The 138,652-nt window shown below is 50.4% G+C and overlaps 5 protein-coding genes and 1 long non-coding RNA gene across 6 annotated transcripts in view; 1 reads left to right on the forward strand and 5 right to left on the reverse strand.

Annotated features, from left to right (window-relative positions):
* LOC140380205 (uncharacterized) overlaps nucleotides 1-32,906 on the reverse strand; it is a 44,909-nt gene extending 12,003 nt beyond the window's left edge. Inside the window, exons 1-20 of the mRNA XM_072464368.1 lie at nucleotides 32,810-32,906; nucleotides 31,482-31,534; nucleotides 30,822-30,932; nucleotides 29,308-29,373; nucleotides 20,158-20,248; nucleotides 19,088-19,167; nucleotides 18,821-18,915; nucleotides 17,229-17,346; nucleotides 17,028-17,107; nucleotides 16,884-16,960; nucleotides 16,080-16,240; nucleotides 15,057-15,129; nucleotides 14,725-14,917; nucleotides 12,185-12,455; nucleotides 11,842-12,104; nucleotides 11,604-11,759; nucleotides 11,060-11,138; nucleotides 10,775-10,928; nucleotides 10,572-10,634; nucleotides 2,598-2,842 (exon numbers count right to left, since the gene is read on the reverse strand). Coding sequence (XP_072320469.1) covers nucleotides 2,598-2,842; nucleotides 10,572-10,634; nucleotides 10,775-10,928; nucleotides 11,060-11,138; nucleotides 11,604-11,759; nucleotides 11,842-12,104; nucleotides 12,185-12,455; nucleotides 14,725-14,917; nucleotides 15,057-15,129; nucleotides 16,080-16,240; nucleotides 16,884-16,960; nucleotides 17,028-17,107; nucleotides 17,229-17,346; nucleotides 18,821-18,915; nucleotides 19,088-19,167; nucleotides 20,158-20,248; nucleotides 29,308-29,373; nucleotides 30,822-30,932; nucleotides 31,482-31,534; nucleotides 32,810-32,891 — 2,511 coding nt within the window. The 5' untranslated portion in view covers nucleotides 32,892-32,906. The remainder of the gene's footprint in view (nucleotides 1-2,597; nucleotides 2,843-10,571; nucleotides 10,635-10,774; nucleotides 10,929-11,059; nucleotides 11,139-11,603; nucleotides 11,760-11,841; nucleotides 12,105-12,184; nucleotides 12,456-14,724; nucleotides 14,918-15,056; nucleotides 15,130-16,079; nucleotides 16,241-16,883; nucleotides 16,961-17,027; nucleotides 17,108-17,228; nucleotides 17,347-18,820; nucleotides 18,916-19,087; nucleotides 19,168-20,157; nucleotides 20,249-29,307; nucleotides 29,374-30,821; nucleotides 30,933-31,481; nucleotides 31,535-32,809) is intronic.
* A 12,715-nt stretch (nucleotides 32,907-45,621) lies between these two features.
* On the reverse strand, nucleotides 45,622-55,080 carry LOC140380206 (proteasome subunit alpha type-3-like). Its single transcript, XM_072464369.1, has 10 exons — nucleotides 54,976-55,080; nucleotides 54,137-54,219; nucleotides 53,921-54,044; nucleotides 53,542-53,643; nucleotides 53,336-53,409; nucleotides 51,007-51,079; nucleotides 46,451-46,516; nucleotides 46,331-46,377; nucleotides 46,001-46,068; nucleotides 45,622-45,729 (listed from the first exon to the last, which is right to left on the reverse strand). The coding sequence occupies exons 1-10, from the start codon at nucleotides 54,994-54,996 to the stop codon at nucleotides 45,659-45,661; spliced, it is 729 nt and encodes a 242-aa protein (XP_072320470.1). The 5' UTR covers nucleotides 54,997-55,080; the 3' UTR covers nucleotides 45,622-45,658.
* Nucleotides 55,081-55,985: 905 nt separating this feature from the next.
* On the reverse strand, nucleotides 55,986-87,821 carry LOC140380214 (sorting nexin-6). Its single transcript, XM_072464378.1, has 14 exons — nucleotides 87,758-87,821; nucleotides 87,565-87,615; nucleotides 86,268-86,372; nucleotides 80,084-80,194; nucleotides 79,892-80,013; nucleotides 79,660-79,783; nucleotides 79,394-79,489; nucleotides 66,469-66,574; nucleotides 66,252-66,327; nucleotides 64,620-64,659; nucleotides 64,442-64,528; nucleotides 59,275-59,434; nucleotides 56,741-56,826; nucleotides 55,986-56,622 (listed from the first exon to the last, which is right to left on the reverse strand). Exons 1-14 carry the CDS (start codon nucleotides 87,761-87,763, stop codon nucleotides 56,569-56,571), a joined length of 1,224 nt encoding a protein of 407 aa, XP_072320479.1. The 5' UTR covers nucleotides 87,764-87,821; the 3' UTR covers nucleotides 55,986-56,568.
* A 1,878-nt stretch (nucleotides 87,822-89,699) lies between these two features.
* LOC140380212 (uncharacterized) lies at nucleotides 89,700-93,283 on the forward strand. The gene is made up of 2 exons (XR_011931026.1): nucleotides 89,700-89,790; nucleotides 93,162-93,283. It is a non-coding gene; the product is annotated as an uncharacterized lncRNA (long non-coding RNA).
* Nucleotides 93,284-93,582: 299 nt separating this feature from the next.
* On the reverse strand, nucleotides 93,583-102,969 carry LOC140380211 (cofilin-2). The gene is made up of 4 exons (XM_072464375.1): nucleotides 102,832-102,969; nucleotides 99,643-99,950; nucleotides 97,095-97,171; nucleotides 93,583-93,774 (listed from the first exon to the last, which is right to left on the reverse strand). Exons 1-4 carry the CDS (start codon nucleotides 102,832-102,834, stop codon nucleotides 93,662-93,664), a joined length of 501 nt encoding a protein of 166 aa, XP_072320476.1. The 5' UTR covers nucleotides 102,835-102,969; the 3' UTR covers nucleotides 93,583-93,661.
* A 30,550-nt stretch (nucleotides 102,970-133,519) lies between these two features.
* Nucleotides 133,520-138,652, reverse strand: part of LOC140380203 (bromodomain adjacent to zinc finger domain protein 1A-like) — a 40,658-nt gene continuing 35,525 nt past the window's right edge. Inside the window, exons 23-27 of the mRNA XM_072464365.1 lie at nucleotides 137,362-137,591; nucleotides 136,752-136,865; nucleotides 135,729-136,155; nucleotides 135,559-135,646; nucleotides 133,520-133,818 (exon numbers count right to left, since the gene is read on the reverse strand). Of these exons, the coding sequence (XP_072320466.1) occupies nucleotides 133,520-133,818; nucleotides 135,559-135,646; nucleotides 135,729-136,155; nucleotides 136,752-136,865; nucleotides 137,362-137,591 (1,158 nt within the window). The remainder of the gene's footprint in view (nucleotides 133,819-135,558; nucleotides 135,647-135,728; nucleotides 136,156-136,751; nucleotides 136,866-137,361; nucleotides 137,592-138,652) is intronic.

Below are 138,652 nucleotides of genomic sequence, written 5' to 3' on the forward strand. Positions count from 1 at the left end.
TTACACTTCCATCCATCCATTTTCTGCCGCTTTATCCGGGGCCGGGTCGCGGGGGCCGCAGTCAGAGCAGGGACTCCCAGACTTACTCCTCCCCAGACACTTCCTCCAACTCCTCCGGGGGGATCCCGAGGCGTTCCCAGGCCAGCCGTGAGACATAGTCTCTCCAGCGTGTCCTGGGTCTTCCACTGGGCCTCTTCCCGGTGGGACATGCCCGGGACATCTCCCGAGGAGCTCAGAAGGAGCAGCGGCTCTACTCCGAGCTCCCCCCGTGTGGCCGAGCTCCTCACCTTATCTCTAAGGGAGCGCCCAGCCACCCGGCGAAGGAAACTCATTTCGACCGCTTGTATCTGCGATCTTGTTCTTTCGGTCACTACCCAAAGCTCATGACCATAGGTGAGGTCAGAACGTAGAGTGAGCGGTAAATCCAGAGCTTTGTCTTTGGACTCAGCTCCTTCTTCACCACAACAGTCGGTGCAGCGACTGCATCACTGCAGCCGCTGCACCGATCCAACTGTCGATCTCACGCTCCATCCTTCACTCACTCGTGAACAAGACCCCGAGATACTTGAACTCCTCCACTTGGGGCAAGGACTCCCCACCCACCTGAAGAGGGCAAGACACCTTTTTCCGTTTCGAACCACGGCCTCTGATTTGGAGCTGATTCTCATCCCAGACGCTTCACACTCGGCTCAAACCGTCCCAGTGCAGCTGCAGGTCCGGGTTTGATGGAGCCATCAGGACAACATCGTCTGCAAACAGCAGAGATGAGATCCTGTGGTCCCCAAACCGGACACTCTCAGGCCCCTGACCGCACCCTCCGACCCCTGACCGCACCCTCCGACCCCTGACCACACCCTCCGACCCCTGACTGCGCCAAGAAATTCTGTCCATAAAAACTATGAACAGAACCAGTGACGGTTGAGCACAGCCCTGAAGAGTCCAACATGCACTGGGAACAGGTCTGAGTTACTGCCGGCAGTGAACACAGCTCCTGCTCCTGTCAGACAAGGGCCCCAGACCCTGTACTCCCGGAGCACCCCCAAAGGACACCTTGAGGGACAGGGTCGAAAGCCTTCTCCAGTCCAGTGTTCCACGACCAGGACCAAAACCTGCTCCTCCTGAATCTAAGGTTCTATCGGTCGGATTCTCCTCTCCAGTACCTTGGAATAGACCTTATGGGAGGCTGAGGAGTGTGATCCCTCTGTAGTTGGCACACACTCTCCGGTCCCCCTTCTTGAAAAGAGGGACCACCACCCCGGTCTGCCAGTCCAGAGGCACGGTCCCCGACCGCCACGTGATGTTGTAGAGACGTGTCAGCCAAGACAGTCCTACAACATCTAGAGACTTTAGGTCCTCAGGATCTCATCCACCCCCGGAGCCACCGAGGAGTTTGCGAACAACCTCGGGGCTGGTGTGGGCTATAAGCCCACACCAGCCCCGCCTCTCCCCGCGGGCAACACCAGAGAAGTGGAGCGTCCAGTCTCTGGAGGAGATGGTTCCAGAGCCCAAACTGTGCTGGAGGTGAGGCCGACTATATCGAGTCGATATCGCTCAACCTCCAACACAAGCTCAGGCTCCTCCCCCCAGCGAGGTGACGTTCCATGTCCCCACCACCCGACCACCAGGCACTCGCCATCAAACACCCATCCCAGGCTTGGCTCCAGGATGGGGCCCCGGTGACACCGATCCGGGCCCCGTAAGTGGCACGAGCAGTGGGGGTGGCACTCACAAGGGGGAGTGGCACTCGCAGGGGGGAGTGGCACGTGCACGGGGGAGTGGCACGTGCAGGGGGGAGTGGCACGTGCAGGGGGGAGTGGCACTTGCAGGGGGGAGTGGCACGTGCACGGGGGAGTGGCACTTGCAGGGGGGAGTGGCACGTGCACGGGGGAGTGGCACGTGCAGGGGGGAGTGGCACTTGCAGGGGGGAGTGGCACGTGCACGGGGGAGTGGCACGTGCAGGGGGGAGTGGCACTTGCAGGGGGGAGTGGCACGTGCACGGGGGAGTGCCACGTGCAGGGGGGAGTGGCACGTGCACGGGGGAGTGGCACTTGCAGGGGGGAGTGGCACGTGTACGGGGGAGTGGCACGTGCAGGGGGGAGTGGCACTTGCAGGGGGGAGTGGCACGTGCAGGGGGGAGTGGCACGTGCAGGGGGGAGTGGCACGTGCAGGGGGGAGTGGCACGTGCAGGGGGGAGTGGCACGTGCAGGGGGGAGTGGCACGTGCAGGGGGGAGTGGCACGTGTACGGGGGAGTGGCACGTGCAGGGGGGAGTGGCACGTGCAGGGGGGAGTGGCACGTGCAGGGGGGAGTGGCACGTGCAGGGGGGAGTGGCACGTGCAGGGGGGAGTGGCACGTGCAGGGGGGAGTGGCACGTGCAGGGGGGAGTGGCACGTGCAGGGGGGAGTGGCATGCACACTTCCGCCTGAGTTCTCAAATCCCCGAAAAATCCTCCATTGTGCCTTTAAGTGGGAAACAGCCAATCACAACGAGACGATGAGACTGACCTCATTGGGGCTCAAGAACTGGACCGACAGACATGAGACAAAAATGTTAATTATATTAATACTCTCTGGTTGGAAGTATAATGAGTACACAGACCTTCTCCACGGTGATGGGCGACCTCGCTGGCCCCGCCCCCTGCTCTGATTGGCTGTGGGCGGAGTCCTGGGGCATGCTGGGAGCTGCAGTCTCTTTGCTTTCAGGGGCGGAGTCAGCCGCACTCTCGCTTGGCTCCTCCTCTTCCCGTTTCAAACGTGTCCCCGCCTCCTGCTGTCGCCATGGGAACTGCTTCTTCTCAGTCGAGTCTTCTGATTCGCTGTCGTCCGACGAGTTCCCAGAATCCTCTGCGGAGAAAAACTCATTTATAAAACTCATTGATGCGACAGGTTCTGGTTTTACACCTTTATTCTAGAGCTGCAACTACCGTTTAGATCATGGGAGAACAAGACCCCACAGAGAGAGAGAGAGAGAGACAGACCCCACAGAGAGAGAGAGAGAGACAGACCCCACAGAGAGAGAGAGAGAGACAGACCCCACAGAGAGAGAGAGAGAGACAGACCCTACAGAGAGAGAGAGAGACAGACCCCACAGAGAGAGAGAGAGACAGACCCTACAGAGAGAGAGAGAGACAGACCCCACAGAGAGAGAGAGAGACAGACCCTACAGAGAGAGAGAGAGACAGACCCCACAGAGAGAGAGAGAGACAGACCCCACAGAGAGAGAGAGAGAGACAGACCCTACAGAGAGAGAGAGAGACAGACCCCACAGAGAGAGAGAGAGACAGACCCCACAGAGAGAGAGAGAGAGACAGACCCTACAGAGAGAGAGAGAGACAGACCCCACAGAGAGAGAGAGAGACAGACCCTACAGAGAGAGAGAGAGACAGACCCCACAGAGAGAGAGAGAGACAGACCCCACAGAGAGAGAGAGAGACAGACCCCACAGAGAGAGAGAGAGAGACAGACCCCACAGAGAGAGAGAGACAGACCCCACAGAGAGAGAGAGACAGACCCCACAGAGAGAGAGAGACAGACCCCACAGAGAGAGAGAGAGACAGACCCCACAGAGAGAGAGAGAGACAGACCCCACAGAGAGAGAGACAGACCCCACAGAGAGAGAGGGAGAGACCCCACAGAGAGAGAGAGACAGACCCCACAGAGAGAGAGAGAGACAGATCCCACAGAGAGAGAGAGACAGACCCCACAGAGAGAGAGGGAGAGACCCCACAGAGAGAGAGAGAGACAGACCCCACAGAGAGAGAGAGAGAGAGACAGACCCCACAGAGAGAGAGAGAGAGAGACAGACCCCACAGAGAGAGAGAGAGAGAGACAGACCCCACAGAGAGAGAGAGAGAGAGACAGACCCCACAGAGAGAGAGAGAGACCCCACAGAGAGAGAGAGAGACCCCACAGAGAGAGAGAGAGACCCCACAGAGAGAGAGAGAGACCCCACAGAGAGAGAGACAGACCCCACAGAGAGAGAGAGAGACAGACCCCACAGAGAGAGAGAGAGAGCCCACAGAGAGAGAGAGAGACCCCACAGAGAGAGAGAGAGACCCCACAGAGAGAGAGAGAGACCCCACAGAGAGAGAGAGAGACCCCACAGAGAGAGAGAGAGACAGACCCCACAGAGAGAGAGAGAGACAGACCCCACAGAGAGAGAGAGAGACAGACCCCACAGAGAGAGAGAGAGACAGACCCCACAGAGAGAGAGAGACAGACCCCACAGAGAGAGAGAGACAGACCCCACAGAGAGAGAGAGACAGACCCCACAGAGAGAGAGAGAGACAGACCCCACAGAGAGAGAGAGAGACAGACCCCACAGAGAGAGAGAGAGACAGACCCCACAGAGAGAGAGAGACAGACCCCACAGAGAGAGAGAGAGACAGACCCCACAGAGAGAGAGAGAGACAGACCCCACAGAGAGAGAGAGAGACAGACCCCACAGAGAGAGAGAGAGACAGACCCCACAGAGAGAGAGAGAGACAGACCCCACAGAGAGAGAGAGAGACAGACCCCACAGAGAGAGAGAGAGAGAGAGAGACAGACCCCACAGAGAGAGAGAGAGAGAGAGAGACAGACCCCACAGAGAGAGAGAGAGAGACAGACCCCACAGAGAGAGAGAGAGAGAGACAGACCCCACAGAGAGAGAGAGAGAGAGAGAGACAGACCCCACAGAGAGAGAGAGAGAGACAGACCCCACAGAGAGAGAGAGACCACAGAGAGAGAGAGACCACAGAGAGAGAGAGACCACAGAGAGAGAGAGACCACAGAGAGAGAGAGACCACAGAGAGAGAGAGACCACAGAGAGAGAGAGAGAGACCACAGAGAGAGAGAGAGAGACCACAGAGAGAGAGAGGCCCCCCACAGAGAGAGAGAGACCAGAGAGAGCCCCCCCAGAGAGAGAGAGATCCCACAGAGAGACCCCCCCACAGACAGACCCCACGGCGAGAGAGAGAGACCCCACGGAGAGAGAGAGACCACAGAGAGAGAGGCCCCGCACAGAGAGAGAGAGACCAGAGAGAGCCCCCCCCCAGATAGAGAGATCCCACAGAGAGAGAGAGACCACAGAGAGAGAGGGGCCCACAGATAGAGAGAGAGATCCCACAGAGAGAGAGAGACCACAGAGAGAGAGAGACCACAGAGAGAGAGAGACCACAGAGAGAGAGGCCCCCACAGAGAGAGAGAGACCACAGAGAGAGAGAGACCACAGAGAGAGAGACCACAGAGAGAGAGAGACCACAGAGAGAGAGAGGCCCCCCACAGAGAGAGATCACAGAGAGAGAGGGGCCCACAGAGAGAGATACCACAGAGAGAGAGAGACCAGAGAGAGCCCCCCCCCCCAGATAGAGAGATCCCACAGAGAGAGAGGCCCCCACAGAGAGAGACCACAGAGAGAGAGAGACCACAGAGAGAGAGACCACAGAGAGAGAGGCCCCCACAGAGAGAGAGAGAGATCCCACAGATAGAGAGAGACCACAGAGAGAGAGAGACCACAGAGAGAGAGGGGCCCACAGAGAGAGAGACCACAGAGAGAGAGAGGCCCCCCACAGAGAGAGAGAGAGACCAGAGAGAGCCCCCCCCCAGAGAGAGAGAGATCCCACAGAGAGAGAGGCCCCCACAGAGAGAGACCACAGAGAGAGAGAGACCACAGAGAGAGAGACCACAGAGAGAGAGGCCCCCCACAGAGAGAGAGGGGCCCACAGAGAGAGAGAGACCACAGAGAGAGAGAGACCACAGAGAGAGAGAGGCCCCCCACAGAGAGAGAGAGACCAGAGAGAGAGGCCCCCCACAGAGAGAGAGAGACCAGAGAGAGAGGCCCCCCACAGAGAGAGAGAGATCCCACAGAGAGAGAGAGACCACAGAGAGAGAGGCCCCCACAGAGAGAGAGAGACCACAGAGAGAGAGAGACCACAGAGAGAGAGGCCCCCCACAGAGAGAGAGAGACCACAGAGAGAGAGGGGCCCACAGAGAGAGAGAGGCCCCCCACAGAGAGAGAGAGACCAGAGAGAGCCCCCCCCCAGAGAGAGAGAGATCCCACAGAGAGAGAGGCCCCCACAGAGAGAGACCACAGAGATAGAGACCACAGAGATAGAGAGACCACAGAGAGAGAGAGGCCCCCCACAGAGAGAGAGACCAGAGAGAGCCCCCCCCAGAGAGAGAGAGATCCCACAGAGAGAGAGGCCCCCACAGAGAGAGAGAGACCACAGAGAGAGAGAGACCACAGAGATAGAGACCACAGAGATAGAGAGACCACAGAGAGAGAGAGGCCCACAGAGATAGAGACCACAGAGATAGAGAGACCACAGAGAGAGAGAGGCCCACAGATAGAGAGAGAGATCCCACAGAGAGAGAGAGACCACAGAGAGAGAGAGACCACAGAGAGAGAGAGACCACAGAGAGAGAGGCCCCCCACAGAGAGAGAGAGACCACAGAGAGAGAGGGGCCCACAGAGAGAGAGAGGCCCCCCACAGAGAGAGAGACCAGAGAGAGCCCCCCCCAGAGAGAGAGAGATCCCACAGAGAGAGAGAGACCACAGAGAGAGAGAGACCACAGAGAGAGAGAGACCACAGAGAGAGAGAGACCACAGAGAGAGAGACCACAGAGAGAGAGGCCCCCACAGAGATAGAGAGACCACAGAGAGAGAGGGGCCCACAGAGAGAGAGACCACAGAGAGAGAGGGACCCACAGAGAGACCACAGAGAGAGAGAGGCCCCCCACAGAGAGAGAGAGACCAGAGAGAGCCCCCCCAGAGAGAGAGAGATCCCACAGAGAGAGAGAGACCCCCACAGAGAGACCCCCCCACAGACAGACCCCACGGCGAGAGAGAGAGACCCCACGGAGAGAGAGACCCCACGGAGAGAGAGAGACCACAGAGAGAGAGGCCCCGCACAGAGAGAGAGAGACAAGAGAGAGCCCCCCCCAGATAGAGAGATCCCACAGAGAGAGAGGCCCCCCACAGATAGAGACCACAGAGAGAGAGAGACCAGAGAGAGAGGGGCCCACAGAGAGAGAGAGAGGCCCCCACAGATAGAGAGAGAGAGATCCCACAGAGAGAGAGAGACCACAGAGAGAGAGAGACCACAGAGAGAGAGAGAGGCCCCCACAGATAGAGAGAGAGATCCCACAGAGAGAGAGAGACCACAGAGAGAGAGGGGCCCACAGAGAGAGAGGGACCACAGAGAGAGAGGGGCCCACAGATAGAGAGAGACCACAGAGAGAGAGAGGCCCCCACAGAGAGAGAGAGACCACAGAGAGAGAGAGACCACAGAGAGAGAGGCCCCCCACAGAGAGAGAGAGATCCCACAGAGAGAGAGGCCCCCACAGAGAGAGACCACAGAGAGAGAGAGGCCCCCCACAGAGAGAGAGAGACCAGAGAGAGCCCCCCCCCCCCCAGAGAGAGAGATCCCACAGAGAGAGATCCCACAGAGAGAGAGAGACCACAGAGAGAGAGAGACCACAGAGAAAGAGAGACCACAGAGAGAGAGGCCCCCACAGAGAGAGAGAGACCACAGAGAGAGAGAGACCACAGAGAGAGAGACCACAGAGAGAGAGAGACCACAGAGAGAGAGAGAGATCCCACAGAGAGAGAGAGACCACAGAGAGAGAGAGACCACAGAGAGAGAGAGACCACAGAGAGAGAGGCCCCCCACAGAGAGAGAGAGACCACAGAGAGAGAGGGGCCCACAGAGAGAGAGAGGCCCCCCACAGAGAGAGAGACCAGAGAGAGCCCCCCCCAGAGAGAGAGAGATCCCACAGAGAGAGAGAGACCACAGAGAGAGAGAGACCACAGAGAGAGAGAGACCACAGAGAGAGAGAGACCACAGAGAGAGAGACCACAGAGAGAGAGGCCCCCACAGAGATAGAGAGACCACAGAGAGAGAGGGGCCCACAGAGAGAGAGACCACAGAGAGAGAGGGACCCACAGAGAGACCACAGAGAGAGAGAGGCCCCCCACAGAGAGAGAGAGACCAGAGAGAGCCCCCCCAGAGAGAGAGAGATCCCACAGAGAGAGAGAGACCCCCACAGAGAGACCCCCCCACGGCGAGAGAGAGAGACCCCACGGAGAGAGAGACCCCACGGAGAGAGAGAGACCACAGAGAGAGAGGCCCCGCACAGAGAGAGAGAGACAAGAGAGAGCCCCCCCCAGATAGAGAGATCCCACAGAGAGAGAGGCCCCCCACAGATAGAGACCACAGAGAGAGAGAGACCAGAGAGAGAGGGGCCCACAGAGAGAGAGAGAGGCCCCCACAGATAGAGAGAGAGAGATCCCACAGAGAGAGAGAGACCACAGAGAGAGAGAGACCACAGAGAGAGAGAGAGGCCCCCACAGATAGAGAGAGAGATCCCACAGAGAGAGAGAGACCACAGAGAGAGAGGGGCCCACAGAGAGAGAGGGACCACAGAGAGAGAGGGGCCCACAGATAGAGAGAGACCACAGAGAGAGAGAGGCCCCCACAGAGAGAGAGAGACCACAGAGAGAGAGAGACCACAGAGAGAGAGGCCCCCCACAGAGAGAGAGAGATCCCACAGAGAGAGAGGCCCCCACAGAGAGAGACCACAGAGAGAGAGAGGCCCCCCACAGAGAGAGAGAGACCAGAGAGAGCCCCCCCCCCCCCAGAGAGAGAGATCCCACAGAGAGAGATCCCACAGAGAGAGAGAGACCACAGAGAGAGAGAGACCACAGAGAAAGAGAGACCACAGAGAGAGAGGCCCCCACAGAGAGAGAGAGACCACAGAGAGAGAGAGACCACAGAGAGAGAGACCACAGAGAGAGAGGCCCCCACAGAGAGAGAGAGACCACAGAGAGAGAGAGACCACAGAGAGAGAGACCACAGAGAGAGAGGCCCCCACAGAGAGAGAGAGACCACAGAGAGAGAGAGACCACAGGAGTCGATCCCAAATTTACTTACTTTCAATTGACAGAATAAAAAACAGTGGGTTTGGGGAGACTGGATTTACCTGGAGGTTAACCTGTTCCCATCAGCCTCTTTGGCCCTGTGTGCGCACTGGTCTGACCAGTGTGCGCACAGGTCTGACCTGTGCGCGCACTGGTCAGACCAGTGCGCACTGGTCTGACCAGTGCGCACAGGTCTGACCTGTGCGCACTGGTCTGACCTGTGCGCACTGGTCAGACCAGTGCGCACTGGTCTGACCTGTGCGCACTGGTCAGACCCACCTGTCATTGCTTCATAAAAGAGGATGTTACGTTCCACATGTGAGTGTGATGCATCATGGGAAAGCTTAGGCCTTCTAGTTTCTGCAGATGTGCAGATGTCACACTGTCAGGGCTTCAGAACTCACACTATAGAAGCAGAAACATGAACAAAACATCCTTTTTTTAGTCTCGCCTGAATATTGTCCATGTGTAAAGGTCCTGAGCAGGACAGACTTCATTGTGTTTATGCTGTTCACTGCACATGCTGTTGTCATGACAACAACTGTGTCAAGTTTCACATCTCTAGAACAGAAGCATTTTGGTGCTTTGACCTTTTTGTATCAAAAAGTATATTCAAGTGATCCAAATATGTGCCAAACTGTTTTATTACAGTTTTAGCTCCTCTATGATCATAAAACATACATTTGATGTTTTGTAGAACCACTAATACTATTATAACTGCTAAAAACAATGTATGTGAAAATGTGTCCCATATCGAGGTGAAAAAATAATATTTTTATTTTATTTTTGTATTGGTATAATACATATATCTAACAAAATGCGCATTCATAAGGCGAATAAAATCAAAAAACGTGATGCGTAAAATCTAGTCGCCTCCTGCCCAAAAATCTGGCTCTTGACCGTCTTTTACGCACGAGAATAGAGACGATTCTGTGTGAATAAGCCCTAAGTCCCACCCACCGTTCTAAAGCTTGGCTCATTGGCAAGAATATTATGTAAATCAAAGTGTTCTACGTCATCTCAATCACGTGCTATCTGGGTGTAAACAAAGAAGGCCGCGCGCATCGGAAGCGGCGCATTTTTCCCTCCGGAGGCTGTAGAGGACAAACCCGAGGACAGTGGACGGTCTCATTCTGTAGGACACAGTCTGAAGAAAAGATCGATACAAACAGCATCTTATAAGTCAAACAGGTCGTTTGTTATGGACGAGCCTTAATCCTGACCATCGTCACAGAAGAAAACTTAGTTTACTTGACAATATCTGGAAATGTGAAAACTCCAGTAAAAATACAAGTGTATATTGTTTTTCTGTGGATTATTATGGACAGAACGAGTCGACACTGAAGGAGTGAACGTTGATGAGGCCGTCATAAGTCACAAAACAGGTCAGACATTTTGAAGAAAGTTGAGACTTTCTCACAAACTATTGGTAATTGCTTCTTGGGGCGTATTATTCAATCAATGACATATTCGTTTTGTTGAGAAAATAAGCTTTAAAATGATGTATAACTTATGGTATTGAGCACGGAAATAAGAGTGATGATGTAAGAGAATATTAGAGATATGGAGAAAGCTCCGGCCTCAGGATGTGAGAGGTTAAACTGACCCATCTGAACATGAAAAACAGTAATAACACGTTTATACACAAGTATATGAAGTATATGAAGTACTGACCGTTGGACATTCTGTCGGAGTCGTACATCCCTGAGGTTCTCCTGGTTCTTCTGCGAGGAGTGTCTGAGGAAAGAGTCATGTTCAGAGCCTGAACACAAGGGGTCAGGGGGCCCGCAGAGGGGGGGGTCAGGGGGCCTGCAGAGGGGGGGTCAGGGGGCCCGCAGAGGGGGGGGGTCAGAGGGGGGGGTCAGGGCGGGTCTTACTTTCTCCGTTGGACAGGTTGAGTCCAGACTCTGGTCTTCTCTCTGGAGCTCGGCCGTTGGTCTTGTTCTTGCTGCCCAAAGGTCGACCTCTGCGACCTCCAGAGCCCTTCATCTGTGGGGGCCTCTCGTCCTCCGGGGGCCCGTCCTCTTTGTTCTGGACGGACACAGAGCCAAGAGTCATTATTATGAACAATAATCAGTGGTCAGGGTCAGTGGAGGTCCCGGGGTCGGGTCAGTGGGGGTCCGGGGTGGGGTCAGTGGGGGTCCCAGGTCAGTGGATCAGACCTTCAGTTTGCCTCTCCTCTTCTTGGAGCCTTTCTCTGAGGGCCAGATGATGCGGTCGGCCTTGACCCACTCGTCGTACCTGAGGACACATAAACACGGTCTTAATCGGTCCTGGTCCAGGCTCAGGTCCAAGCTCTGACCCCAGGCCCCAGACCCCAGGCCCCAGACCCCAGGCCCCAGGCCCCAGGCCCCAGGCCCCAGGCCCCAGGCCCCAGGCCCCAGGCCCCAGACCCCAGGCCCCAGACCCCAGGCCGTAACATGTAGTGATGGAAGTCCAGTTACCTGAACAGAACAACACAGTCTGAGAGCGGACTAAGTCTAATGTGACTATGACTGTGTGTAAACTGTTCAAAAGAATCAAACTAGAACTAGAACCATCTGGACCAGAACCAGGAGGATCCAGACTTAAACCAGCTTTAAAGGAAACAAGACAAATATATTTGTTAATATTTGGAAAAGTGGGCCGGATCACATGGTTTGGAGGGCGGGGCGTGTTACGCGTTACACGGGGCGGGGCGCGTTACCCGGGGGCGGGGCGCGTTACCTGACGTTCCAGCCGTAGTAATGCACCAGGTAGAAGCTCTCTCCGTTGTCCACGTCGGTCTTCTTGATGTGAGCCTCATAGATCTTCTGCGTTTTCCCTCGGCCGTACTTCACTCGGACTCTGGTCCCATTGACTCCATCAGGGTCCTCCTCTGACCTGCAGCAGACCAGGGTCAGAACCTGCTCCTCATGGCGGTCAGAACCTGCTCCTCATGGCGGTCACACTGAGCTTTTCTCACCTTTCCGTGGGCTGATGCGGCAGCTCGTCGTCTTCGTCCTCGTCGTCTTCGTCGTCTTCGTCCTCGTCGTCTGAGCCTCTCTCCGATTGGTCACTGAGCCTGCCCAGGCTCTCCGATTGGTCGGTGAGCCTGGGCGTGCACTCCGATTGGTCGGTGAGCCTGGGCGTGCGCTCCGATTGGTCGGTTTGTCGAGGCGTGCGTTTGCGTGGTTCATCAGAGTCAGTGCCTCGTTTGTCCTGTAGGGGGCCCCCGCTGCGTCGGCCCTGAGCACAAACATTAAGACAGATGCAGGTTTATGAATTACACTCTCTGGGAGTGACAGGTGTTCTGATTGGTTACTCACTCTCGGGGAGGCGTGTCTTTCCTCGCGGTCGCTCTCACTCTCCGATTCAGTCTCAGTTTTCACCATGTCTTTAAGATCCACCCCTGCCGCTCTCTGATTGGACGTGGGGCTGCTCTTTGGCTCAGGCACTCTGTGATTGGCCGGGCTGCTCTTGGTTTCTGAGGTTGCTTTCTGATTGGCTGGGGAGGGCGGGGGGCGGGGGTTGTTGTGGTGGATGGTTCTGAAGGTGATGAGCGCCGAGCGGCAGAACTCCTCGAACCCAAACAGGTATCTGCGAACACACAGAGGGCGGGTCTAAGGGCGGGTCTAAGGGCGGGCCTAAGGGCGGGCCCAAGGCGGGTCTAAGGGGGGGTCTAAGGGCGGGTCTATGGCAGGTCTAAGGACAGGTCTATGGACAGGTCTATGGACAGGTCTATGGACAGGTCTAAGGACAGGTCTATGGACAGGTCTATGGACAGGTCTAAGGACAGGTCTAAGGACAGGTCTAAGGACAGGTCTATGGACAGGTCTATGGACAGGTCTAAGGACAGGTCTATGGACAGGTCTATGGACAGGTCTAAGGCGGGTCTAAGGACAGGTCTATGGCAGGTCCATGGCAGGTCTAAGGACAGGTCCATGGCAGGTCTAAGGACAGGTCCATGGCAGGTCTAAGGACAGGTCTAAGGACAGGTCTAAGGACAGGTCTAAGGACAGGTCTATGGACAGGTCTATGGACAGGTCTAAGGCGGGTCTAAGGACAGGTCTATGGCAGGTCCATGGCAGGTCTAAGGACAGGTCCATGGCAGGTCTAAGGACAGGTCCATGGCAGGTCTAAGGACAGGTCTAAGGACAGGTCTATGGACAGGTCTATGGACAGGTCTATGGCAGGTCTAAGGCGAGTCTAAGGGCGAGTCTAAGGACAGGTCTAAGGACAGGTCCATGGCAGGTCTAAGGACAGGTCTATGGCAGGTCTAAGGACAGGTCCATGGCAGGTCTAAGGACAGGTCTATGGACAGGTCTAAGGCGGGTCTAAGGACAGGTCTATGGCAGGTCCATGGCAGGTCTAAGGACAGGTCCATGGCAGGTCTAAGGACAGGTCCATGGCAGGTCTAAGGACAGGTCTATGGACAGGTCTAAGGACAGGTCTATGGCAGGTCTAAGGACAGGTCTATGGCAGGTCTAAGGACAGGTCTATGGCAGGTCTAAGGACAGGTCCATGACAGGTCTAAGGACAGGTCTATGGACAGGTCTAAGGACAGGTCTAAGGACAGGTCCATGGCAGGTCTAAGGACAGGTCCATGGCAGGTCTAAGGACAGGTCTATGGACAGGTCTAAGGACAGGTCTATGGCAGGTCCATGGCAGGTCTAAGGACAGGTCCATGGCAGGTCTAAGGACAGGTCCATGGCAGGTCTAAGGACAGGTCTATGGACAGGTCTAAGGCGGGTCTAAGGACAGGTCTATGGCAGGTCCATGGCAGGTCTAAGGACAGGTCCATGGCAGGTCTAAGGACAGGTCCATGGCAGGTCTAAGGACAGGTCCATGGACAGGTCTAAGGACAGGTCTATGGCAGGTCTAAGGACAGGTCTATGGCAGGTCCATGGCAGGTCTAAGGACAGGTCCATGGCAGGTCTAAGGACAGGTCTATGGACAGGTCTAAGGACAGGTCTATGGCAGGTCCATGGCAGGTCTAAGGACAGGTCCATGGCAGGTCTAAGGACAGGTCTATGGCAGGTCTAAGGACAGGTCCATGGCAGGTCTAAGGACAGGTCTATGGACAGGTCTAAGGACAGGTCTAAGGACAGGTCCATGGCAGGTCTAAGGACAGGTCCATGGCAGGTCTAAGGACAGGTCTATGGACAGGTCTAAGGACAGGTCTAAGGACAGGTCTAAGGACAGGTCTAAGGACAGGTCCATGGCAGGTCTAAGGACAGGTCCATGGCAGGTCTAAGGACAGGTCCATGGCAGGTCTAAGGACAGGTCCATGGCAGGTCTAAGGACAGGTCTATGGACAGGTCTAAGGCGGGTCTAAGGACAGGTCTATGGCAGGTCCATGGCAGGTCTAAGGACAGGTCCATGGCAGGTCTAAGGACAGGTCCATGGCAGGTCTAAGGACAGGTCTATGGACAGGTCTAAGGACAGGTCTATGGCAGGTCTAAGGACAGGTCTATGGCAGGTCCATGGCAGGTCTAAGGACAGGTCCATGGCAGGTCTAAGGACAGGTCCATGGCAGGTCTAAGGACAGGTCCATGGCAGGTCTAAGGACAGGTCTATGGCAGGTCCATGGCAGGTCTAAGGACAGGTCCATGGCAGGTCTAAGGACAGGTCCATGGCAGGTCTAAGGACAGGTCTATGGACAGGTCTAAGGACAGGTCTATGGCAGGTCCATGGCAGGTCTAAGGACAGGTCCATGGCAGGTCTAAGGACAGGTCCATGGCAGGTCTAAGGACAGGTCTATGGACAGGTCTAAGGACAGGTCTATGGCAGGTCTAAGGACAGGTCTATGGCAGGTCTAAGGACAGGTCTAAGGACAGGTCCATGGCAGGTCTAAGGCGGGTCTCACTTCTTGTAGGCCGTCTTGACGTTGTAGGCGGCTGCAGAGTTGAGCACTGGGATGCCCAGGTCGATGTAGATCTGCTTCCACACAGTTCCAGACTTGATGGCGTTGCAGCCGCTCTGATGAGTCACCAGCCTGAAGAGCTTGAACAGGTTCAGGTCTTTGTAGCCCAGGACGGGGGGCTTGTTTATGGGCGTCCCTGATGAGAGAGCACGGGTCAGAAGGGGGGTCAGAGGGCGGGTCAGAGGGCGGGTCAGAGGGCAGGTCAGAGGGCGGGTCAGAGGGCAGGTCAGAGCGGGGGTCAGAGCGGGGGTCAGAGTACGGGAGAGGCTTCGTACCTCTGTCCTCCATAAACTTGTAGAGCTGCTGCAGGAAGTGATCCCTCTCCTCTGGGTCCGACTCTTCCTCTGGCTGTAGGACACAAGGAGAGGAGACAAGGACACAGGGAGAGGAGACAAGGACACAGGGAGAGGAGACAAGGACACAGGGAGAGGAGACAAGGACCAGAAGGTTAGATAGATTTTCTGTATTGTATATCGACTACCTTTAATCAGATTAGAAACAACCATTCTTTGGATGCTCCCGGTCTAGGGCGTTCTCACCTCTTCTCGGACACATTTCCTGGTCGTTCTCACCTCTTCCTGGACACATTTCCTGGTCGTTCTCACCTCTTCCTGGACACATTTCCTGGTCCTTCTCACCTCTTCCTGGACACATTTCCTGGTCCTTCTCACCTCTTCCTGGACACATTTCCTGGTCGTTCTCACCTCTTCCTGGACACATTTCCTGGTCGTTCTCACCTCTTCCTGGACACATTTCCTGGTCCTTCGCACCGCTTCCTGGACACATTTCCTGGTCCTTCTCACCTCTTCCTGGACACATTTCCTGGTCGTTCTCACCTCTTCCTGGACACATTTCCTGGTCCTTCTCACCTCTTCCTGGACACATTTCCTGGTCCTTCTCACCTCTTCCTGGACACATTTCCTGGTCCTTCTCACCTCTTCCTGGACACATTTCCTGGTCCTTCTCACCTCTTCCTGGACACATTTCCTGGTCCTTCTCACCTCTTCCTGGACACATTTCCTGGTCCTTCTCACCTCTTCCTGGACACATTTCCTGGTCCTTCTCACCTCTTCCTGGACACATTTCCTGGTCCTTCTCACCTCTTCCTGGACACATTTCCTGGTCCTTCTCACCTCTTCCTGGACACATTTCCTGGTCGTTCTCACCTCTTCCTTGACACATTTCCTGGTCGTTCTCACCTCTTCCTTGACACATTTCCTGGTCGTTCTCACCTCTTCCTGGACACATTTCCTGGTCCTTCTCACCTCTTCCTGGACACATTTCCTGGTCCTTCTCACCTCTTCCTGGACACATTTCTTGCGGCGCTCCTGCTCTTCTTGGTCTTCGTTGTCGTGCTTCTCGTCGCTGTCAGATGAAGACTCCAGGATCTGACTCAGGTCCATCTTCCAAACTTCAGGGACGGCTCTGGTCCTGAGGAAGGCCTGGGCCGCACACAAACCTGTGCAAAGGACACGCACTCCTCCCGTAAGGACACGCACTCCTCCCGTAAGGACGCGCACTCCTCCCGTAAGGACACGCACTCCTCCCTTAAGGACACGCACTCCTCCCTTAAGGACACGCACTCCTCCCTTAAGGACACGCACTCCTCCCTTAAGGACACGCACTCCTCCCTTAAGGACACGCACTCCTCCCTTAAGGACACGCACTCCTCCCTTAAGGACACGCACTCCTCCCTTAAGGACACGCACTCCTCCCTTAAGGACACGCACTCCTCCCTTAAGGACACGCACTCCTCCCTTAAGGACACGCACTCCTCCCTTAAGGACACGCACTCCTCCCTTAAGGACACGCACTCCTCCCTTAAGGACACACACTCATCCCTTAAGGACACACACTCATCCCTTAAGGACACACACTCCTCCCTTAAGGACACACACTCCTCCCTTAAGGACACACACTCCTCCCTTAAGGACACACACTCCTCCCTTAAGGACACACACTCCTCCCTTAAGGACACACACTCCTCCCTTAAGGACACACACTCCTCCCTTAAGGACACACACTCCTCCCTTAAGGACACACACTCCTCCCTTAAGGAGGCCAGTGGCCCTGTGACCCAGAGGCAGGTCAAGAGTATAAACCTTTTCTGTTGGTGAACTCAGGTTTGCAGATGGAGGCGGAGTTCAGTCTGTGCAGGTTTCTCCGGAGCACGGTCAGGCTGAGGGCAGAGGTCAGGTCAGAGGTCACAGACTGTAAAATGTGTTAACAATGGAAATGAAACCCACAATTTTCCGTCTCCAAATGAGCGAACCAAACAGTTTTCCTTCTTCACCACCAACTCCTCGTTACAGACAGGAGACAGCACCTGACACAGACAGGGGCCACAGGTAAGACAGGGGCCCCCCCGCCCCCCGCAGGTGAGACGGGGGGCCCCCCGCCCCCCGCAGGTGAGACGGGGGGGAGTTTAGAGCATGAAGTGCACTGACCAGGACTAGAGCAGGATCAGGGGCCTCCACAGAACACACTGTTCCCAGGAGCTCGTCACTGACTCTGACCTTCTGCTCCTCCTCTGAAGAAGACGAAGACTCATGCTCTTCATCAGCTCTGAAACATGAGTGAGAGTCTGAAACAGGTCTAAAGGAGGTCTAAAGGAGGTCTGAAGGAGGTCTAAAGGAGGTCTAAACCAGGTCAAAAGGAGGTCTAAACCAGGTCAAAAGGAGGTCTAAACCAGGTCAAAAGGAGGTCTAAAGGAGGTCTGAAGGAGGTCTAAAGGAGGTCTAAACCAGGTCAAAAGGAGGTCTGAAGGAGGTCTAAACCAAGTCAAAAAGAGGTCTGAAGGAGGTCTAAACCAGGTCAAAAGGAGGTCTGAAGGAGGTCTAAACCAAGTCAAAAAGAGGTCAAAAGGAGGTCTGAAGGAGGTCTAAACCAAGTCAAAAGAAGGTCTGAAGGAGGTCTAAACCAGGTCAAAAGGAGGTCTGAAGGAGGTCAAAACCAGGTCAAATGGAGGTCTGAAGGAGGTCTAAACCAGGTCAAAAGGAGGTCTGAAGAAGGTCTAAACCAGGTCAAAAGGAGGTCTAAACCAGGTCAAAAGGAGGTCTAAACCAGGTCAAAAGGAGGTCTGAAACAGGTCTGAAGGAGGTCTAAAGGAGGTTTGAAGGAGGTCTAAACCAGGTCAAAAGGAGGTCTGAAGGAGGTCAAAACCAGGTCAAATGGAGGTCTGAAGGAGGTCTAAAGGAGGTCTAAACCAGGTCAAAAGGAGGTCTGAAGGAGGTCTAAAGGAGGTCTAAACCAGGTCAAAAGGAGGTCTGAAACAGGTCTGAAGGAGGTCTAAAGGAGGTTTGAAGGAGGTCTAAACCAGGTCAAAAGGAGGTCTGAAGGAGGTCAAAACCAGGTCAAATGGAGGTCTGAAGGAGGTCAAAAGGAGGTCTGAAGGAGGTCTGAAAGAGGTCTAAAGGAGGTCTAAACCAGGTCAAAAGGAGGTCTGAAGGAGGTCTAAACCAAGTCAAAAAGAGGTCAAAAGGAGGTCTAAACCAGGTCAAAAGGAGGTCTGAAGGAGGTCTAAACCAAGTCAAAAAGAGGTCTGAAGGAGGTCTAAACCAAGTCAAAAAGAGGTCTGAAGGAGGTCTAAACCAAGTCAAAAGGACGTCTAAACCAGGTCAAAAGGAGGTCTAAACCAGGTCAAAAGGAGGTCTAAACCAGGTCAAATGGAGGTCTAAACCAGGTCTAAACCAGATCAAAAGGAGGTCTGAAGGAGGTCTAAACCAGATCAAAAGGAGGTCTGAAGGAGGTCTAAACCAGGTCAAAAGGAGGTCTAAACCAGGTCAAAAGGAGGTCTAAACCAGGTCAAAAGGAGGTCTAAACCAGGTCAAATGGAGGTCTAAACCAGGTCTAAACCAGATCAAAAGGAGGTCTGAAGGAGGTCTAAACCAGATCAAAAGGAGGTCTGAAGGAGGTCTAAACCAGGTCAAATGGCGGTCTAAACCAGGTCTAAACCAGGTCAAAAGGAGGTCTAAACCAGGTCAAAAGGAGGTCTAAACCAGGTCAAAAGGAGGTCTGAAGGAGGTCTGCAGAGACTCACACGGCCTGGGAGGAGCGGCGCCCCCTGTTGGACTTCTTGCTGATGACAGGCGTCCCGAAGTGCTCCGGGTTGGTCAGAGGAAGCTGGTCCAGAGTCTGAAGCACAAACACATTTGAGCTAAAGAATCTTTAACACCTTCAAAAGCCGAGCTCCACAGCACAAAGATGCACGAGTTTAACATTAGAGTGGGACATGAGGCAAACGTCACCCATTCAGGAGCCAAATGACTCCAAAAGTAAAAGTATAAGAAGAGATCTAAAGACTGACCTCACTTTCAGCAAAGTGTCTCTCTCCTTTGAGACAAAGAGACGTTCTGCGCAGAGTCTTCTCATCTCCATCATCGAACACTGAGGCACAGACATGTCAGACCCGTCACTGACCCACAGACATGTCACTGACCCACAGACCTGTCACTGACTGGCACTGACCCACAGACATGTCACTGACCCACAGACCTGTCACTGACTGGCACTGACCCACAGACATGTCACTGACCCACAGACCTGTCACTGACTGGCACTGACCCACAGACCTGTCACTGACTGGCACTGACCCACAGACATGTCACTGACCCACAGACCTGTCACTGACTGGCACTGACCCACAGACCTGTCACTGACTGGCACTGACCCACAGACCTGTCACTGACTGGCACTGACCCACAGACCTGTCACTGACTGGCACTGACCCACAGACATGTCACTGACCTATCACTGACCCACAGACATGTCACTGACCTATCACTGACCCACAGACATGTCACTGACCTATCACTGACCCACAGACATGTCACTGACCTATCACTGACCCACAGACATGTCACTGACCTATCACTGACCCACAGACATGTCACTGACCTATCACTGACCCACAGACATGTCACTGACCTATCACTGACCCACAGACATGTCACTGACCTATCACTGACCCACAGACCTGTCACTGACCTGGCACTGACCCACAGACATGTCACTGACCTATCACTGACCCACAGACATGTCACTGACCTATCACTGACCCACAGACCCGTCACTGACCTGGCACTGACCCACAGACATGTCACTGACCTATCACTGACCCACAGACATGTCACTGACCTATCACTGACCCACAGACATGTCACTGACCTATCACTGACCCACAGACATGTCACTGACCTATCACTGACCCACAGACATGTCACTGACCTATCACTGACCCACAGACATGTCACTGACCTATCACTGACCCACAGACATGTCACTGACCTATCACTGACCCACAGACCTGTCACAGACCCGTCACTGACCCACAGACATGTCACTGACCTATCACTGACCCACAGACCCGTCACTGACCCACAGTGTAGAGACTCGCGTCGGTGAGTTTCCCGATGACGGCCTCAGAGTTTCCTCCTTCATTGGTTTTCACTTCGACCACAGATCCAACCTGAAGGAGACAAGAGTCCAGAAGGAGACAAGAGTCCAGAAGAAGAAGGAGACAAGAGTCCAGAAGAAGAAGGAGACAAGAGTTCAGAAGAAGAAGGAGACAAGAGTTCAGAAGAAGAAGGAGGCAAGAGTCCAGAAGAAGAAGGAGACGACAAGAGTCCAGAAGAAGGAGACGACAAGAGTCCAGAAGAAGGAGACGACAAGAGTCCAGAAGAAGAAGGAGGCAAGAGTCCAGAAGAAGAAGGAGACAAGAGTTCAGAAGAAGGAGGCAAGAGTTCAGAAGAAGAAGGAGGCAAGAGTTCAGAAGAAGAAGGAGACAAGAGTCCAGAAGAAGAAGGAGACAAGAGTCCAGAAGAAGAAGGAGGCAAGAGTCCAGAAGAAGAAGGAGGCAAGAGTCCAGAAGAAGAAGGAGACAAGAGTCCAGAAGAAGAAGGAGACAAGAGTCCAGAAGAAGAAGGAGACAAGAGTCCAGAAGAAGAAGGAGACAAAAGTCCAGAAGAAGAAGGAGACAAAAGTCCAGAAGAAGAAGGAGACAAGAGTCCAGAAGAAGAAGGAGACAAGAGTTCAGAAGAAGAAGGAGACGACAAGAGTCCAGAAGAAGGAGACAAGAGTTCAGAAGAAGAAGGAGACAAGAGTCCAGAAGAAGAAGGAGACAAGAGTCCAGAAGAAGAAGGAGACGACAAGAGTCCAGAAGAAGGACGACAAGAGTCCAGAAGAAGAAGGAGACGACAAGAGTCCAGAAGAAGAAGGAGACAAGAGTTCAGAAGGAGACAAGAGTTCAGAAGAAGGAGACAAGAGTTCAGAAGAAGGAGACAAGAGTTCAGAAGAAGAAGGAGACAAGAGTTCAGAAGAAGGAGACGACAAGAGTTCAGAAGAAGAAGGAGACGACAAGAGTTCAGAAGAAGAAGGAGACGACAAGAGTTCAGAAGAAGAAGGAGACGACAAGAGTTCAGAAGAAGAAGGAGACGACAAGAGTTCAGAAGAAGAAGGAGACGACAAGAGTCCAGAAGAAGAAGGAGACGACAAGAGTCCAGAAGAAGAAGGAGACGACAAGAGTCCAGAAGAAGGAGACAAGAGTTCAGAAGAAGAAGGAGACAAGAGTCCAGAAGAAGAAGGAGACGACAAGAGTCCAGAAGAAGAAGGACGACAAGAGTCCAGAAGAAGAAGGAGACGACAAGAGTCCAGAAGAAGAAGGAGACAAGAGTTCAGAAGAAGGAGACAAGAGTTCAGAAGAAGGAGACAAGAGTCCAGAAGAAGAAGGAGACAAGAGTCCAGAAGAAGAAGGAGACAAGAGTTCAGAAGAAGAAGGAGACAAGAGTTCAGAAGAAGAAGGAGACGACAAGAGTTCAGAAGAAGAAGGAGACGACAAGAGTTCAGAAGAAGAAGGAGACGACAAGAGTCCAGAAGAAGAAGGAGACGACAAGAGTCCAGAAGAAGAAGGAGACAAGAGTCCAGAAGAAGAAGGAGACAAACTTCAGAAGAAGAAGGAGACAAAGTTCAGAAGAAGAAGGAGACGACAAGAGTCCAGAAGAAGAAGGAGACGACAAGAGTTCAGAAGAAGAAGGAGACGACAAGAGTTCAGAAGAAGAAGGAGACGACAAGAGTTCAGAAGAAGAAGGAGACGACAAGAGTCCAGAAGAAGAAGGAGACGACAAGAGTCCAGAAGAAGAAGGAGACAAGAGTCCAGAAGAAGAAGGAGACAAACTTCAGAAGAAGAAGGAGACAAAGTTCAGAAGAAGAAGGAGACGACAAGAGTCCAGAAGAAGAAGGAGACGACAAGAGTCCAGAAGAAGAAGGAGACGACAAGAGTCCAGAAGAAGAAGGAGACAAGAGTCCAGAAGAAGAAGGAGACGACAAGAGTCCAGAAGAAGGAGACGACAAGAGTCCAGAAGAAGAAGGAGACGACAAGAGTCCAGAAGAAGAAGGAGACGACAAGAGTCCAGAAGAAGGAGACAAGAGTTCAGAAGAAGAAGGAGACGACAAGAGTTCAGAAGAAGAAGGAGACGACAAGAGTTCAGAAGAAGAAGGAGACGACAAGAGTCCAGAAGAAGAAGGAGACGACAAGAGTCCAGAAGAAGAAGGAGACGACAAGAGTTCAGAAGAAGAAGGAGACAAGAGTCCAGAAGAAGAAGGAGACGACAAGAGTCCAGAAGAAGAAGGAGACGACAAGAGTCCAGAAGAAGAAGGACGACAAGAGTCCAGAAGAAGAAGGAGACGACAAGAGTCCAGAAGAAGAAGGAGACAAGAGTTCAGAAGAAGGAGACAAGAGTTCAGAAGAAGGAGACAAGAGTCCAGAAGAAGAAGGAGACAAGAGTCCAGAAGAAGAAGGAGACAAGAGTTCAGAAGAAGAAGGAGACAAGAGTTCAGAAGAAGAAGGAGACGACAAGAGTTCAGAAGAAGAAGGAGACGACAAGAGTTCAGAAGAAGAAGGAGACGACAAGAGTCCAGAAGAAGAAGGAGACGACAAGAGTCCAGAAGAAGAAGGAGACAAGAGTCCAGAAGAAGAAGGAGACAAACTTCAGAAGAAGAAGGAGACAAAGTTCAGAAGAAGAAGGAGACGACAAGAGTCCAGAAGAAGAAGGAGACGACAAGAGTCCAGAAGAAGAAGGAGACGACAAGAGTCCAGAAGAAGAAGGAGACAAGAGTCCAGAAGAAGAAGGAGACGACAAGAGTCCAGAAGAAGGAGACAAGAGTCCAGAAGAAGGAGACAAGAGTTCAGAAGAAGAAGGAGACAAGAGTTCAGAAGAAGAAGGAGACAAGAGTTCAGAAGAAGAAGGAGACGACAAGAGTCCAGAAGAAGAAGGAGACGACAAGAGTCCAGAAGAAGAAGGAGACAAGAGTCCAGAAGAAGAAGGAGACGACAAGAGTCCAGAAGAAGAAGGAGACGACAAGAGTCCAGAAGAAGAAGGAGACGACAAGAGTCCAGAAGAAGAAGGAGACGACAAGAGTCCAGAAGAAGAAGGAGACAAGAGTTCAGAAGGAGACAAGAGTTCAGAAGGAGACAAGAGTCCAGAAGAAGAAGGAGACAAGAGTCCAGAAGAAGAAGGAGACAAGAGTCCAGAAGAAGAAGGAGACGACAAGAGTCCAGAAGAAGAAGGAGACGACAAGAGTCCAGAAGAAGAAGGAGACGACAAGAGTCCAGAAGAAGAAGGAGACGACAAGAGTTCAGAAGAAGGAGACGACAAGAGTTCAGAAGAAGGAGACAAGAGTTCAGAAGAAGAAGGAGACAAGAGTCCAGAAGAAGAAGGAGACAAGAGTCCAGAAGAAGAAGGAGACGACAAGAGTCCAGAAGAAGGAGACAAGAGTTCAGAAGAAGAAGGAGACAAGAGTTCAGAAGAAGGAGACAAGAGTTCAGAAGAAGAAGGAGACAAGAGTTCAGAAGAAGAAGGAGACAAGAGTTCAGAAGAAGAAGGAGACGACAAGAGTCCAGAAGAAGGAGACAAGAGTCCAGAAGAAGGAGACAAGAGTTCAGAAGGAGACAAGAGTTCAGAAGAAGAAGGAGACGACAAGAGTTCAGAAGAAGAAGGAGACGACAAGAGTTCAGAAGAAGAAGGAGACGACAAGAGTCCAGAAGAAGAAGGAGACAAGAGTCCAGAAGAAGAAGGAGACGACAAGAGTCCAGAAGAAGAAGGAGACGACAAGAGTCCAGAAGAAGAAGGAGACGACAAGAGTCCAGAAGAAGGAGACGACAAGAGTCCAGAAGAAGGAGACGACAAGAGTCCAGAAGAAGAAGGAGACAAGAGTTCAGAAGAAGAAGAAGGAGGCAAGAGTTCAGAAGAAGAAGGAGACAAGAGTCCAGAAGAAGAAGGAGACAAGAGTCCAGAAGAAGAAGGAGGCAAGAGTCCAGAAGAAGAAGGAGACGACAAGAGTTCAGAAGAAGAAGGAGACAAGAGTTCAGAAGAAGAAGAAGGAGGCAAGAGTTCAGAAGAAGAAGGAGACAAGAGTCCAGAAGAAGAAGGAGACAAGAGTCCAGAAGAAGAAGGAGGCAAGAGTCCAGAAGAAGAAGGAGACGACAAGAGTTCAGAAGAAGAAGGAGACAAGAGTCCAGAAGAAGAAGGAGGCAAGAGTCCAGAAGAAGAAGGAGACAAGAGTTCAGAAGAAGAAGGAGACAAGAGTTCAGAAGAAGAAGGAGACAAGAGTTCAGAAGAAGAAGGAGACAAGAGTTCAGAAGAATAAGGAGACAAGAGTCCAGAAGAAGGAGACAAGAGTTCAGAAGAAGAAGGAGACAAGAGTTCAGAAGAAGAAGGAGACAAGAGTTCAGAAGAAGAAGGAGACAAGGGTTCAGAAGAAGAAGGAGACAAGAGTCCAGAAGAAGAAGGAGACAAGAGTCCAGAAGAAGAAGGAGACAAGAGTCCAGAAGAAGAAGGAGACAAGAGTCCAGAAGAAGAAGGAGACAAGAGTCCAGAAGAAGGAGACAAGAGTTCAGAAGAAGAAGGAGGCAAGAGTCCAGAAGAAGAAGGAGACAAGAGTTCAGAAGAAGAAGGAGGCAAGAGTCCAGAAGAAGAAGGAGACGACAAGAGTCCAGAAGAAGAAGGAGACGACAAGAGTCCAGAAGAAGGAGACGACAAGAGTCCAGAAGAAGGAGGCAAGAGTCCAGAAGAAGAAGGAGACAAGAGTTCAGAAGAAGGAGACAAGAGTCCAGAAGAAGAAGGAGGCAAGAGTTCAGAAGAAGAAGGAGACAAGAGTCCAGAAGAAGAAGGAGACAAGAGTCCAGAAGAAGAAGGAGGCAAGAGTCCAGAAGAAGAAGGAGGCAAGAGTCCAGAAGAAGAAGGAGGCAAGAGTCCAGAAGAAGGAGACAAGAGTCCAGAAGAAGGAGACAAGAGTCCAGAAGAAGAAGGAGACAAGAGTCCAGAAGAAGAAGGAGACAAGAGTCCAGAAGAAGAAGGAGACAAAAGTCCAGAAGAAGAAGGAGACAAGAGTCCAGAAGAAGAAGGAGACAAGAGTTCAGAAGAAGAAGGAGACAAGAGTCCAGAAGAAGAAGGAGACAAGAGTCCAGAAGAAGAAGGAGACGACAAGAGTCCAGAAGAAGGACGACAAGAGTCCAGAAGAAGAAGGAGACGACAAGAGTTCAGAAGAAGAAGGAGACAAGAGTTCAGAAGGAGACAAGAGTTCAGAAGGAGACAAGAGTTCAGAAGAAGGAGACAAGAGTCCAGAAGAAGAAGGAGACAAGAGTTCAGAAGAAGAAGGAGACAAGAGTTCAGAAGAAGAAGGAGACGACAAGAGTTCAGAAGAAGAAGGAGACGACAAGAGTTCAGAAGAAGAAGGAGACGACAAGAGTTCAGAAGAAGAAGGAGACGACAAGAGTTCAGAAGAAGAAGGAGACGACAAGAGTCCAGAAGAAGAAGGAGACGACAAGAGTCCAGAAGAAGAAGGAGACAAGAGTCCAGAAGAAGAAGGAGACAAACTTCAGAAGAAGAAGGAGACAAAGTTCAGAAGAAGAAGGAGACGACAAGAGTCCAGAAGAAGAAGGAGACGACAAGAGTCCAGAAGAAGAAGGAGACGACAAGAGTCCAGAAGAAGAAGGAGACGACAAGAGTCCAGAAGAAGGAGACGACAAGAGTCCAGAAGAAGAAGGAGACAAGAGTTCAGAAGAAGAAGGAGACAAGAGTCCAGAAGAAGAAGGAGACAAGAGTCCAGAAGAAGAAGGAGACAAGAGTCCAGAAGAAGAAGGAGACAAGAGTCCAGAAGAAGAAGGAGACAAGAGTCCAGAAGAAGAAGGAGACAAGAGTCCAGAAGAAGGACACAAGAGTTCAGAAGAAGAAGGAGACAAGAGTTCAGAAGAAGAAGGAGACGACAAGAGTCCAGAAGAAGGAGACAAGAGTTCAGAAGAAGAAGGAGACGACAAGAGTCCAGAAGAAGAAGGAGACGACAAGAGTCCAGAAGAAGAAGGAGACGACAAGAGTCCAGAAGAAGGAGACAAGAGTTCAGAAGAAGAAGGAGACGACAAGAGTCCAGAAGAAGAAGGAGACGACAAGAGTCCAGAAGAAGAAGGAGACAAGAGTTCAGAAGAAGAAGGAGACAAGAGTCCAGAAGAAGAAGGAGACGACAAGAGTCCAGAAGAAGAAGGAGACAAGAGTCCAGAAGAAGAAGGAGACAAGAGTTCAGAATAAGAAGGAGACAAGAGTTCAGAATAAGAAGGAGACGACAAGAGTCCAGAAGAAGGAGACAAGAGTCCAGAAGAAGGAGACAAGAGTTCAGAAGAAGAAGGAGACAAGAGTTCAGAAGAAGAAGGAGACAAGAGTTCAGAAGAAGAAGGAGACGACAAGAGTTCAGAAGAAGAAGGAGACGACAAGAGTCCAGAAGAAGAAGGAGACGACAAGAGTCCAGAAGAAGAAGGAGACGACAAGAGTCCAGAAGAAGAAGGAGACGACAAGAGTCCAGAAGAAGGAGACGACAAGAGTCCAGAAGAAGAAGGAGACGACAAGAGTCCAGAAGAAGAAGGAGACGACAAGAGTCCAGAAGAAGAAGGAGACAAGAGTTCAGAAGGAGACAAGAGTTCAGAAGGAGACAAGAGTCCAGAAGAAGAAGGAGACAAGAGTCCAGAAGAAGAAGGAGACGACAAGAGTCCAGAAGAAGAAGGAGACGACAAGAGTCCAGAAGAAGAAGGAGACGACAAGAGTCCAGAAGAAGAAGGAGACGACAAGAGTCCAGAAGAAGAAGGAGACGACAAGAGTCCAGAAGAAGAAGGAGACGACAAGAGTTCAGAAGAAGAAGGAGACAAGAGTTCAGAAGAAGAAGGAGACAAGAGTCCAGAAGAAGAAGGAGACAAGAGTCCAGAAGAAGGAGACAAGAGTCCAGAAGAAGAAGGAGACAAGAGTCCAGAAGAAGAAGGAGACGACAAGAGTCCAGAAGAAGGAGACGACAAGAGTCCAGAAGAAGAAGGAGACAAGAGTTCAGAAGAAGAAGGAGACAAGAGTTCAGAAGAAGAAGAAGGAGGCAAGAGTTCAGAAGAAGGAGACAAGAGTCCAGAAGAAGAAGGAGACAAGAGTCCAGAAGAAGAAGGAGGCAAGAGTCCAGAAGAAGAAGGAGACGACAAGAGTTCAGAAGAAGAAGGAGACAAGAGTCCAGAAGAAGAAGGAGGCAAGAGTCCAGAAGAAGAAGGAGACAAGAGTTCAGAAGAAGAAGGAGACAAGAGTTCAGAAGAAGAAGGAGACAAGAGTTCAGAAGAAGAAGGAGACAAGAGTTCAGAAGAAGAAGGAGACAAGAGTTCAGAAGAATAAGGAGACAAGAGTCCAGAAGAAGGAGACAAGAGTTCAGAAGAAGAAGGAGACAAGAGTTCAGAAGAAGAAGGAGACAAGAGTTCAGAAGAAGAAGGAGACAAGAGTTCAGAAGAAGAAGGAGACAAGAGTCCAGAAGAAGAAGGAGGCAAGAGTCCAGAAGAAGAAGGAGATGACAAGAGTCCAGAAGAAGAAGGAGACAAGAGTCCAGAAGAAGAAGGAGACGACAAGAGTTCAGAAGAAGAAGGAGACAAGAGTTCAGAAGAAGAAGGAGACAAGAGTTCAGAAGAAGAAGGAGACAAGAGTTCAGAAGAAGAAGGAGACAAGAGTCCAGAAGAAGAAGGAGACAAGAGTCCAGAAGAAGGAGACAAGAGTCCAGAAGAAGAAGGAGACAAGAGTTCAGAAGAAGAAGGAGACGACAAGAGTCCAGAAGAAGGAGGAGACGACAAGAGTCCAGAAGAAGAAGGAGACAAGAGTCCAGAAGAAGGAGGAGACAAGAGTCCAGAAGAAGAAGGAGACAAGAGTCCAGAAGAAGAAGGAGACAAGAGTCCAGAAGAAGAAGGAGACAGGAGTCCAGAAGAAGAAGGAGACAAGAGTCCAGAAGAAGGAGACAAGAGTTCAGAAGAAGAAGGAGACAAGAGTCCAGAAGAAGAAGGAGACAAGAGTCCAGAAGAAGAAGGAGACAAGAGTCCAGAAGAAGGAGACAAGAGTTCAGAAGAAGAAGGAGACAAGAGTCCAGAAGAAGAAGGAGACAAGAGTCCAGAAGAAGGAGACAAGAGTTCAGAAGAAGGAGACAAGAGTCCAGAAGAAGAAGGAGACGACAAGAGTCCAGAAGAAGAAGGAGACGACAAGAGTCCAGAAGAAGGAGACGACAAGAGTCCAGAAGAAGAAGGAGACAAGAGTTCCGAAGAAGAAGGAGACAAGAGTTCAGAAGAAGAAGGAGACAAGAGTCCAGAAGAAGGAGACAAGAGTCCAGAAGAAGGAGACAAGAGTCCAGAAGAAGGAGACAAGAGTCCAGAAGAAGAAGGAGACAAGAGTCCAGAAGAAGGAGACGACAAGAGTCCAGAAGAAGAAGGAGACGACAAGAGTCCAGAAGAAGAAGGAGACGACAAGAGTCCAGAAGAAGAAGGAGACGACAAGAGTTCAGAAGAAGAAGGAGACGACAAGAGTTCAGAAGAAGGAGACAAGAGTCCAGAAGAAGAAGGAGACAAGAGTCCAGAAGAAGAAGGAGACAAGAGTCCAGAAGAAGAAGGAGACAAGAGTCCAGAAGAAGAAGGAGACAAGAGTTCAGAAGAAGAAGGAGACAAAGTTCAGAAGAAGAAGGAGACGACAAGAGTCCAGAAGAAGGAGACAAGAGTTCAGAAGAAGAAGGAGACAAGAGTCCAGAAGAAGGAGACAAGAGTCCAGAAGAAGAAGGAGACGACAAGAGTCCAGAAGAAGAAGGAGACAAAGTCCAGAAGAAGAAGGAGACAAGAGTCCAGAAGAAGAAGGAGACAAAGTTCAGAAGAAGGAGACAAGAGTCCAGAAGAAGAAGGAGACAAGAGTCCAGAAGAAGAAGGAGACAAGAGTCCAGAAGAAGAAGGAGACAAGAGTTCAGAAGAAGAAGGAGACAAAGTTCAGAAGAAGAAGGAGACGACAAGAGTCCAGAAGAAGGAGACAAGAGTCCAGAAGAAGGAGACAAGAGTTCAGAAGAAGGAGACAAGAGTTCAGAAGAAGAAGGAGACAAGAGTCCAGAAGAAGGAGACAAGAGTCCAGAAGAAGAAGGAGACGACAAGAGTCCAGAAGAAGGAGACAAGAGTCCAGAAGAAGAAGTGTGATGTTTCCTCAGACGTGGAGGTCTTACCCGGAGCTGACCTTTGACCTGGTCATCATGCACCACCTGAGACGTGCCCTGACCTTTGAGAGTCACCTGCAACACAGACCACAGCACAATGACCCTGTCACCATGGTTACCAAATGTCTCCATCAGTCGAGACGCTTCAGGTGAACATCAGTTTGACCGTACTGTTGTCACGGTAACTACAGTACTACAATACTGCAGTACTACAATACTGCACAATGACCATTAAAACCTCAAAGGACTCAAGTGAGCGCATATTAACGAGTCTGACCTCTGACCTCCCCGTGTTCAGTAAACACACCATGCAGCTGTTCAGACTGAACTTCTGCACAAACAGCAGCAAGGTTAAGCCACACCTGCCAAACAATCTGTGAAGTACTAAAAGTACTACATTTATGTAAAAGTACTTAGTATAGCTGTGTAACAGTACTGCAGAGTGTAAAGGTACTCCTCTGTGTAAAGTACTTTTACTGTGACACGCCCAAAAACATGAATGGGACCTCACGTACTACTAAAGTACTGTAATACAGCAAAAAGTACAATAGATACAAGTACAAGAAACAAGAGTACAACAAGCAAAAATGTACCATTATATTTAATTAAAAAATATACAACTTGAAGTACAAATACAACAAATACTACAAGAAGAGCAAATACCAAAAGTAATGCCACAGAAGGTAAACTCATGAAACTGGTAGAACAAGCAGAAGATGAGAGTTCATGAGCCAAACACAAAAGCTCTAATAGTATTTCATATTTAAAAGTACACATTTCAAATACAAATACTGAGGCTCTTTACGATGGTCCAGCTTTAAAGGGGCGGGGCAGGGCTGTGATTGGTCCCCTCTGATGTTCACTTTGAACCATCGGAAACAAGTTTTTGACCAAAGCCGAGTCAAGACTCTGAGGAGCTCGCCTGAGGAGCTCGCCTGAGGAGCTCGCCTGAGGAGCTCGCCTGAGGAGCTCGCCAGACTCGGGCTCTGAGGAGCTCGCCAGACTCGGGCTCTGAGGAGCTCGCCAGACTCGGGCTCTGAGGAGCTCGCCAGACTCGGGCTCTGAGGAGCTCGCCTGAGGAGCTCGCCAGACTCGGGCTCTGAGGAGCTCGCCAGACTCGGGCTCTGAGGAGCTCGCCAGACTCGGGCTCTGAGGAGCTCGCCAGACTCGGGCTCTGAGGAGCTCGCCAGACTCGGGCTCTGAGGAGCTCGCCAGACTCGGGCTCTGAGGAGCTCGCCAGACTCGGGCTCTGAGGAGCTCGCCAGACTCGGGCTCTGAGGGGCTCTGAGGAGCTCGCCAGACTCGGGCTCAATCATCACTATAAAAAGGAGGTGGGGTTTAGCTTCTTCTTTGTTTCAAAAAGGAGACAAACCTTTTTGTGCCTTTAAAAGTGAAAAATGCACAGAGCAGGTTTAAATGTCTTTTTGTATTTCTGCTTGAGTTTGTGGTAAACGACATGTGACCTCTGACCTCAGACTAAAGTGGAAACTTTGTAACGGTCAAAACGCGGATCAGAGACTGACCTTGACTTTGACGAGACGTTTGACAGTTTTGATTTTGGCCTCACAGAACGCTCCTCTGTACTTCGCACTGACGTCTGTCCCCACAGCCAGGTAGGCAGGCTCCTCCACTGCCTGTACACAAATACACAAATATATATTAATAACACATGTACACACTGTAGGCAGGCTCCTCCACTGCCTGTACACAAATACACAAATATATATTAATAACACATGTACACACTGTAGGCAGGCTCCTCCACTGCCTGTACACAAATACACAAATATATATTAATAACACATGTACACACTGTAGGCAGGCTCCTCCACTGCCTGTACACAAATACACAAATATATATTAATAACACATGTACACACTGTAGGCAGGCTCCTCCACTGCCTGTACACAAATACACAAATATATATTAATAACACATGTACACACTGTAGGCAGGCTCCTCCACTGCCTGTACACAAATACACAAATATATATTAATAACACATGTACACACTGTAGGCAGGCTCCTCCACTGCCTGTACACAAATATGAATCATGTACAGAACAAAGTGCATTTACCTGATATTTATGCATAGCATCATTATTAACATGGAACTATTCAAAGTGTGCGGCTCAACCTGGGCCACTCCCTGTTGCCGTGGTGACGCTGTGGTGCCACTGACCTTCATGTTGCTGTTATTTGAGGACGTCCAGCTCGAAATCGCAGTGGAACTCACTGTGAAGAGAAGAAGATTCAAACTCTTTAGACACAAGTTTAGTTCAAGTTTAATGTCACAAGATGAAGCTTTGAACGTTTCACACGTTACAGTGGATCAAAAGGACATAAATGTGGATCAAAAGGACATAAATGTGGATCAAAAGGACATAAATGTGGATCAAAAGGACATAAATGTGGATCAAAAGGACATAAATGTGGATCAAAAGGACATAAATGTGGATCAAAAGGACATAAATGTGGATCAAAAGGACATAAATGGGTAAAATGGCTGAACATCACGGGTCCAATGTGACCTGGAGGCTTCATCTGCCCGGTTTGGCCCCGGGCCGGGCCCCGGGCCCCGGCCTGAGGCTCACCGGGGTCAGACGGGACTTTTAAACGGACTTTGCGGCCGCTGCGGTGAAAATACGTGAGTAAAACGTCACGTAGAGGCGCATTCTTCCGCCGTGACCCGGTTCTCCCGCGGCCACCGTCAGAACGGGCCTTTGTTCCGCCTCCGGAGCCGCACGAGTGTCTTGTGCCCGGGTCTGGAGCTCGTGTGCCCGGGTCTGGAGCTCGTGTGCCCGGGTCTGGAGCTCGTGTGCCCGGGGTCTGGAGCTCGTGTGCCCGGGGTCTGGAGCTCCTGCCGCGGCTCCGGGAGCGCTGAGTGTCCGGGGAGCGGAGCTGCTCTTCCCGCGGCTTTGTCGCCATCACAGCTGCGTGTCAGCTCCAGGCCAACTTTCTGCTCCGAACCGGCTCCGAACCGAACCTCCGCGCGCCCACCGGGGACAAACTGGACAAACACGGGACAAACTGGACAAACACGGGACAAACTGGACAAACACGGGACAAACTGGACAAACACGGGACAAACACTGTGGGAATGTGGCGGAAAAGCGGCTTCACTCTCACGAGCTAAATTTAGCTTCGTTTTAGCGTAGCACAGTTTGTGTCAGACGCGATTTAAACCGAGCTGGGCCCGACACCGGAGCCGTCCCCGCGGGTCAGCGCGGTCCAGAGCCGGTCCCGGGCGCCGTGGGCCCGGTTCGACCCTCGGAACACCGTGACACACGCACTTATTTATTTATTTCGCGGCGGATTCACAAAGACGCGGCGGCGGCTTCACATTTTCTCAAAAACAACTGCCATTCAACGCGGTGTAAAGCGGCTCGTAACCGCGCGTTCAGCCGGGCACAGAGGCTCCGGAGCCGGGCACGGGAGCGGGCCGAGCCGGGCCTGGACCCGGGGCCCCTGGAGCCGAGTTCGGGCACAAATATTGACGTTTATACTCACATTGATCGACGGAGCAGCTTCCTCTGCGCCGCGGAGCGAACAACAGGCGTCTGAGCCGGAGCTGTGTTTCCCGCGCTCCCATTGGCTGGAGCAGCGCAGCCGCATTGTGATTGGCTGCGCGAGGCGGACATTTTGATAGGTTTCAGGCTCTGCAGCCAATCACAGCGAAGCCACTGGAGCCCAGGCGTTTGGCCCGAGTCAGAGTTATGTCCAAATAAACTCTAAATATTAAAATCAACTCTAAATAATAAAATCAACTCTAAATAATAAAATCAACTCTAAATAATAAAATCAACTCTAAATATTAAAATCAACTCTAAATATTAAAATCAACTCTAAATAATAAAATCAACTCTAAATAATAAAATCAACTCTAAATATTAAAATCAACTCTAAATAATAAAATCAACTCTAAATATTAAAATCAACTCTAAATAATAAAATCAACTCTAAATATTAAAATCAACTCTAAATAATAAAATCAACTCTAAATATTAAAATCAACTCTAAATATTAAAATCAACTCTAAATAATAAAATCAACTCTAAATAATAAAATCAACTCTAAATATTAAAAAAAACCTCTAAAATAAACTCGAAATAAACTCTAAAATAACAAAATAAACTCTAAAATAATAAAATAAACTCTAAATAATAAAATAAACTACAAAATACTAAAAAAAACCTCTAAAATAAACTCGAAATAAACTCTAAAATAACAAAATAAACTCTAAAATAATAAAATAAACTCTAAATAATAAAAAACTACAAAATAAACTTAAATTAAAATAAACTCTAAAATAATAAAATAAACTCTAAAATAATAAAATAAACTCCAAAATAAACTCTAAAATAATAAAATAAACTAAATAAACTCTAAATAAACTCTAAAAACAGTGTTTAATAACAACAACAACAACAACAACCACGTGACAAATGTAGAACCTTTTAACTAATTTTAATGGTTTAAAGTCTTAAAACAAATAATCTTACTCTGACCACTCCACACATCGTGTTCTGACCGCTCCACACATCGTGTTCTGACCACTCCACACATCGTGTTCTGACCGCTCCACACATCGTGTTCTGACCACTCCACACATCGTGTTCTGACCGCTCCACACATCGTGTTCTGACCGCTCCACACATCGTGTTCTGACCGCTCCACACATGTCGTGTTCTGACCGCTCCACACGTCGTGTTCTGACCGCTCTACACACATCGTGTTCTGACCGCTCCACACATCGTGTTCTGACCGCTCCACACATCGTGTTCTGACCGCTCCACACGTCGTGTTCTGACCGCTCTACACACATCGTGTTCTGACCGCTCCACACGTCGTGTTCTGACCGCTCCACACGTCGTGTTCTGACCGCTCTACACACATCGTGTTCTGACCGCTCCACATGTCGTGTTCTGACCGCTCCACACATCGTGTTCTGACCGCTCCACACGTCGTGTTCTGACCGCTCTACACACATCGTGTTCTGACCGCTCCACACGTCGTGTTCTGACCGCTCCACACGTCGTGTTCTGACCGCTCTACACACATCGTGTTCTGACCGCTCCACACATCGTGTTCTGACCGCTCCACACATGTCGTGTTCTGACCGCTCCACACGTCGTGTTCTGACCGCTCTACACACATCGTGTTCTGACCGCTCCACACATCGTGTTCTGACCGCTCCACACATCGTGTTCTGACCGCTCCACACGTCGTGTTCTGACCGCTCTACACACATCGTGTTCTGACCGCTCCACACGTCGTGTTCTGACCGCTCCACACGTCGTGTTCTGACCGCTCTACACACATCGTGTTCTGACCGCTCCACATGTCGTGTTCTGACCGCTCCACACATCGTGTTCTGACCGCTCCACACGTCGTGTTCTGACCGCTCTACACACATCGTGTTCTGACCGCTCCACACGTCGTGTTCTGACCGCTCCACACGTCGTGTTCTGACCGCTCTACACACATCGTGTTCTGACCGCTCCACACATCGTGTTCTGACCGCTCCACACATGTCGTGTTCTGACCGCTCCACACATCGTGTTCTGACCGCTCTACACACATCGTGTTCTGACCGCTCCACATGTCGTGTTCTGACCGCTCCACACGTCGTGTTCTGACCGCTCTACACACATCGTGTTCTGACCGCTCCACACATCGTGTTCTGACCGCTCCACACGTCGTGTTCTGACCGCTCCACACGTCGTGTTCTGACCGCTCTACACGTCGTGTTCTGACCGCTCCACACATGTCGTGTTCTGATCAACTCTAAATAATAAAATCAACTCTAAATATTAAAATCAACTCTAAATAATAAAATCAACTCTAAATATTAAAATCAACTCTAAATAATAAAATCAACTCTAAATATTAAAATCAACTCTAAATAATAAAATCAACTCTAAATAATAAAATCAACTCTAAATATTAAAAAAAACCTCTAAAATAAACTCGAAATAAACTCTAAAATAACAAAATAAACTCTAAAATAATAAAATAAACTCTAAATAATAAAATAAACTACAAAATACTAAAAAAAACCTCTAAAATAAACTCGAAATAAACTCTAAAATAACAAAATAAACTCTAAAATAATAAAATAAACTCTAAATAATAAAAAACTACAAAATAAACTTAAATTAAAATAAACTCTAAAATAATAAAATAAACTCTAAAATAATAAAATAAACTCCAAAATAAACTCTAAAATAATAAAATAAACTAAATAAACTCTAAATAAACTCTAAAAACAGTGTTTAATAACAACAACAACAACAACAACCACGTGACAAATGTAGAACCTTTTAACTAATTTTAATGGTTTAAAGTCTTAAAACAAATAATCTTACTCTGACCACTCCACACATCGTGTTCTGACCGCTCCACACATCGTGTTCTGACCACTCCACACATCGTGTTCTGACCGCTCCACACATCGTGTTCTGACCACTCCACACATCGTGTTCTGACCGCTCCACACATCGTGTTCTGACCGCTCCACACATCGTGTTCTGACCGCTCCACACATGTCGTGTTCTGACCGCTCCACACGTCGTGTTCTGACCGCTCTACACACATCGTGTTCTGACCGCTCCACACATCGTGTTCTGACCGCTCCACACATCGTGTTCTGACCGCTCCACACGTCGTGTTCTGACCGCTCTACACACATCGTGTTCTGACCGCTCCACACGTCGTGTTCTGACCGCTCCACACGTCGTGTTCTGACCGCTCTACACACATCGTGTTCTGACCGCTCCACATGTCGTGTTCTGACCGCTCCACACATCGTGTTCTGACCGCTCCACACGTCGTGTTCTGACCGCTCTACACACATCGTGTTCTGACCGCTCCACACGTCGTGTTCTGACCGCTCCACACGTCGTGTTCTGACCGCTCCACACATCGTGTTCTGACCGCTCCACACATGTCGTGTTCTGACCGCTCCACACATCGTGTTCTGACCGCTCTACACACATCGTGTTCTGACCGCTCCACATGTCGTGTTCTGACCGCTCCACACGTCGTGTTCTGACCGCTCTACACACATCGTGTTCTGACCGCTCCACACATCGTGTTCTGACCGCTCCACACGTCGTGTTCTGACCGCTCCACACGTCGTGTTCTGACCGCTCTACACGTCGTGTTCTGACCGCTCTACACACATCGTGTTCTGACCGCTCCACACGTCGTGTTCTGACCGCTCCACACGTCGTGTTCTGACCGCTCCACACGTCGTGTTCTGACCGCTCCACACGTCGTGTTCTGACCGCTCTACACACATCGTGTTCTGACCGCTCCACACGTCGTGTTCTGACCGCTCCACACATGTCGTGTTCTGACCGCTCCACACGTCGTGTTCTGACCGCTCCACACGTCGTGTTCTGACCGCTCCACACATCGTGTTCTGACCGCTCCACACGTCGTGTTCTGACCGCTCCACACATGTCGTGTTCTGACCGCTCCACACATCGTGTTCTGACCGCTTCACATGTCGTGTTCTGACCGCTCCACACATGTCGTGTTCTGACCGCTCCACATGTCGTGTTCTGACCGCTCTACATGTCGTGTTCTGACCGCTCCACACGTCGTGTTCTGACCGCTCCACACGTCGTGTTCTGACCACTCTACACGTCGTGTTCTGACCGCTCCACACGTCGTGTTCTGACCGCTCCACACGTCGTGTTCTGACCGCTCCACACATGTCGTGTTCTGACCGCTCCACACGTCGTGTTCTGACCGCTCCACACGTCGTGTTCTGACCGCTCCACACATCGTGTTCTGACCGCTCCACACATGTCGTGTTCTGACCGCTCCACACGTCGTGTTCTGACCGCTCCACACATGTCGTGTTCTGACCGCTCCACACATCGTGTTCTGACCGCTCTACACACATCGTGTTCTGACCGCTCCACACGTCGTGTTCTGACCGCTCTACACACATCGTGTTCTGACCGCTCCACACGTCGTGTTCTGACCGCTCCACACGTCGTGTTCTGACCGCTCCACACGTCGTGTTCTGACCGCTCCACACGTCGTGTTCTGACCGCTCTACACACATCGTGTTCTGACCGCTCCACACATCGTGTTCTGACCGCTCTACACACATCGTGTTCTGACCGCTCCACACGTCGTGTTCTGACCGCTCTACACACATCGTGTTCTGACCGCTCCACACGTCGTGTTCTGACCGCTCCACACGTCGTGTTCTGACCGCTCCACACGTCGTGTTCTGACCGCTCCACACATGTCGTGTTCTGACCGCTCCACACGTCGTGTTCTGACCGCTCTACACGTCGTGTTCTGTTCTGACCACTCTACACGTCGTGTTCTGACCGCTCCACACGTCGTGTTCTGACCGCTCCACACATGTCGTGTTCTGACCGCTCCACACATCGTGTTCTGACCGCTCTACACACATCGTGTTCTGACCGCTCCACACGTCGTGTTCTGACCGCTCCACACGTCGTGTTCTGACCGCTCCACACGTCGTGTTCTGACCGCTCCACACATCGTGTTCTGACCGCTCCACACATGTCGTGTTCTGACCGCTCCACACATCGTGTTCTGACCGCTCTACACACATCGTGTTCTGACCGCTCCACACGTCGTGTTCTGACCGCTCCACACGTCGTGTTCTGACCGCTCCACACATCGTGTTCTGACCGCTCCACACGTCGTGTTCTGACCGCTCTACACACATCGTGTTCTGACCGCTCCACACGTCGTGTTCTGACCGCTCTACACACGTCGTGTTCTGACCGCTCCACACGTCGTGTTCTGACCGCTCCACACATCGTGTTCTGACCGCTCCACACATGTCGTGTTCTGACCGCTCCACACATGTCGTGTTCTGACCACTCTACACGTCGTGTTCTGACCACTCTACACGTCGTGTTCTGACCGCTCCACACATGTCGTGTTCTGACCGCTCCACACGTCGTGTTCTGACCGCTCCACACATGTCGTGTTCTGACCGCTCCACACATCGTGTTCTGACCGCTCCACACATCGTGTTCTGACCGCTCCACACGTCGTGTTCTGACCGCTCCACACGTCGTGTTCTGACCGCTCTACACACATCGTGTTCTGACCGCTCCACATGTCGTGTTCTGACCGCTCCACACGTCGTGTTCTGACCGCTCCACACGTCGTGTTCTGACCGCTCTACACGTCGTGTTCTGACCGCTCCACACGTCGTGTTCTGACCGCTCCACACGTCGTGTTCTGACCGCTCTACACACATCGTGTTCTGACCGCTCCACACGTCGTGTTCTGACCGCTCTACACGTCGTGTTCTGACCGCTCCACACGTCGTGTTCTGACCGCTCCACACTTCGTGTTCTGACCGCTCCACACGTCGTGTTCTGACCGCTCCACACGTCGTGTTCTGACCGCTCCACACGTCGTGTTCTGACCGCTCCACACGTCGTGTTCTGACCGCTCTACACGTCGTGTTCTGACCGCTCTACACACATCGTGTTCTGACCGCTCCACACGTCGTGTTCTGACCGCTCCACACGTCGTGTTCTGACCGCTCCACACATGTCGTGTTCTGACCGCTCCACACGTCGTGTTCTGACCGCTCCACACGTCGTGTTCTGACCGCTCTACACGTCGTGTTCTGACCGCTCCACACATGTCGTGTTCTGACCGCTCCACACTTCGTGTTCTGACCGCTCCACACGTCGTGTTCTGACCGCTCCACACGTCGTGTTCTGACCGCTCCACACGTCGTGTTCTGACCGCTCTACTTTTCCGGGTGAAACGCCTGGGTTTTAAGCGCTCGTCCAATCACCGCCGCGCGCTCAGGAAAAGCCCGCTACTGCGCGTCGTCATTGGTCGCGCGCAGTGTGCTCTGCGCGCTGATTGGCTCAGAGCACTTCCTCGTGCGCTGCGTCAGCGGGAGGTTCCCGCCCTTGTACGTGCGGAACCGAAACTGTTCAAAACAAGCGCCATAAAAAGCGCCACAAAAGGAGCAAAAGACGCACTTTTTCTGACTAAAGTGAACAAAGTACAAGAAGAACGAGTCGCATCTTTATTAAAGCGTCAAACAACAACAAAACCCGCGGTTTAATCCACTTTAAAGCCCAAACACAGAACGAACTCGTCACGTGAAGCTGAAACAAAAGGCGCAGGTTTAATTTTGTCCTTTTTCGTGTTAAATTGCGTTTCTTTGGCGTAATAAACGCACATTCTCGTGACAAAGAGCTTTATTTGAGCGGGATTTGGCGCTAGCGCTTGAACACGTCATGAGTAAAAGACGCTGGAGACAAACGCGACATTTACGAGTCAGATCTGGCTCAAAGCGTGAGACGCACGCGCGTTTCGTGAACGATTTGAACGAAATGAACATTAGAAGCGGAACTGGGCGGGGCGTGCGCGTTTGCGTCACAGGAAGCGAGCGTGACGTGACCATATATGTCAGTGGACGAGGCGCGTGGACAGTGTGTTCTGATCCCGTTTATGACGCGCGCGAGGGAAACGATGAAGTGTGTCGGTCCACCAGGGGGCGCTGTCGCGTCAGAGTGACGTCAGAGCTGCTTTTAACACGTTTCACCTTTTCCTGGACAAACATGTGGACGCAACAAAACAAATAAAGTCGATGGCGGGAAATGCGTCTTTTCCTTTGGCGCCATTAAAAACACAAGAGTTCTGACTTTGATCTGGAACATTTCACACTTGAACCGTTTTAGTGATGGTCAGTGGTGATGGTCAGTAGATGGTCAGTGGTGATGGTCAGTAGTGATGGTCAGTAGTGATGGTCAGTAGATGGTCAGTGGTGATGGTCAGTGGTGATGGTCAGTAGTGATGGTCAGTAGTGATGGTCAGTAGATGGTCAGTGGTGATGGTCAGTAGTGATGGTCAGTAGTGATGGTCAGTGGTGATGGTCAGTAGTGATGGTCAGTAGATGGTCAGTGGTGATGGTCAGTGGTGATGGTCAGTGGTGATGGTCAGTGGTGAGTGTCAGTAGTGATGGTCAGTGGTGATGGTCAGTGGTGATGGTCAGTGGTGAGTGTCAGTAGTGATGGTCAGTGGTGATGGTCAGTGGTGATGGTCAGTAGATGGTCAGTGGTGATGGTCAGTGGTGATGGTCAGTGGTGATGGTCAGTAGATGGTCAGTGGTGATGGTCAGTGGTGATGGTCAGTGGTGATGGTCAGTGGTGATGGTCAGTAGATGGTCAGTGGTGATGGTCAGTGGTGAGTGTCAGTAGTGAGTGTCAGTGGTGATGGTCAGTAGATGGTCAGTGGTGATGGTCAGTGGTGATGGTCAGTGATGATGGTCAGTAGTGATGGTCAGTAGTGATGGTCAGTGGTGATGGTCAGTGATGATGGTCAGTAGTGATGGTCAGTGGTGATGGTCAGTGGTGATGGTCAGTGGTGAGTGTCAGTGGTGATGGTCAGTGGTGATGGTCAGTGGTGATGGTCAGTAGATGGTCAGTAGTGATGGTCAGTGGTGATGGTCAGTGGTGATGGTCAGTGGTGATGGTCAGTAGATGGTCAGTGGTGAGTGTCAGTGGTGAGTGTCAGTGGTGATGGTCAGTAGATGGTCAGTGGTGATGGTCAGTGGTGATGGTCAGTAGTGATGGTCAGTAGATGGTCAGTGGTGATGGTCAGTGGTGATGGTCAGTGGTGATGGTCAGTAGTGATGGTCAGTGGTGATGGTCAGTAGTGATGGTCAGTAGATGGTCAGTGGTGAGTGTCATTGGTGATGGTCAGTGGTGAGTGTCAGTAGTGATGGTCAGTAGTGATGGTCAGTGGTGATGGTCAGTGGTGATGGTCAGTAGTGATGGTCAGTGGTGATGGTCAGTAGATGGTCAGTGGTGATGGTCAGTGGTGATGGTCAGTAGTGATGGTCAGTGGTGATGGTCAGTAGTGATGGTCAGTAGATGGTCAGTGGTGATGGTCAGTGGTGATGGTCAGTGGTGATGGTCAGTGGTGATGGTCAGTAGATGGTCAGTGGTGATGGTCAGTAGTGATGGTCAGTGGTGATGGTCAGTAGTGATGGTCAGTAGTGATGGTCAGTGGTGATGGTCAGTAGATGGTCAGTGGTGATGGTCAGTGGTGATGGTCAGTAGATGGTCAGTGGTGAGTGTCAGTGGTGAGTGTCAGTGGTGATGGTCAGTAGATGGTCAGTGGTGATGGTCAGTGGTGATGGTCAGTGGTGATGGTCAGTGATGATGGTCAGTAGTGATGGTCAGTAGTGATGGTCAGTGGTGATGATCAGTGGTGAGTGTCAGTAGATGGTCAGTGGTGAGTGTCAGTGGTGATGGTCAGTGGTGATGGTCAGTAGTGATGGTCAGTGATGATGGTCAGTGGTGATGGTCAGTGGTGATGGTCAGTGATGATGGTCAGTAGTGATGGTCAGTGGTGATGGTCAGTAGATGGTCAGTGGTGAGTGTCAGTGGTGATGGTCAGTGGTGATGGTCAGTAGTGATGGTCAGTAGTGATGGTCAGTAGTGATGGTCAGTGGTGATGATCAGTGGTGAGTGTCAGTAGATGGTCAGTGGTGAGTGTCAGTGGTGATGGTCAGTGGTGATGGTCAGTAGTGATGGTCAGTGATGATGGTCAGTGGTGATGGTCAGTGGTGATGGTCAGTGATGATGGTCAGTAGTGATGGTCAGTGGTGATGGTCAGTAGATGGTCAGTGGTGAGTGTCAGTGGTGATGGTCAGTGGTGATGGTCAGTGGTGATGGTCAGTAGTGATGGTCAGTGGTGATGGTCAGTGGTGAGTGTCAGTGGTGAGTGTCAGTGGTGAGTGTCAGTGGTGATGGTCAGTAGTGATGGTCAGTGGTGATGGTCAGTAGTGATGGTCAGTGGTGATGGTCAGTAGATGGTCAGTGGTGATGGTCAGTGGTGATGGTCAGTGGTGATGGTCAGTAGTGATGGTCAGTAGTGATGGTCAGTGGTGATGGTCAGTAGTGATGGTCAGTGGTGATGGTCAGTAGATGGTCAGTGGTGATGGTCAGTAGTGATGGTCAGTAGTGATGGTCAGTAGTGATGGTCAGTGGTGATGGTCAGTAGATGGTCAGTGGTGATGGTCAGTGGTGATGGTCAGTGGTGTCAGTGGTGATGGTCAGTGGTGATGGTCAGTGGTGATGGTCAGTAGATGGTCAGTGGTGAGTGTCAGTGGTGAGTGTCAGTGGTGAGTGTCAGTGGTGATGGTCAGTAGATGGTCAGTGGTGATGGTCAGTGGTGATGGTCAGTGGTGATGGTCAGTGGTGATGGTCAGTAGTGATGGTCAGTAGTGATGGTCAGTGGTGATGGTCAGTGGTGATGGTCAGTAGATGGTCAGTAGTGATGGTCAGTGGTGATGGTCAGTGGTGATGGTCAGTGGTGATGGTCAGTAGATGGTCAGTGGTGAGTGTCAGTGGTGATGGTCAGTGGTGATGGTCAGTGGTGATGGTCAGTAGATGGTCAGTGGTGATGGTCAGTAGATGGTCAGTGGTGAGTGTCATTGGTGATGGTCAGTGGTGAGTGTCAGTAGTGATGGTCAGTAGTGATGGTCAGTGGTGACGGTCAGTGGTGATGGTCAGTGGTGTCAGTGGTGAGTGTCAGTGGTGATGGTCAGTGGTGATGGTCAGTGGTGATGGTCAGTAGTGATGGTCAGTAGTGATGGTCAGTAGATGGTCAGTAGATGGTCATTGGTGATGGTCAGTGGTGATGGTCAGTGGTGATGGTCAGTGGTGATGGTCAGTGGAGATGGTCAGTGGTGATGGTCAGTGGAGATGGTCAGTGGTGATGGTCAGTGGAGATGGTCAGTGGTGTATATTTCAGACTGACCATTTGAAACATGTCGATGTGAAAGAAAGAGACGGATCTGATTTTTATGTTTTTTATTATTGGAACAAAGAAATATTTCAGTAAAAAACAAACTTTCTACATGTTGTCCTCATCTGAGTCGTCCTCCTCCTCCAGAGAGTCCTGAGGAGAGAGGTCAGAGGTCAGAGGAGGAGCAGAGGAGGGCCAGAGGAGGAGCAGAGGGTCAGAGGAGGAGCAGAGGAGGAGCAGAGGAGGACCATAGGAGGGTCACAGGAGAAGAGGAGCAGAGGAGGGTCAGAGGAGGAGCAGAGGAGACGCAGAGGAGAAGGAGGAGCAGAGGGTCAGAGGAGGACCATAGGAGGGTCAGAGGAGGAGCAGAGGAGGGTCAGAGAAGCAGAGGGTCAGAGGGGGGTCAGAGGAGAAGAGGAGCAGACGGTCAGAGGAGGAGCAGAGGGTCAGAGGAGGAGCAGAGGAGAAGAGGAGGACCATAGGAGGGTCACAGGAGAAGAGGAGCAGAGGAGGGTCAGAGGAGGAGCAGAGGGGGGTCAGAGGAGGGTCGGAGGAGGAGCAGAGGAGGGTCAGAGGGTCAGAGGAGGAGCAGAGGAGGAGCAGAGGAGGGTCAGAGGAGGGTCGGAGGAGGGTCGGAGGAGGAGCAGAGGAGGGTCAGAGGAGGGTCGGAGGAGGGTCGGAGGAGGAGCAGAGGAGGGTCAGAGGGTCAGAGGAGGAGCAGAGGAGGAGCAGAGGAGGGTCAGAGGAGGGTCGGAGGAGGAGCAGAGGAGGGTCGGAGGAGGAGCAGAGGAGGGTCAGAGGGTCAGAGGAGGAGCAGAGGAGGAGCAGAGGAGGGTCAGAGGAGGGTCGGAGGAGGAGCAGAGGAGGGTCAGAGGAGGAGCAGAGGAGGAGCAGAGGAGGGTCGGAGGAGGGTCGGAGGAGGAGCAGAGGAGGGTCAGAGGGTCAGAGGAGGAGCAGAGGAGGAGCAGAGGAGGGTCAGAGGAGGGTCGGAGGAGGGTCGGAGGAGGAGCAGAGGAGGGTCGGAGGAGGAGCAGAGGAGGGTCAGAGGAGGAGCAGAGGAGGAGCAGAGGAGGGTCAGAGGAGGGTCGGAGGAGGAGCAGAGGAGGGTCAGAGGGTCAGAGGAGGAGCAGAGGAGGAGCAGAGGAGGGTCGGAGGAGGGTCGGAGGAGGAGCAGAGGAGGGTCAGAGGAGGGTCGGAGGAGGGTCGGAGGAGGAGCAGAGGAGGGTCAGAGGGTCAGAGGAGGAGCAGAGGAGGAGCAGAGGAGGGTCAGAGGAGGGTCGGAGGAGGGTCGGAGGAGGAGCAGAGGAGGGTCGGAGGAGGAGCAGAGGAGGGTCAGAGGGTCAGAGGAGGAGCAGAGGAGGAGCAGAGGAGGGTCAGAGGAGGGTCGGAGGAGGAGCAGAGGAGGGTCAGAGGAGGGTCGGAGGAGGGTCGGAGGAGGAGCAGAGGAGGGTCAGAGGGTCAGAGGAGGAGCAGAGGAGGGTCAGAGGGTCAGAGGAGGAGCAGAGGAGGAGCAGAGGAGGGTCAGAGGAGGGTCGGAGGAGGGTCGGAGGAGGAGCAGAGGAGGGTCAGAGGAGGGTCGGAGGAGGGTCGGAGGAGGAGCAGAGGAGGGTCAGAGGGTCAGAGGAGGAGCAGAGGAGGAGCAGAGGAGGGTCAGAGGAGGGTCGGAGGAGGGTCGGAGGAGGAGCAGAGGAGGGTCGGAGGAGGAGCAGAGGAGGGTCAGAGGAGGAGCAGAGGAGGAGCAGAGGAGGGTCAGAGGAGGGTCGGAGGAGGAGCAGAGGAGGGTCAGAGGGTCAGAGGAGGAGCAGAGGAGGAGCAGAGGAGGGTCAGAGGAGGGTCGGAGGAGGGTCGGAGGAGGAGCAGAGGAGGGTCAGAGGAGGGTCGGAGGAGGGTCGGAGGAGGAGCAGAGGAGGGTCAGAGGGTCAGAGGAGGAGCAGAGGAGGAGCAGAGGAGGGTCAGAGGAGGGTCGGAGGAGGGTCGGAGGAGGAGCAGAGGAGGGTCGGAGGAGGAGCAGAGGAGGGTCAGAGGGTCAGAGGAGGAGCAGAGGAGGAGCAGAGGAGGGTCAGAGGAGGGTCGGAGGAGGAGCAGAGGAGGGTCAGAGGAGGGTCGGAGGAGGGTCGGAGGAGGAGCAGAGGAGGGTCAGAGGGTCAGAGGAGGAGCAGAGGAGGGTCAGAGGAGGGTCGGAGGAGGGTCGGAGGAGGAGCAGAGGAGGGTCAGAGGAGGGTCGGAGGAGGGTCGGAGGAGGAGCAGAGGGGGGTCAGAGGGTCAGAGGAGGAGCAGAGGAGGGTCAGAGGAGGGTCGGAGGAGGGTCGGAGGAGGAGCAGAGGAGGGTCAGAGGGTCAGAGGAGGAGCAGAGGAGGGTCAGAGGAGGGTCGGAGGAGGGTCGGAGGAGGAGCAGAGGAGGGTCAGAGGGTCAGAGGAGGAGCAGAGGAGGAGCAGAGGAGGGTCAGAGGAGGGTCGGAGGAGGGTCGGAGGAGGAGCAGAGGAGGGTCAGAGGGTCAGAGGAGGAGCAGAGGAGGAGCAGAGGAGGGTCAGAGGAGGGTCGGAGGAGGAGCAGAGGAGGGTCAGGGGTCATACCTTGGCGTACTTCTCGGCCTCTTCTCTCAGGTTTTTTGGGACGAGCTCGTGTCGTCCGTTTGTGACTGGACAGAAACAGTAAATAAGAGGTCAGAGGTCAGCCTGACCCTTCCACTGGAGCCAAAGACCACGAGGTCAGAGGTCAGGACAGATGCAACTTAATAATTTTACTGTTCCACATCTGTGACTGAAGCTTCTAGAGTGTTTTATTGGTTCTTTTTTTAACATTTGATTTAACACAATTCACTTCAGGTTTTGTCCTCGTAGTTCCAGCTTCATTAATATTCATAATAATATGAATAATCATGTTAATAACATTAATGATGTGACACTGACCTTCTCCGACCCAGCTCAGCTCCAGCTCAAAGGCTTTGTCTTTCACCTCGTCATGAACAATGTAGATTCTGAACACAAACAAGAGTCAGACTACAGCTCCCACAATGCACCACTGCACTCACATGGGAGGAGCTTCATGCAGCTCACACATGATCTTTGTGCTCTGGGGGGCGGGGTCTGTTTTACAGACTTAGTTTTGATGCCAATTTCAGGACAAAATGCATTATATCCAGTGTAGTGCAGATGTCGGCCTCTAGAGGGAGTTTGGACGTGGCACTTCCAGGTTTGAGGAGTTGTTGTTGTTGTTCTTATTGTCGTGGTGACACTCACATTTTGGCGACTTCTTTGAGCAGCTCTCGACACGTCATGTCTTTCATCTGAAACACAAAGTCTGGTTTCAAACACGTGACGTTCAGAGACTTAAACTCTTAGATCTTTAAAGTCTCTGACCTGAAGCTTCTCGATCTCTGTCTTTGCCGCTTGTTTAGCTTTTCCAATGGCACAGCCCCAGTAACCCTGAAACACACGGACATGAGCACGAGCACGAGCACGGGCACGAGCACGGACACGAGCGCGGACACGAGCGCGGACACGAGCGCGGACACGAGCACGAGCACGGACACGAGCGCGGACACGAGCACGAGCACGGACACGAGCGCGGACACGAGCGCGGGCACGAGCGCGGACACGAGCGCGGACACGAGCGCGGACACGAGCGCGGACACGAGCGCGGACACGAGCGCGGGCACGAGCGCGGACACGAGCGCGGACACGAGCACGAGCGCGGACACGAGCGCGGGCACGGGCACGGGCAGGAGCACGGACACGAGCACGGGCACGGGCACGAGCACGGGCACGAGCACGGGCACGAGCGCGGACACGAGCACGAGCACGGACACGAGCGCGGGCACGAGCGCGGACACGGGCACGGGCACGAGCACGGACACGAGCGCGGACACGAGCGCGGGCACGAGCGCGGACACGAGCGCGGACACGAGCGCGGACACGAGCGCGGGCACGAGCGCGGACACGAGCACGAGCACGGACACGAGCGCGGACACGAGCGCGGGCACGAGCGCGGACACGAGCGCGGACACGAGCGCGGACACGAGCGCGGACACGAGCGCGGACACGAGCGCGGGCACGAGCGCGGACACGAGCGCGGACACGAGCACGAGCGCGGACACGAGCGCGGGCACGGGCACGGGCAGGAGCACGGACACGAGCACGGGCACGGGCACGAGCACGGGCACGAGCACGGGCACGAGCGCGGACACGAGCACGAGCACGGACACGAGCGCGGGCACGAGCGCGGACACGGGCACGGGCACGAGCACGGACACGAGCGCGGACACGAGCGCGGGCACGAGCGCGGACACGAGCGCGGACACGAGCGCGGACACGAGCGCGGGCACGAGCGCGGGCACGGGCACGAGCGCGGACACGAGCGCGGACACGAGCGCGGACACGAGCACGAGCGCGGACACGAGCGCGAGCGCGGGCACGAGCGCGGGCACGAGCGCGGACACGAGCACGGACACGAGCGCGGACACGAGCGCGGACACGAGCACGAGCGCGGACACGAGCACGAGCACGGGCAGGAGCACGGACACGAGCGCGGGCACGACGCGGACACGAGCGCGGACACGAGCGCGGGCACGAGCGCGGACACGAGCGCGGACACGAGCACGAGCGCGGACACGAGCGCGGGCACGAGCACGGGCACGGGCAGGAGCACGGACACGGGCACGGGCAGGAGCGCGGACACGAGCGCAGACACGAGCGCGGACACGAGCGCGGACACGAGCGCGGGCACGAGCACGGGCACGGGCACGAGCACGGACACGAGCGCGGACACGAGCGCGGACACGAGCACGAGCGCGGACACGAGCACGAGCGCGGACACGAGCGCGGACACGAGCGCGGGCACGAGCGCGGACACGAGCGCGGACACGAGCGCGGACACGGGCACGAGCACGGACACGAGCACGGGCACGAGCACGGGCACGGGCACGAGCACGGGCACGAGCGCGGACACGAGCACGAGCACGGACACGAGCGCGGGCACGAGCGCGGACACGGGCACGGGCACGAGCACGGACACGAGCGCGGACACGAGCGCGGGCACGAGCGCGGACACGAGCGCGGACACGAGCGCGGGCACGAGCGCGGGCACGGGCACGAGCGCGGACACGAGCGCGGACACGAGCGCGGACACGAGCACGAGCGCGGACACGAGCGCGAGCGCGGGCACGAGCGCGGGCACGAGCGCGGACACGAGCGCGGACACGAGCGCGGACACGAGCGCGGACACGAGCGCGGACACGAGCGCGGGCACGAGCACGGGCACGGGCACGGGCAGGAGCGCGGACACGAGCGCGGACACGAGCGCGGACACGAGCGCGGACACGAGCGCGGGCACGAGCGCGGGCACGAGCACGGGCAGGCACGAGCGCAGACACGAGCGCGGACACGAGCGCGGACACGAGCGCGGACACGAGCGCGGACACGAGCGCGGACACGAGCGCGGACACGAGCACGGGCACGACGCGGACACGAGCGCGGACACGAGCGCGGACACGAGCGCGGACACGAGCGCGGACACGAGCGCGGACACGAGCACGGGCAGGAGCACGAGCACGGGCACGGGCAGGGGCACGAGCACGGACACGGGCACGGGCAGGAGCGCGGACACGAGCGCGGACACGAGCACGGGCACGAGCGCGAGCACGGACACGGGCACGAGCACGAGCGCGGACACGAGCGCGGGCACGAGCGCGGACACGAGCGCGGACACGAGCGCGGACACGAGCACGAGCACGGACACGAGCACGGGCAGGAGCACGGACACGAGCACGGGCAGGAGCGCGGACACGAGCACGGGCACGGGCAGGAGCGCGGACACGAGCGCGGACACGAGCGCGGGCACGAGCACGGGCACGAGCACGGGCACGAGCACGAGCACGGACACGAGCACGGGCACGAGCGCGGACACGAGCACGGGCACGAGCACGGACACGAGCACGGGCAGGAGCGCGGACACGAGCGCAGACACGAGCGCAGACACGAGCGCAGACACGAGCGCGGACACGAGCGCGGGCACGAGCACGGGCACGAGCAAGTGCACGAGCGCGGGCACGAGCGCGGACACGAGCGCGGGCACGAGCGCGGGCACGAGCGCGAGCACGAGCGCAGACACGAGCGCGGACACGAGCGCGGACACGAGCGCGGACACGAGCGCGGACACGAGCGCGGACACGAGCGCGGACACGAGCGCGGACACGAGCGCGGACACGAGCACGGACACGAGCACGGACACGAGCACGGGCACGGGCACGAGCACGGGCACGGGCACGAGCACGGGCACGGGCAGGAGCACGGACACGAGCGCGGGCAGGAGCGCGGACACGAGCGCAGACACGAGCGCAGACACGAGCGCAGACACGAGCGCGGACACGAGCGCGGGCACGAGCACGGGCACGGGCACGAGCGCGGACACGAGCGCGGACACGAGCGCGGACACGAGCGCGGGCACGAGCGCGGGCACGAGCGCGGGCACGAGCGCGGGCACGAGCACGGACACGGGCGCGGGCAGGAGCGCGGACACGAGCGCGGACACGAGCGCGGACACGAGCGCGGGCACGAGCGCGGGCACGAGCGCGGGCACGAGCGCGGGCACGAGCGCGGGCACGAGCGCGGACACGAGCGCGGACACGAGCGCGGACACGAGCGCGGACACGAGCGCGGACACGAGCGCGGACACGAGCGCGGACACGAGCGCGGGCACGAGCACGAGCACGGGCACGAGCACGGACACGGGCGCGGGCAGGAGCGCGGACACGAGCGCGGACACGAGCGCGGACACGAGCGCGGACACGAGCGCGGGCACGAGCGCGGGCACGAGCACGAGCACGGGCACGGGCACGGGCACGAGCGCGGACACGGGCGCGGGCAGGAGCGCGGACACGAGCGCGGACACGAGCGCGGGCACGAGCGCGGGCACGAGCGCGGGCACGAGCGCGGGCACGAGCGCGGGCACGAGCGCGGACACGAGCGCGGACACGAGCGCGGACACGAGCGCTGACACGAGCGCGGACACGAGCGCGGACACGAGCACGGGCACGGGCAGGAGCGCGGACACGAGCGCAGACACGAGCGCGGACACGAGCGCGGACACGAGCGCGGACACGAGCACGGGCACGGGCACGGGCAGGAGCGCGGACACGAGCGCAGACACGAGCGCGGACACGAGCGCGGACACGAGCGCGGGCACGAGCACGAGCACGGGCACGAGCACAAGCACGGACACGAGCACGGGCAGGAGCGCGGACACGAGCGCGGACACGAGCGCGGACACGAGCGCGGACACGAGCGCGGACACGAGCGCGGACACGAGCGCGGACACGAGCGCGGACACGAGCGCGGACACGAGCGCGGACACGAGCGCGGACACGAGCACGGACACGAGCACAGTCTTTACTAAAACTCCACTTCAGAGGGTCAGGGGCCCCCAGAGGATCAGGGGGCCCCCAGAGGATCAGGGGCCCCCAGAGGATCAGGGGCCCCCAGAGGATCAGGGGGCCCCAGAGGATCAGGGGGCCCCCAGAGGATCAGGGGCCCCCAGAGCATCAGGGGCCCCCAGAGCATCAGGGGCCCCCAGAGGATCAGAAAAATGCATTGAGAAAAGAAACTGCAAAATAAAAGTGATGGTAGAATGAGGTCAAGAGTGTAAAGGGAAGTAACAGTGTTGGCCACGCCCACTGTTACTGCGGCCAATCCAATGTCGGCCATATTGGATCACAGCTAAGCATGACTCAGCAGTTTGACCAAACATGAACTTTTACAAACATCTGGAGTGAGACTTCCGTGTTACCGACTCTGAGCCGTAGAGAACATTATGTCCAAGACTTGACCACAGGGGTCATAAGGTCATAGAAGGACAGCGGGCGAGGGCCCCTCAATGCCGCTTGCGGCTCATGTTTTGATGCAGAGGAAGAGTTTCTCACGTATGAGATTCCAGAAGGATCCACCATGTAGAGCTGAGGCCCATCGTCCTTGTCATACGAGCCCAGGATGAAACTGTAACATAAAGAACACAGGTCAGCAGCAGCACACTGACCGCAGCAGCAGCAGCAGCACACTGACCGCAGCAGCAGCACACTGACCGCAGCAGCAGCACACTGACCGCAGCAGCAGCACACTGACCGCAGCAGCAGCACACTGACCGCAGCAGCAGCAGCAGCACACTGACCGCAGCAGCAGCAGCAGCACACTGACCGCAGCAGCAGCAGCAGCACACTGACCGCAGCAGCAGCAGCGCACACTGACCGCAGCAGCAGCAGCAGCACACTGACCGCAGCAGCGCACACTGACCGCAGCAGCGCACACTGACCGCAGCAGCGCACACTGACCGCAGCAGCGCACACTGACCGCAGCAGCGCACACTGACCGCAGCAGCAGCAGCGCACACTGACCGCAGCAGCAGCAGCGCACACTGACCGCAGCAGCAGCGCACACTGACCGCAGCAGCAGCGCACACTGACCGCAGCAGCAGCGCACACTGACCGCAGCAGCAGCGCACACTGACCGCAGCAGCAGCAGCGCACACTGACCGCAGCAGCAGCAGCAGCACACTGACCGCAGCAGCAGCAGCGCACACTGACCGCAGCAGCGCACACTGACCGCAGCAGCGCACACTGACCGCAGCAGCAGCGCACACTGACCGCAGCAGCAGCGCACACTGACCGCAGCAGCAGCGCACACTGACCGCAGCAGCAGCAGCGCACACTGACCGCAGCAGCAGCGCACACTGACCGCAGCAGCAGCAGCGCACACTGACCGCAGCAGCAGCAGCGCACACTGACCGCAGCAGCAGCAGCGCACACTGACCGCAGCAGCAGCGCACACTGACCGCAGCAGCAGCAGCGCACACTGACCGCAGCAGCAGCAGCAGCAGCAGCAGCAGCAGCAGCAGCAGCAGCAGCACACTGACCGCAGCAGCAGCACACTGACCGCAGCAGCAGCACACTGACCGCAGCAGCAGCACACTGACCGCAGCAGCAGCACACTGACCGCAGCAGCACACTGACCGCAGCAGCACACTGACCGCAGCAGCACACTGACCGCAGCAGCACACTGACCGCAGCAGCACACTGACCGCAGCAGCACACTGACCGCAGCAGCAGCAGCACACTGACCGCAGCAGCAGCAGCAGCACACTGACCGCAGCAGCAGCAGCAGCACACTGACCGCAGCAGCAGCAGCAGCACACTGACCGCAGCAGCAGCAGCAGCACACTGACCGCAGCAGCAGCACACTGACCGCAGCAGCAGCAGCAGCACACTGACCGCAGCAGCAGCACACTGACCGCAGCAGCAGCACACTGACCGCAGCAGTAGCAGCACACTGACCGCAGCAGTAGCAGCACACTGACCGCAGCAGTAGCAGCACACTGACCGCAGCAGCAGCAGCACACTGACCGCAGCAGCAGCAGTAGCAGCACACTGACCGCAGCAGCAGCAGTAGCAGCACACTGACCGCAGCAGCAGCAGTAGCAGCACACTGACCGCAGCAGCAGCAGTAGCAGCACACTGACCGCAGCAGCAGCAGTAGCAGCACACTGACCGCAGCAGCAGCAGTAGCAGCACACTGACCGCAGCAGCAGCAGTAGCAGCACACTGACCGCAGCAGCAGTAGCAGCACACTGACCGCAGCAGCAGTAGCAGCACACTGACCGCAGCAGCAGTAGCAGCACACTGACCGCAGCAGCAGTAGCAGCACACTGACCGCAGCAGCAGTAGCAGCACACTGACCGCAGCAGCAGTAGCAGCACACTGACCACAGCAGCAGTAGCAGCACACTGACCGCAGCAGCAGCAGCAGCACACTGACCGCAGCAGCAGTAGCAGCACACTGACCACAGCAGCAGTAGCAGCACACTGACCGCAGCAGCAGTAGCAGCACACTGACCGCAGCAGCAGCAGCACACTGACCGCAGCAGCAGTAGCAGCACACTGACCGCAGCAGCAGTAGCAGCACACTGACCGCAGCAGCAGCAGCAGCAGCACACTGACCGCAGCAGCAGCAGCAGCACACTGACCGCAGCAGCAGTAGCAGCACACTGACCACAGCAGCAGTAGCAGCACACTGACCGCAGCAGCAGTAGCAGCACACTGACCGCAGCAGCAGCAGCACACTGACCGCAGCAGCAGCAGCACACTGACCGCAGCAGCAGTAGCAGCACACTGACCGCAGCAGCAGCAGCAGCAGCACACTGACCGCAGCAGCAGCAGCAGCACACTGACCGCAGCGTTGTTCTTATAGTGAGTGTTCTGACCTGCAGCCGAAGGGCCGGACGGCGCTGTACAGCGTGTAGGCGTGAACATACATGGCCACGCGCTCCGACAGGTGCTGCACAAACAAACACTTTAAATGAGCCGTAATGACATCCACCTGGAGAAGTGTCAATCATTTACATAAAACAGATGTATCGTCTTTATTTAATGAATTGATACAATCACGGTGTTGCGGGCGTGTCTTTACCTTCAGGGGAATGTCGTGTCCGTAGTTTGATCTGAAGTTTGACGCTTCGTCTCGAGCCACTTCTGCCAAAGAACGAGCGTCGGCGAGTAAACCAGCGACCGCCTGTGAAGAGCCACACTACAGCCCGTGAAGAGCCACACTACAGCCCGTGAAGAGCCACACTACAGCCCGTGAAGAGCCACACTACAGCCAGAGAAGAGCCACACTACAGCCAGAGAAGAGCCACACTACAGCCAGAGAAGAGCCACACTACAGCCAGAGAAGAGCCACACTACTTCGTGCTTCTCTCTTAAACTTGATCGAGTGTGAAATGTGTTTGTAGTGTGTTTCCATGGTGATGTCAGGGTATCATCACCATGGAGACAGTGGGTGTGGTTACCATGCCGACGTGTCTGTCGATGTTGAAGATGCGTTTGTTTGATCCTTGTTCATAAAGTTTGGAGAGAACCAGCTTCTCCACTCCGAACACCACTCCATCTTTACAGCGGATCCCGATCGCAGTACTGAGGGAAAGTACACACAAAGTACTTCAAATACACAGTCACATGACCCCGATGGCAGTACTGAGGGAGTACACAGAGTACTTGAAGAGTACCTGCTGTTCTCCACCGCCTTCATGGCATACTCCACCTGGAACACGCGTCCATCAGGGGAGAAGGTGGAGGCCGACAGATCGTACTGAAAACACACACATGAGGATGAAGAATACTACGAATACTACAAATACTACAAATACTACAAATACTACAAATACTACGAATACTACGAATACTACAAATACTACGAATACTACGAACACAGAGTTAGTCATCAAAACCAATTCATTCCGTTTGTGCAAAAGTGAATGTTTAACAAAAGTATATTTGTACTTTAATGTTTCCAAAAGAGCTTTAATCATGTTGTTCAGCAACGTTTAAAATATTTTAGAAACAAACGAGGCTTTTGTCAGATTCTTTCATTTATAAAACATAATATATACTTTCATTCTATATATCATGTTTCAAAGCTTTAGTTTTTCACATGAAACAGTTTGTTTCGTTTTCGTTTGTCACTTAGCTTTAGCCTGTTAGCATTAGCATTTTGTTACTGAATGTTTTATTTAAGTGCAAATGTTTCATTATAAAGTTCACATTCATCCGGGACAGACTCGAATAAGAGGTTGAGTCTTTTCGGGGGCTTTACCCGGGTAAATAAAGGTTCATAAACAAAGAATAAATAAATAAATAGCTTTAGCTTGTCAGCATTAGCATTAGCCTGTTAGCTCGCTGTGACTCAGCAGCAGCTCGCAGTCCGCGGCTGAGCTGAAATAAACACTCAGAATCAACACATTTAACATAATCCGGGCCAAAGGGAGCTGAAGTCAGGACAGAGCCGGGACAGAGCCGGGTAGAGCCGGGTAGAGCCGGGTAGAACCGGGACAGGACAGAAACTCACCCCGGTGCCGATGGAGCTCATCCTCACTGTGTCACTGACTGCGCAGGCGCACTGCACACATGAGGTGAAAAGACCTCCGTGTGGACAGAAGCGGTACTGCAGCTGCACGTCCCTGTGTCAGATGCCCTCCCATCATCATGTTTTGATTGAATTAAATATTTAATTTACAAAAAACGGCGTCATTTTAACAATGATTATGTTTGTGACTGAATTATATAGACCAGGACCAGGACCAGGACCAGGACCAGGACCAGGACCAGGATCACGATCGTTATTTTTATGATCTATTTTTATGTGAAAAATGTAATGTGAACATCACTTCCTCATTATGGATTTAAACATTGAAATATCACTATCTGCTCATGTCAATCATCAGCAGGACAAATCCTCCATAAACTCAGAAACGACCTCATGTTACACTTTTATTAGTGATTTTTTAAATTGTCTTTGGTGACAACAAAATACATAAAATAAGACATCAGCAAATAAAACAGGAATGATCTACAATATAGTTTACACCAGGTCTAAACCAGGACTAAACCAGGACTAAACCAGGACTAAACCAGGTCTAAACCAGGTCTAAACCAGGACTAAACCAGGACTAAACCAGGTCTAAACCAGGACTAAACCAGGTCTAAATCAGCACTAAACCAGGACTAAACCAGGTCTAAACCAGGTCTAAACCAGGACTAAACCAGGTCTAAACCAGGACTAAACCAGGTCTAAACCAGGACTAAACCAGGACAAAACCAGGTCTAAACCAGGACAAAACCAGGACAAAACCAGGTCTAAACCAGGTCTAAACCAGGTCTAAACCAGGACTAAACCAGGTCTAAACCAGGTCTAAACCAGGACTAAACCAGGACTAAACCAGGACTAAACCAGGTCTAAACCAGGTCTAAACCAGGTCTAAACCTGGTCTAAACCAGGTCTAAACCAGGTCTAAACCAGGCCTTCAGTTAGACCTAATCCTGAAGCTGACGTGTGGACAAATGAAACAAACAGAAAAGTTGGTCTAAATTCAAAGTATTTTAATAAGTTTTAATGTAAAATTTACAGAAAAGTAAAAATGAGAAATAATAAAGTGTAAAAGGCAAGTCATGCTTCTGTGGTTTATTTTTACAGACATCGAACACATCGACTTCAGTCGGACATAATCTAGGCCTCGAGAAAACCGTTTACTCCAGGACCTGCAGCTGCGTCAGACCCGGTTTAGACCTGGTTCAGACCCGGTTCAGACCCACTTTAATTACACAGCTCTTCTAAAACCTTTTGTGCAGCGTCAGACCAGAGCCAGGACCAGAACGAGCACCAGAGCCAGAGTCAGAACCAGAGCCAGAGCCAGGACCAGGACCAGCACCTTTTAGAAGATTTGACCCTTTGAAATGAGGGAGGGGCTTTCAGAGAGACAGACTCCGCCTCCTCCAGGAAGAGTTCTGATTCAACAAAAAAGTGTAATTTTAAACAAAATATCATAAATGTGGCCCTGAAACAGGAAATGTAGCAAAATATGAGACCATTAAACCCAGTCCAGACCCCGGTCCTGACCCCGGTCTAAAGGTGTTTAGAGCCGGGTGCATGGCAGAGTTTGTTCTAAGTGTTTCCTTTTAGAACTCCCAGACAGCTCTGCAACAACTGAAGGTTCCCCTGAAACAACCAGAGAGAGAGAGAGTCAAACCAGAGAGAGAGAGAGAGAGACAGACAGACAGACAGACAGACAGACAGAGAGAGAGCGAGAGAGCGAGAGCGAGAGAAGAGTTTGGACCTTGGCATGTTTGAGCTCCAGCTCTGCCAGCTCCACCAGGTTCTTCCTGAACGCAGACACTCTCCTCGTCTTAAAGTCGATCAGCTCTGAACCAGAAAACAAACAAAGGATCTGATCAAGAAGAGAAGAACATCATTACCCGCCATCTACCCGTCATGTGCCCGCCATGTGCCCGTCATGTGCCCGTCATGTACCCGTCATGTACCCGTCATGTACCTGTTATGTGCCCATCATGTACCCGCTATGTGCCCGCCATGTGCCCGTCATGTACCCGTCATGTACCTGTTATGTGCCCATCATGTACCCGCTATGTGCCCGCTATGTGCCCGTCATGTGCCCGTCATGTACCCGTCATGTGCCCGTCATGTGCCCGTCATGTGCCCGCCATGTGCCCGTCATGTGCCCGTCATGTACCTGTTATGTGCCCATCATGTACCCGCTATGTGCCCGCCATGTGCCCGTCATGTGCCCGCCATGTGCCCGTCATGTGCCCGTCATGTGCCCGTCATGTACCCGTTATGTGCCCATCATGTACCCGCTATGTGCCCGTCATGTACCTGTTATGTGCCCATCATGTACCCGCTATGTGCCCGCCATGTGCCCGTCATGTACCCGTCATGTGCCCGTCATGTGCCCGTCATGTACACGTCATGTGCCCGTCATGTGCCCGTCATGTACCCGTCATGTACCCGTCATGTGCCCGTCATGTACCCGTCATGTACCCGTCATGTACCCGTCATGTACCGTCATGTACCGTCATGTGCCCGTCATGTGCCCGTCATGTACCCGTCATGTACCCGTCATGTGCCCGTCATGTGCCCGTCATGTACCCGTCATGTGCCCGTCATGTGCCCGTCATGTGCCCGTCATGTGCCCGTCATGTACACGTCATGTGCCCGTCATGTGCCCGCCATGTACACGTCATGTACACGTCATGTGCCCGTCATGTGCCCGTCATGTGCCCGTCATGTGCCCGTCATGTGCCCGTCATGTACCCGTCATGTGCCCGTCATGTGCCCGCCATGTACACGTCATGTACACGTCATGTACACGTCATGTGCCCGTCATGTGCCCGTCATGTACACGTCATGTACCCGTCATGTACCCGTCATGTGCCCGTCATGTGCCCGTCATGTGCCCGTCATGTGCCCGTCATGTACCCGTCATGTACCCGTCATGTGCCCGTCATGTGCCCGTCATGTGCCCGTCATGTACACGTCATGTACCCGTCATGTGCCCGTCATGTGCCCGTCATGTGCCCGCCATGTACACGTCATGTACACGTCATGTACCCGTCATGTGCCCGTCATGTGCCCGTCATGTGCCCGTCATGTGCCCGTCATGTGCCCGTCATGTGCCCGTCATGTGCCCGTCATGTGCCCGCCATGTACACGTCATGTACACGTCATGTGCCCGTCATGTGCCCGTCATGTACAAGTCATGTACCCGTCATGTGCCCGTCATGTACACGTCATGTACCCGTCATGTACACGTCATGTACACGTCATGTGCCCGTCATGTGCCCGTCATGTGCCCGTCATGTACACGTCATGTACACGTCATGTGCCCGTCATGTGCCCGTCATGTGCCCGTCATGTACACGTCATGTGCCCGTCATGTGCCCGTCATGTACCCGTCATGTACCCGTCATGTGCCCGTCATGTGCCCGTCATGTGCCCGTCATGTACACGTCATGTACCCGTCATGTGCCCGTCATGTGCCCGTCATGTGCCCGCCATGTACACGTCATGTACACGTCATGTACCCGTCATGTGCCCGTCATGTGCCCGTCATGTGCCCGTCATGTGCCCGTCATGTGCCCGTCATGTACCCGTCATGTGCCCGTCATGTGCCCGTCATGTGCCCGCCATGTACACGTCATGTACACGTCATGTGCCCGTCATGTGCCCGTCATGTACACGTCATGTACCCGTCATGTGCCCGTCATGTACACGTCATGTACCCGTCATGTACACGTCATGTACACGTCATGTGCCCGTCATGTGCCCGTCATGTGCACGTCATGTACACGTCATGTGCCCGTCATGTGCCCGTCATGTGCCCGTCATGTACACGTCATGTACCCGTCATGTGCCCGTCATGTGCCCGTCATGTGCCCGTCATGTACACGTCATGTACCCGTCATGTGCCCGTCATGTGCCCGTCATGTGCCCGCCATGTACACGTCATGTACACGTCATGTACCCGTCATGTGCCCGTCATGTACACGTCATGTACCCGTCATGTGCCCGTCATGTACACGTCATGTACCCGTCATGTACACGTCATGTACACGTCATGTACACGTCATGTGCCCGTCATGTGCCCGTCATGTACACGTCATGTACACGTCATGTGCCCGTCATGTGCCCGTCATGTGCCCGTCATGAGCCCGTCATGTACACGTCATGTGCCCGCCATGTCAAGATAGGAAAAATAAAAAAGGCTCAGTGTAATAAACGTGTCTGGAATTTTCTGACCCCTCCCTGACCTCTGACCCCTCCATGACCTCTGAACCCTCCATGACCTCTGACCTTGCTTGGCGCTGTCAGAGATCTTCTCAAACTTGTGGCAGCAGAGCTGTTGGCTCGTCTCGGCCTGAAGAACGTCTCTGTTCTTTGCTCGTGCTTTGTCCAGAGCTTTGTTTGCATTTTCATAATCCACCAACGCTCGACTTCTCCGATACAGAAGGTCCTGAAAACAACACGCCATGAGAACACGCCATGAGAACACGCCATGAGAACACGCCATGAGAACACGCCATGAGAACAAGCCATGAGAACACGCCATGAGAACACGCCATGAGAACAAGCCATGAGAACACGCCATGAGAACACGCCATGAGAACACGAGAACACGCCATGAGAACACGCCATGAGAACAAGCCATGAGAACAAGCCATGAGAACACGCCATGAGAACACGCCATGAGAACACGAGAACACGCCATGAGAACACGCCATGAGAACAAGCCATGAGAACACGCCATGAGAACACGCCATGAGAACACGAGAACACGCCATGAGAACACGCCATGAGAACACGAGAACACGCCATGAGAACACGCCATGAGAACACGAGAACACGCCATGAGAACACGCCATGAGAACACGAGAACACGCCATGAGAACACGCCATGAGAACAAGCCATGAGAACACGCCATGAGAACACGCCATGAGAACACGAGAACACGCCATGAGAACACGCCATGAGAACACGAGAACACGCCATGAGAACACGCCATGAGAACACGAGAACACGCCATGAGAACACGCCATGAGAACACGAGAACACGCCATGAGAACACGCCATGAGAACACGCCATGAGAACACGCCATGAGAACACGAGAACACGCCATGAGAACACGCCATGAGAACACGAGAACACGCCATGAGAACACGCCATGAGAACACGCCATGAGAACACGAGAACAAGCCATGAGAACACGCCATGAGAACACGCCATGAGAACACGAGAACAAGCCATGAGAACACGCCATGAGAACACGCCATGAGAACACGAGAACAAGCCATGAGAACACGCCATGAGAACACGCCATGAGAACACGCCATGAGAACACGCCATGAGAACACGCCATGAGAACACGAGAACAAGCCATGAGAACAAGCCATGAGAACAAGCCATGAGAACACGCCATGAGAACACGCCATGAGAACACGAGAACAAGCCATGAGAACACGCCATGAGAACACGCCATGAGAACACGCCATGAGAACAAGCCATGAGAACACGCCATGAGAACACGCCATGAGAACACGCCATGAGAACACGAGAACACGCCATGAGAACACGCCATGAGAACACGCCATGAGAACACGAGAACACGCCATGAGAACACGCCATGAGAACACGAGAACACGCCATGAGAACACGCCATGAGAACACGAGAACACGCCATGAGAACACGCCATGAGAACACGAGAACACGCCATGAGAACAAGCCATGAGAACACGCCATGAGAACACGCCATGAGAACACGCCATGAGAACACGAGAACACGCCATGAGAACACGCCATGAGAACACGCCATGAGAACACGAGAACACGCCATGAGAACACGCCATGAGAACACGAGAACACGCCATGAGAACACGCCATGAGAACACGCCATGAGAACACGAGAACACGCCATGAGAACACGCCATGAGAACACGCCATGAGAACACGAGAACACGCCATGAGAACACGCCATGAGAACACGAGAACACGCCATGAGAACACGAGAACACGCCATGAGAACACGCCATGAGAACACGCCATGAGAACACGCCATGAGAACACGCCATGAGAACAAGCCATGAGAACACGCCATGAGAACACGCCATGAGAACACGAGAACACGCCATGAGAACACGCCATGAGAACAAGCCATGAGAACAAGCCATGAGAACACGCCATGAGAACACGCCATGAGAACACGAGAACACGCCATGAGAACACGCCATGAGAACAAGCCATGAGAACACGCCATGAGAACACGCCATGAGAACACGAGAACACGCCATGAGAACACGCCATGAGAACACGAGAACACGCCATGAGAACACGCCATGAGAACACGAGAACACGCCATGAGAACACGCCATGAGAACACGAGAACACGCCATGAGAACACGCCATGAGAACAAGCCATGAGAACACGCCATGAGAACACGCCATGAGAACACGAGAACACGCCATGAGAACACGCCATGAGAACACGAGAACACGCCATGAGAACACGCCATGAGAACACGAGAACACGCCATGAGAACACGCCATGAGAACACGAGAACACGCCATGAGAACACGCCATGAGAACACGCCATGAGAACACGCCATGAGAACACGCCATGAGAACACGAGAACACGCCATGAGAACACGCCATGAGAACACGAGAACACGCCATGAGAACACGCCATGAGAACACGCCATGAGAACACGAGAACAAGCCATGAGAACACGCCATGAGAACACGCCATGAGAACACGAGAACAAGCCATGAGAACACGCCATGAGAACACGCCATGAGAACACGCCATGAGAACACGAGAACAAGCCATGAGAACACGCCATGAGAACACGCCATGAGAACACGCCATGAGAACACGCCATGAGAACACGCCATGAGAACACGAGAACAAGCCATGAGAACAAGCCATGAGAACAAGCCATGAGAACACGCCATGAGAACACGCCATGAGAACACGAGAACAAGCCATGAGAACACGCCATGAGAACACGCCATGAGAACACGCCATGAGAACAAGCCATGAGAACACGCCATGAGAACACGCCATGAGAACACGCCATGAGAACACGCCATGAGAACACGCCATGAGAACACGAGAACACGCCATGAGAACACGCCATGAGAACACGCCATGAGAACACGAGAACACGCCATGAGAACACGCCATGAGAACACGAGAACACGCCATGAGAACACGCCATGAGAACACGAGAACACGCCATGAGAACACGCCATGAGAACACGAGAACACGCCATGAGAACAAGCCATGAGAACACGCCATGAGAACACGCCATGAGAACACGCCATGAGAACACGAGAACACGCCATGAGAACACGCCATGAGAACACGCCATGAGAACACGAGAACACGCCATGAGAACACGCCATGAGAACACGAGAACACGCCATGAGAACACGCCATGAGAACACGCCATGAGAACACGAGAACACGCCATGAGAACACGCCATGAGAACACGCCATGAGAACACGAGAACACGCCATGAGAACACGCCATGAGAACACGAGAACACGCCATGAGAACACGAGAACACGCCATGAGAACACGCCATGAGAACACGCCATGAGAACACGCCATGAGAACACGAGAACACGCCATGAGAACACGCCATGAGAACACGCCATGAGAACACGCCATGAGAACACGCCATGAGAACACGCCATGAGAACACGAGAACACGCCATGAGAACACGCCATGAGAACACGCCATGAGAACACGCCATGAGAACACGAGAACACGCCATGAGAACACGCCATGAGAACACGCCATGAGAACACGCCATGAGAACACGCCATGAGAACACGAGAACACGCCATGAGAACACGCCATGAGAACAAGCCATGAGAACACGCCATGAGAACACGAGAACACGCCATGAGAACACGCCATGAGAACACGCCATGAGAACACGAGAACACGCCATGAGAACACGAGAACACGCCATGAGAACACGAGAACACGCCATGAGAACACGAGAACACGCCATGAGAACACGCCATGAGAACACGAGAACACGCCATGAGAACACGCCATGAGAACAAGCCATGAGAACACGCCATGAGAACACGCCATGAGAACACGAGAACACGCCATGAGAACACGCCATGAGAACACGCCATGAGAACACGAGAACACGCCATGAGAACACGAGAACACGCCATGAGAACACGCCATGAGAACACGAGAACACGCCATGAGAACACGCCATGAGAACACGCCATGAGAACACGAGAACACGCCATGAGAACACGCCATGAGAACACGAGAACACGCCATGAGAACACGCCATGAGAACACGCCATGAGAACACGAGAACACGCCATGAGAACACGCCATGAGAACACGAGAACACGCCATGAGAACACGCCATGAGAACACGAGAACACGCCATGAGAACACGCCATGAGAACACGCCATGAGAACACGCCATGAGAACACGCCATGAGAACACGCCATGAGAACACGCCATGAGAACACGCCATGAGAACACGCCATGAGAACACGCCATGAGAACACGCCATGAGAACACGAGAACACGCCATGAGAACACGCCATGAGAACAAGCCATGAGAACACGCCATGAGAACACGCCATGAGAACACGCCATGAGAACACGCCATGAGAACACGAGAACACGCCATGAGAACACGCCATGAGAACACGAGAACACGCCATGAGAACACGAGAACACGCCATGAGAACACGCCATGAGAACACGAGAACACGCCATGAGAACACGCCATGAGAACACGCCATGAGAACACGCCATGAGAACACGAGAACACGCCATGAGAACACGCCATGAGAACACGCCATGAGAACACGCCATGAGAACACGCCACGAGAACACGCCACGAGAACACGCCACGAGAACACGAGAACACGCCATGAGAACACGCCATGAGAACACGCCATGAGAACACGAGAACACGCCATGAGAACATGAGAACACGCCATGAGAACACGAGAACACGCCATGAGAACATGAGAACATGAGAACACGACACGAGAGCTGTCAAAGGCATGTGTCCCGCACAACTAAACCCCTCACACGCCTCGCCCGGCCCTCACACGCCCTCACACGCCTCGCCCGGCCCTCACACGCCTCGCCCGGCCCTCACACGCCCTCACACGCCTCGCCCGGCCCTCACACGCCTCGCCCGGCCCTCACACGCCCTCACACGCCTCGCCCGGCCCTCACACGCCCTCACACGCCTCGCCCGGCCCTCACACGCCCTCACACGCCTCGCCCGGCCCTCACACGCCCTCACACGCCTCGCCCGGCCCTCACACGCCCTCACACGCCCTCACACGCCTCGCCCGGCCCTCACACGCCCTCACACGCCCTCACACGCCTCGCCCGGCCCTCACACGCCCTCACATAGAACATGTATAAGGCGTTGCCGTGGTGACGGGGCTGTACCTTGGCGGCCTGGGACTCTCTCAGATAATACTTGAGCAGATCGGCCAGTTTCAGATCTTCATCAGCCGCGACTCGGGCCTCGATTTTCTACAAAAGTCAAACATGAGCTTTTATTTCATCCATTTGAACATTTTTACAGGATTAAATGTTATTATTAAATATTATGATCAAAACTGACCCGAGTTTTCTCAAACAGCTCTGAGACTTTGAGGAAAAACCTGGAACACAAACACAAGAAAACAAACATATAAACATTAAAACATATAAATATTAAAACATATAAATATTAAAACATAAATATTAAAACATAAATATTAAAACATAAATATTTAAACATATAAATATTTAAACATAAAGTTCATGTTTAAATGTTTAAGTCAAACTCAAAAAGCAAAGACTAAATCTAAGACTGAAAATGGAAAATCTGACTTTAGTTTTCATTTAAAAACAGTGACTGCAGATGTAATGTGAGGTCCGGGGCCTCCGTGGGGTCCGGGGCCTCCGTGGGGTCCGGGGCCTCCGTGAGGTCCGGGGCCTCCGTGAGGTCCGGGGCCTCCTCGGGGTCCGGGGCCTCCTCGGGGTCCGGGGCCTCCGCGGGGTCCGGGGCCTCCGCGGGGTCCGGGGCCTCCGCGAGGTCCGGGGCCTCCGCGGGGTCCGGGGCCTCCGCGGGGTCCGGGGCCTCCGCGGGGTCCGGGGCCTCCGCGGGGTCCGGGGCCTCCGTGAGGTCCGGGGCCTCCTCGGGGTCCGGGGCCTCCGCGGGGTCCGGGGCCTCCGCGGGGTCCGGGGCCTCCGCGGGGTCCGGGGCCTCCGCGGGGTCCGGGGCCTCCGCGGGGTCCGGGGCCTCCGCGGGGTCCGGGGCCTCCGCGAGGTCCGGGAGAGAGTCAGAGAGGCATAGGGTCAGAGTCATAGGGTCAGAGTCATAGGGTCAGCGAGTCATAGGGTCAGAGAGTCATAGGGTCAGAGAGTCATAAGGTCAGAGGGTCAGAGAGTCATAGGGTCAGAGAGTCATAGGGTCAGAGAGTCATAAGGTCAGAGGGTCATAGGGTCAGAGAGTCATAAGGTCAGAGGGTCAGAGGGTCATAGGGTCAGAGGGTCATAGGGTCAGAGAGTCATAGGGTCAGAGAGTCATAAGGTCAGAGGGTCATAGGGTCAGAGAGTCATAGGGTTAGAGGGTCATAGGGTCAGAGAGTCATAGGGTCAGAGAGTCATAAGGTCAGAGGGTCAGAGAGTCATAGGGTCAGAGAGTCATAGGGTCAGAGAGTCATAGGGTCATAGGGTCAGAGAGTCATAGGGTCAGAGAGTCATAGGGTCAGAGAGTCATAGGGTCAGAGTCATAGGGTCAGAGTCATAGGGTCAGCGAGTCATAGGGTCAGAGAGTCATAGGGTCAGAGAGTCATAAGGTCAGAGGGTCAGAGAGTCATAGGGTCAGAGAGTCATAGGGTCAGAGAGTCATAGGGTCAGAGGGTCAGAGGTTCATAGGGTCAGAGAGTCATAGGGTCAGAGAGTCATAGGGTCAGAGAGTCATAGGGTCAGAGAGTCAGAGTCATAGGGTCAGACATAGGGTCAGAGAGTCATAGGGTCATAGGGTCAGAGGGTCGGAGAGTCAGAGGGTCGGAGAGTCATAGGGTCAGAGGGTCATAGGGTCAGAGAGTCATAGGGTCGGAGAGTCATAGGGTCAGAGAGTCATAGGGTCAGAGTCATAGGGTCAGAGTCATAGGGTCAGAGTCATAGGGTCAGAGGGAGGTGAAGACGGCTGAGACCGGACCAATCACAGCGCAGCATTGTGTGTGGTGTGGGCGGGGCATCGTACTTGCACAGTTCAGTTCCGTCTTGTGTTCCCAGAGTGTAAAGTGTGGAAGCGATTCTGTTGATGTCGTCTGCAGCGTCTGAAACACAAACCACACTTCCCATCATGCCCTGGGCTCACTTCCCATCATGCCCTGGGCTCACTACACTTCCCATCATGCCCTGGGCTCACTACACTTCCCATCATGCCCCAGGCGCAGGTCAGAGGTCAGAGGTCGTACTTTTGTGGGAGCGGATCATCCGGTCGGATTTGGCAGAAGCGTCTTTCACTCTGGTGTGATACTCCAACAGGAACGTCTTCTCGTGCTCGAAGAAGTCGTCCACGTCCTGGAAAAAAACTCAGTTCAAGCTCAGACTGAAGCTGAAGCTGAAGCTCAAGCTGAAGCTGAAGCTCAGACTGAAGCTCAGACTGAAGCTCAGACTGAAGCTCAGACTGAAGCTGAAGCTCAGGCTGAAGCTTAGACTGAAGCTCAGACTGAAGCTGAAGCTCAGTCTGAAGCTCAGGCTGAAGCTGAAGCTCAGGCTGAAGCTGAAGCTCAGGCTGAAGCTCAGGCTGAAGCTCAAGCTCAGGCTGAAGCTGAAGCTCAGGCTGAAGCTGAAGTTCAGGCTGAAGCAGAAGCTCAGGCTGAAGCTGAAGCTCAGGCTGAAGCTCAGACTGAAGCTGAAGCTCAGACTGAAGCTCAGACTGAAGCTGAAGCTCAGACTGAAGCTGAAGCTCAGGCTGAAGCTCAGACTGAAGCTGAAGCTCAGGCTGAAGCTTAGACTGAAGCTCAGACTGAAGCTGAAGCTCAGGCTGAAGCTTAGACTGAAGCTCAGACTGAAGCTGAAGCTCAGACTGAAGCTCAGACTGAAGCTGAAGCTCAGACTGAAGCTGAAGCTCAGGCTGAAGCTCAGACTGAAGCTCAGACTGAAGCTGAAGCTCAGGCTGAAGCTCAGGCTGAAGCTGAAGCTCAGGCTGAAGCTCAGGCTGAAGCTCAGGCTGAAGCTGAAGCTCAGGCTGAAGCTGAAGCTCAGGCTGAAGCTGAAGCTCAGGCTGAAGCTGAAGCTCAGACTGAAGCTGAAGCTCAGGCTGAAGCTCAGGCTGAAGCTGAAGCTCAGACTGAAGCTGAAGCTCAGGCTGAAGCTCAGACTGAAGCTGAAGCTCAGACTGAAGCTGAAGCTCAGACTGAAGCTCAGACTGAAGCTGAAGCTCAGACTGAAGCTCAGGCTGAAGCTGAAGCTCAGGCTGAAGCTGAAGCTCAGGCTGAAGCTGAAGCTCAGACTGAAGCTGAAGCTCAGGCTGAAGCTCAGGCTGAAGCTGAAGCTCAGGCTGAAGCTGAAGCTCAGACTGAAGCTGAAGCTCAGACTGAAGCTGAAGCTCAGGCTGACGTTGAAGCTCAGGCTGACGTTGAAGCTCAGGCTGAAGCTGAAGCTCAGACTGAAGCTCAGACTGAAGCTGAAGCTCAGACTGAAGCTCAGACTGAAGCTGAAGCTCAGACTGAAGCTCAGACTGAAGCTCAGACTGAAGCTCAGACTGAAGCTCAGACTGAAGCTGAAGCTCAGACTGAAGCTGAAGCTCAGACTGAAGCTCAGACTGAAGCTCAGACTGAAGCTGAAGCTCAGACTGAAGCTCAGACTGAAGCTGAAGCTCAGACTGAAGCTCAGACTGAAGCTGAAGCTCAGACTGAAGCTGAAGCTCAGGCTGAAGCTTAGACTGAAGCTCAGACTGAAGCTGAAGCTCAGGCTGAAGCTCAGACTGAAGCTCAGACTGAAGCTGAAGCTCAGACTGAAGCTGAAGCTCAGGCTGAAGCTTAGACTGAAGCTCAGACTGAAGCTGAAGCTCAGACTGAAGCTGAAGCTCAGACTGAAGCTGAAGCTCAGGCTGAAGCTCAGGCTGAAGCTGAAGCTCAGGCTGAAGCTGAAGCTCAGACTGAAGCTGAAGCTCAGACAGAAGCTCAGGCTGAAGCTGAAGCTCAGGCTGAAGCTGAAGCTCAGACTGAAGCTGAAGCTCAGACTGAAGCTCAGACTGAAGCTGAAGCTCAGACTGAAGCTCAGACTGAAGCTGAAGCTCAGACTGAAGCTCAGACTGAAGCTGAAGCTCAGACTGAAGCTCAGACTGAAGCTGAAGCTCAGACTGAAGCTCAGACTGAAGCTGAAGCTCAGACTGAAGCTCAGACTGAAGCTCAGACTGAAGCTGAAGCTCAGACTGAAGCTCAGACTGAAGCTCAGACTGAAGCTCAGACTGAAGCTGAAGCTCAGACTGAAGCTCAGACTGAAGCTCAGACTGAAGCTGAAGCTCAGACTGAAGCTGAAGCTCAGACTGAAGCTCAGGCTGAAGCTGAAGCTCAGGCTGAAGCTCAGGCTGAAGCTGAAGCTCAGGCTGAAGCTGAAGTTCAGGCTGAAGCTGAAGCTCAGACTGAAGCTCAGACTGAAGCTGAAGCTCAGACTGAAGCTCAGACTGAAGCTGAAGCTCAGACTGAAGCTCAGACTGAAGCTGAAGCTCAGGCTGAAGCTCAGACTGAAGCTCAGACTGAAGCTGAAGCTTAGACTGAAGCTCAGACTGAAGCTGAAGCTCAGACTGAAGCTCAGGCTGAAGCTCAGGCTGAAGCACAAGCTCAGGTTGAAGCTGAAGCTCAGGCTGAAGCTGAAGCTCAGGCTGAAGCTGAAGCTCAGGCTGAAGCTCAGACTGAAGCTGAAGCTCAGACTAAAGCTGAAGCTCAGGCTGAAGCTGAAGCTCAGGCTGAAGCTCAGACTGAAGCTCAGACTGAAGCTGAAGCTCAGGCTGAAGCTCAGACTGAAGCTCAGACTGAAGCTGAAGCTCAGACTGAAGCTCAGACTGAAGCTGAAGCTCAGACTGAAGCTCAGACTGAAGCTGAAGCTCAGGCTGAAGCTCAGACTGAAGCTCAGACTGAAGCTGAAGCTCAGACTGAAGCTGAAGCTCAGACTGAAGCTGAAGCTCAGGCTGAAGCTTAGACTGAAGCTCAGACTGAAGCTGAAGCTCAGACTGAAGCTGAAGCTCAGACAGAAGCTCAGACTGAAGCTGAAGCTCAGACTGAAGCTCAGACTGAAGCTGAAGCTCAGACTGAAGCTCAGACTGAAGCTGAAGCTCAGACTGAAGCTCAGACTGAAGCTCAGACTGAAGCTGAAGCTCAGACTGAAGCTCAGACTGAAGCTCAGACTGAAGCTGAAGCTCAGACTGAAGCTGAAGCTCAGACTGAAGCTGAAGCTGAAGCTGAAGCTCAGGTTGAAGCTGAAGCTCAGGCTGAAGCTGAAGCTCAGGCTGAAGCTCAGACTGAAGCTGAAGCTCAGGCTGAAGCTCAGACTGAAGCTCAGACTGAAGCTGAAGCTCAGGCTGAAGCTTAGACTGAAGCTCAGACTGAAGCTGAAGCTCAGACTGAAGCTCAGACTGAAGCTGAAGCTCAGGCTGAAGCTGAAGCTCAGGCTGAAGCTCAGGCTGAAGCACAAGCTCAGGTTGAAGCTGAAGCTCAGGCTGAAGCTGAAGCTCAGGCTGAAGCTGAAGCTCAGGCTGAAGCTGAAGCTCAGGCTGAAGCTGAAGCTCAGGCTGAAGCTCAGACTGAAGCTGAAGCTCAGACTGAAGCTCAGACTGAAGCTGAAGCTCAGACTGAAGCTGAAGCTCAGACTGAAGCTGAAGCTCAGGCTGAAGCTCAGACTGAAGCTCAGACTGAAGCTGAAGCTCAGACTGAAGCTCAGACTGAAGCTGAAGCTGAAGCTCAGACTGAAGCTCAGACTGAAGCTGAAGCTCAGACTGAAGCTCAGACTGAAGCTGAAGCTCAGGCTGAAGCTCAGACTGAAGCTGAAGCTCAGACTGAAGCTCAGACTGAAGCTCAGACTGAAGCTGAAGCTCAGACTGAAGCTGAAGCTCAGACTGAAGCTGAAGCTCAGGCTGAAGCTCAGACTGAAGCTGAAGCTCAGGCTGAAGCTTAGACTGAAGCTCAGACTGAAGCTGAAGCTCAGACTGAAGCTGAAGCTCAGACAGAAGCTCAGGCTGAAGCTGAAGCTCAGACTGAAGCTCAGACTGAAGCTGAAGCTCAGACTGAAGCTCAGACTGAAGCTGAAGCTCAGACTGAAGCTCAGACTGAAGCTGAAGCTCAGACTGAAGCTCAGACTGAAGCTCAGACTGAAGCTGAAGCTCAGACTGAAGCTCAGACTGAAGCTCAGACTGAAGCTGAAGCTCAGACTGAAGCTGAAGCTGAAGCTGAAGCTCAGGCTGAAGCTCAGGCTGAAGCTGAAGCTCAGGCTGAAGCTCAGGCTGAAGCTCAAGCTCAGGCTGAAGCTGAAGCTCAGGCTGAAGCTGAAGTTCAGGCTGAAGCTGAAGCTCAGGCTGAAGCTCAGACTGAAGCTGAAGCTCAGACTGAAGCTCAGACTGAAGCTGAAGCTCAGGCTGAAGCTCAGGCTGAAGCTCAGACTGAAGCTGAAGCTCAGACTGAAGCTCAGGCTGAAGCTCAGACTGAAGCTCAGACTGAAGCTGAAGCTCAGACTGAAGCTGAAGCTCAGGCTGAAGCTGAAGCTCAGGCTGAAGCTCAGACTGAAGCTCAGACTGAAGCTGAAGCTCAGGCTGAAGCTTAGACTGAAGCTCAGACTGAAGCTGAAGCTCAGACTGAAGCTGAAGCTCAGGCTGAAGCTGAAGCTCAGACAGAAGCTCAGACTGAAGCTGAAGCTCAGACTGAAGCTCAGACTGAAGCTGAAGCTCAGACTGAAGCTGAAGCTCAGGCTGAAGCTGAAGCTCAGACTGAAGCTGAAGCTCAGACTGAAGCTGAAGCTCAGACTGAAGCTCAGACTGAAGCTGAAGCTCAGGCTGAAGCTCAGGCTGAAGCTCAGACTGAAGCTCAGACTGAAGCTGAAGCTCAGACTGAAGCTCAGACTGAAGCTGAAGCTCAGACTGAAGCTGAAGCTCAGACTGAAGCTCAGGCTCAGACTGAAGCTCAGACTGAAGCTGAAGCTCAGGCTGAAGCTGAAGCTCAGACAGAAGCTCAGACTGAAGCTGAAGCTCAGACTGAAGCTCAGACTGAAGCTGAAGCTCAGACTGAAGCTGAAGCTCAGGCTGAAGCTGAAGCTCAGACTGAAGCTCAGACTGAAGCTGAAGCTCAGACTGAAGCTCAGACTGAAGCTGAAGCTCAGACTGAAGCTCAGACTGAAGCTGAAGCTCAGACTGAAGCTCAGGCTGAAGCTGAAGCTCAGACTGAAGCTGAAGCTCAGGCTGAAGCTGAAGCTCAGACAGAAGCTCAGACTGAAGCTGAGGCTCAGACTGAAGCTCAGACTGAAGCTCAGACTGAAGCTGAAGCTCAGACTGAAGCTCAGACTGAAGCTCAGACTGAAGCTCAGACTGAAGCTGAAGCTCAGACAGAAGCTCAGACTGAAGCTGAAGCTCAGACAGAAGCTCAGACTGAAGCTCAGACTGAAGCTCAGACTGAAGCTCAGACTGAAGCTCAGACTGAAGCTGAGACTGAAGCTGAGACTGAAGCTGAAGCTCAGACTGAAGCTCAGACTGAAGCTCAGACTGAAGCTGAAGCTCAGACTGAAGCTCAGACTGAAGCTCAGACTGAAGCTCAGACTGAAGCTCAGACTGAAGCTGAAGCTCAGGCTGAAGCTGAAGCTCAGACAGAAGCTCAGACTGAAGCTCAGACTGAAGCTCAGACTGAAGCTCAGACTGAAGCTCAGACTGAAGCTGAGACTGAAGCTGAGACTGAAGCTGAAGCTCAGACTGAAGCTGAGACTGAAGCTGAGACTGAAGCTGAAGCTCAGACTGAAGCTGAAGCTCAGACTGAAGCTGAAGCTCAGACTGAAGCTGAAGTTCAGACTGAAGCTGAAGCTCAGACTGAAGCTCAGACTGAAGCTCAGACTGAAGCTCAGACTGAAGCTCAGACTGAAGCTGAAGCTCAGACTGAAGCTGAAGCTCAGACTGAAGCTCAGACTGAAGCTCAGACTGAAGCTGAGACTGAAGCTGAAGCTCAGACTGAAGCTCAGACTGAAGCTCAGACTGAAGCTGAAGCTGAGACTGAAGCTGAAGCTCAGACTGAAGCTGAAGCTCAGACTGAAGCTCAGACTGAAGCTCAGACTGAAGCTGAAGCTCAGACTGAAGCTGAAGCTCAGACTGAAGCTGAAGCTCAGACTGAAGCTGAAGCTCAGACTGAAGCTCAGACTGAAGCTCAGACTGAAGCTGAGACTGAAGCTGAAGCTCAGACTGAAGCTGAAGCTCAGACTGAAGCTGAGACTGAAGCTGAAGCTCAGACTGAAGCTGAAGTTCAGACTGAAGCTGAAGCTCAGACTGAAGCTCAGACTGAAGCTCAGACTGAAGCTCAGACTGAAGCTGAAGCTCAGACTGAAGCTGAAGCTCAGACTGAAGCTGAGACTGAAGCTGAAGCTCAGACTGAAGCTGAAGCTCAGACTGAAGCTGAAGCTCAGACTGAAGCTGAAGCTCAGACTGAAGCTGAAGCTCAGACTGAAGCTCAGACTGAAGCTCAGACTGAAGCTCAGACTGAAGCTGAAGCTCAGACTGAAGCTCAGACTGAAGCTGAAGCTCAGACTGAAGCTCAGACTGAAGCTCAGACTGAAGCTCAGACTGAAGCTGAAGCTCAGACTGAAGCTGAAGCTCAGACTGAAGCTGAAGCTCAGACTGAAGCTGAGACTGAAGCTGAAGCTGAGACTGAAACTGAAGCTCAGACTGAAGCTGAAGCTCAGACTGAAGCTGAAGCTCAGACTGAAGCTCAGACTGAAGCTCAGACTGAAGCTCAGACTGAAGCTGAAGCTCAGACTGAAGCTCAGACTGAAGCTGAAGCTCAGACTGAAGCTCAGACTGAAGCTGAAGCTCAGACTGAAGCTGAGACTGAAGCTGAAGCTCAGACTGAAGCTGAAGCTCAGACTGAAGCTGAAGCTCAGACTGAAGCTCAGACTGAAGCTCAGACTGAAGCTGAGACTGAAGCTGAAGCTCAGACTGAAGCTGAAGCTCAGACTGAAGCTCAGACTGAAGCTCAGACTGAAGCTGAGACTGAAGCTGAAGCTCAGACTGAAGCTGAAGCTCAGACTGAAGCTGAAGTTCAGACTGAAGCTGAAGCTCAGACTGAAGCTCAGACTGAAGCTCAGACTGAAGCTCAGACTGAAGCTCAGACTGAAGCTGAAGCTCAGACTGAAGCTGAAGCTCAGACTGAAGCTCAGACTGAAGCTCAGACTGAAGCTGAGACTGAAGCTGAAGCTCAGACTGAAGCTCAGACTGAAGCTCAGACTGAAGCTGAGACTGAAGCTGAAGCTGAGACTGAAGCTGAAGCTCAGACTGAAGCTGAAGCTCAGACTGAAGCTCAGACTGAAGCTGAGACTGAAGCTGAAGCTCAGACTGAAGCTGAAGCTCAGACTGAAGCTGAAGTTCAGACTGAAGCTGAAGCTCAGACTGAAGCTCAGACTGAAGCTCAGACTGAAGCTCAGACTGAAGCTCAGACTGAAGCTGAAGCTCAGACTGAAGCTGAAGCTCAGACTGAAGCTCAGACTGAAGCTCAGCCTGAAGCTGAGACTGAAGCTGAAGCTGAGACTGAAGCTGAAGCTCAGACTGAAGCTCAGACTGAAGCTGAGACTGAAGCTGAAGCTCAGACTGAAGCTGAAGCTCAGACTGAAGCTCAGACTGAAGCTCAGACTGAAGCTGAGACTGAAGCTGAAGCTCAGACTGAAGCTGAAGTTCAGACTGAAGCTGAAGCTCAGACTGAAGCTCAGACTGAAGCTCAGACTGAAGCTCAGACTGAAGCTCAGACTGAAGCTGAAGCTCAGACTGAAGCTGAAGCTCAGACTGAAGCTCAGACTGAAGCTCAGACTGAAGCTCAGACTGAAGCTGAGACTGAAGCTGAAGCTGAGACTGAAGCTGAAGCTCAGACTGAAGCTGAAGTTCAGACTGAAGCTGAAGCTCAGACTGAAGCTCAGACTGAAGCTCAGACTGAAGCTGAGACTGAAGCTGAAGCTCAGACTGAAGCTCAGACTGAAGCTGAAGCTCAGACTGAAGCTGAAGCTCAGACTGAAGCTCAGACTGAAGCTCAGACTGAAGCTCAGACTGAAGCTCAGACTGAAGCTCAGACTGAAGCTGAGACTGAAGCTGAAGCTGAGACTGAAGCTGAAGCTCAGACTGAAGCTCAGACTGAAGCTCAGACTGAAGCTGAGATTGAAGCTGAAGCTGAGACTGAAGCTGAAGCTCAGACTGAAGCTCAGACTGAAGCTCAGACTGAAGCTGAGACTGAAGCTGAAGCTCAGACTGAAGCTCAGACTGAAGCTCAGACTGAAGCTGAGACTGAAGCTGAAGCTCAGACTGAAGCTGAAGTTCAGACTGAAGCTGAAGCTCAGACTGAAGCTCAGACTGAAGCTCAGACTGAAGCTCAGACTGAAGCTCAGACTGAAGCTCAGACTGAAGCTGAAGCTCAGACTGAAGCTGAAGCTCAGACTGAAGCTCAGACTGAAGCTCAGACTGAAGCTCAGACTGAAGCTGAGACTGAAGCTGAAGCTGAGACTGAAGCTGAAGCTCAGACTGAAGCTGAAGCTCAGACTGAAGCTCAGACTGAAGCTCAGACTGAAGCTGAAGTTCAGACTGAAGCTCAGACTGAAGCTGAGACTGAAGCTGAAGCTCAGACTGAAGCTCAGACTGAAGCTCAGACTGAAGCTGAAGCTCAGACTGAAGCTGAAGCTCAGACTGAAGCTCAGACTGAAGCTCAGACTGAAGCTCAGACTGAAGCTGAGACTGAAGCTGAAGCTGAGACTGAAGCTGAAGCTCAGACTGAAGCTGAAGCTCAGACTGAAGCTCAGACTGAAGCTGAAGTTCAGACTGAAGCTCAGACTGAAGCTGAGACTGAAGCTGAAGCTCAGACTGAAGCTCAGACTGAAGCTCAGACTGAAGCTCAGACTGAAGCTGAAGTTCAGACTGAAGCTCAGACTGAAGCTCAGACTGAAGCTGAGACTGAAGCTGAAGCTCAGACTGAAGCTCAGACTGAAGCTGAAGCTCAGACTGAAGCTCAGACTGAAGCTCAGACTGAAGCTCAGACTGAAGCTGAAGCTCAGACTGAAGCTGAAGCTCAGACTGAAGCTGAAGCTCAGACTGAAGCTCAGACTGAAGCTCAGACTGAAGCTCAGACTGAAGCTCAGACTGAAGCTGAGACTGAAGCTGAAGCTCAGACTGAAGCTCAGACTGAAGCTGAAGCTCAGACTGAAGCTCAGACTGAAGCTGAAGCTCAGACTGAAGCTCAGACTGAAGCTCAGACTGAAGCTCAGACTGAAGCTGAAGCTCAGACTGAAGCTGAAGCTCAGACTGAAGCTGAGACTGAAGCTGAAGCTGAGACTGAAGCTGAAGCTCAGACTGAAGCTGAAGTTCAGACTGAAGCTGAAGCTCAGACTGAAGCTCAGACTGAAGCTCAGACTGAAGCTGAGACTGAAGCTGAAGCTCAGACTGAAGCTCAGACTGAAGCTCAGACTGAAGCTGAAGCTCAGACTGAAGCTGAAGCTCAGACTGAAGCTCAGACTGAAGCTCAGACTGAAGCTCAGACTGAAGCTCAGACTGAAGCTGAGACTGAAGCTGAAGCTGAGACTGAAGCTGAAGCTCAGACTGAAGCTCAGACTGAAGCTCAGACTGAAGCTGAGATTGAAGCTGAAGCTGAGACTGAAGCTGAAGCTCAGACTGAAGCTCAGACTGAAGCTGAGACTGAAGCTGAAGCTCAGACTGAAGCTCAGACTGAAGCTCAGACTGAAGCTGAGACTGAAGCTGAAGCTCAGACTGAAGCTGAAGTTCAGACTGAAGCTGAAGCTCAGACTGAAGCTCAGACTGAAGCTCAGACTGAAGCTCAGACTGAAGCTCAGACTGAAGCTCAGACTGAAGCTGAAGCTCAGACTGAAGCTGAAGCTCAGACTGAAGCTGAAGCTCAGACTGAAGCTCAGACTGAAGCTCAGACTGAAGCTCAGACTGAAGCTGAGACTGAAGCTGAAGCTGAGACTGAAGCTGAAGCTCAGACTGAAGCTGAAGCTCAGACTGAAGCTCAGACTGAAGCTCAGACTGAAGCTGAAGTTCAGACTGAAGCTCAGACTGAAGCTGAGACTGAAGCTGAAGCTCAGACTGAAGCTCAGACTGAAGCTCAGACTGAAGCTGAAGCTCAGACTGAAGCTGAAGCTCAGACTGAAGCTCAGACTGAAGCTCAGACTGAAGCTCAGACTGAAGCTGAGACTGAAACTGAAGCTGAGACTGAAGCTGAAGCTCAGACTGAAGCTGAAGCTCAGACTGAAGCTCAGACTGAAGCTCAGACTGAAGCTGAAGTTCAGACTGAAGCTCAGACTGAAGCTGAGACTGAAGCTGAAGCTCAGACTGAAGCTCAGACTGAAGCTCAGACTGAAGCTCAGACTGAAGCTGAAGTTCAGACTGAAGCTCAGACTGAAGCTCAGACTGAAGCTGAGACTGAAGCTGAAGCTCAGACTGAAGCTCAGACTGAAGCTGAAGCTCAGACTGAAGCTCAGACTGAAGCTCAGACTGAAGCTCAGACTGAAGCTGAAGCTCAGACTGAAGCTGAAGCTCAGACTGAAGCTGAAGCTCAGACTGAAGCTCAGACTGAAGCTCAGACTGAAGCTCAGACTGAAGCTCAGACTGAAGCTGAGACTGAAGCTGAAGCTCAGACTGAAGCTCAGACTGAAGCTGAAGCTCAGACTGAAGCTCAGACTGAAGCTGAAGCTCAGACTGAAGCTCAGACTGAAGCTCAGACTGAAGCTCAGACTGAAGCTGAAGCTCAGACTGAAGCTGAAGCTCAGACTGAAGCTGAGACTGAAGCTGAAGCTGAGACTGAAACTGAAGCTCAGACTGAAGCTGAAGCTCAGACTGAAGCTGAAGCTCAGACTGAAGCTCAGACTGAAGCTCAGACTGAAGCTCAGACTGAAGCTGAAGCTCAGACTGAAGCTCAGACTGAAGCTGAAGCTCAGACTGAAGCTCAGACTGAAGCTGAAGCTCAGACTGAAGCTCAGACTGAAGCTCAGACTGAAGCTCAGACTGAAGCTGAAGCTCAGACTGAAGCTGAAGCTCAGACTGAAGCTCAGACTGAAGCTCAGACTGAAGCTGAGACTGAAGCTGAAGCTCAGACTGAAGCTGAAGCTCAGACTGAAGCTGAAGCTCAGACTGAAGCTCAGACTGAAGCTCAGACTGAAGCTCAGACTGAAGCTGAAGCTCAGACTGAAGCTGAAGCTCAGACTGAAGCTCAGACTGAAGCTCAGCCTGAAGCTGAGACTGAAGCTGAAGCTGAGACTGAAGCTGAAGCTCAGACTGAAGCTCAGACTGAAGCTGAGACTGAAGCTGAAGCTCAGACTGAAGCTGAAGCTCAGACTGAAGCTCAGACTGAAGCTCAGACTGAAGCTCAGACTGAAGCTGAAGCTCAGACTGAAGCTGAAGTTCAGACTGAAGCTGAAGCTCAGACTGAAGCTCAGACTGAAGCTCAGACTGAAGCTCAGACTGAAGCTCAGACTGAAGCTGAAGCTCAGACTGAAGCTGAAGCTCAGACTGAAGCTCAGACTGAAGCTCAGACTGAAGCTCAGACTGAAGCTGAGACTGAAGCTGAAGCTGAGACTGAAGCTGAAGCTCAGACTGAAGCTGAAGTTCAGACTGAAGCTGAAGCTCAGACTGAAGCTCAGACTGAAGCTCAGACTGAAGCTGAGACTGAAGCTGAAGCTCAGACTGAAGCTCAGACTGAAGCTCAGACTGAAGCTCAGACTGAAGCTGAAGTTCAGACTGAAGCTCAGACTGAAGCTGAGACTGAAGCTGAAGCTCAGACTGAAGCTCAGACTGAAGCTCAGACTGAAGCTCAGACTGAAGCTCAGACTGAAGCTGAGACTGAAGCTGAAGCTGAGACTGAAGCTGAAGCTCAGACTGAAGCTCAGACTGAAGCTCAGACTGAAGCTGAGATTGAAGCTGAAGCTGAGACTGAAGCTGAAGCTCAGACTGAAGCTCAGACTGAAGCTCAGACTGAAGCTCAGACTGAAGCTCAGACTGAAGCTGAGACTGAAGCTGAAGCTCAGACTGAAGCTGAAGTTCAGACTGAAGCTGAAGCTCAGACTGAAGCTCAGACTGAAGCTCAGACTGAAGCTCAGACTGAAGCTCAGACTGAAGCTCAGACTGAAGCTGAAGCTCAGACTGAAGCTCAGACTGAAGCTCAGACTGAAGCTCAGACTGAAGCTGAGACTGAAGCTGAAGCTGAGACTGAAGCTGAAGCTCAGACTGAAGCTGAAGCTCAGACTGAAGCTCAGACTGAAGCTCAGACTGAAGCTGAAGTTCAGACTGAAGCTCAGACTGAAGCTGAGACTGAAGCTGAAGCTCAGACTGAAGCTCAGACTGAAGCTCAGACTGAAGCTGAAGCTCAGACTGAAGCTGAAGCTCAGACTGAAGCTCAGACTGAAGCTCAGACTGAAGCTCAGACTGAAGCTGAGACTGAAGCTGAAGCTGAGACTGAAGCTGAAGCTCAGACTGAAGCTGAAGCTCAGACTGAAGCTCAGACTGAAGCTCAGACTGAAGCTGAAGTTCAGACTGAAGCTCAGACTGAAGCTGAGACTGAAGCTGAAGCTCAGACTGAAGCTCAGACTGAAGCTCAGACTGAAGCTCAGACTGAAGCTGAAGTTCAGACTGAAGCTCAGACTGAAGCTCAGACTGAAGCTGAGACTGAAGCTGAAGCTCAGACTGAAGCTCAGACTGAAGCTGAAGCTCAGACTGAAGCTCAGACTGAAGCTCAGACTGAAGCTCAGACTGAAGCTGAAGCTCAGACTGAAGCTGAAGCTCAGACTGAAGCTCAGACTGAAGCTCAGACTGAAGCTCAGACTGAAGCTCAGACTGAAGCTGAGACTGAAGCTGAAGCTCAGACTGAAGCTCAGACTGAAGCTGAAGCTCAGACTGAAGCTGAAGCTCAGACTGAAGCTGAAGCTGAGACTGAAGCTGAAGCTCAGACTGAAGCTGAAGCTCAGACTGAAGCTCAGACTGAAGCTCAGACTGAAGCTGAGACTGAAGCTGAAGCTGAGACTGAAGCTGAAGCTCAGACTGAAGCTCAGACTGAAGCTGAGACTGAAGCTGAAGCTCAGACTGAAGCTGAAGCTCAGACTGAAGCTCAGACTGAAGCTCAGACTGAAGCTGAGACTGAAGCTGAAGCTCAGATGTTTCTCTTTTCTCACCTTGACTCCTGCCACCAGAACTCCATCCGCAGACTTCACCACATTTTTAAAGAAATCCTCCAACTTCTCCTTTTTGTTCTTTCCCCGAACACTGAGCTACAGAGAGAGAAGAGGTCATGTGACGCCAGGGTCATGTGACGCCAGGGTCATGTGACGCCAGGGTCATGTGACGCCAGGGTCATGTGACGCCAGGGTCATGTGACGCCAGGGTCATGTGACGCCAGGGTGGTGCAAGGCTGGTGCCAGGCAGCGGTCATGTGACTCACATCTTGTCCGTACTCCAGGAAGACGTGGAAGTTGAGGTCCTTCCTGAGGACGGGATGAGCCGCCACTCGACACAGAAACACCTCGTGCATCGCCACAGTCTTCTTAAAGATCGCCAAGTATTCTCTGAGAAACACAGATTCAAGGCTGGTGTCTGTGGTCAGTGGTCCCTGGTCAGTGGTCCCTGGTCAGTGGTCCCTGGTCAGTGGTCCCTGGTCAGTGGTCAGGACTCACGCCTCCAGCTCCTGCTTCATCTTGGTGAACTCTTCCTTGGTCATGGATCCTTCTCCTTCTCCGAGCTTCTGTAGTTTCTCTCTGGAAGCGTCAAAGTCCGGCCTCGGAGGAGCAGGAGGGATCTGAGCAGAACCCAGACAGAACAATGGTCTGAGCAGGTCTTTCAGGTACACGAGTTAAAGGGGTTCTTACAATGTATCCGGCGTACTCTTCGTTCTCCACAAATGAGTCGTGGAGCCAGATGAACTCCTCGTGTTGTCGGACGACAGAAAACTCATTCTGCTTGAAGTTGGGCAGCGTGCTCTGGACAGAAAACACACTTTACATCAAGTCTAACATGTGGAAGGAGAGACCGACTGGACTGTGCCTCATAGAGACTATTTCTATTGTGAATGTGGACTATCGTTTATAGTGTTCTTGCTCAGGTTTGAGCGTCTGGAGGACAAAAGGTCAAAGGTTTTTCACCAGAAGTAAAAGAGAATCACATGAAAAGCTTTGAGATGTGGAAAGAGAAACAGACTTTTATAGTTTTTACACAGTTATTATAACCAAGACATGTCACAAGGTCATGACCTTTATGACCTCTGAATGACATGTTTATCAAGGTCATGACCTTTATAACCTGAGATGTTTATCAAGGTCATGACCTTTATGACCTCTGAATGACATGTTTATCAAGGTCATGACCTTTATAACCTGAGATGTTTATCAAGGTCATGACCTTTATGACCTCTGAATGACATGTTTATCAAGGTCATGACCTTTATAACCTGAGATGTTTATCAAGGTCATGACCTTTATGACATTTGACTGACATGTTTATCAAGGTCATGACCTTTATGACCTCTGAATGACATGTTTATCAAGGTCATGACCTTTATAACCTGAGATATTTATCAAGGTCATGACCTTTATGACATTTGACTGACATGTTTATCAAGGTCATGACCTTTATGACCTCTGACTGACATGTTTATCAAGGTCATGACCTTTATGACCTCTGACTGACATGTTTATCAAGGTCATGACCTTTATGACCTCTGACTGACATGTTTATCAAGGTCATGACCTTTATGACCTCTGACTGAGCTGTTTATCAAGGTCATGACCTTTATGACCTCTGACTGACATGTTTATCAAGGTCATGACCTTTATGACCTCTGACTGACATGTTTATCAAGGTCATGACCTTTATGACCTCTGACTGACATGTTTATCAAGGTCATGGCCTTTATGACCTCTGACTGAGCTGTTTATCAAGGTCATGACCTTTATGACCTCTGACTGACATGTTTATCAAGGTCATGACCTTTATGACCTCTGACTGACATGTTTATCAAGGTCATGGCCTTTATGACCTCTGACTGAGCTGTTTATCAAGGTCATGACCTTTATGACCTCTGACTGACATGTTTATCAAGGTCATGACTTTTATGACCTTTATGACCCTTATCGAGGCTTATGAAGCAGAATTTTCAAGAGGAATAATATCTAAATTTTATCTTGTCATTTCTAATCTGGACAAATACTAAATATATGAAAGTGAAAGAGAAGTTCATGTTGTGACAGATGAAGAGTGGGAACATGTGACCATCCCAGAGGAGGAGCTAAAGTGTGTCATGTTTCTTCACAACGCCAGGTCAAAGGTCAAAGGTCTCATTCTTCACAGGGAAATGCAACAGCGCCACCAGGAGGCAAACCACTGTCACATGACCTGGGACCGTCCTGTCAATCACAGATATGTGAGGGAAGTTCACCACGCTCTGCCACTGATACAGCATTTACCCCTGAACTAACTTTACTACTATGAACTCCTGCAATGGACACAATACATGGATACTTTGGGACTGTACTTTGGGACTGTACTTTGGGACTGTACTTTGGGACTGTACTTTAGAATGTACTTTAGAATGTACTTTGGGACTGTACTTTAGACTGTACTTTGGGACTGTACTTTAGACTGTACTTTGGGACTGTACTTTAGACTGTACTTTGGGACTGTACTTCTGGACTGTACTTCTGGACTGTACTTTAGAATGTACTTTAGAATGTACTTTAGAATGTACTTTAGAATGTACTTTGGGACTGTACTTTAGAATGTACTTTGGGACTGTACTTTAGAATGTACTTTGGGACTGTACTTTGGGACTGTACTTTAGACTGTACTTTAGACTGTACTTTGGGACTGTACTTTGGGACTGTACTTTGGGACTGTACTTTAGAATGTACTTTAGAATGTACTTTAGAATGTACTTTGGGACTGTACTTTAGAATGTACTTTAGAATGTACTTTGGGACTGTACTTTAGAATGTACTTTGGGACTGTACTTTAGAATGTACTTTGGGACTGTACTTTGGGACTGTACTTTAGAATGTACTTTGGGACTGTACTTCTGGACTGTACTTTAGAATGTACTTTAGAATGTACTTTAGAATGTACTTTGGGACTGTACTTTAGAATGTACTTTAGAATGTACTTTGGGACTGTACTTTAGAATGTACTTTAGAATGTACTTTAGAATGTACTTTGGGACTGTACTTTAGAATGTACTTTGGGACTGTACTTTAGAATGTACTTTGGGACTGTACTTTGGGACTGTACTTTAGAATGTACTTTGGGACTGTACTTCTGGACTGTACTTTAGAATGTACTTTAGAATGTACTTTAGACTGTACTTTAGACTGTACTTTAGAATGTACTTTAGACTGTACTTTAGACTGTACTTTAGACTGTACTTTAGACTGTACTTTAGACTGTACTTTAGACTGTACTTTAGACTGTACTTTAGACTGTACTTTAGACTGTACTTTGGGACTGTACTTTAGAATGTACTTTAGAATGTACTTTAGAATGTACTTTGGGACTGTACTTTAGAATGTACTTTGGGACTGTACTTTAGAATGTACTTTGGGACTGTACTTTAGAATGTACTTTAGAATGTACTTTAGAATGTACTTTAGAATGTACTTTGGGACTGTACTTTAGAATGTACTTTGGGACTGTACTTTAGAATGTACTTTGGGACTGTACTTTAGAATGTACTTTAGAATGTACTTTAGAATGTACTTTAGAATGTACTTTAGAATGTACTTTGGGACTGTACTTTAGAATGTACTTTGGGACTGTACTTTAGAATGTACTTTGGGACTGTACTTTAGAATGTACTTTGGGACTGTACTTTGGGACTGTACTTTAGAATGTACTTTAGAATGTACTTTGGGACTGTACTTTAGAATGTACTTTGGGACTGTACTTTAGAATGTACTTTAGAATGTACTTTAGAATGTACTTTAGAATGTACTTTGGGACTGTACTTTAGAATGTACTTTGGGACTGTACTTTAGAATGTACTTTGGGACTGTACTTTAGAATGTACTTTAGAATGTACTTTGGGACTGTACTTTGGGAATGTACTTTAGAATGTACTTTAGAATGTACTTTAGAATGTACTTCTGGACTGTACTTTAGAATGTACTTTAGAATGTACTTTAGAATATACTTTAGAATATACTTTAGAATGTACTTTAGAATGTACTTTGGGACTGTACTTTAGAATGTACTTTAGAATGTACTTTAGAATGTACTTTAGAATATACTTTAGAATGTACTTTAGAATGTACTTTAGAATGTACTTTAGAATGTACTTTAGACTGTACTTTGGGACTGTACTTTAGAATGTACTTTGGGACTGTACTTTAGAATGTACTTTAGAATGTACTTTAGAATGTACTTTAGAATGTACTTTAGAATGTACTTTAGAATGTACTTTAGAATGTACTTTAGAATGTACTTTAGAATGTACTTTAGACTGTACTTTAGACTGTACTTTAGAATGTACTTTAGAATGTACTTTGGGACTGTACTTTAGAATGTACTTTGGGACTGTACTTTAGAATGTACTTTAGAATGTACTTTGGGACTGTTGTTAACAAGGGTCTAGTGTTTGTATGTTAATATAATGTTTGATTTGTCCATCATTTAGTTAGTCACTCCGATTTAGTTATTAGTTTATTATTAGGGCTATTCATTTACGTTTCTATTTACTATTTGTAACCTGATCTCCAGCTATAGCCAATCACGTCTTCTTACTCTCCACCAATCATAGTTCAGCACCTGACGGGACTTGTGTGTTTAGCAAAGTTGTTGTGTTGTTTTTCCCCCTCGTATGGCACGGTGCCTCCGGCTGCTTCCCGTTCCTCGTGTGCTTTTCCTGTGTGTTTGGTCCTTGAGAATGTGAGTTTATTCCTCTTAATGCTTCGTCTTTGTCTGTTTTAACTGTGTTATTATTAGTCATTACCTGTAGTTAGTTTGTTTTATTAATCTGGCTCCATCTTGGCAGTGTAATCTGCGCCGGTGATGCGTTCACGGCCCATAGGCCAGCATCACTCCGCAGCACGCTGGCGCTAGTAGTGATGCGTTCAAGGACGCTCGGAATTTATAGTTTTTGGCAAGAAAATGGCTGGAGATCATTGCTCTGTTGTGTTGTTGTGAATGTTGCTGCTTGTATACTGTATATTTCCCATTTGAACTTGTTTTAACGTAGCAAACTATTCACACCTTTACTGTTTATACATACTATGTTTTTCTGCCCATATTTATTTAATTATTGTGTTTTAATATCCATTTTTCACTGTACTTGTGTATTGTAGAAACCTAACCCCAAACATCAAACCTTAAACATCAAGCAAAATAAAGAGTGATAAGCAAAGCTGACGTCCTCCTTTGTTCTGGCCGGACAGTCCTTCAGAGGTCGCAAGATTGGGTCTCCTTCCCAACGCCTCATTTACATGTACTTTGGAATGTACTTAACCTGTTCCCACCCACCTGTGGCCGGCGAGCATTTTCTATATCTCAAATATTCTCTTACATCATCACTTTTATTTCCGTGGTCAATACCAGCAAGTTATACATCATTTTAAAGCTTATTTTCTCAACAAAACAAATATGTCATTGATTTACATTGAATAATTTGCCCCAAGAAGCAATTGACAATAGTTTGTGAGAAAGTCTCAACTTTTACAAACGCATGTCCTGTTTGTGTTTATGACGGACGAAACGGCTTTTTTTTTTTTCTTCGTTTCTCGCCGGACGAGAATGCGCTTGTCCGGCGCATTTCTCCGTCCATAACAAATGACCTGTTTGACCTATAAGATAATGTTGGATATCCTTCTTTTCTTCAGACTGTTTCCTACAGAATGAGACCATCCACCATTTTTTCTGTCCACGGGTTTGTTTGCTACAGCCTCCGCAAAAAACGACGCACATGGATTAGTCTGTTTACATCTAAATAGCGTCGCATGTGAGTGACGTAGAAGTATTTGATTGACATATTATTCTAGCCAATAAGAATAGCTTTAGAAAGAGGGGCGGGACAAAGGCCTTATTGACACAGAATCTTCTGTATTCTCGTGCATATCCCTGGGAAGGCTGTAAAGAGACAGATTTCTCGGCAGGATTTTGCTCATAACGTTTTCTGATTTTATTAGCCTTTTGGACGTGCATTTTGTTAGATATAAGTATTATTATACCAATACAAAAATAAAATAAAAATATTATTATTTTTTTTTTTTAACCTCTATATGGGAAATTCATGGGTAAACTCATATTTACACATTTTCACATATATTGTTTTTAGCAGTTATAATTGCTATTAGTGGCCTACAAAACATCAAAATGTATGTTTTATGATCATAGAGGAGCTAAAATTGTAATAAAGCAGTTTGGCACAGTTGGCACATATTTGGATCACTTGAATATACTTTTTGATACAAAAAGGTCAACAGCACCAAAATGCCTGTTCCTAGAGATCTGAAACTGTACACAGTTGTTGTCAACAAGATAAACATCATGTGCAGTGAACAGCATAAACACAATGAAGTCTGTCATGCTCAGGACCATTACAAATGGACAATATTCAGGCGAGACTAAAACAGGATGTTTTGTTTATGTTTGGGCCTCTGTAGTGAAAGTTCTGAAGCCCTGACAGTGTGACATCTGCACATCTGCAGAAACTAGAAGGTCTAAGCTTTCCCATGATGCATCACACTCACATGTGGAACATAAGATCCTCTTTTAATAAGCAATAACCATTTGGGTCCAACCATTGTGCACAGGGCCAAAATAGGTGGATGGAAACAGGTTAAGGATGTACTTTTGGCAGATGGCGAAAAAGTCCATCACAAAGAAATGGACACAAACACAAAGGATCAAGGACTGAGAGAGGGACAGACATCAGGCAAATGGACAGATTTGTCTGTGGCTCATGTCATTATTCTGGTTCTGGTTCTGTTGTGTTTTATGTTTGATGGTGGACTTCACTTTGTCTCTGTCCAGTTGGAAGGTTCTGACCGCGCGAGGCCTGACCTCTGACCTCACCTTGGTGTGGACGGTGAACTTGACCTTGTCTCTCTCGCTCAAAGCGTCAGAAATGTCGACCTGCAGCGTCGCATCGGTCTGAAGATCCACGTTCACAGCTCGAGGCTGCAACAGAGAAGAAGAGTGTGAGGTCAGAGGTCAGAGGAGGAGGAGAGTGTGAGGTCAGAGGAGGAGAGTGTGAGGTCAGAGGAGGAGAATGTGAGGTCAGAGGTCACAGGAGGAAGAGAGTGAGGTCACAGGTCAGAGGAGAGTGTGAGGTCACAGGTCACAGGAGGAAGAGAGTGCGAGGTCACAGGTCAGAGGAGAAGAGTGTGAGGTCAGAGGAGAGTGTGAGGTCAGAGGCCAGAGGAGAACAGTGTGAGGTCAGAGGAGGAGAGTGTGAGGTCAGAGGTCACAAAAGGAAGAGAGTGTGAGGTCACAGGTCAGAGGAGAGTGTGAGGTCACAGGAGGAAGAGAGTGTGAGCCAGAACGAGCTGGAAAAAATCCTCGATTCAAACTTTAAGCTAAGATTAGTGGCTAACGCTAGCATCTTTGTGGCTAACGGTTCATTTAAGACTGCCGTGTTTATATTCTGGAGTCAGAGCGTTTAAACTGCGACTTAACCCGTCGCTGCAGTTTTACTGGCTCCCGCAATGCATCATGGTCTATAGTGACCCCTACTGACCATCGCTGGACACTACTTCTCATGGTGCATTGTGGGAAATTTGGACAGCGCTTGAAAATGTAATGAGCCCTAAATAGTGCCCCCTGTAGGAAAGAGTGTGGACATTCGGACGCAGCCCTTGTGTTTACGTCCGTCGCACATTGATGACATCATGGAGGATTTTAAACTATTTTTCTTCACAAACTGCAAATTCACAGAATTAAAACTACGATAAATATCTACCACAGATGCCCTCCCACCAAACAGAAGTGTAAACACAGTTCTCAGACAAAACATGTCCGAAATGTGTTAAAGATGAACTTTGATGTCTCTGACATACGTCACTGAGCAAAGCTGTGACTTCAGTCACGTGACAGCTCTGTTCATTTACACTTAATAATCCTAAAGTTTCATTTTCACAAGAATTAAAGTCCCGGAGGCGCGGCTCAGACGCGTTTAGATCCGGACTACAACATTAGCGGCTAACGGTGAGCTAAGCTAAAGCTAACACTGCTAACTCTCCTCAGACCCAGAGACAGAGACAAACTGTGGGACACGGGTCAGGACAGGCGGGGACAGGTCGTGTGGATTCTCCGCGGGCCCCGGAGCTCGTACCGCGGGCCCCGGAGCTCCCTCCCCGGCTCAGACACTCACCCCTCGGTCCTCTTCGCTGAGGAAGTCGGGTCCGTCGTCCAGCCCCTCCTGCTGCGGACACAAACCCGGGGAAAAGCGCGTTATTTGGGGCGCAGCGGGTGGACAAGGGGCCGGGGCCCGGGACACAGTCTCACAAAAACACTCATAATAACGTTAAAAATGAAGTAAAGAGAAAGAGAAAAACAGAACTCACCATCATGGCCGCCAGCGAGCAGAGCGGAAGCGCCGCGGCGTCATCACGCCACGCGACGGAGAAATTGATTTTTAAATTCTGTTTATATATTTAATAACAAACGACTCTAAAGTGACTCTTGTATCACAGCCTTTACGCCTGGGTCTTGTCCGGTGCAGTGACCCCTCCCTGACCCAAAGAGAGCTAACCACTCTGCCACAAGCAGCAAAACAGAAGCCTCATCTCCAGGAGCAGCGGCTCTACTCTGAGCCATCTTTATCAATACAGTTCAGATGAAGTTCAAACGTTTGTCACAAAAGGAGAGATGTCATCTGTAAAAAAAAAAAAACAATGGTGTATCTTCTTTGACAAAACGTGTAACTTCCGGTTTTAGAGAGTGCACTTTTATTTTGAAGAGCTACTTCCTGTTTAGCGTTTTGGCGGAATGAGCTTGACAGAAAAGACGGTTTGTTTTAATTTTGTGTAAAAGTCCATGTCACTCTAGTTTGTGCTAAACAATGAAGAGCATTTCACATTTACAGCCATTAAATCATCAGTAAAGTGTCAGACTTCATCTTTTACTTTCAAAGAACTCAATCGAACTTAATGAAGTGTAGTAGTAGTAGTAGTAGTAGTAGTAGTAGTAGTAGTATTTGCAGTAGTAGTAGTAGTAGTAGTAGTAGTAGTAGTAGTAGTAGTAGTAGTATTTGCAGTAGTAGTAGTAGTAGTAGTAGTAGTAGTAGTAGTAGTAGTATTTGCAGTAGTAGTAGTAGTAGTAGTAGTATTTGCAGTAGTAGTAGTAGTAGTAGTAGTAGTAGTAGTAGTAGTAGTATTTGCAGTAGTAGTAGTAGTAGTAGTAGTAGTAGTAGTATTTGCAGTAGTAGTAGTAGTAGTAGTAGTAGTAGTAGTAGTAGTAGTAGTAGTAGTAGTATTTGCAGTAGTAGTAGTAGTAGTAGTAGTAGTAGTAGTAGTATTTGCAGTAGTAGTAGTATTTGCAGTAGTAGTAGTAGTAGTAGTAGTATTTGCAGTAGTAGTAGTGGTAGTAGTAGTAGTAGTAGTATTTGCAGTAGTAGTAGTAGTAGTAGTAGTAGTAGTAGTAGTAGTAGTAGTATTTGCAGTAGTAGTAGTAGTAGTAGTAGTAGTGGTAGTAGTAGTAGTAGTAGTATTTGCAGTAGTAGTAGTAGTAGTAGTAGTAGTAGTAGTAGTAGTAGTAGTAGTAGTATTTGCAGTAAACAGAGGACAGGAGGCGTCGTCGGTGCCACTCGGGTTTATTTTGTGGCTCGTTCATTTTAAGGCTCTGACCAAGTGACAAGATCCAAGGGACATTCAACCGAGACCTGGACCGGTCAGGCTTCATTCACAAACTTGACCTTTTATAAAACAGAAATGATCCTTGGATGTTTTTGTGGCGTTTGGCTTTACAAAAGGAACAGATTCAAACAGAAAAGTACAAAACCAGGAGTTTGAGCAAAATATTTTCCATAAAAATGTGGAATATGCAGCGGTGGACTCAAGGTACTTTTACTACACAACAAACATGATCCAAATCTAGTTTGACTCTTGAGCTGAAACTTTAGTATTTGGTCTGAAAAGACTTTTGTCCTTAAACTGAAGAGGCTTTGAATCCACTGCTGCTGCATACTCTTAACAAGAACATGTGTACTTCAGGAGGAGTGTGTGTACTTCAGGAGGAGTAGTTGTAGTTCATGTACTTCAGGAGGAGTAGTTTGTGTACTTCAGGAGGAGTAGTTGTAGTTCATGTACTTCAGGAGGAGTAGTAGTGGTAGTTTGTGTACTTCAGGATTAGTAGTAGTGGTAGTTTGTGTACTTCAGGATTAGTAGTAGTGGTAGTTTGTGTACTTCAGGAGTAGTAGTAGTTGTAGTATGTGTACTTCAGGAGTAGTAGTAGTAGTATGTGTACTTCAGGAGTAGTAGTAGTAGTATGTGTACTTCAGGAGTAGTAGTAGTAGTTTGTGTACTTCAGGATTAGTAGTAGTGGTAGTTTGTGTACTTCAGGAGTAGTAGTATGTGTACTTCAGGAGTAGTAGTAGTATGTGTACTTGAGTAGTAGTAGTAGTAGTATGTGTACTTGAGTAGTAGTAGTAGTAGTAGTAGTAGTAGTAGTATGTGTACTTGAGTAGTAGTAGTAGTAGTAGTATGTGTACTTGAGTAGTAGTAGTAGTAGTAGTATGTGTACTTGAGTAGTAGTAGTAGTAGTAGTATGTGTACTTGAGTAGTAGTAGTAGTAGTATGTGTAATTCAGGAGTAGTAGTAGTAGTAGTATGTGTACTTCAGGAGTAGTAGTAGTAGTAGTATGTGTACTTCAGGAGTAGTAGTAGTATGTGTACTTCAGGAGTAGTAGTAGTAGTAGTATGTGTACTTGACTAGTAGTAGTAGTAGTAGTATGTGTACTTGACTAGTAGTAGTAGTAGTAGTAGTAGTATGTGTACTTGACTAGTAGTAGTAGTAGTATGTGTACTTGACTAGTAGTAGTAGTAGTAGTATGTGTACTTGACTAGTAGTAGTAGTAGTAGTATGTGTACTTGACTAGTAGTAGTAGTAGTATGTGTACTTGACTAGTAGTAGTAGTATGTGTACTTGACTAGTAGTAGTAGTAGTAGTATGTGTACTTGACTAGTAGTAGTAGTAGTATGTGTACTTGACTAGTAGTAGTAGTAGTATGTGTACTTGACTAGTAGTAGTAGTAGTATGTGTACTTGAGTAGTAGTAGTATGTGTACTTGAGTAGTAGTAGTATGTGTACTTCAGGAGTAGTAGTATGTGTACTTGACTAGTAGTAGTATGTGTACTTGACTAGTAGTAGTATGTGTACTTGACTAGTAGTAGTAGTAGTATGTGTACTTGACTAGTAGTAGTATGTGTACTTGACTAGTAGTAGTAGTAGTATGTGTACTTGACTAGGAGTAGTATGTGTACTTGACTAGTAGTAGTGTGTACTTGACTAGTAGTAGTAGTGTGTACTTGACTAGTAGTAGTAGTAGTATGTGTACTTGACTAGTAGTAGTATGTGTACTTGACTAGTAGTAGTAGTAGTATGTGTACTTGACTAGTAGTAGTATGTGTACTTGACTAGTAGTAGTGTGTACTTGACTAGTAGTAGTAGTAGTATGTGTACTTGACTAGTAGTAGTATGTGTACTTGACTAGTAGTAGTAGTAGTATGTGTACTTGACTAGTAGTAGTAGTATGTGTACTTGACTAGTAGTAGTAGTAGTATGTGTACTTGAGTAGTAGTAGTATGTGTACTTGAGTAGTAGTAGTATGTGTACTTCAGGAGTAGTAGTATGTGTACTTGACTAGTAGTAGTATGTGTACTTGACTAATAGTAGTATGTGTACTTGACTAGTAGTATGTGTACTTGACTAGTAGTAGTAGTAGTATGTGTACTTGACTAGTAGTAGTGTGTACTTGACTAGTAGTATGTGTACTTGACTAGTAGTAGTATGTGTACTTGACTAGTAGTATGTGTACTTGACTAGTAGTAGTAGTAGTATGTGTACTTGACTAGTAGTAGTATGTGTACTTGACTAGTAGTAGTAGTAGTATGTGTACTTGACTAGTAGTAGTGTGTACTTGACTAGTAGTAGTATGTGTACTTGACTAGTAGTAGTATGTGTACTTGACTAGTAGTAGTAGTAGTATGTGTACTTGACTAGTAGTAGTATGTGTACTTGACTAGTAGTAGTAGTAGTAGTAGTATGTGTACTTGACTAGTAGTAGTGTGTACTTGACTAGTAGTAGTATGTGTACTTGACTAGTAGTAGTATGTGTACTTGACTAGTAGTAGTAGTAGTAGTATGTGTACTTGACTAGTAGTAGTATGTGTACTTGACTAGTAGTAGTAGTAGTATGTGTACTTGACTAGTAGTAGTAGTAGTATGTGTACTTGACTAGTAGTAGTAGTAGTATGTGTACTTGACTAGTAGTAGTAGTAGTATGTGTACTTGAGTAGTAGTAGTATGTGTACTTGAGTAGTAGTAGTATGTGTACTTCAGGAGTAGTAGTATGTGTACTTGACTAGTAGTAGTATGTGTACTTGACTAGTAGTAGTATGTGTACTTGACTAGTATTATGTGTACTAGTAGTAGTAGTAGTATGTGTACTTGACTAGTAGTAGTATGTGTACTTGACTAGTAGTAGTATGTGTACTTGACTAGTAGTAGTGTGTACTTGACTAGTAGTAGTAGTAGTATGTGTACTTGACTAGTAGTAGTATGTGTACTTGACTAGTAGTAGTAGTAGTATGTGTACTTGACTAGTAGTAGTATGTGTACTTGACTAGTAGTAGTAGTAGTATGTGTACTTGACTAGTAGTAGTGTGTACTTGACTAGTAGTAGTAGTAGTATGTGTACTTGACTAGTAGTAGTATGTGTACTTGACTAGTAGTAGTAGTATGTGTACTTGACTAGTAGTAGTATGTGTACTTGACTAGTAGTAGTAGTAGTAGTAGTATGTGTACTTGACTAGTAGTAGTAGTAGTATGTGTACTTGAGTAGTAGTAGTATGTGTACTTTAGTAGTAGTATGTGTACTTGAGTAGTAGTAGTAGTATGTGTACTTCAGGAGTAGTAGTATGTGTACTTGACTAGTAGTAGTATGTGTACTTGACTAGTAGTAGTAGTATGTGTACTTGACTAGTAGTAGTAGTGTGTACTTGACTAGTAGTAGTATGTGTACTTGACTAGTAGTAGTAGTAGTAGTATGTGTACTTGACTAGTAGTAGTATGTGTACTTGACTAGTAGTAGTAGTAGTATGTGTACTTGACTAGTAGTAGTAGTAGTATGTGTACTTGACTAGTAGTAGTGTGTACTTGACTAGTAGTAGTGTGTACTTGACTAGTAGTAGTGTGTACTTGACTAGTAGTAGTAGTAGTATGTGTACTTGACTAGTAGTAGTATGTGTACTTGACTAGTAGTAGTAGTAGTATGTGTACTTGACTAGTAGTATGTGTACTTGACTAGTAGTAGTAGTAGTATGTGTACTTGACTAGTAGTAGTATGTGTACTTGACTAGTAGTAGTAGTATGTGTACTTGACTAGTAGTAGTGTGTACTTTAGTAGTAGTAGTAGTATGTGTACTTGACTAGTAGTAGTATGTGTACTTGACTGGTAGTAGTATGTGTACTTGACTAGTAGTAGTATGTGTACTTGACTAGTAGTAGTGTGTACTTGACTAGTAGTAGTAGTAGTGTGTACTTGACTAGTAGTAGTAGTATGTGTACTTGACTAGTAGTAGTAGTAGTATGTGTACTTCAGGAGTAGTAGTATGTGTACTTCAGGAGTAGTATTATGTGTACTTCAGGAGTAGTAGTATGTGTACTTCAGGAGTAGTAGTATGTGTACTTCAGGAGTAGTAGTATGTGTACTTCAGGAGTAGTAGTATGTGTACTTCAGGAGTAGTAGTAGTAGTTTGTAGTGTGAAAAGCCACGCGATGTACAATAAATAAACTTCACTTTTGAGACGTTTTTGGCAAAAACAACTGACACTTTTGTCGTTTTAATTCTTCATTTTGGGGCAGATTGTTTGTCCTTCATTTGAACAAAAACACAGGATTTTATCACGAACGAGGCGCTTCCACTGAACACCACTGAGCGGCGCTCTAACCGCACCGCCCAAGTGACAGGGTCCAAATTAAACTGACTTTTAGAGGTTTTATTCCTGCAGACGGCGGTACAAGTACACACAGTGCAAGTACACACAGTGCAAGTACACACAGTACAAGTACACACAGTACAAGTACACACAGTACAAGTACACACAGTCGCTCGCTCGGCGCCGCTCAGTGGAAAGCCTCAGTTTTTGTAAACGTGTTTGAACCGATCCTTCGTTTGCAGCTTCTCCTTCAGACAGCGGTGGGCGGGGCATGGGGGCAGGATGGCACGTGATTGGCTGCGGTGGGCGCCCTTCACAGAGCCTTTCCCTCCAGAGACACGACCACAGGACCGCCCAGTTTCTCTGCCAGGTTCGAGCGATCCTGGATGTCATCGAGACCGTTCACCTGCCACTCGTGTTTGATACCTGCACCAGACAAGACTGGGTTAAACCGGGTCTGAACCCGGGTCTGAACGCGGGTTAAACGGGGTCTGAACGCGGGTTAGAACGGGGTCTGAACGCGGGTCTGAACGGGGTCTGAACGCGGGTCTGAACCCGGGTTAAACGGGGTCTGAACCCGGGTCTGAACGCGGGTCTAAACGGGGTCTGAACCCGGGTTAAACGGGGTCTGAACCCGGGTCTGAACCGGGGTCTGAACGCGGGTCTGAACGCGGGTTAAACGGGGTCTGAACCGGGGTCTGAACGCGGGTCCGAACGGGGTCTGAACGCGGGTTAAACGGGGTCTGAACGCGGGTTAAACGGGGGTCTGAAACCGGGTCTGAACGCGGGTTAAACGGGGTCTGAACGCGGGTTAAACGGGGTCTGAACGCGGGTCTGAACGCGGGTTAAACGCGGTCTGAACGCGGGTTAAACGCGGTCTGAACGCGGGTTAAACGGGGTCTGAACGCGGGTCTGAACGCGGGTCTGAACGCGGGTTGAACGCGGGTCTGAACGCGGGTTAAACGGGGTCTGAACGCGGGTCTGAACGCGGGTTAAACGGGGTCTGAACGCGGGTCTGAACCCGGGTTAAACGGGGTCTGAACCCGGGTCTGAACGCGGGTCTGAACCCGGGTCTGAACGCGGGTCTGAACGCGGGTCTGAACGCGGGTCTAAACGCGGGTCTAAACGCGGGTCTAAACGCGGGTCTAAACGCGGGTCTGAACCCGGGTTAAACGGGGTCTGAACCCGGGTTAAACGGGGTCTGAACCCGGGTTAAACGGGGTCTGAACCCGGGTTAAACGGGGTCTGAACCCGGGTTAAACGGGGTCTGAACGCGGGTTAAACGGGGTCTGAATGCGGGTCTGAACCCGGGTTAAACGGGGTCTGAACCCGGGTTAAACGGGGTCTGAACCCGGGTTAAACGGGGTCTGAACCCGGGTTAAACGGGGTCTGAACGCGGGTCTGAACCCGGGTCTGAACGCGGGTCTGAACGCGGGTTAAACGGGGTCTGAACGCGGGTTAAACGGGGGTCTAAACCCGGGTCTGAACGCGGGTTAAACGGGGTCTGAACGCGGGTTAAACGGGGTCTGAACGCGGGTTAAACGCGGGTCTGAACGCGGGTTAAACGGGGTCTGAACGCGGGTCTGAACGGGGTCTGAACGCGGGTCTGAACCCGGGTTAAACGGGGTCTGAAACGGGGTCTGAACGCGGGTCTGAACGGGGTCTGAACGCGGGTCTGAACCGGGGTCTGAACGCGGGTCTGAACCCGGGTTAAACGGGGTCTGAACCCGGGTTAAACGGGGTCTGAACGCGGGTCAAACGGGGTCTGAACGCGGGTCTGAACGCGGGTCTAAACGCGGGTCTGAACGCGGGTCTGAACGCGGGTCTGAACGCGGGTCTGAACGCGGGTCTGAACGCGGGTCTGAACGCGGGTCTGAACGCGGGTCTGAACGCGGGTCTAAACGCGGGTCTAAACGCGGGTCTAAACGCGGGTCTGAACCCGGGTTAAACGGGGTCTGAACCCGGGTTAAACGGGGTCTGAACCCGGGTTAAACGGGGTCTGAACCCGGGTTAAACGGGGTCTGAACGCGGGTTAAACGGGGTCTGAATGCGGGTCTGAACCCGGGTTAAACGGGGTCTGAACCCGGGTTAAACGGGGTCTGAACCCGGGTTAAACGGGGTCTGAACCCGGGTTAAACGGGGTCTGAACCCGGGTTAAACGGGGTCTGAACGCGGGTTAAACGGGGTCTGAATGCGGGTCTGAACCCGGGTTAAACGGGGTCTGAACCCGGGTTAAACGGGGTCTGAACCCGGGTTAAACGGGGTCTGAACCCGGGTTAAACGGGGTCTGAACGCGGGTCTGAACCCGGGTCTGAACGCGGGTCTGAACGCGGGTTAAACGGGGTCTGAACGCGGGTTAAACGGGGGTCTAAACCCGGGTCTGAACGCGGGTTAAACGGGGTCTGAACGCGGGTTAAACGGGGTCTGAACGCGGGTTAAACGCGGGTCTGAACGCGGGTTAAACGGGGTCTGAACGCGGGTCTGAACGGGGTCTGAACGCGGGTCTGAACCCGGGTTAAACGGGGTCTGAAACGGGGTCTGAACGCGGGTCTGAACGGGGTCTGAACGCGGGTCTGAACCGGGGTCTGAACGCGGGTCTGAACCCGGGTTAAACGGGGTCTGAACCCGGGTTAAACGGGGTCTGAACGCGGGTCAAACGGGGTCTGAACGCGGGTCTGAACGCGGGTCTAAACGCGGGTCTGAACGCGGGTCTGAACGCGGGTCTGAACGCGGGTCTGAACGCGGGTCTGAACGCGGGTCTGAACGCGGGTCTGAACGCGGGTCTGAACGCGGGTCTGAACGCGGGTCTAAACGCGGGTCTAAACGCGGGTCTAAACGCGGGTCTGAACCCGGGTTAAACGGGGTCTGAACCCGGGTTAAACGGGGTCTGAACCCGGGTTAAACGGGGTCTGAACCCGGGTTAAACGGGGTCTGAACCCGGGTTAAACGGGGTCTGAACGCGGGTTAAACGGGGTCTGAATGCGGGTCTGAACCCGGGTTAAACGGGGTCTGAACCCGGGTTAAACGGGGTCTGAACCCGGGTTAAACGGGGTCTGAACCCGGGTTAAACGGGGTCTGAACCCGGGTTAAACGGGGTCTGAACCCGGGTTAAACGGGGTCTGAACGCGGGTTAAACGGGGTCTGAACGCGGGTTAAACGGGGTCTGAATGCGGGTTAAACGGGGTCTGAACCCGGGTCTGAACGCGGGTCTGAACGCGGGTTAAACGGAGTCTGAACCCGGGTCTGAACGCGGGTTAAACGGGGTCTGAACGCGGGTTAAACGGGGTCTGAATGCGGGTTAAACGGGGTCTGAACCCGGGTCTGAACGCGGGTTAAACGGGGTCTGAACCCGGGTCTGAACGCGGGTTAAACGGGGTCTGAACCCGGGTCTGAACGCGGGTTAAACGGGGTCTGAACGCGGGTTAAACGCGGTCTGAACCCGGGTCTGAACGCGGGTTAAACGGGGTCTGAACGCGGGTCTGAACCGGGCCTAATGTTTGTTAGCATAATAAGGAGGTGTTAGCATTACGGCTAAACTGGCTCAGATGGTGGTGAATGGTCTGGAACATTCAGCTGTGATGTAGTTGTACAAAGACAGGGTCAGACATACGACAATCTGCAGAAAGACTGATGGAGCCAAAACATGAGTTCGTTATAGAGAGTTCACATGTGAACAAGGCCATTAGGTCAGACAGTGCACCGGTCAGAGGTCACAGAGGTCACACGGAGGTCACAGGTGCTTTTACCTGTAAACTTCTTTTTGATGGCGTCTTTGGAGCTGGCGTAGATCATCTTACTCTTCAGAGGAGCGTTCTCAGGAGCCCTGGACACAGAAGGAGACGCAGATCAGGTCCAGGCTCCTGTCTGTGGTTTGGACCGTTTTTAGTCCTTTTGAGGCTCTGCAGCGAAATAGACGCTAGTCCCTCAAATCTTCGACGGGACCGGGGTTTGAATAAGGAGGGGCCCCTCGTGCCCCTTTATCGAAATTCCGCCAAAAAAATTTGGTTTTGACAGACATGCCACTTCGCAGTATTCTCGCTTCTCATTGGCCGAGCAGTGTGTCCGTGATCTAATGCCGATGAACCAAAAACACAAAGTGACTGATGAACAGAAAAGAAAAAAAGAAAATGGATAAGAAGAATGATAGGGACAGACAGTATATGGAGCTGTGAGACAGACAGTATATGGAGCGGTGAGACAGACAGTATATGGAGTGGGACAGACAGTATATGGAGTGGTGAGACAGACAGTATATGGAGCTGTGAGACAGACAGTATATGGAGCGGTGAGACAGACAGTATATGGAGCTGTGAGACAGACAGTATATGGAGTGGTGAGACAGACAGTATATGGAGCTGTGAGACAGACAGTATATGGAGTGGTGAGACAGACAGTATATGGAGTGGTGAGACAGACAGTATATGGAGTGGTGAGACAGACAGTATATGGAGCTGTGAGACAGACAGTATATGGAGTGGTGAGACAGACAGTATATGGAGCTGTGAGACAGACAGTATATGGAGTGGTGAGACAGACAGTATATGGAGCTGTGAGACAGACAGTATATGGAGTGGTGAGACAGACAGTATATGGAGCTGTGAGACAGACAGTATATGGAGCGGTGGGACAGACAGTATATGGAGCGGTGAGACAGACAGTATATGGAGCGGTGAGACAGACAGTATATGGAGTGGTGAGACAGACAGTATATGGAGCTGTGAGACAGACAGTATATGGAGTGGTGAGACAGACAGTATATGGAGTGGTGAGACAGACAGTATATGGAGCTGTGAGACAGACAGTATATGGAGTGGTGAGACAGACAGTATATGGAGTGGTGAGACAGACAGTATATGGAGCTGTGAGACAGACAGTATATGGAGCGGTGAGACAGACAGTATATGGAGCGGTGAGACAGACAGTATATGGAGCGGTGAGACAGACAGTATATGGAGCGGTGAGACAGACAGTATATGGAGCGGTGAGACAGACAGTATATGGAGTGGGACAGACAGTATATGGAGCGGTGAGAAAGACAGTATATGGAGTGGGACAGACAGTATATGGAGCGGTGAGACAGACAGTATATGGAGCGGTGAGACAGACAGTATATGGAGTGGTGAGACAGACAGTATATGGAGTGGTGAGACAGACAGTATATGGAGTGGTGAGACAGACAGTATATGGAGCGGTGAGACAGACAGTATATGGAGTGGTGAGACAGACAGTATATGGAGTGGTGAGACAGACAGTATATGGAGTGGTGAGACAGACAGTATATGGAGTGGTGGGACAGACAGTATATGGAGCGGTGAGACAGACAGTATATGGAGCGGTGAGACAGACAGTATATGGAGCGGTGAGACAGACAGTATATGGAGTGGTGAGACAGACAGTATATGGAGTGGTGAGACAGACAGTATATGGAGTGGTGAGACAGACAGTATATGGAGTGGTGAGACAGACAGTATATGGAGTGGTGAGACAGACAGTATATGGAGTGGTGAGACAGACAGTATATGGAGTGGTGAGACAGACAGTATATGGAGCGGTGGGACAGACAGTATATGGAGTGGTGGGACAGACAGTATATGGAGCGGTGAGACAGACAGTATATGGAGCGGTGAGACAGACAGTATATGGAGCGGTGAGACAGACAGTATATGGAGCGGTGAGACAGACAGTATATGGAGTGGTGAGACAGACAGTATATGGAGTGGTGAGACAGACAGTATATGGAGCGGTGAGACAGACAGTATATGGAGCGGTGAGACAGACAGTATATGGAGCGGTGAGACAGACAGTATATGGAGTGGTGAGACAGACAGTATATGGAGCGGTGAGACAGACAGTATATGGAGTGGTGAGACAGACAGTATATGGAGTGGTGAGACAGGTGGTGGTATTGAACATCACTGACACTTGATTTGTTCCTGAAGAAGATGATGATTGAGAATATGATGTAATATATATATATTTATGATCAAACATAAAATCTCCTGGTGTCAACAGTATTTCTTCTGTGACAAACATGATGATATTAAATGAAACACTTTTAAAGATCATGATCTCTGGTTCATATCAAATAAAAGATAAAAGTACTTTAAATACTTTTACATGCTAATAACCAGGTTTAAAACACATTCAACTTGTTCTTATGACGCCGCGCGCTTGTGGGCCCCTTGATATTGCTGGGGGGCCCCTAACTTTGTAAATCTATTTCTCAGCCTGGCTCCGTCTATGATTTGGACTGTGTTTAGTCCTTTTGAGGCTCGGTCTGTGGTCTGGACTCACCAGAAGACAAAGACGAGGTCCTCCTTCTTGCTCTCACGCGTCTCGTACGTGGCGTCGTACAGACAGTAGCGACAGTCCATGGGCGGCAGCATCTTGACGAAACAGGCGTACGGATCGTCCACCGTTTCGCCGATGTCGCCCACGAGGATCTGCTTCCCCTCCTCCACGATGATCTTCTTCCTGTCGTCCGAGAGGCAGAACAGCACCGCCTTCTTACGCTTCTTCACCTCCTCCGGCGTCGACGACTTACGAACCTTCATCTCGTTAAATACTTTGATCACCTCGTCGTTCACGGTAACGCCTGAAGCCTGAGGAAGGAAACACGTATGAGGCTGAAGCCCGAGGAAGGAAACACGTATGAGGCTGAAGCCCGAGGAAGGAAACACGTATGAGGCTGAAGCCCGAGGAAGGAAACACGTATGAGGCTGAAGCCCGAGGAAGGAAACACGTATGAGGCTGAAGCCCGAGTAAGGAAACACGTATGAGGCTGAAGCCCGAGGAAGGAAACACGTATGAGGCTGAAGCCCGAGGAAGGAAACACGTATGAGGCTGAAGCCCGAGGAAGGAAACACGTATGAGGCTGAAGCCCGAGGAAGGAAACACGTATGAGGCTGAAGCCCGAGGAAGGAAACACGTATGAGGCTGAAGCCCGAGGAAGGAAACACGTATGAGGCTGAAGCCCGAGGAAGGAAACACGTATGAGGCTGAAGCCCGAGGAAGGAAACACGTATGAGACTGAAGCCCGAGGAAGGAAACACGTATGAGGCTGAAGCCCGAGGAAGGAAACACGTATGAGGCTGAAGCCCGAGGAAGGAAACACGTATGAGGCTGAAGCCCGAGGAAGGAAACACGTATGAGGCTGAAGCCCGAGGAAGGAAACACGTATGAGGCTGAAGCCCGAGGAAGGAAACACGTATGAGGCTGAAGCCCGAGGAAGGAAACACGTATGAGGCTGAAGCCCGAGGAAGGAAACACGTATGAGGCTGAAGCCCGAGGAAGGAAACACGTATGAGGCTGAAGCCCGAGGAAGGAAACACGTATGAGGCTGAAGCCCGAGGAAGGAAACACGTATGAGGCTGAAGCCCGAGGAAGGAAACACGTATGAGGCTGAAGCCCGAGGAAGGAAACACGTATGAGACTGAAGCCCGAGGAAGGAAACACGTATGAGGCTGAAGCCCGAGGAAGGAAACACGTATGAGGCTGAAGCCCGAGGAAGGAAACACGTATGAGGCTGAAGCCCGAGGAAGGAAACACGTATGAGGCTGAAGCCCGAGGAAGGAAACACGTATGAGACTGAAGCCCGACGAAGGAAACACGTATGAGGCTGAAGCCCGAGGAAGGAAACACGTATGAGGCTGAAGCCCGAGGAAGGAAACACGTATGAGGCTGAAGCCCGAGGAAGGAAACACGTATGAGGCTGAAGCCCGAGGAAGGAAACACGTATGAGGCTGAAGCCCGAGGAAGGAAACACGTATGAGGCTGAAGCCCGAGGAAGGAAACACGTATGAGGCTGAAGCCCGAGGAAGGAAACACGTATGAGACTGAAGCCCGAGGAAGGAAACACGTATGAGACTGAAGCCCGAGGAAGGAAACACGTATGAGACTGAAGCCCGAGGAAGGAAACACGTATGAGGCTGAAGCCCGAGGAAGGAAACACGTATGAGGCTGAAGCCCGAGGAAGGAAACACGTGTGACCAGGACCAGAACGTGTTAAAGACCCAAACAGAGGTCCCACAGTTCCAGTGGATCTAGTTCCAGCTCGAGGTTCTGCAGAATGAAGTCATGTGATCACCACCACGTCCAGTCAAACACAGAGGTCAAAGCAGGGACTTGTGTGAGGTTCTTCAGTCGCACCTGAGCAACACAGGAAGGGCATCTGACACTGTGGAACACCCGCCTCTTTAATGCTCTGAACCAGGAAACCTCTCGTGCCGTGCCAGACCAGACCAGACCCCCGAGAATGTGACAGAGTCTTTAATGTTTCCCACAGATTCTCTGTAAACGAGTTCAGGACTTTAAGCTTTATCTGCCCCGGGCCCCCTGGAGCCCCCGGGCCCCCTGGAGCCTGCCCTGGAGCCCCCGGGCCCCCTGGAGCCTGCCCTGGAGCCCCCGGGCCCCCTGGAGCCTGCCCTGGAGCCCCCGGGCCCCCTGGAGCCTGCCCTGGAGCCCCCGGGCAGGCGCCCCGGGGGGACAGTGCTGGTGTTTGTTTCACGTCAGAGCCTTGGGGCCCAGGGGCCCTTCAGCTCAAGACGCAGCGGTTGAACCCTGACACCTTTGCCCGGGAGGGGCAGCTGTGGCCCGGGTGAGAGCGGCTCGTGTCCGGCCTCTGGACCTCCAGCTCCGGCCGTAAGATGGCCGCCGCGGGCCCGGGCCTGGGGTGAGTCCGGTCCAGAGGCCGGACACAGGCGGACGAGGCTCGCGCTGGTCAGACAGAACTGGACTTTCACCGCTTCAGGAGTTTAAACTTTAAGTCACGAAAAGAAAGCTCAAAATCACAAGTTTGAGGCGCGTGCGCTCGCGTCAATCAGAGCGTGATGCTAACGGCTAACGGCTAACGGCTAACGGCTAACGGCTAACGGCTCCGTTATTCACACAAATCACAGAAACACACTTGAGCCATGAACCCCGCTCCCTGGCCCCGGTGTGACCCGCTCCCTGGCCCCGGTGTGACCCGCTCCCTGGCCCCGGTGTGACCCGCTCCCTGGCCCCGGTGTGACCCGCTCCCTGGCCCCGGTGTGACCCGCTCCCTGGCCCCGGTGTGACCCGCTCCCTGGCCCCGGTGTGACCCGCTCCCTGGCCCCGGTGTGACAGTGTCGTGAGCCCGGTCCCGGGGCAAAGCGGCGGAGCTTTTATACTTCATGGCGGCTCTGCATTCCAAACATTTCCGCCGCGGCGCCGGGATCAGGCCGAAAACAGCGTTTGTCACTGACTTTTCCCGAGTAAAAGAAGAACAACTTTCAAATCCAACGACTTAAACGTGTTCGAGGACAAATCGAGCCGTTCCGAGCCGGACTGAGCGTGAGTTAGCCGCGGTTAGCCGTTAGCTCGGTCCAGGCAGTGACAGAATAACGGTCCCGGGATCAGAGCGGCTTCAGCGGGGTGTCACCGGGGCTAAGGCCAATGTGGAAGGCTCCAAACACGGACACATTCAGCCGAAGAGCGCGGGGCGTCGGGACCGGGCGCACTCACCATGTTTCCCTCGGGTCTTGGCCGTAAATCGGGGCTGATTCTCGGTGAAAGAAGCTGAGCAGCAGCGGAGGAGCAAGACCGAGACCGACACCGGAGACAGGGGGCGGGGCCTAAGGGCGAGGGGCGGGAGCAGCGCTGAGTGACAGCTGCGGGACTCAATCAGGGTTTACCAGGACTAAAGAGGGACTAAAGAGGGCCTAAAGAGGGACTAAAGAGGGACTAAAGAGGGCCTAAAGAGGGACTAAAGAGGGCCTAAAGAGGGACTAAAGAGGGCCTAAAGAGGGACTAAAGAGGGACTAAAGAAGGACTAAAGAGGGCCTAAAGAGGGTCTAAAGAGGGCCTAAAGAAGGACTAAAGAAGGACTAAAGAGGGAGTAAAGAGGGACTAAAGAGGGACTAAAGAAGGACTAAAGAGGGCCTAAAGAGGGTCTAAAGAGGGCCTAAAGAAGGACTAAAGAAGGACTAAAGAGGGCCTAAAGAGGGTCTAAAGAGGGCCTAAAGAAGGACTAAAGAAGGACTAAAGAGGGCCTAAAGAGGGACTAAAGTGGGCCTAAAGAGGGTCTAAAGAGGGAGTAAAGTGGGCCTAAAGAGGGCCTAAAGAGGGTCTAAAGAGGGCCTAAAGAAGGACTAAAGAAGGACTAAAGAGGGAGTAAAGAGGGACTAAAGAGGGACTAAAGAAGGACTAAAGAGGGCCTAAAGAGGGTCTAAAGAGGGCCTAAAGAAGGACTAAAGAAGGACTAAAGAGGGCCTAAAGAGGGACTAGAGTGGGCCTAAAGAGGGTCTAAAGAGGGAGTAAAGTGGGCCTAAAGAGGGTCTAAAGAGGGACTAAAGAGGGAGTAAAGAGGGACTAAAGAGGGAGTAAAGAGGGTCTAAAGAGGGACTAAAGAGGGAGTAAAGAGGGTCTAAAGAGGGACTAAAGCGGGACTAAAGAGGGTGTAAAGAGGGTCTAAAGACGGAGTCAAGAGGGTCTAAAGAGGGACTAAAGAGGGACTAAAGAAGGACTAAAGAGGGCCTAAAGAGGGTCTAAAGAGGGCCTAAAGAAGGACTAAAGAAGGACTAAAGAGGGCCTAAAGAGGGTCTAAAGAGGGCCTAAAGAAGGACTAAAGAAGGACTAAAGAGGGAGTAAAGAGGGACTAAAGAGGGACTAAAGAAGGACTAAAGAAGGACTAAAGAGGGTCTAAAGAGGGCCTAAATAAGGACTAAAGAAGGACTAAAGAGGGAGTAAAGAGGGACTAAAGAGGGACTAAAGAAGGACTAAAGTGGGCCTAAAGAGGGACTAAAGAAGGACTAAAGAGGGACTAAAGAGGGCCTAAAGTGGGCCTAAAGAGGGACTAAAGAAGGACTAAAGTGGGCCTAAAGAGGGTCTAAAGAGGGCCTAAAGAGGGTCTAAAGAGGGCCTAAAGAAGGACTAAAGTGGGCCTAAAGAGGGTCTAAAGAGGGTCTAAAGAGGGCCTAAAGAAGGACTAAAGTGGGCCTAAAGAGGGTCTAAAGAGGGCCTAAAGAAGGACTAAAGAAGGACTAAAGAGGGTCTAAAGAGGGAGTAAAGTGGGCCTAAAGAGGGTCTAAAGAGGGCCTAAAGAAGGACTAAAGAGGGCCTAAAGAGGGTCTAAAGAGGGAGTAAAGTGGGCCTAAAGAGGGTCTAAAGAGGGACTAAAGAGGGAGTAAAGAGGGACTAAAGAGGGAGTAAAGAGGGTCTAAAGAGGGAGTAAAGAGGGTCTAAAGAGGGAGTAAAGAGGGACTAAAGAGGGAGTAAAGAGGGTCTAAAGAGGGAGTAAAGAGGGTCTAAACAGGGAGTAAAGAGGGTCTAAAGAGGGAGTAAAGAGGGAGTAAAGAGGGTCTAAACAGGGAGTAAAGAGGGTCTAAAGAGGGAGTAAAGAAGGACTAAAGAGGGCCTAAAGAGGGACTAAAGTGGGCCTAAAGAGGGTCTAAAGAGGGCCTAAAGTGGGCCTAAAGAGGGTCTAAAGAGGGACTAAAGAGGGAGTAAAGAGGGTCTAAAGAGGGGGTAAAGAGGGACTAAAGAGGGAGTAAAGAGGGTCTAAAGAGGGAGTAAAGAGGGTCTAAAGAGGGAGTAAAGAGGGTCTAAAGAGGGAGTAAAGAGGGTCTAAACAGGGAGTAAAGAGGGTCTAAAGAGGGAGTAAAGAGGGAGTAAAGAGGGTCTAAACAGGGAGTAAAGAGGGTCTAAAGAGGGAGTAAAGAGGGTCTAAACAGGGAGTAAAGAGGGTCTAAAGAGGGAGTAAAGAGGGAGTAAAGAGGGTCTAAAGAGGGAGTAAAGAGGGTCTAAACAGGGAGTAAAGAAGGACTAAAGAGGGCCTAAAGAGGGACTAAAGTGGGCCTAAAGAGGGTCTAAAGAGGGCCTAAAGTGGGCCTAAAGAGGGTCTAAAGAGGGACTAAAGAGGGAGTAAAGAGGGTCTAAAGAGGGAGTAAAGAGGGACTAAAGAGGGAGTAAAGAGGGTCTAAAGAGGGAGTAAAGAGGGTCTAAACAGGGAGTAAAGAGGGTCTAAAGAGGGACTAAAGAGGGAGTAAAGAGGGAGTAAAGAGGGTCTAAAGAGGGACTAAAGTGGGACTAAAGAGGGAGTAAAGAGGGTCTAAAGAGGGACTAAAGTGGGACTAAAGAGGGAGTAAAGAGGGTCTAAAGAGGGACTAAAGAGGGAGTAAAGAGGGACTAAAGAGGGTCTAAAGAGGGCCTAAAGAAGGACTAAAGAGGGTCTAAAGAGGGACTAAAGAGGGTCTAAAGAGGGACTAAACAGGGAGTAAAGAGGGTCTAAAGAGGGAGTAAAGAGGGTCTAAAGAGGGAGTAAAGAGGGACTAAAGAGGGAGTAAAGAGGGTCTAAAGAGGGAGTAAAGAGGGTCTAAACAGGGAGTAAAGAGGGTCTAAAGAGGGACTAAAGAGGGAGTAAAGAAGGACTAAAGAGGGCCTAAAGAGGGACTAAAGTGGGCCTAAAGAGGGTCTAAAGAGGGCCTAAAGTGGGCCTAAAGAAGGACTAAAGAGGGCCTAAAGAGGGACTAAAGTGGGCCTAAAGAGGGTCTAAAGAGGGCCTAAAGTGGGCCTAAAGAGGGTCTAAAGAGGGACTAAACAGGGAGTAAAGAGGGTCTAAAGAGGGAGTAAAGAGGGTCTAAAGAGGGAGTAAAGAGGGACTAAAGAGGGAGTAAAGAGGGAGTAAAGAGGGTCTAAAGAGGGAGTAAAGAGGGTCTAAAGAGGGACTAAAGAGGGAGTAAAGAGGGTCTAAACAGGGAGTAAAGAGGGTCTAAAGAGGGAGTAAAGAGGGTCTAAAGAGGGAGTAAAGAGGGACTAAAGAGGGAGTAAAGAGGGTCTAAAGAGGGAGTAAAGAGGGTCTAAAGAGGGACTAAAGAGGGTCTAAACAGGGAGTAAAGAGGGTCTAAAGAGGGACTAAAGTGGGACTAAAGAGGGAGTAAAGAGGGTCTAAACAGGGAGTAAAGAGGGTCTAAAGAGGGAGTAAAGAGGGAGTAAAGAGGGTCTAAAGAGGGACTAAAGAGGGAGTAAAGAGGGAGTAAAGAGGGTCTAAAGAGGGACTAAAGTGGGACTAAAGAGGGAGTAAAGAGGGTCTAAAGAGGGACTAAAGTGGGACTAAAGAGGGAGTAAAGAGGGTCTAAAGAGGGTCTAAAGAGGGACTAAAGAGGGTGTAAAGAGGGTCTAAAGACGGAGTAAAGAGGGTCTAAAGAGGGACTAAAGAGGGACTAAAGAAGGACTAAAGAGGGCCTAAAGAGGGTCTAAAGAGGGCCTAAAGAAGGACTAAAGAAGGACTAAAGAGGGCCTAAAGAGGGTCTAAAGAGGGCCTAAAGAAGGACTAAAGAAGGACTAAAGAGGGAGTAAAGAGGGACTAAAGAGGGACTAAAGAAGGACTAAAGAGGGCCTAAAGAGGGTCTAAAGAGGGCCTAAAGAAGGACTAAAGAAGGACTAAAGAGGGCCTAAAGAGGGTCTAAAGAGGGCCTAAAGAAGGACTAAAGAAGGACTAAAGAGGGAGTAAAGAGGGACTAAAGAGGGACTAAAGAAGGACTAAAGTGGGCCTAAAGAGGGACTAAAGAAGGACTAAAGAGGGACTAAAGAGGGCCTAAAGTGGGCCTAAAGAGGGACTAAAGAAGGACTAAAGTGGGCCTAAAGAGGGTCTAAAGAGGGCCTAAAGAGGGTCTAAAGAGGGCCTAAAGAAGGACTAAAGTGGGCCTAAAGAGGGTCTAAAGAGGGTCTAAAGAGGGCCTAAAGAAGGACTAAAGTGGGCCTAAAGAGGGTCTAAAGAGGGCCTAAAGAAGGACTAAAGAGGGCCTAAAGAGGGTCTAAAGAGGGAGTAAAGTGGGCCTAAAGAGGGTCTAAAGAGGGACTAAAGAGGGAGTAAAGAGGGACTAAAGAGGGAGTAAAGAGGGTCTAAAGAGGGAGTAAAGAGGGTCTAAAGAGGGAGTAAAGAGGGACTAAAGAGGGAGTAAAGAGGGTCTAAAGAGGGAGTAAAGAGGGTCTAAACAGGGAGTAAAGAGGGTCTAAAGAGGGAGTAAAGAGGGAGTAAAGAGGGTCTAAACAGGGAGTAAAGAGGGTCTAAAGAGGGAGTAAAGAAGGACTAAAGAGGGCCTAAAGAGGGACTAAAGTGGGCCTAAAGAGGGTCTAAAGAGGGACTAAAGAGGGAGTAAAGAGGGTCTAAAGAGGGGGTAAAGAGGGACTAAAGAGGGAGTAAAGAGGGTCTAAAGAGGGAGTAAACAGGGAGTAAAGAGGGTCTAAAGAGGGAGTAAAGAGGGTCTAAAGAGGGAGTAAAGAGGGTCTAAACAGGGAGTAAAGAGGGAGTAAAGAGGGTCTAAACAGGGAGTAAAGAGGGTCTAAAGAGGGAGTAAAGAGGGTCTAAACAGGGAGTAAAGAGGGTCTAAAGAGGGAGTAAAGAGGGAGTAAAGAGGGTCTAAAGAGGGAGTAAAGAGGGAGTAAAGAGGGTCTAAAGAGGGACTAAAGAGGGAGTAAAGAGGGTCTAAACAGGGAGTAAAGAAGGACTAAAGAGGGCCTAAAGAGGGACTAAAGTGGGCCTAAAGAGGGTCTAAAGAGGGCCTAAAGTGGGCCTAAAGAGGGTCTAAAGAGGGACTAAAGAGGGAGTAAAGAGGGTCTAAAGAGGGAGTAAAGAGGGACTAAAGAGGGAGTAAAGAGGGTCTAAAGAGGGAGTAAAGAGGGTCTAAACAGGGAGTAAAGAGGGTCTAAAGAGGGACTAAAGAGGGAGTAAAGAGGGAGTAAAGAGGGTCTAAAGAGGGACTAAAGTGGGACTAAAGAGGGAGTAAAGAGGGTCTAAAGAGGGACTAAAGTGGGACTAAAGAGGGAGTAAAGAGGGTCTAAAGAGGGACTAAAGAGGGTCTAAAGAGGGACTAAACAGGGAGTAAAGAGGGAGTAAAGAGGGACTAAAGAGGGTCTAAAGAGGGCCTAAAGAAGGACTAAAGAGGGTCTAAAGAGGGACTAAAGAGGGTCTAAAGAGGGACTAAACAGGGAGTAAAGAGGGTCTAAAGAGGGAGTAAAGAGGGTCTAAAGAGGGAGTAAAGAGGGACTAAAGAGGGAGTAAAGAGGGTCTAAAGAGGGAGTAAAGAGGGAGTAAAGAGGGTCTAAAGAGGGACTAAAGAGGGAGTAAAGAAGGACTAAAGAGGGCCTAAAGAGGGACTAAAGTGGGCCTAAAGAGGGTCTAAAGAGGGCCTAAAGTGGGCCTAGAGAAGGACTAAAGAGGGCCTAAAGAGGGACTAAAGTGGGCCTAAAGAGGGTCTAAAGAGGGCCTAAAGTGGGCCTAAAGAGGGTCTAAAGAGGGACTAAACAGGGAGTAAAGAGGGTCTAAAGAGGGAGTAAAGAGGGTCTAAAGAGGGAGTAAAGAGGGACTAAAGAGGGAGTAAAGAGGGAGTAAAGAGGGTCTAAAGAGGGAGTAAAGAGGGTCTAAAGAGGGACTAAAGAGGGAGTAAAGAGGGTCTAAACAGGGAGTAAAGAGGGTCTAAAGAGGGAGTAAAGAGGGTCTAAAGAGGGAGTAAAGAGGGACTAAAGAGGGAGTAAAGAGGGTCTAAAGAGGGAGTAAAGAGGGTCTAAACAGGGAGTAAAGAGGGTCTAAACAGGGAGTAAAGAGGGTCTAAAGAGGGAGTAAAGAGGGAGTAAAGAGGGTCTAAAGAGGGACTAAAGAGGGAGTAAAGAGGGAGTAAAGAGGGTCTAAAGAGGGACTAAAGTGGGACTAAAGAGGAAGTAAAGAGGGTCTAAACAGGGAGTAAAGAGGGTCTAAAGAGGGAGTAAAGAGGGAGTAAAGAGGGAGTAAAGAGGGAGTAAAGAGGGTCTAAAGAGGGACTAAAGTGGGACTAAAGAGGGAGTAAAGAGGGTCTAAAGAGGGACTAAAGTGGGACTAAAGAGGGAGTAAAGAGGGAGTAAAGAGGGTCTAAAGAGGGACTTAAGTGGGACTAAAGAGGGAGTAAAGAGGGTCTAAAGAGGGACTAAAGAGGGAGTAAAGAGGGTCTAAAGAGGGACTAAAGCGGGACTAAAGAGGGTGTAAAGAGGGTCTAAAGACGGAGTAAAGAGGGTCTAAAGAGGGACTAAAGCGGGACTAAAGAGGGAGTAAAGAGGGAGTAAAGAGGGTCTAAAGCGGGACTAAAGAGGGTCTAAACAGGGAGTAAAGAGGGAGTAAAGAGGGTCTAAAGAGGGAGTAAAGAGGGTCTAAAGAGGGAGTAAAGAGGGTCTAAAGAGGGACTAAAGAGGGAGTAAAGAGGGTCTAAAGAGGGACTAAAGAGGGAGTAAAGAAGGTCTAAAGAGGGACTAAAGAGGGAGTAAAGATGGTCTAAAGAGTGAGTAAAGAGGGAGTAAAGAGGGAGTAAAGAGGGTCTAAAGTGGGACTAAAGAGGGAGTAAAGAGGGACTAAAGAGGGAGTAAAGAGGGAGTAAAGCGGGAGTAAAGCGGGAGTAAAGAGGGAGTAAAGAGGGAGTAAAGAGGGAGTAAAGAGGGACTAAAGAGGGACTAAAGAGGGAGTAAAGAGGGACTAAAGCGGGAGTAAAGAGGGAGTAAAGAGGGAGTAAAGAGGGAGTAAAGAGGGACTAAAGAGGGAGTAAAGATGGAGTAAAGAGGGACTAAAGCGGGAGTAAAGAGGGAGTAAAGAGGGAGTAAAGAGGGAGTAAAGAGGGACTAAAGCGGGACTAAAGAGGGACTAAAGAGGGAGTAAAGAGGGAGTAAAGAGGGAGTAAAGAGGGACTAAAGAGGGACTAAAGAGGGACTAAAGAGGGAGTAAAGAGGGTCTAAACAGGGAGTAAAGAGGGAGTAAAGAGGGAGTAAAGAGGGTCTAAAGAGGGAGTAAAGAGGGTCTAAAGAGGGAGTAAAGAGGGTCTAAAGAGGGACTAAAGAGGGAGTAAAGAGGGTCTAAAGAGGGAGTAAAGAGGGTCTAAAGAGGGAGTAAAGAGGGACTAAAGAGGGACTAAAGAGGGAGTAAAGAGGGAGTAAAGAGGGAGTAAAGAGGGTCTAAAGAGGGACTAAAGAGGGAGTAAAGAGGGTCTAAAGAGGGACTAAAGCGGGACTAAAGAGGGTGTAAAGAGGGTCTAAAGACGGAGTAAAGAGGGTCTAAAGAGGGACTAAAGAGGGAGTAAAGAGGGAGTAAAGAGGGAGTAAAGAGGGAGTAAAGAGGGTCTAAAGAGGGAGTAAAGAGGGTCTAAACAGGGAGTAAAGAGGGAGTAAAGAGGGAGTAAAGAGGGTCTAAAGAGGGACTAAAGAGGGAGTAAAGAGGGTCTAAAGAGGGAGTAAAGAGGGTCTAAAGAGGGAGTAAAGAGGGTCTAAAGAGGGAGTAAAGAGGGACTAAAGAGGGAGTAAAGAGGGTCTAAAGAGGGAGTAAAGAGGGTCTAAAGAGGGAGTAAAGAGGGTCTAAAGAGGGACTAAAGAGGGAGTAAAGAGGGTCTAAAGAGGGAGTAAAGAGGGTCTAAAGAGGGACTAAAGAGGGAGTAAAGAGGGTCTAAAGCGGGACTAAAGTGGGACTAAAGAGGGAGTAAAGAGGGTCTAAAGAGGGACTAAAGAGGGAGTAAAGATGGTCTAAAGAGTGAGTAAAGAGGGAGTAAAGAGGGAGTAAAGAGGGTCTAAAGTGGGACTAAAGAGGGAGTAAAGAGGGACTAAAGAGGGAGTAAAGAGGGAGTAAAGAGGGACTAAAGCGGGACTAAAGAGGGAGTAAAGAGGGACTAAAGAGGGAGTAAAGAGGGAGTAAAGAGGGACTAAAGAGGGAGTAAAGAGGGAGTAAAGAGGGAGTAAAGAGGGAGTAAAGAGGGACTAAAGAGGGACTAAAGAGGGACTAAAGAGGGAGTAAAGAGGGTCTAAACAGGGAGTAAAGAGGGAGTAAAGAGGGAGTAAAGAGGGTCTAAAGTGGGACTAAAGAGGGAGTAAAGAGGGACTAAAGAGGGAGTAAAGAGGGAGTAAAGAGGGAGTAAAGAGGGTCTAAACAGGGAGTAAAGAGGGAGTAAAGAGGGACTAAAGAGGGAGTAAAGAGGGTCTAAAGAGGGACTAAAGAGGGAGTAAAGAGGGTCTAAAGAGGGACTAAAGAGGGAGTAAAGAGGGAGTAAAGAGGGAGTAAAGAGGGACTAAAGAGGGAGTAAAGAGGGTCTAAACAGGGAGTAAAGAGGGAGTAAAGAGGGAGTAAAGAGGGTCTAAAGAGGGAGTAAAGAGGGTCTAAAGAGGGAGTAAAGAGGGTCTAAAGAGGGACTAAAGAGGGAGTAATGAGGGTCTAAAGAGGGAGTAAAGAGGGTCTAAACAGGGAGTAAAGAGGGAGTAAAGAGGGAGTAAAGAGGGTCTAAACAGGGAGTAAAGAGGGAGTAAAGAGGGAGTAAAGAGGGTCTAAAGTGGGACTAAAGAGGGAGTAAAGAGGGACTAAAGAGGGACTAAAGAGGGACTAAAGAGGGAGTAAAGAGGGTCTAAACAGGGAGTAAAGAGGGAGTAAAGAGGGAGTAAAGAGGGTCTAAAGAGGGAGTAAAGAGGGTCTAAAGAGGGAGTAAAGAGGGTCTAAAGAGGGACTAAAGAGGGAGTAAAGAGGGAGTAAAGAGGGAGTAAAGAGGGACTAAAGAGGGAGTAAAGAGGGTCTAAACAGGGAGTAAAGAGGGAGTAAAGAGGGAGTAAAGAGGGTCTAAAGAGGGAGTAAAGAGGGTCTAAAGAGGGAGTAAAGAGGGTCTAAAGAGGGACTAAAGTAGGAGTAATGAGGGTCTAAAGAGGGAGTAAAGAGGGTCTAAAGAGGGAGTAAAGAGGGTCTAAAGAGGGAGTAAAGAGGGTCTAAAGAGGGACTAAAGTGGGACTAAAGAGGGAGTAAAGAGGGTCTAAAGAGGGACTAAAGAGGGTCTAAAGAGGGACTAAACAGGGAGTAAAGAGGGAGTAAAGAGGGACTAAAGAGGGTCTAAAGAGGGCCTAAAGAAGGACTAAAGAGGGTCTAAAGAGGGACTAAAGAGGGTCTAAAGAGGGACTAAACAGGGAGTAAAGAGGGTCTAAAGAGGGAGTAAAGAGGGTCTAAAGAGGGAGTAAAGAGGGACTAAAGAGGGAGTAAAGAGGGAGTAAAGAAGGACTAAAGAGGGCCTAAAGAGGGACTAAAGTGGGCCTAAAGAGGGTCTAAAGAGGGCCTAAAGTGGGCCTAGAGAAGGACTAAAGAGGGCCTAAAGAGGGACTAAAGTGGGCCTAAAGAGGGTCTAAAGAGGGCCTAAAGTGGGCCTAAAGAGGGTCTAAAGAGGGACTAAACAGGGAGTAAAGAGGGTCTAAAGAGGGAGTAAAGAGGGTCTAAAGAGGGAGTAAAGAGGGACTAAAGAGGGAGTAAAGAGGGAGTAAAGAGGGTCTAAAGAGGGAGTAAAGAGGGTCTAAAGAGGGACTAAAGAGGGAGTAAAGAGGGTCTAAACAGGGAGTAAAGAGGGTCTAAAGAGGGAGTAAAGAGGGTCTAAAGAGGGAGTAAAGAGGGACTAAAGAGGGAGTAAAGAGGGTCTAAAGAGGGAGTAAAGAGGGTCTAAACAGGGAGTAAAGAGGGTCTAAACAGGGAGTAAAGAGGGTCTAAAGAGGGAGTAAAGAGGGAGTAAAGAGGGTCTAAAGAGGGACTAAAGAGGGAGTAAAGAGGGAGTAAAGAGGGTCTAAAGAGGGACTAAAGTGGGACTAAAGAGGGAGTAAAGAGGGTCTAAACAGGGAGTAAAGAGGGTCTAAAGAGGGAGTAAAGAGGGAGTAAAGAGGGAGTAAAGAGGGAGTAAAGAGGGTCTAAAGAGGGACTAAAGTGGGACTAAAGAGGGAGTAAAGAGGGTCTAAAGAGGGACTAAAGTGGGACTAAAGAGGGAGTAAAGAGGGTCTAAAGAGGGACTAAAGAGGGAGTAAAGAGGGTCTAAAGAGGGACTAAAGCGGGACTAAAGAGGGTGTAAAGAGGGTCTAAAGACGGAGTAAAGAGGGTCTAAAGAGGGACTAAAGAGGGAGTAAAGAGGGAGTAAAGAGGGGGTAAAGAGGGTCTAAAGAGGGACTAAAGAGGGAGTAAAGAGGGTCTAAACAGGGAGTAAAGAGGGTCTAAAGAGGGAGTAAAGAGGGAGTAAAGAGGGTCTAAAGAGGGACTAAAGAGGGAGTAAAGAGGGAGTAAAGAGGGTCTAAAGAGGGACTTAAGTGGGACTAAAGAGGGAGTAAAGAGGGTCTAAAGAGGGACTAAAGAGGGAGTAAAGAGGGTCTAAAGAGGGACTAAAGCGGGACTAAAGAGGGTGTAAAGAGGGTCTAAAGACGGAGTAAAGAGGGTCTAAAGAGGGACTAAAGCGGGACTAAAGAGGGAGTAAAGAGGGAGTAAAGAGGGAGTAAAGAGGGTCTAAAGCGGGACTAAAGAGGGTCTAAACAGGGAGTAAAGAGGGAGTAAAGAGGGTCTAAAGAGGGAGTAAAGAGGGTCTAAAGAGGGAGTAAAGAGGGTCTAAAGAGGGACTAAAGAGGGAGTAAAGAGGGTCTAAAGAGGGACTAAAGAGGGAGTAAAGAGGGTCTAAAGAGGGACTAAAGAGGGACTAAAGAGGGAGTAAAGATGGTCTAAAGAGTGAGTAAAGAGGGAGTAAAGAGGGAGTAAAGAGGGTCTAAAGTGGGACTAAAGAGGGAGTAAAGAGGGACTAAAGAGGGAGTAAAGAGGGAGTAAAGCGGGAGTAAAGCGGGAGTAAAGAGGGAGTAAAGAGGGAGTAAAGAGGGAGTAAAGAGGGACTAAAGAGGGACTAAAGAGGGAGTAAAGAGGGACTAAAGCGGGAGTAAAGAGGGAGTAAAGAGGGAGTAAAGAGGGAGTAAAGAGGGACTAAAGAGGGAGTAAAGATGGAGTAAAGAGGGACTAAAGCGGGAGTAAAGAGGGAGTAAAGAGGGAGTAAAGAGGGAGTAAAGAGGGACTAAAGCGGGACTAAAGAGGGACTAAAGAGGGAGTAAAGAGGGAGTAAAGAGGGACTAAAGAGGGACTAAAGAGGGACTAAAGAGGGAGTAAAGAGGGTCTAAACAGGGAGTAAAGAGGGAGTAAAGAGGGAGTAAAGAGGGTCTAAAGAGGGACTAAAGAGGGAGTAAAGAGGGTCTAAACAGGGAGTAAAGAGGGAGTAAAGAGGGAGTAAAGAGGGTCTAAAGAGGGAGTAAAGAGGGTCTAAAGAGGGAGTAAAGAGGGTCTAAAGAGGGACTAAAGAGGGAGTAAAGAGGGTCTAAAGAGGGAGTAAAGAGGGTCTAAAGAGGGAGTAAAGAGGGACTAAAGAGGGACTAAAGAGGGAGTAAAGAGGGAGTAAAGAGGGAGTAAAGAGGGTCTAAAGAGGGACTAAAGTGGGACTAAAGAGGGAGTAAAGAGGGTCTAAAGAGGGACTAAAGAGGGAGTAAAGAGGGTCTAAAGAGGGACTAAAGCGGGACTAAAGAGGGTGTAAAGAGGGTCTAAAGACGGAGTAAAGAGGGTCTAAAGAGGGACTAAAGAGGGAGTAAAGAGGGAGTAAAGAGGGAGTAAAGAGGGAGTAAAGAGGGTCTAAAGAGGGAGTAAAGAGGGTCTAAACAGGGAGTAAAGAGGGAGTAAAGAGGGAGTAAAGAGGGTCTAAAGAGGGACTAAAGAGGGAGTAAAGAGGGTCTAAAGAGGGAGTAAAGAGGGTCTAAAGAGGGAGTAAAGAGGGTCTAAAGAGGGAGTAAAGAGGGACTAAAGAGGGAGTAAAGAGGGTCTAAAGAGGGAGTAAAGAGGGTCTAAAGAGGGAGTAAAGAGGGTCTAAAGAGGGACTAAAGAGGGAGTAAAGAGGGTCTAAAGAGGGAGTAAAGAGGGTCTAAAGAGGGAGTAAAGAGGGTCTAAAGAGGGACTAAAGAGGGAGTAAAGAGGGTCTAAAGCGGGACTAAAGTGGGACTAAAGAGGGAGTAAAGAGGGTCTAAAGAGGGACTAAAGAGGGAGTAAAGATGGTCTAAAGAGTGAGTAAAGAGGGAGTAAAGAGGGAGTAAAGAGGGTCTAAAGTGGGACTAAAGAGGGAGTAAAGAGGGACTAAAGAGGGAGTAAAGAGGGAGTAAAGAGGGACTAAAGCGGGACTAAAGAGGGAGTAAAGAGGGACTAAAGAGGGAGTAAAGAGGGAGTAAAGAGGGACTAAAGAGGGAGTAAAGAGGGAGTAAAGAGGGAGTAAAGAGGGACTAAAGAGGGACTAAAGAGGGACTAAAGAGGGAGTAAAGAGGGTCTAAACAGGGAGTAAAGAGGGAGTAAAGAGGGAGTAAAGAGGGTCTAAAGTGGGACTAAAGAGGGAGTAAAGAGGGACTAAAGAGGGAGTAAAGAGGGAGTAAAGAGGGAGTAAAGAGGGTCTAAACAGGGAGTAAAGAGGGAGTAAAGAGGGAGTAAAGAGGGTCTAAAGAGGGAGTAAAGAGGGTCTAAAGAGGGACTAAAGAGGGAGTAAAGAGGGAGTAAAGAGGGAGTAAAGAGGGACTAAAGAGGGAGTAAAGAGGGTCTAAACAGGGAGTAAAGAGGGAGTAAAGAGGGAGTAAAGAGGGTCTAAAGAGGGAGTAAAGAGGGTCTAAAGAGGGAGTAAAGAGGGTCTAAAGAGGGACTAAAGAGGGAGTAATGAGGGTCTAAAGAGGGAGTAAAGAGGGTCTAAACAGGGAGTAAAGAGGGAGTAAAGAGGGAGTAAAGAGGGTCTAAACAGGGAGTAAAGAGGGAGTAAAGAGGGAGTAAAGAGGGTCTAAAGTGGGACTAAAGAGGGAGTAAAGAGGGACTAAAGAGGGACTAAAGAGGGACTAAAGAGGGAGTAAAGAGGGTCTAAACAGGGAGTAAAGAGGGAGTAAAGAGGGAGTAAAGAGGGTCTAAAGAGGGAGTAAAGAGGGTCTAAAGAGGGAGTAAAGAGGGTCTAAAGAGGGACTAAAGAGGGAGTAAAGAGGGAGTAAAGAGGGAGTAAAGAGGGACTAAAGAGGGAGTAAAGAGGGTCTAAACAGGGAGTAAAGAGGGAGTAAAGAGGGTCTAAAGAGGGAGTAAAGAGGGTCTAAAGAGGGAGTAAAGAGGGTCTAAAGAGGGACTAAAGAGGGAGTAATGAGGGTCTAAAGAGGGAGTAAAGAGGGTCTAAAGAGGGAGTAAAGAGGGACTAAAGAGGGAGTAAAGAGGGAGTAAAGAGGGACTAAAGAGGGACTAAAGAGGGAGTAATGAGGGTCTAAAGAGGGAGTAAAGAGGGTCTAAAGAGGGAGTAAAGAGGGACTAAAGAGGGACTAAAGAGGGAGTAAAGAGGGAGTAAAGAGGGACTAAAGAGGGACTAAAGAGGGACTAAAGAGGGAGTAAAGAGGGTCTAAACAGGGAGTAAAGAGGGAGTAAAGAGGGTCTAAAGAGGGAGTAAAGAGGGTCTAAAGAGGGAGTAAAGAGGGTCTAAAGAGGGACTAAAGTGGGACTAAAGAGGGAGTAAAGAGGGTCTAAAGAGGGACTAAAGTGGGACTAAAGAGGGAGTAAAGAGGGTCTAAAGAGGGAGTAAAGAGGGACTAAAGAGGGAGTAAAGAGGGACTAAAGAGGGAGTAAAGAGGGTCTAAAGAGGGAGTAAAGAGGGTCTAAAGAGGGACTAAAGTGGGACTAAAGAGGGAGTAAAGAGGGTCTAAAGAGGGACTAAAGCGGGACTAAAGAGGGTGTAAAGAGGGTCTAAAGACGGAGTAAAGAGGGTCTAAAGAGGGACTAAAGAGGGAGTAAAGAGGGAGTAAAGAGGGAGTAAAGAGGGTCTAAAGCGGGACTAAAGAGGGAGTAAAGAGGGAGTAAAGAGGGTCTAAAGAGGGAGTAAAGAGGGTCTAAACAGGGAGTAAAGAGGGAGTAAAGAGGGTCTAAAGAGGGAGTAAAGAGGGACTAAAGAGGGAGTAAAGAGGGACTAAAGAGGGAGTAAAGAGGGTCTAAAGAGGGAGTAAAGAGGGTCTAAAGAGGGACTAAAGTGGGACTAAAGAGGGAGTAAAGAAGGTCTAAAGAGGGAGTAAAGAGGGTCTAAAGAGGGACTAAAGAGGGAGTAAAGAGGGTCTAAACAGGGAGTAAAGAGGGTCTAAAGAGGGAGTAAAGAGGGTCTAAAGAGGGAGTAAAGAGGGACTAAAGAGGGAGTAAAGAGGGTCTAAAGAGGGAGTAAAGAGGGTCTAAAGAGGGAGTAAAGAGGGAGTAAAGAGGGTCTAAAGAGGGACTAAAGAGGGAGTAAAGAGGGAGTAAAGAGGGTCTAAAGAGGGACTAAAGTGGGACTAAAGAGGGAGTAAAGAGGGTCTAAAGAGGGACTAAAGTGGGACTAAAGAGGGAGTAAAGAGGGTCTAAAGAGGGACTAAAGCGGGACTAAAGAGGGTGTAAAGAGGGTCTAAAGACGGAGTAAAGAGGGTCTAAAGAGGGACTAAAGAGGGAGTAAAGAGGGAGTAAAGAGGGAGTAAAGAGGGACTAAAGAGGGTGTAAAGAGGGTCTAAAGCGGGACTAAAGAGGGAGTAAAGAGGGAGTAAAGAGGGTCTAAAGAGGGAGTAAAGAGGGTCTAAACAGGGAGTAAAGAGGGTCTAAAGAGGGACTAAAGAGGGAGTAAAGAGGGTCTAAAGAGGGACTAAAGTGGGACTAAAGAGGGAGTAAAGAAGGTCTAAAGAGGGAGTAAAGAGGGTCTAAAGAGGGACTAAACAGGGAGTAAAGAGGGTCTAAAGCGGGACTAAAGAGGGAGTAAAGAGGGAGTAAAGAGGGTCTAAAGAGGGAGTAAAGAGGGTCTAAACAGGGAGTAAAGAGGGTCTAAAGAGGGACTAAAGAGGGAGTAAAGAGGGTCTAAAGAGGGACTAAAGTGGGACTAAAGAGGGAGTAAAGAAGGTCTAAAGAGGGAGTAAAGAGGGTCTAAAGAGGGAGTAAAGAGGGTCTAAAGAGGGACTAAAGAGGGAGTAAAGAGGGTCTAAAGCGGGACTAAAGTGGGACTAAAGAGGGAGTAAAGAGGGTCTAAAGCGGGACTAAAGAGGGACTAAAGAGGGAGTAAAGATGGAGTAAAGAGGGACTAAAGAGGGAGTAAAGATGGAGTAAAGAGGGACTAAAGAGGGAGTAAAGATGGAGTAAAGAGGGACTAAAGAGGGAGTAAAGATGGAGTAAAGAGGGACTAAAGCGGGAGTAAAGAGGGAGTAAAGAGGGAGTAAAGAGGGAGTAAAGAGGGACTAAAGAGGGACTAAAGAGGGACTAAAGAGGGAGTAAAGAGGGTCTAAACAGGGAGTAAAGAGGGAGTAAAGAGGGAGTAAAGAGGGTCTAAAGAGGGAGTAAAGAGGGTCTAAAGAGGGAGTAAAGAGGGTCTAAAGAGGGACTAAAGAGGGAGTAAAGAGGGTCTAAAGAGGGAGTAAAGAGGGTCTAAAGAGGGAGTAAAGAGGGACTAAAGAGGGACTAAAGAGGGAGTAAAGAGGGAGTAAAGAGGGAGTAAAGAGGGTCTAAAGAGGGACTAAAGTGGGACTAAAGAGGGAGTAAAGAGGGTCTAAAGAGGGACTAAAGTGGGACTAAAGAGGGAGTAAAGAGGGTCTAAAGAGGGACTAAAGAGGGAGTAAAGAGGGTCTAAAGAGGGACTAAAGCGGGACTAAAGAGGGTGTAAAGAGGGTCTAAAGACGGAGTAAAGAGGGTCTAAAGAGGGACTAAAGAGGGAGTAAAGAGGGAGTAAAGAGGGAGTAAAGAGGGTCTAAAGAGGGAGTAAAGAGGGTCTAAAGAGGGAGTAAAGAGGGTCTAAAGAGGGACTAAAGAGGGAGTAAAGAGGGTCTAAAGAGGGAGTAAAGAGGGTCTAAAGAGGGAGTAAAGAGGGTCTAAAGAGGGAGTAAAGAGGGACTAAAGAGGGACTAAAGAGGGAGTAAAGAGGGAGTAAAGAGGGAGTAAAGAGGGTCTAAAGAGGGACTAAAGTGGGACTAAAGAGGGAGTAAAGAGGGTCTAAAGAGGGACTAAAGTGGGACTAAAGAGGGACTAAAGAGGGAGTAAAGAGGGTCTAAAGAGGGACTAAAGCGGGACTAAAGAGGGTGTAAAGAGGGTCTAAAGACGGAGTAAAGAGGGTCTAAAGAGGGACTAAAGAGGGAGTAAAGAGGGAGTAAAGAGGGTCTAAAGAGGGAGTAAAGAGGGTCTAAACAGGGAGTAAAGAGGGAGTAAAGAGGGAGTAAAGAGGGTCTAAAGAGGGAGTAAAGAGGGTCTAAAGAGGGAGTAAAGAGGGTCTAAAGAGGGACTAAAGAGGGAGTAAAGAGGGTCTAAAGAGGGTCTAAAGAGGGAGTAAAGAGGGTCTAAAGAGGGAGTAAAGAGGGACTAAAGAGGGAGTAAAGAGGGTCTAAAGAGGGAGTAAAGAGGGTCTAAAGAGGGAGTAAAGAGGGTCTAAAGAGGGACTAAAGAGGGAGTAAAGAGGGTCTAAAGAGGGAGTAAAGAGGGTCTAAAGAGGGACTAAAGTGGGACTAAAGAGGGAGTAAAGAAGGTCTAAAGAGGGAGTAAAGAGGGTCTAAAGAGGGACTAAAGAGGGAGTAAAGAGGGTCTAAAGAGGGACTAAAGAGGGAGTAAAGATGGTCTAAAGAGTGAGTAAAGAGGGAGTAAAGAGGGAGTAAAGAGGGTCTAAAGTGGGACTAAAGAGGGAGTAAAGAGGGACTAAAGAGGGACTAAAGAGGGAGTAAAGAGGGTCTAAAGAGGGACTAAAGAGGGAGTAAAGATGGTCTAAAGAGTGAGTAAAGAGGGAGTAAAGAGGGAGTAAAGAGGGTCTAAAGTGGGACTAAAGAGGGAGTAAAGAGGGACTAAAGAGGGAGTAAAGAGGGAGTAAAGAGGGACTAAAGCGGGACTAAAGAGGGACTAAAGAGGGAGTAAAGAGGGAGTAAAGAGGGAGTAAAGAGGGACTAAAGAGGGACTAAAGAGGGACTAAAGAGGGAGTAAAGAGGGTCTAAACAGGGAGTAAAGAGGGAGTAAAGAGGGAGTAAAGAGGGTCTAAAGAGGGAGTAAAGAGGGTCTAAAGAGGGAGTAAAGAGGGTCTAAAGAGGGACTAAAGAGGGAGTAAAGAGGGTCTAAAGAGGGAGTAAAGAGGGAGTAAAGAGGGACTAAAGAGGGAGTAAAGAGGGAGTAAAGAGGGAGTAAAGAGGGAGTAAAGAGGGACTAAAGAGGGACTAAAGAGGGACTAAAGAGGGAGTAAAGAGGGTCTAAACAGGGAGTAAAGAGGGAGTAAAGAGGGAGTAAAGAGGGTCTAAAGTGGGACTAAAGAGGGAGTAAAGAGGGACTAAAGAGGGAGTAAAGAGGGAGTAAAGAGGGAGTAAAGAGGGTCTAAACAGGGAGTAAAGAGGGAGTAAAGAGGGAGTAAAGAGGGTCTAAAGAGGGAGTAAAGAGGGTCTAAAGAGGGACTAAAGAGGGAGTAAAGAGGGAGTAAAGAGGGAGTAAAGAGGGACTAAAGAGGGAGTAAAGAGGGTCTAAACAGGGAGTAAAGAGGGAGTAAAGAGGGAGTAAAGAGGGTCTAAAGAGGGTCTAAAGAGGGAGTAAAGAGGGTCTAAAGAGGGAGTAAAGAGGGTCTAAAGAGGGACTAAAGAGGGAGTAAAGAGGGTCTAAAGAGGGAGTAAAGAGGGTCTAAAGAGGGACTAAAGAGGGAGTAATGAGGGTCTAAAGAGGGAGTAAAGAGGGTCTAAACAGGGAGTAAAGAGGGAGTAAAGAGGGAGTAAAGAGGGTCTAAACAGGGAGTAAAGAGGGAGTAAAGAGGGAGTAAAGAGGGTCTAAAGTGGGACTAAAGAGGGAGTAAAGAGGGACTAAAGAGGGACTAAAGAGGGACTAAAGAGGGAGTAAAGAGGGTCTAAACAGGGAGTAAAGAGGGAGTAAAGAGGGAGTAAAGAGGGTCTAAAGAGGGAGTAAAGAGGGTCTAAAGAGGGAGTAAAGAGGGTCTAAAGAGGGACTAAAGAGGGAGTAAAGAGGGAGTAAAGAGGGAGTAAAGAGGGACTAAAGAGGGAGTAAAGAGGGTCCAAACAGGGAGTAAAGAGGGAGTAAAGAGGGAGTAAAGAGGGTCTAAAGAGGGAGTAAAGAGGGTCTAAAGAGGGAGTAAAGAGGGTCTAAAGAGGGACTAAAGAGGGAGTAATGAGGGTCTAAAGAGGGAGTAAAGAGGGACTAAAGAGGGACTAAAGAGGGAGTAAAGAGGGAGTAAAGAGGGACTAAAGAGGGACTAAAGAGGGACTAAAGAGGGAGTAAAGAGGGTCTAAACAGGGAGTAAAGAGGGAGTAAAGAGGGTCTAAAGAGGGACTAAAGAGGGAGTAAAGAGGGAGTAAAGAGGGACTAAAGAGGGACTAAAGAGGGACTAAAGAGGGAGTAAAGAGGGTCTAAACAGGGAGTAAAGAGGGAGTAAAGAGGGTCTAAAGAGGGAGTAAAGAGGGTCTAAAGAGGGAGTAAAGAGGGTCTAAAGAGGGAGTAAAGAGGGACTAAAGAGGGACTAAAGAGGGAGTAAAGAGGGAGTAAAGAGAGACTAAAGAGGGACTAAAGAGGGACTAAAGAGGGACTAAAGAGGGAGTAAAGAGGGTCTAAACAGGGAGTAAAGAGGGAGTAAAGAGGGTCTAAAGAGGGAGTAAAGAGGGTCTAAAGAGGGACTAAAGAGGGAGTAAAGAGGGAGTAAAGAGGGAGTAAAGAGGGTCTAAAGAGGGACTAAAGTGGGACTAAAGAGGGAGTAAAGAGGGTCTAAAGAGGGACTAAAGTGGGACTAAAGAGGGAGTAAAGAGGGTCTAAAGAGGGAGTAAAGAGGGACTAAAGAGGGAGTAAAGAGGGACTAAAGAGGGAGTAAAGAGGGTCTAAAGAGGGAGTAAAGAGGGTCTAAAGAGGGACTAAAGCGGGACTAAAGAGGGTGTAAAGAGGGTCTAAAGACGGAGTAAAGAGGGTCTAAAGAGGGACTAAAGAGGGAGTAAAGAGGGAGTAAAGAGGGAGTAAAGAGGGTCTAAAGCGGGACTAAAGAGGGAGTAAAGAGGGAGTAAAGAGGGTCTAAAGAGGGAGTAAAGAGGGTCTAAACAGGGAGTAAAGAGGGAGTAAAGAGGGTCTAAAGAGGGAGTAAAGAGGGTCTAAAGAGGGAGTAAAGAGGGTCTAAAGAGGGAGTAAAGAGGGACTAAAGAGGGAGTAAAGAGGGACTAAAGAGGGAGTAAAGAGGGTCTAAAGAGGGAGTAAAGAGGGTCTAAAGAGGGACTAAAGTGGGACTAAAGAGGGAGTAAAGAAGGTCTAAAGAGGGAGTAAAGAGGGTCTAAAGAGGGACTAAAGAGGGAGTAAAGAGGGTCTAAACAGGGAGTAAAGAGGGTCTAAAGAGGGAGTAAAGAGGGTCTAAAGAGGGAGTAAAGAGGGACTAAAGAGGGAGTAAAGAGGGTCTAAAGAGGGAGTAAAGAGGGTCTAAAGAGGGAGTAAAGAGGGAGTAAAGAGGGTCTAAAGAGGGACTAAAGAGGGAGTAAAGAGGGAGTAAAGAGGGTCTAAAGAGGGACTAAAGTGGGACTAAAGAGGGAGTAAAGAGGGTCTAAAGAGGGACTAAAGTGGGACTAAAGAGGGAGTAAAGAGGGTCTAAAGAGGGACTAAAGCGGGACTAAAGAGGGTGTAAAGAGGGTCTAAAGACGGAGTAAAGAGGGTCTAAAGAGGGACTAAAGAGGGAGTAAAGAGGGAGTAAAGAGGGACTAAAGAGGGTGTAAAGAGGGTCTAAAGCGGGACTAAAGAGGGAGTAAAGAGGGAGTAAAGAGGGTCTAAAGAGGGAGTAAAGAGGGTCTAAACAGGGAGTAAAGAGGGTCTAAAGAGGGACTAAAGAGGGAGTAAAGAGGGTCTAAAGAGGGACTAAAGTGGGACTAAAGAGGGAGTAAAGAAGGTCTAAAGAGGGAGTAAAGAGGGTCTAAAGAGGGACTAAACAGGGAGTAAAGAGGGTCTAAAGCGGGACTAAAGAGGGAGTAAAGAGGGAGTAAAGAGGGTCTAAAGAGGGAGTAAAGAGGGTCTAAACAGGGAGTAAAGAGGGTCTAAAGAGGGACTAAAGAGGGAGTAAAGAGGGTCTAAAGAGGGACTAAAGTGGGACTAAAGAGGGAGTAAAGAAGGTCTAAAGAGGGAGTAAAGAGGGTCTAAAGAGGGAGTAAAGAGGGTCTAAAGAGGGACTAAAGAGGGAGTAAAGAGGGTCTAAAGCGGGACTAAAGTGGGACTAAAGAGGGAGTAAAGAGGGTCTAAAGCGGGACTAAAGAGGGACTAAAGAGGGAGTAAAGATGGAGTAAAGAGGGACTAAAGAGGGAGTAAAGAGGGAGTAAAGAGGGACTAAAGAGGGAGTAAAGATGGAGTAAAGAGGGACTAAAGCGGGAGTAAAGAGGGAGTAAAGAGGGAGTAAAGAGGGAGTAAAGAGGGACTAAAGAGGGACTAAAGAGGGACTAAAGAGGGAGTAAAGAGGGTCTAAACAGGGAGTAAAGAGGGAGTAAAGAGGGAGTAAAGAGGGTCTAAAGAGGGAGTAAAGAGGGTCTAAAGAGGGAGTAAAGAGGGTCTAAAGAGGGACTAAAGAGGGAGTAAAGAGGGTCTAAAGAGGGAGTAAAGAGGGTCTAAAGAGGGAGTAAAGAGGGACTAAAGAGGGAGTAAAGAGGGAGTAAAGAGGGAGTAAAGAGGGTCTAAAGAGGGACTAAAGTGGGACTAAAGAGGGAGTAAAGAGGGTCTAAAGAGGGACTAAAGTGGGACTAAAGAGGGAGTAAAGAGGGTCTAAAGAGGGACTAAAGAGGGAGTAAAGAGGGTCTAAAGAGGGACTAAAGCGGGACTAAAGAGGGTGTAAAGAGGGTCTAAAGACGGAGTAAAGAGGGTCTAAAGAGGGACTAAAGAGGGAGTAAAGAGGGAGTAAAGAGGGAGTAAAGAGGGTCTAAAGAGGGAGTAAAGAGGGTCTAAAGAGGGAGTAAAGAGGGTCTAAAGAGGGACTAAAGAGGGAGTAAAGAGGGTCTAAAGAGGGAGTAAAGAGGGTCTAAAGAGGGAGTAAAGAGGGTCTAAAGAGGGAGTAAAGAGGGACTAAAGAGGGACTAAAGAGGGAGTAAAGAGGGAGTAAAGAGGGAGTAAAGAGGGTCTAAAGAGGGACTAAAGTGGGACTAAAGAGGGAGTAAAGAGGGTCTAAAGAGGGACTAAAGTGGGACTAAAGAGGGACTAAAGAGGGAGTAAAGAGGGTCTAAAGAGGGACTAAAGCGGGACTAAAGAGGGTGTAAAGAGGGTCTAAAGACGGAGTAAAGAGGGTCTAAAGAGGGACTAAAGAGGGAGTAAAGAGGGAGTAAAGAGGGTCTAAAGAGGGAGTAAAGAGGGTCTAAAGAGGGACTAAAGAGGGAGTAAAGAGGGAGTAAAGAGGGAGTAAAGAGGGTCTAAAGAGGGAGTAAAGAGGGTCTAAAGAGGGAGTAAAGAGGGTCTAAAGAGGGACTAAAGAGGGAGTAAAGAGGGTCTAAAGAGGGAGTAAAGAGGGTCTAAAGAGGGAGTAAAGAGGGTCTAAAGAGGGAGTAAAGAGGGTCTAAAGAGGGACTAAAGTGGGACTAAAGAGGGAGTAAAGAAGGTCTAAAGAGGGAGTAAAGAGGGTCTAAAGAGGGACTAAAGAGGGAGTAAAGAGGGTCTAAAGAGGGACTAAAGAGGGAGTAAAGATGGTCTAAAGAGTGAGTAAAGAGGGAGTAAAGAGGGAGTAAAGAGGGACTAAAGCGGGACTAAAGAGGGACTAAAGAGGGAGTAAAGAGGGAGTAAAGAGGGAGTAAAGAGGGACTAAAGAGGGACTAAAGAGGGACTAAAGAGGGAGTAAAGAGGGTCTAAACAGGGAGTAAAGAGGGAGTAAAGAGGGAGTAAAGAGGGTCTAAAGAGGGAGTAAAGAGGGTCTAAAGAGGGAGTAAAGAGGGTCTAAAGAGGGACTAAAGAGGGAGTAAAGAGGGTCTAAAGAGGGAGTAAAGAGGGTCTAAAGAGGGAGTAAAGAGGGTCTAAAGAGGGAGTAAAGAGGGAGTAAAGAGGGACTAAAGCGGGACTAAAGAGGGACTAAAGAGGGAGTAAAGAGGGAGTAAAGAGGGAGTAAAGAGGGACTAAAGAGGGACTAAAGAGGGACTAAAGAGGGAGTAAAGAGGGTCTAAACAGGGAGTAAAGAGGGAGTAAAGAGGGAGTAAAGAGGGTCTAAAGAGGGAGTAAAGAGGGTCTAAAGAGGGACTAAAGAGGGAGTAAAGAGGGTCTAAAGAGGGAGTAAAGAGGGTCTAAAGAGGGAGTAAAGAGGGACTAAAGAGGGAGTAAAGAGGGAGTAAAGAGGGAGTAAAGAGGGTCTAAAGAGGGACTAAAGTGGGACTAAAGAGGGAGTAAAGAGGGTCTAAAGAGGGACTAAAGTGGGACTAAAGAGGGAGTAAAGAGGGTCTAAAGAGGGACTAAAGAGGGAGTAAAGAGGGTCTAAAGAGGGACTAAAGCGGGACTAAAGAGGGTGTAAAGAGGGTCTAAAGACGGAGTAAAGAGGGTCTAAAGAGGGACTAAAGAGGGAGTAAAGAGGGAGTAAAGAGGGAGTAAAGAGGGTCTAAAGAGGGAGTAAAGAGGGTCTAAAGAGGGAGTAAAGAGGGTCTAAAGAGGGACTAAAGAGGGAGTAAAGAGGGTCTAAAGAGGGAGTAAAGAGGGTCTAAAGAGGGAGTAAAGAGGGTCTAAAGAGGGAGTAAAGAGGGACTAAAGAGGGACTAAAGAGGGAGTAAAGAGGGAGTAAAGAGGGAGTAAAGAGGGTCTAAAGAGGGACTAAAGTGGGACTAAAGAGGGAGTAAAGAGGGTCTAAAGAGGGACTAAAGTGGGACTAAAGAGGGACTAAAGAGGGAGTAAAGAGGGTCTAAAGAGGGACTAAAGCGGGACTAAAGAGGGTGTAAAGAGGGTCTAAAGACGGAGTAAAGAGGGTCTAAAGAGGGACTAAAGAGGGAGTAAAGAGGGAGTAAAGAGGGTCTAAAGAGGGAGTAAAGAGGGTCTAAAGAGGGACTAAAGAGGGAGTAAAGAGGGAGTAAAGAGGGAGTAAAGAGGGTCTAAAGAGGGAGTAAAGAGGGTCTAAAGAGGGAGTAAAGAGGGTCTAAAGAGGGACTAAAGAGGGAGTAAAGAGGGTCTAAAGAGGGAGTAAAGAGGGTCTAAAGAGGGAGTAAAGAGGGTCTAAAGAGGGAGTAAAGAGGGTCTAAAGAGGGACTAAAGTGGGACTAAAGAGGGAGTAAAGAAGGTCTAAAGAGGGAGTAAAGAGGGTCTAAAGAGGGACTAAAGAGGGAGTAAAGAGGGTCTAAAGAGGGACTAAAGAGGGAGTAAAGATGGTCTAAAGAGTGAGTAAAGAGGGAGTAAAGAGGGAGTAAAGAGGGACTAAAGCGGGACTAAAGAGGGACTAAAGAGGGAGTAAAGAGGGAGTAAAGAGGGAGTAAAGAGGGACTAAAGAGGGACTAAAGAGGGACTAAAGAGGGAGTAAAGAGGGTCTAAACAGGGAGTAAAGAGGGAGTAAAGAGGGAGTAAAGAGGGTCTAAAGAGGGAGTAAAGAGGGTCTAAAGAGGGAGTAAAGAGGGTCTAAAGAGGGACTAAAGAGGGAGTAAAGAGGGTCTAAAGAGGGAGTAAAGAGGGTCTAAAGAGGGAGTAAAGAGGGTCTAAAGAGGGAGTAAAGAGGGAGTAAAGAGGGACTAAAGCGGGACTAAAGAGGGACTAAAGAGGGAGTAAAGAGGGAGTAAAGAGGGAGTAAAGAGGGACTAAAGAGGGACTAAAGAGGGACTAAAGAGGGAGTAAAGAGGGTCTAAACAGGGAGTAAAGAGGGAGTAAAGAGGGAGTAAAGAGGGTCTAAAGAGGGAGTAAAGAGGGTCTAAAGAGGGAGTAAAGAGGGTCTAAAGAGGGACTAAAGAGGGAGTAAAGAGGGTCTAAAGAGGGAGTAAAGAGGGTCTAAAGAGGGAGTAAAGAGGGTCTAAAGAGGGAGTAAAGAGGGACTAAAGAGGGACTAAAGAGGGAGTAAAGAGGGAGTAAAGAGGGAGTAAAGAGGGACTAAAGAGGGAGTAAAGAGGGTCTAAACAGGGAGTAAAGAGGGAGTAAAGAGGGAGTAAAGAGGGTCTAAAGAGGGAGTAAAGAGGGTCTAAAGAGGGACTAAAGAGGGAGTAAAGAGGGTCTAAAGAGGGAGTAAAGAGGGTCTAAAGAGGGAGTAAAGAGGGTCTAAAGAGGGAGTAAAGAGGGACTAAAGAGGGACTAAAGAGGGAGTAAAGAGGGAGTAAAGAGGGACTAAAGAGGGACTAAAGAGGGACTAAAGAGGGAGTAAAGAGGGTCTAAACAGGGAGTAAAGAGGGAGTAAAGAGGGTCTAAAGAGGGAGTAAAGAGGGTCTAAAGAGGGAGTAAAGAGGGTCTAAAGAGGGAGTAAAGAGGGTCTAAAGAGGGAGTAAAGAGGGACTAAAGAGGGACTAAAGAGGGAGTAAAGAGGGAGTAAAGAGGGACTAAAGAGGGACTAAAGAGGGACTAAAGAGGGAGTAAAGAGGGTCTAAACAGGGAGTAAAGAGGGAGTAAAGAGGGACTAAAGAGGGAGTAAAGAGGGAGTAAAGAGGGAGTAAAGAGGGTCTAAAGAGGGACTAAAGTGGGACTAAAGAGGGAGTAAAGAGGGTCTAAAGAGGGACTAAAGTGGGACTAAAGAGGGAGTAAAGAGGGTCTAAAGAGGGACTAAAGAGGGAGTAAAGAGGGTCTAAAGAGGGACTAAAGCGGGACTAAAGAGGGAGTAAAGAGGGAGTAAAGAGGGAGTAAAGAGGGTCTAAAGCGGGACTAAAGAGGGAGTAAAGAGGGAGTAAAGAGGGTCTAAAGAGGGAGTAAAGAGGGTCTAAACAGGGAGTAAAGAGGGAGTAAAGAGGGAGTAAAGAGGGTCTAAAGAGGGAGTAAAGAGGGTCTAAAGCGGGACTAAAGAGGGAGTAAAGATGGTCTAAAGAGTGAGTAAAGATGGAGTAAAGAGGGACTAAAGAGGGACTAAAGAGGGAGTAAAGAGGGAGTAAAGAGGGAGTAAAGAGGGACTAAAGAGGGACTAAAGAGGGACTAAAGAGGGAGTAAAGAGGGTCTAAACAGGGAGTAAACAGGGAGTAAAGAGGGAGTAAAGAGGGAGTAAAGAGGGTCTAAAGAGGGAGTAAAGAGGGTCTAAAGAGGGAGTAAAGATGGAGTAAAGAGGGACTAAAGAGGGACTAAAGAGGGAGTAAAGAGGGAGTAAAGAGGGAGTAAAGAGGGACTAAAGAGGGACTAAAGAGGGACTAAAGAGGGAGTAAAGAGGGTCTAAACAGGGAGTAAAGAGGGAGTAAAGAGGGAGTAAAGAGGGTCTAAAGAGGGAGTAAAGAGGGTCTAAAGAGGGAGTAAAGAGGGAGTAAAGAGGGACTTCGTCTCTAAAATCCTTGAAAAAGTTGTAGTAAAACAGCTTTGTCGCCACCTGCAGGACAATAACTTATTTGAAGTTTTCCAGTCAGGGTTCAGAGCCCACCACAGCACTGAAACTGCACTAGTTAAAGTCACAAATGATTTGTTATTAGCCGCTGACGATGGACTGGTCTCAGTCCTGGTCCTGTTGGACCTCAGCGCAGCGTTTGACACCATCGACCACAACATTCTACTGCAGAGGTTAGAATGTGATGTAGGTGTTGGAGGAACAGCCCTCAGCTGGTTTAAATCCTATCTATCTGATAGGTTCCAATTTGTTAATGTAAACCAGAGCTCCTCACCAAGCTCTAAAGTAATTTACGGTGTGCCACAGGGTTCGGTACTCGGTCCAATTCTGTTTACTCTTTATATGCTGCCATTAGGCAACATTATCAGAAAGCATGGCATTAACTTCCACTGCTATGCAGACGACACTCAGCTGTATTTATCAATGAAACCTGATCAGAGCGATCAAGTAGACAGACTTAGTACTTGTGTGAAGGAGATAAAAACCTGGATGACACTAAACTACCTGCTTCTTAACCCTGAAAAAACCGAGGTCATTGTGCTTGGCCCTAAGCATCTACGAGACGCTCTATCTGAGCAGATAGTCACACTGGACAATGTCAGTGTAGCCTCCAGTTCTACTGTAATAAACCTCAGAGTCTTATTTGACCAGGAGCTCTCATTTAAAGCACATATAAATCAAGCTTGTAAAACAGCCTATTTCCATTTGTGCAACAAGAGCCAAAATCAGAAGAATCCTGCCTAAAAGTGATGCTGAAAAACTTATCCATGCATTTGTAACGACTAGATTAGACTACTGTAACTCCCTGCTTGCAGCGTGTCCTAAAAGCTCCATAAAAAGCTTTCAACTGGTTCAAAATGCAGCAGCAAGATTACTAACAGGAACAAAAAGAAGAGAGCACATTACACCAGTGCTGAAGTCTCTTCACTGGCTCCCCGTCGAGTCTAGAATCAAATTCAAAATTCTACTCTTGACCTACAAAGCCATAAATGACATGGCCCCATCCTACCTCAAAGATGCTATAGAACCATATCATCCAAACAGAGCTCTTCGCTCTCAGAATGCCGGCCTTCTGGTGGTGCCAAGAGTCTCTAAAAGTACTGTAGGAGGTAGAGCCTCCTGGTGGTGCCAAGAGTCTCTAAAAGTACTGTAGGAGGTAGAGCGTTTAGCTCCCAAGCTCCTGTGTTATGGAATCAGCTCCCGACCCATGTTAAATATGCTGACACAGTCTCTTCATTTAAGTCCAGGCTTAAAACGTTCCTCTTTAAATCGCTTATGGTCAGACTAGTTAGGAACAGAAAGATAAACCCACAGCTTCAGCTACGCTGCCCTAGGAGTAACTGTGCTGGGGGAAGTATGACAGCTTGAGCACTATCCTCTTCTTCTTCTGACTAATGCTATCAAACAATATTTATTTTTTAATTCCACTTGCAAACTGTTCACCGCCTTCTTTTCTTTCTCTCACTCCTGAGGACCTGTGGACCCAGATGCCCCTCCCCTGGTGAAGTGGTCCCTGCCCTGTGTGGACGGTCCCTCATCTGCCTGAAGAGTGGGTCCAGCTCCAGTCTCCCTCGTGTCTGTGAGAGTGGGATCTCTCCTTCACTGGAACTCCTCCAGGTTTCTACGCTTTTTTTCCCAAAGAGGTTTTTTTGTAGTTTTTCCTGGTCCAGAAGGAGAGTCTAAGGACAGAGGACCCTGGGACATTAAAGCGGGTCTAAAGAGGGAGTAAAGCGAGACTAAACCAGGTCTATAACCGGTCTTAAGTCTAACCCTCTTAGGGATCATCTCAAAATGGGTTGAAGCTGAAAAGACGCCCGCCGCCTACTGTTGTTCTGATGCTCGTGGCTGAGGTTTTAGCGTTTCAAAACAATGAGTGCCACAACGATGTATTGAAGCTTCAAAGCAACAAAAAGACGAAATGTAGGTTCAGCCCCCCCAGGCCCCGCCCCCCCCCAGGCCCCGCCCCCCCAAGACGTAAAATATTAAGTCTTTTCAGCTTCAACCCATTTTGAGATGATCCCTTAACAAGGTCTATAAACCAGAACACCAAACAGTTCTTTATAAAACATTTTTTACATTTTATTCAAACACAAAACCAGTGGAAAGACGGGAAAACAAAGACTTTAATAAATACAACTGAAAAAACTAAAGCAGTAGTTTGACATAAAACTACAAAAAACAAAGAACTAAATTTCCCACAATCCCACGGGGTCAGGGCGGGGTCAAAGAGGTGGATTTAAACGTTCAGTCAGATGGACTTTTACTGCAGGAGTAAATCTGTGACTGAATTTGTATGAATGAAGTGTTAATGATTGTTCTGACATTTAGATTTAACCTTTAGTCGGGACAAACGGCTTTTCACACGTGAGGGGGAAATGTGAGCGTCTAAATCCCTTTAATCCACTCAAGTTTGACCTGATCATTTGAATCAAACCAGATCAAATGTCACGCTGTTTCCTGAGGTCACGTGACGCGACATGGGGTCACGTGACGCAACATGGGGTCACATGACGCAACATGGGGTCACGCGACATGGGGTCACGTGACGCAACATGGGGTCACGCGACATGGGGTCAAGTGACGCGACATGGGGTCACATGACGCAACATGGGGTCACGCGACATGGGGTCAAGTGACGCGACATGGGGTCACATGACGCAACATGGGGTCACGCGACATGGGGTCAAGTGACGCGACATGGGGTCACATGACGCAACATGGGGTCACGCGACATGGGGTCAAGTGACGCGACATGGGGTCACATGACGCAACATGGGGTGACGCAACATGGGGTCACATGACGCAACATGGGGTGACGCGACATGGGGTCAAGTGACGCGACATGGGGTCACGCGACATGGGGTCAAGTGACGCGACATGGGGTCAAGTGACGCGACATGGGGTCACGCGACATGGGGTCAAGTGACGCGACATGGGGTCAAGTGACGCGACATGGGGTCACGCGACATGGGGTCAAGTGACGCGACATGGGGTCACGCGACATGGGGTCAAGTGACGCGACATGGGGTCACATGACGCAACATGGGGTCACGCGACATGGGGTCAAGTGACGCGACATGGGGTCACATGACGCAACATGGGGTGACGCAACATGGGGTCACATGACGCAACATGGGGTCACGCGACATGGGGTCAAGTGACGCGACATGGGGTCACGCGACATGGGGTCAAGTGACGCGACATGGGGTCAAGTGACGCGACATGGGGTCACGCGACATGGGGTCAAGTGACGCGACATGGGGTCACGCGACATGGGGTCAAGTGACGCGACATGGGGTCACATGACGCAACATGGGATGACGCGACATGGGGTCACGCGACATGGGGTCACATGACATGGGGTCAAGTGACGCGACATGGGGTCAAGTGACGCGACATGGGGTCAAGTGACGCGACATGGGGTCACATGACGCGACATGGGGTCACGCGACATGGGGTCAAGTGACGCGACATGGGGTCAAGTGACGCGACATGGGGTCAAGTGACGCGACATGGGGTCACGCGACATGGGGTCACGCGACATGGGGTCACGCGACATGGGGTCACGCGACATGGGGTCAAGTGACGCGACATGGGGTCACGCGACATGGGGTCAAGTGACGCGACATGGGGTCAAGTGACGCGACATGGGGTCACGCGACATGGGGTCAAATGACGCGACATGGGGTCACATGACGCGACATGGGGTCAAGTGACGCGACATGGGGTCAAGTGACGCGACATGGGGTCAAGTGACGCGACATGGGGTCATGCGACATGGGGTCAAGTGACGCGACATGGGGTCAAGTGACGCGACATGGGGTCAAGTGACGCGACATGGGGTCAAGTGACGCGACATGGGGTCACGCGACATGGGGTCACATGACGCAACATGGGGTCACGCGACATGGGGTCAAGTGACGCGACATGGGGTCACATGACGCAACATGGGATGACGCGACATGGGGTCACATGACATGGGGTCAAGTGACGCGACATGGGGTCAAGTGACGCGACATGGGGTCAAGTGACGCGACATGGGGTCACATGACGCAACATGGGATGACGCGACATGGGGTCACATGACATGGGGTCAAGTGACGCGACATGGGGTCAAGTGACGCGACATGGGGTCAAGTGACGCGACATGGGGTCACATGACGCGACATGGGGTCAAGTGACGCGACATGGGGTCAAGTGACGCGACATGGGGTCACATGACGCGACATGGGGTCAAGTGACGCGACATGGGGTCAAGTGACGCGACATGGGGTCACGCGACATGGGGTCAAGTGACGCGACATGGGGTCACGCGACATGGGGTCAAGTGACGCGACATGGGGTCAAGTGACGCGACATATTTAATAATGACACTCGTCTTTAAAAAAAGTAAATGGATTTGATCAGAAACAGTGAATATCTAACAACCATTTATTTAAACTAGATTTGAAGTTTGGGCCTGGTCCTCTGGGCCTGGTCCTCTGGGCCTGGTCCTCTGGGCCTGGTCCTCTGGGCCTGGTCCTCAGGGCCTGGTCCTCAGGGCCTGGTCCTCTGGGCCTGGTCCTCTGGGCCTGGTCCTCAGGGCCTGGTCCTCAGGGCCTGGTCCTCAGGGCCTGGTCCTCAGGGCCTGGTCCTCTGGGCCTGGTCCTCTGGGCCTGGTCCTCTGGGCCTGGTCCTCTGGGCCTGGTCCTCAGTGCCTGGTCCTCAGTGCCTGGTCCTCTGGGCCTGGTCCTCTGGGCCTGGTCCTCTGGGCCTGGTCCTCAGTGCCTGGTCCTCTGGGCCTGGTCCTCTGGGCCTGGTCCTCTGGGCCTGGTCCTCTGGGCCTGGTCCTCTGGGCCTGGTCCTCTGGGCCTGGTCCTCAGTGCCTGGTCCTCAGTGCCTGGTCCTCAGTGCCTGGTCCTCTGGGCCTGGTCCTCTGGGCCTGGTCCTCTGGGCCTGGTCCTCTGGGCCTGGTCCTCAGTGCCTGGTCCTCAGTGCCTGGTCCTCTGGGCCTGGTCCTCTGGGCCTGGTCCTCTGGGCCTGGGCCTCTGGGCCTGGTCCTCAGTGCCTGGTCCTCTGGGCCTGGTCCTCTGGGCCTGGTCCTCTGGGCCTGGTCCTCTGGGCCTGGGGCGTTTGGCTGCTGGTTCCTCGCTGGTCTTCAGTCCGATCTTCTCCAGCTCTGAGTGGAAGAACTGTTGCAGTCTGAGGCCGGCTCTGGCCTCGTTGCTGAGCAGAGCGTTGTACTGGAGACAGTTTGAGAACATCAGCTCCACATCGGCCATGAACTCGGCTGAAACAGAGAAACACCTCAGTCAAACGCTCCGCTTGCCTCAAATAAACTCTGGTTTATACCGGTTCAGACTGGTTTATACTGGTTCATACTGGTTTATACTGGTTCAGACTGGTTTATACTGGTTCAGACTGGTTCAGACTGGTTTATACTGGTTCAGACTGGTTCAGACTGGTTCAGACTGGTTTATACTGGTTCAGACTGGTTTATACCGGTTCAGACTGGTTTATACTGGTTCAGACTGGTTCAGACTGGTTTATACTGGTTCAGACTGGTTCAGACTGGTTTAGACTGGTTTATACTGGTTTATACTGGTTTATACTGGTTCAGACTGGTTTAGACTGGTTTATACTGGTTTATACTGGTTCAGACTGGTTCAGACTGGTTTATACTGGTTCAGACTGGTTTATACTGGTTCAGACTGGTTTATACTGGTTCAGACTGGTTTATACCGGTTCAGACTGGTTTATACTGGTTCAGACTGGTTTAGACTGGTTTATACTGGTTTATACTGGTTCAGACTGGTTCAGACTGGTTTATACTGGTTCAGACTGGTTTATACCGGTTCAGACTGGTTTATACCGGTTCAGACTGGTTCAGACTGGTTTATACTGGTTCAGACTGGTTCAGACTGGTTTAGACTGGTTTATACTGGTTTATACTGGTTTATACTGGTTCAGACTGGTTTAGACTGGTTTATACTGGTTTATACTGGTTCAGACTGGTTTATACTGGTTTATACTGGTTCAGACTGGTTCAGACTGGTTTAGACTGGTTTAGACTGGTTTATAATGGTTTATACTGGTTCAGACTGGTTCATACTGGTTTATACTGGTTCAGACTGGTTTATACTGGTTCAGACTGGTTTATACTGGTTCAGACTGGTTTATACCGGTTCAGACTGGTTTATACCGGTTCAGACTGGTTTATACCGGTTCAGACTGGTTTAGACTGGTTTAGACTGGTTTATACTGGTTTATACTGGTTCAGACTGGTTCAGACTGGTTTATACTGGTTCAGACTGGTTTATACCGGTTCAGACTGGTTTATACTGGTTCAGACTGGTTTATACCGGTTCAGACTGGTTTAGACTGGTTTATACTGGTTTATACTGGTTCAGACTGGTTTATACTGGTTCAGACTGGTTTATACTGGTTCAGACTGGTTCAGACTGGTTTATACTGGTTCAGACTGGTTTATACTGGTTCAGACTGGTTCAGACTGGTTTATACCGGTTCAGACTGGTTTATACTGGTTCAGACTGGTTTAGACTGGTTTATACTGGTTTATACTGGTTCAGACTGGTTTATACTGGTTCAGACTGGTTTAGACTGGTTCAGACTGGTTTAGACTGGTTCAGACTGGTTCAGACTGGTTTATACTGGTTTATACTGGTTCAGACTGGTTTAGACTGGTTCAGACTGGTTTATACTGGTTTATACTGGTTCAGACTGGTTTAGACTGGTTCAGACTGGTTTAGACTGGTTCAGACTGGTTTATACTGGTTTATACTGGTTCAGACTGGTTTATACTGGTTCAGACTGGTTCAGACTGGTTTAGACTGGTTCAGACTGGTTTAGACTGGTTTAGACTGGTTCAGACTGGTTTATACTGGTTCAGACTGGTTTAGACTGGTTCAGACTGGTTTATACTGGTTCAGACTGGTTTATACTGGTTCAGACTGGTTTAGACTGGTTCAGACTGGTTTAGACTGGTTCAGACTGGTTTAGACTGGTTTACCTGTAGACTGATATTCACAGTTGTTGACCTTCTCTCTGATGGTGCTCAGAGCGATCGGACGCTTCACAATGTCGTAATAATCTGGGACCTGAAATCACAACAGTTTGTTAGCCTCCAGGGCCCAGGACCCGGGTCCCGGGTCCTGGGCCCTGGTCAGTTTAGTGTTGTACCTGAGCGCGTGACACGAGCTTCATAAATGGCCAGCTGTCCTGGTGTCGCACCAGCTCCACAGTGAGGTGCTCACAGGCCGACAGCTCGTGGACTCCCTGGTTCCTCCCGGAGGACCTCCTGTTCCCCAAGGAGAGGCTGGACCGGCCTGAGGGCAGCACGGCTCTAGCTCTGGAGGGCGCGGCCTCAGCGGACTGGCACTGCTTCCCTTGGGCTGAGTTGGACTGTGGGCTGGTCTTGGGCGCGGTCTTGGGCGCGGTCTTGGGCGCAGTTTTGGGCGCGGTCTTTGGGGCAGACTTCTGTGCGACCTCAGGGCCGAGTCGAGCGCTGATGCGGCTTCCTGCTCTGGGAGGAGCTTTAGCTGGGGGAGGAGCTTTGGCTAGGGGCGGAGCTTTGGCTGGGGGCGGAGAGGGCTTTTTACCAGACGACCTGCAGGAGAACGACTCGTTATTACAACCTCTGGAGCAGAGCAAATGATCAGCTTTAGACCCACAACCCTCAGAGTGAAACTATTGATCCATTTATTCAAAGGACAGAGCAGAGAACGCCGTGACATAAACACGGCTCGTGAAAGGACAGATATGATCCTCCACATCTGTGAGGAGCTCAGGAGGAGGATCCTCCACATCTGTGAGGAGCTCAGGAGGAGGATCCTCCACATCTGTGAGGAGCTCAGGAGGAGGATCCTCCACATCTGTGAGGAGCTCAGGAGGAGGATCCTCCACATCTGTGAGGAGCTCAGGAGGAGGATCCTCCACATCTGTGAGGAGCTCAGGAGGAGGATCCTCCACATCTGTGAGGAGCTCAGGAGGAGGATCCTCCACATCTGTGAGGAGCTCAGGAGGAGGATCCTCCACATCTGTGAGGAGCTCAGGAGGAGGATCCTCCACATCTGTGAGGAGCTCAGGAGGAGGATCCTCCACATCTGTGAGGAGCTCAGGAGGAGGATCCTCCACATCTGTGAGGAGCTCAGGAGGAGAAAGCTGAGACATGAGTTGAGCACCTGAAGGACCTGAAGCACTGACCTGGAGGAGGACGAAGGCTTTGCTGCAGATCCAGTGTTTTTGGGCGTGGCCTGTTGGCTTTTAGATGATGCCGATTGGTTCTTCCCCTTTGGAGGCGGGGCTGAGCTCTTTTTACTACAAAAAAACATTTATTAGATTCACAGAGTTTGTGGGACAAACAAGAGCTTCAGGAGAGCAAACATGACTCTGACCCCTCCCCCTCACCTGGACCTTCTCCTCTGACCCCTCCCCCTCACCTGGACCTTCTCCTCTGACCCCTCCCCCTCACCTGGACCTTCTCCTCAGACCCCTCCCCCTCACCTGGACCTTCTCCTCAGACCCCTCCCCCTCACCTGGACCTTCTCCTCTGACCCCTCCCCCTCACCTGGACCTTCTCCTCTGACCCCTCCCCCTCACCTGGACCTTCTCCTCTGACCCCTCCCCCCCTCACCTGGACCTTCTCCTCTGACCCCTCCCCCTCACCTGGACCTTCTCCTCTGACCCCTCCCCCTCACCTGGACCTTCTCCTCTGACCCCTCCCCCTCACCTGGACCTTCTCCTCTGACCCCTCCCCCTCACCTGGACCTTCTCCTCTGACCCCTCCCCCTCACCTGACTCCTTCCTCTCTTACCTTGGGGGCGAGCTCTCCTCTTCCTCTTCACTCTCTTCTTCTTCCTCGTCCTCTTGATCTTCACTGTCCGTTGCTTCCTCCTCCTCCTCCTCCTCCTCCTCCTCCTCCTCCTCCTCTTCCTCTTCCTCCTCCTCCTCTTCCTCTTCCTTCCTCATCTTCCTGGACAGGATCCTGTTGGACCTCTGTTTGGGTTTACAGTCTGGGCAGAACCAGTCTCCTTTGGGGATCGTCTAGAAAACAAAACACGTGATGGATCAGAAATGAGATTCATTTACCTTTAGTTTGAGGCATCTGTACCTTTAGTTTGGGGCGTCTGTAGTACCTTTAGTTTGGGGCGTCTGTAGTACCTTTAGTTTGGGGCGTCTGTTGTACCTTTAGTTTGGGGCGTCTGTAGTACCTTTAGTTTGGGGCGTCTGTACCTTTAGTTTGGGGCATCTGTACCTTTAGTTTGGGGCGTCTGTAGTACCTTTAGTTTGGGGCATCTGTACCTTTAGTTTGGGGCATCTGTACCTTTAGTTTGGGGCGTCTGTACCTTTAGTTTGGGGCATCTGTACCTTTAGTTTGGGGCGTCTGTACCTTTAGTTTGGGGCGTCTTTACCTTTAGTTTGGGGCGTCTTTAGTTTGGGGTGTCTTTACCTTTAGTTTGGGGCGTCTGTACCTTTAGTTTGGGGCGTCTGTAGTACCTTTAGTTTGGGGCGTCTGTACCTTTAGTTTGGGGCATCTGTACCTTTAGTTTGGGGCGTCTGTAGTACCTTTAGTTTGGGGCGTCTGTACCTTTAGTTTGGGGCATCTGTACCTTTAGTTTGGGGCATCTGTACCTTTAGTTTGGGGCATCTGTACCTTTAGTTTGGGGCATCTGTACCTTTAGTTTGGGGCATCTGTACCTTTAGTTTGGGGCGTCTGTACCTTTAGTTTGGGGCATCTGTACCTTTAGTTTGGGGCATCTGTACCTTTAGTTTGGGGCGTCTGTAGTACCTTTAGTTTGGGGCGTCTGTAGTACCTTTAGTTTGGGGCATCTGTACCTTTAGTTTGGGGCATCTGTACCTTTAGTTTGGGGCATCTGTACCTTTAGTTTGGGGCGTCTGTAGTACCTTTAGTTTGGGGCGTCTGTACCTTTAGTTTGGGGCGTCTGTACCTTTAGTTTGGGGCGTCTGTACCTTTAGTTTGGGGCGTCTGTAGTACCTTTAGTTTGGGGCGTCTGTACCTTTAGTTTGGGGCATCTGTACCTTTAGTTTGGGGCATCTGTACCTTTAGTTTGGGGCGTCTGTACCTTTAGTTTGGGGCATCTGTA

Source organism: Eucyclogobius newberryi, unplaced genomic scaffold (genome assembly GCF_026437365.1).
Source record: "Eucyclogobius newberryi isolate DKJ021-1_F unplaced genomic scaffold, fEucNew1.0.hap1 SCAF_45, whole genome shotgun sequence".
In the NCBI taxonomy this organism is placed as follows: domain Eukaryota; kingdom Metazoa; phylum Chordata; class Actinopteri; order Gobiiformes; family Gobiidae; genus Eucyclogobius; species Eucyclogobius newberryi.

Bases quoted from the DNA above. Each gene is read 5' to 3' on its own strand.
- LOC140380206 (XM_072464369.1), bottom strand. From the start codon at position 54,996: ATGAGCTCCATCGGCACCGGG. The intron at 54,220-54,975 runs GTGAGTTTCTGT...GTGTGTTTTCAG, and splicing joins TGAGCTCCATCGGCACCGGG to TACGATCTGTCGGCCTCCAC. The intron at 54,045-54,136 runs GTACTCTTCAAG...ACTTTCCCTCAG, and splicing joins AAGGCGGTGGAGAACAGCAG to TACTGCGATCGGGATCCGCT.
- LOC140380214 (XM_072464378.1), bottom strand. The intron at 86,373-87,564 runs GTGAGTGTCTGA...TCTCTGTTGCAG, and splicing joins TCAGCGAAGAGGACCGAGGG to CCTCGAGCTGTGAACGTGGA. The intron at 80,195-86,267 runs GTGAGGTCAGAG...TTTTCTGTCCAG, and splicing joins AGTTCACCGTCCACACCAAG to AGCACGCTGCCCAACTTCAA.
- LOC140380211 (XM_072464375.1), bottom strand. The intron at 97,172-99,642 runs GTGAGTCCAGAC...TTCTGTGTCCAG, and splicing joins GACCTCGTCTTTGTCTTCTG to GGCTCCTGAGAACGCTCCTC. The intron at 93,775-97,094 runs GTAAAAGCACCT...TGTCTGGTGCAG, and splicing joins CATCAAAAAGAAGTTTACAG to GTATCAAACACGAGTGGCAG.